This window comes from Zootoca vivipara, chromosome 12 (genome assembly GCF_965207765.1).
Source record: "Zootoca vivipara chromosome 12, rZooViv2.hap1.1, whole genome shotgun sequence".
In the NCBI taxonomy this organism is placed as follows: domain Eukaryota; kingdom Metazoa; phylum Chordata; class Lepidosauria; order Squamata; family Lacertidae; genus Zootoca; species Zootoca vivipara.
The window spans coordinates 20,790,877-20,932,768 of record NC_142595.1 but is presented as its reverse complement, the minus strand read 5'-3'; the positions used below and the strand labels follow the sequence as shown (position 1 = coordinate 20,932,768).

Sequence of the window (141,892 nt, the reverse complement as noted above, 5' to 3'; positions counted from 1 at the left end):
CTCTATCACTTTGCTTACAACCCTTCCTCCAATGTTGTTCTGTGGAGTTGGAGAGAGTGGGTTAAAAGGCATCTAAACAAATCCTTTGCCCAAAGGACATAACCATGTGTGGAAACAGTGTGTAGAAACACAGTGCTTCCACCCGAGGAGGCTGAGGCCAAGCCAATAAGCCAGTGTGGTGTAGTGGTTAAGAGCGGTAGACTCGTAATCTGGGGAACTGGGTTCGTGTCTCCACTCCTCCACATGCAGCTGCTGGGTGACCTTGGGCTAGTCACACTTCTCTGAAGTCTCTCAGCCCCCCTCACCTCACAGGGTGTTTGTTGTGGGGGAGGAGGGGAAAGGAGATTGTTAGCCGCTTTGAGACTCCTTCGGGTAGTGATAAAGCGGGATATCAAATCCAAACTCTTCTTCTTCTTCTTCTTCTTCTTCTTCTTCTTCTTCTTCTTCTTCTTCTTCTTCTTCTTCTTCTTCTCCTTCTCCTTCTCCTTCTCCTTCTCCTTCTCCTTCTCCTTCTCCTTCTCCTTCTCCTTCTCCTTCTTCTCCTCTCTCATTCATTGGCTTATTTATATACAGCGGTACCTCGGTTTTCGAACGTCTCAGAAGTCGAACGTTTCGGTTTTCAAATGCCCCCAAACCCAGAAGTAAATGCTTCCATTTTCAAACGCGCCTCGGAAGTTGAATGGCTTTTGCCGAGTGTCCCCCCCTCCGCCAATTTCCTCTATTGAATTTGCAGGCCGCCCTTTGTGCCTCGGTTTCCGTCTTCTGGAACGGATTACATTCGAAAACCGAGGAACCACTGTACTGCTTTGGGGACCAAAGGCCCCCTACTTCACACCAGAAGTGGATAACATCAGGCCCTGGGAGCCAAATGTGGCCCTTCAAGCCTCTCTTGTCTGCTTCTCTGTTCTCTCCCAAGCCATACTCCTCGCCCACCCAACTCCCTATTTTCATCGGGGAAATGTTGGAGGATATGTATGCGCCACCACCTTAAGCACTTTGGACAGGCTGGAATGTGTCCCAGAGATGTGACAATGCCTCTTGCTTACATGAATGGATGATGGAGAGAGGTGTGGGTGTGAAGAAGCCTCTGACGTTTTTGCACCTGACCGTACAGGTGCATCATTCCTTGGCCCTGTCCACTCTGGCCTCTGGCTCTGCCCACTAATGGTATACATCCCTTGGAAAGTTGCCCACAAGGGAAGGTGGTCCGCAGGCTTTAAAAAGTTTCCCCACCTGTACTTCACACCTTGCTTGCCCTCCTATAGGCAAGCAACCCATGAAGGTATAGAACAGGTTGTACCTGAGGGGGAAAGGTGAAGCTCAGGTAGCCTTCCCATCAGCATCCTTTCTGCATTGCATACTGAAGAACTGTTGCCTTCAACAGCCCCCACCCCACCCATGCCGTCTCTACAGTGGCCTTTTGGCAAGTAGGAGGCCCACCCTGTTCCCAATTGAGATCTTTATTCCCCACTTTGTTCCTGAGGTAGATCTTCACTCACCCCTTCTTCCCTGGCAAGGGACGTGAGCCATTTTGTGGTTTGCTTCAGGCGCCAAAATGTATTGGGCCAATCCTGCCTAAAACTCAAATGTGGGTGCATAATGGAGCTTAGAGGGTTGCCAGACTCAATAGAGGGCGGGGACTTCTGTGCCTTTAATTGCCCTGCTCTCTTTTGAGTCTGGAAACCTTAAAGAGAAACCAGCAGACCCTTTGCTTGGAAATTAAACAAAGGGTCTGCTGGTTTCTCTTTAAGGTTTCCAGACTCAAAAGAGAGCAGGGCAATTAAAGGCACAGAAGTCCTGTCCTCTATTGAGTCTGGCAACCCTAGGAGCTTATGACAGTTAATACGTCACTCCCATGTGCCTGGCTGGTTACTTGCAGGTTCTGAGGCTGAGCTCTTGCAGTGAAGCTGGGCTCAAATACTTGCTTAGAAAACTTCTAGGCATGCTCAAATCGTTGCACTTCCCAGTTTGAGAAATAAAAGTGTGTTGCCCATGGAAGAAGTCACAGGAGCTATGTGTGCAACCTCTTCTCCTACCCATCTATGGTCTACTGTCAGAGGACCAACCATTGCCCCCTGCTGGTAATTTTCAACCTTGAGTTACTTTTTCTAATCAAGGTAAACAGGAGGTACAAATTCTTAATTATAAATTTGCCACTGGCTTTTCATTATGGGGCATTATGGGGCTTCTCTAGTCCTTTGCAAAAACCAAGCCAGACTTAAGGCATGCCTGGAGGAAGACACAGCAATATCCTTTGAAAGGACTCACGCCTAGCTTGATCTTATGGGTCAACTCCCCATCGTGCAAGGTCAGAATTAGGGGGTAGTTGCTACTTTTCTTCTGACAGGGCCTCTGCATCTTTAGAAACTGCACGAAATGCTAGTTTAGAGTGCTGCATCCAAAATAATGGCTAGTGCTGGGTACAGGGTGTGAGACACACACACACACACACACACACACACACCCCAACAACAATGCACTTCTAACCATGCATACTCAGACAAAAGCCCAACTGAATTCAGTGGGACTCACTCTCAGGGGTTAGGACTGCAGCCAACAGCTTCACTGGCTACCAGTCCATTTTCAGGCTGGTTATGTTTTCACAGTTCATAGTGTTGCTCATGTCCTGCAACACCCTACAGGTGGGAATTGATTTTAGCTAGCTACTTTTATTGTTTTATCCAGGCATCCCCAAACTGCGGCCCTCCAGATGTTTTGGCCTACAGCTCCCATGATCCCTAGCTAACAGGACCAGTGGTCGGGGAAGATGGGAATTGTAGTCCAAAACATCTGGAGGGCCGAAGTTTGGGGATGCCTGGTTTTATCTGTGTTGATTTTTATTTGTTTTGGGATCCAGGTGGCTTGGTGGGTTAAACCACAGAGTCTAGGGCTTGCTGATCAGAAGGTCGGCAGTTCGAATCCCTGCAACGGGGTGAGCTCCCGTTGCTCGGTCCCAGCTCCTGCCCACCTAGCAGTTTGAAAGCACATCAAAAGTGCAAGTAGATAAATAGGGACCGCTCTGGCGGGAAGGTAAACGGTGTTTCCGTGTGCTGCTCTGATTCGCCAGAAGCAGCTTTGTCATGCTGGCCACATGACCCGGAAGCTGTCTGCGGACAAACGCCGGCTCCCTCGGCCTATAGAGCGAGATGAGCGCCGCAACCCCAGAGTCGGACACGACTGGACCTGATGGTCAGGGGCCCCTTTACCTTTTATTACTGCTTTATAGCATTTGATTAAATTGATTTGTATTATTGTTATCATCTGCCTTGAACACCATGTGGTTGAAAAGTAGGATACAAGATCCCCAAATCAATAAAAAAAACAAATACTGTAAAACCGGAAGATGTGTGAGCTTTGGCACACACATACAGGAGAGAGGGACAGGGAAAGGGTGTCCCATTTAGAATTCATTGCCTGAAGCATAAAACAGAATAAAGTCTGTTTTCACCTGGGTCCACTGGGATTCTATGTGTTCTAGAAATGGTTGCAGCTGTGATGGAGCCATTCGTGGCAAAACCTGGCCTACATCATTGAATCCTAGAAGCCTGGGCTGTGTACACACTATACCTTCAAACGGCATTCAAAGCACATTCTTTCCCTCAAAGAACTCTGGGCTCTGTGGTTTATTCCCAACAACCCTTAAGAAACTACAGTGCCCAGAATTCTTTGAGGGAAACAATGTGTTTTGAATGTGGTTTAAAGGTATGTCTCTGTTTGATCAGCCTTAGCACTCCAGGGCCCCATCCACAGGTAGGTTCTAATATTATAGGCCTACCTAACAGGACTGTTGTAAGGTTCACTGAGATAACAGGTGTGAAATGCTTTGAAAATGCCAGTCCTGCAGCCACCTTGGCTCCGTCCAATCTCCTCCTTGTCTTCTGGCCTCTGTTTGCGTTGTCTCTTTCCAATGGTTACTGGGCTCGGGTATCACAGTGTGCCTATGCAAGTAGAGATGACTCAATCACTTGGTTTTACATGGCAAAGGGAAGTGGAGGCAAGGCAGCGGAATACTAAAGGGAACTTGGGGTGTCTTAAAATTTAAGACAAACACCAACAGACAACACTTACTGCTTATGCGTATGATTTATTGTTTCAATAAACACCAAGAGAGAACACTTGTTGCTTGTGCATATGATTAGTTGCTTTAATAAAAGTATAATCTTACTTGCGCTGTAAGATAAACACAGCTGCTAAGAACTAAGGCTCCGATCTACATGGAACCTAGTCAGGAGAAGTCTGAGAATGCCTTCCTGCTTTTCATTCTCTCTTCCTCTCTTTTCCTGAACAAGTTTCTAGCCCTTAGGGTGGGAGAGGAAACCCCAAAACCATACGAGCAATTTGAACAGAAAGCTGAGAAACCACAAGCGTCCCCTGCCGGCAGTTGCTTGGTCTGGAAGGTTTAATCCACTGCCAAATCATCATTTCCCTGGAATATTAAGCGAATTATTCCAAAATTGCTCCTTACCCAATCCTTTTCTTTTAGTGGTTAGCAAGGGAGCTAGCTCTAGGCCTTAAGATCCTGGTGAAGTTCCACATTCTGCCGCCCATTTCCAAATGCAGCTGTGCTGTCTTTAGTTGTTTTTCCCAGAAGAACAACCACCCTAGTTTCAAGGGTTAAACACAACAAATGCAATCTCTTGAATATGAAAATAGCAACCGGGATCTGCTGTACGAGGGGTGGGGTGGGATTTAAGCTAGGGGTGGGAAGACTTCAAACGTGCAAGAAATAATTCCCCCACGCCTTAGAACTCCAATTCCAACTAGCTTTTTTTTTTATAATATATTTTTATTAAGCATTTTATAACATACAAAACACAAAATTTCAAAAAACACAAAAATACAAAACTACATCAAAACAAACAAAACAAAACAAAGACATATCATCTTCAATCCGTTTTTCTAGCTCATCGTCTTTTTGACTTCCCCAATTCCCCACTATCTGATTTTCCATTTTATATACATCTGTAGCAGTTTCTATCTCATCTTTTTTACTTTCATCTTATATTCACTTTAATACTTCTTATACTCATCTTACTAAATAAATACCATTTTTTCTACATTTTAAACTCCTCTTTTCTCCCTAATGCCTTAACTTCTTTATTTCCCTAGATATTCAAACTTCTACTTTCAAAAATAATTCCCTACATATATTTTAAACTTCCTCCATTCTTTTTCAACTTTGTCACTTGTCTGATCCCGGAGTCTTCCTGTCAGTTCTGCCAATTCCATATGCAATTCCAACTAGCTGGAGCCAATGTGAAATTAGCTTTGAAGGGCAGATATTGAAGGAGCCAGGGCACTTCTGAGAATATAGCAGCCTAGGAATTTGTGTTAGTGCCAGACCTGAGTTCACAGTCCTATCATACAAGAATCCACTCCTGATTTTCCTTCTAGCTTTCTTTCAGTAGCCAAAATTTGTTCCTGCTGTTGTTCAACAACTGAGTCCTGCATGCAGTATTTTCCCTGGGATGGCCAGATGCAAGAAAGGACAGAGCTACTGCATCTTTTAACATTTGAGAAGATGAAGGATCCTTCCAGTTGTCCTTTTTATTGTGCATTCATGATGTGTTGTGCTTATGAAAGTATCAGTACGGCTACATGGTTTGTGCTTGCGAATTTTTCGAGGTGGTTGCACTGCTTAATTTCTAACCAGTGCATACCTTGCAACCTCCTGCTGAAATCCCGTAACTTTTTACACTGCAAATGTGCAGAGGAGGCCAACCAAGATGATCAAGGGTCTGGAAACTAAGCCTTATGAGGAACGGTTGAAGGAGTTGGGTATATTTAGCCTGGAAAAGAGGAGATTGAGAGGAGATACGATAACCATCTTCAAATATCTCAAGGGCTGTCACGTGGAGGTTGGAGCAAGCTTGTTTTCGATTGCTCTGGAGGGTAGGACTCAAGCCAATGGCTTCAGTTACAAGAAATGAGATTTCGACTAAACATCAGGAAGAACTTTCTGACAGTAAGAGCTGTTCAACAGTGGAACCTCTTGGGAGGTTGTGGACTCTCCTTCTTTTTTAAAAAAAAGCAATTTATTGAGTTTTCAGAATAAACACATTAAAAACGATAAACACAACAAACATTCCAAAAAACAAATACCACACACACAATTATCTTTTTAGCAATTCTTCCCAATTCTCTCATTCCCAATGCTCTGTCAAGCTTGACTTCCCTCCCTCCCCTCATTTGGTTTTCTTTTCAACTCTTATATCACAGTTCCTTTATTCCATCCATTTAAAGTCAATTCGTAGGATTTATTTCAGTCCTGCAAGTGTCTTTAAACTTATACAGTTCTTTTCCATACAGTTCACAAATTTACTCCAGTCTTTTTGGAACCTTGTTTCCCCCTGGTTCCAGATCCTGCTAGTCAGTCTTGCTAATTCCGCATAGTCTATCATTTTTGTCTGCCAGTCTTCAATCGTTGGTAATTCCTGAGTTTTCCATTTCTGGGCTAACAAAGTCCTAGCCACGGTTGTCGCATACAAGAATATTATATAGTCCTCCTTTGCAATCTCTTGTCCAATAAATCCTAATAAGAATGCCTCAGGTTTCCCTCAGAATCTTTTTCAGTTCATTATATATCATTTCCCAAAATCTTTTAACTTTTTCGCATTTCCACCACATATGGTAAAACTCTCCCTCCTTCTCATTACATTTCCAGCACATTTTATTACTCATCCTATACATTTTAGCTAGTTTTGCTGGTGTTAAGTACCATCTATACATCATCTTCCACTGTGGACTCTCCTTCTTTGGAGGTTTTTAAGCAGAGGTTGGATGGCCATCTGCCACGGATGTTTTAGTTGAGATTCCTGCATTGCAGCGGCTTGAACTAGATGACCCTCGTGATCCCTTCCAACTCTATGATTCTGTCTTCTGGATTGTTTTTGTTCTGCGATTTGTTGTGCCACAGCTCCTCCGGACAGCAAGAATGAGGTAGCATTGGGGAGCACCACAGAGCAAACTAAAGCAGAACAAGTCTGCCACTAATGCACTGTTATGGTGTCAAGAAGATGTTGCAGAATAAACACAACAGTACAACGCCAGTCTGAAGGTGCCCAGAATTCCAGTTGGTTCAGCAAGTTACACCTGCTGAAATTCTCTTTTCTACACAACAATAAAAGGTTCAGGAGCCCCGCCCTCTCTTGCATCTGACCACCTTAATTACATCCATTTATTCAAATTAATCAGCTCCCATCTTCCTGTGCTATGATGGATGAGTGCGAAGGCACTGCAATAACTGACAAGCACTTGGGAAAGAACGACAAGTACATTTTGATTCATTAAAATAACTTGGGATAAGTCAACAACCCAGCCCTATGCATAGCTACCGGTACCTGGAAGTAAGTTCCCTTGTGTTATCGGAAGCCTTCTATCATGTAATAGGATGGGAGCCTTAGGCTATGATGCGTGGTGCCCATTGAGACTGGAATCCTGGAAGCCTACTACCTTTTTGTATGACCACCGCTTTTGATAAAATGTACCCACTTTATCTTTACACTTCCAGCACACGTTACATAAATTCTTACACATTTTTGCTAGCTTTACTGGAGATAAATACCATCGGTTTCTGGGAAATGATTCATAGTGAATTGAAGAAAATGTTTAAAAATGTTATAAAACCAGAGGCCTTTCTTTTTATTAGGAATAACAGGTGAAGACTATGTATGTATGCAACTATGGTACAGCAGCAAGGATGCTACTTGTCCAGAAATGGAAAGAAGAGAAAGTTCCAACGAAGGAGAAATGGGTAACTAAGATGATAAACTATGCCGAAATGACAAAGATGACTGGGAAGATCCAGGATCAAGAGGGAAAAAAGTTTATACAAGAGTGGACATATTTTATAGAGTACCTTAAGGTTCACTGTAAAGATTTAAAAACATTAGCAGGATTGATATAACATTTATGAAGTAATGTGAATGAAGGTTATAAATGGACTTGAATTTGAATGGAAAAGTTAAGATGTGTAAGGAAACAAAGGGGAGAAATTGGAATCGGGGGGGGGGATTCCACAAGGGATAAATAACTAATTAGCTCTTAATTTGTAAAATAAAAAAATTCCTTCAGTAGCACCTTAAAGACCAACTAAGTTTTTATTTTGGTATGAGCTTTCGTGTGCATGCACACTTCTGAAGAAGTGTGCATATCTGAAGAAGTGTGCATGCACACGAAAGCTCATACCAAAATAAAAACTTAGTTGGTCTTTAAGGTGCTACTGAAGGAATTTTTTTATTTTACTTCGATCCAGACCAACACGGCTACCTACCTGTAACTCTTAATTTGTGTTATGTTGAAAACTTTTAATAAAAAATATTTCAAAAAAAGAAAGAGAGAGAGACTGGAATCCTGGAGTAGCTACAGCCAAAACCAATGACAGCTGGAGCTAACTAATTCCCGTTTTTGTCCCATCCTCCTCCCTGGTGAGTTCTCTAAAAGCAAAACTGAGGCGAAGGATCCAGAGGTTGACAGCCAGGAGGACCTGTAGGAAGGCAGGTGGGGTCTGGCTGAGGGCAGACTGAGGTTGACGGAACAGTGTTCCATTTGCTGTAACAGACCAGCCTCTGCTAGTTAGCTGCACTTACAGTTTTCATGTTTTGCATTGGCGATACGATTCTCTCCCTGCAGTGAACACTGGGCTTCTCCCTCACAACATTTCTGCCCGGGGTACACCTTGGATAGAGCAAAAAGGTCACCATTTCAGGTGTGTATGCAGCCACACAGTAAGCTGCGTGTCCCACTCCCTGACGATTATTTCAGAGATGCAATGACTCTCGTCTGGCCTGAGAGCCAGCTGAGTCTCCCATGTAATTTGATAATTTACCGCAATTAAAGACTCGGAAAATATTTATAGCCAGCCCGAGATTTGCAGGGCCGGCCCTGTTCAGCCAAGCACACACCGCACTGCCCGGCAAGGAGAGAGCTTATTAATAAGAGACGCCATGTACAAAACGCAAACGGGCAGGGTGCATGAGGCCGGGTTCCCTGGCTTTTTATGGGTGAGCCTATGGGAAGCAGGGTGGAGAGAGATGACAGAACAGCAGCAGTTTGGTTCCAAAGATACTCAACTGATGGTATGGGACTGGGTTCATTATGGACTCAATGGGACAGCTTGAGTATAGTGAATCTCTCAAGCTTAGTTTCAATAAGCCAAAGTAAGCCTGCATGCACATCATACGTTCAAAGCACACCCACCCAAATCCCGGGAACTGCGGTTTGCACCTCACTGAACTACAATTCTCTCCACCCTTAATAAATTATTTGGGGGTGGGGAATGTGCTTTAAATGCGTGGTGTGTGAAAAGCCTTAGTTTCAATGAAGCAAAGTAAGGCTTTAAAATTGTTCCCCTTGAGGCTGGAAAACTAATCTCTCAAGAGTTTTCAGTGCAAAGAAAAGTGGGGGTGGGAATCCCAGGCTGGCCCTATTCGCTCTAAAGGGGTGAGATTTCAGTTTCCTGTGATGGCCCAGTTGTTAATCTGTGCTTAGTCACGGGAAGAATGAGCTGGCAAGAGGGTTTGATCATGTCACATTGAAATTACTCTTAAACCATACTGTATGTACAACTGGTGACCATCTAAGAGACCACCAGTACTGTACCCAGAAGGGCTAACAGCGGCCTCTGCTGGCGGTTATTTGTTCTCTTCTGCAGGCAAAATTAAAGTACTGTACAGTAAAGGTAAAGGGACCCCTGACCATTAGGTCCGGTCGTGACCGACTCTGGGGTTGCAGCACTCATCTCGCATTATTGGCCGAGGGAGCCGGCGTACAGCTTCCAGGTCATGTGGCCAGCATGACAAAGCCGCTTCTGGCGAACCAGAGCAGCACACGGAAACACCGTTTACCTTCCCGCTATAGCGGTCCCTATTTATCTACTTGCACTTTGACGTGCTTTCGAACTGCTAGGTTGGCAGGAGCTGGGACCGAGCAACAGGAGCTCACCCCGTTGCAGGGATTCGAACCGCCGACCTTCTGATCAGCAAGCCCTAGGCTCTGTGGTTTAACCACAGCGCCACCTGCGTGGGCAAAATTAAGAGCCCCCAAGATTTCATGATGCATGTGCAAAAAACTTAGAAGGGTCATGGAAATGCGCCGCCCTGGTGAGAGAAGAGGGGCGCTATCCATGCAATGGACAAGTTGTGGGAATGGAGGGTGCAAAAAATGAGAGACACAGGAGATGTGCTAAAGAATTTGTACAACAGAAAGGGGAGGGCGGGAGAGCAACATGGGTTGGAGAGGATAAGAGTTGGTGTGGGATGAAAGATATAATGGTTATTAATTGATGGATGGATTAAAAGGGTCTGAAACTGGATTGTATTAAGGGACTGGTCGGGATGCCTAGGGAAATGTTTTCCGGGGAAGGGAGGGGGGACCTAGATAGGATTTTATTTCTTTTTATTTCGGAGAGGAATGTTAGAGGTTGGATATAATGGGGTACTTTGGGAGGGAAACTAGACGCAAAAAGGGATTATTTAGACACAGTTATGTGTATGTACGATTTTAGTAGGCCACGATATGGTTACAGAACTATGATACAGATTTGAAATATTGGATGGTTGGTTTTTTTATTTGCATATTATGAAAGCTGTCTGAATGGGGTTTAAAGTAGACTCGGAAAGGGTGGGACGGGGAAGTCGGGATATGAAAGTTCTATAATAGGTATAAGATTATTATTATTCTTTTTTTTCCCGTGTGTCTTAGTATTTTTAGTCTTTTCTTCTTCTTTTTCTTCCTTTTTTTCTTTTTAAATTCTTTTTTGAATTTTTATTGTATTATGATATGCAGTGATGATGATAATGATTTGTAGTTCTAAGTTGAAAATTCTTAATAAATATATTTTTTTAAAAAAAATTAAGAGCCCCCAAATGGCCATAGATCTGTTCTCTCCAAGACTTTGTAGGCAATCCTAGTTCTTCTTTAAACTTTCTCGTTCTGTTTGTTTGAAGGAATACCCAGCTTTTAACAACAGCACTGTACTGAACGCTGTGTTTTGCGTGTTGATTTCCCTCTCCTCTGCCTGCTTCAGAATTACGTGTATCTGAAATGATGGCCATCTCTGGCTATTTGCTTTGGCAACTTGCGCCTTCGAGAGGAGAGGGGCACCTGGGAAGGACCATATTCAATATTGGCTATGAATCCCTGTTCAGCAACCCAGGACAAATTTAACTTGCATAATTCTTTATGTTTAGATTTGAAAATGACCACCAACACTCCAGTCTGAAACCCTGGATAGCTCCTGCACACATTACTGAGCTAATTATGTGTATGTTGGGAACTGTAGTTTGCTCCTCACAGAGCTAAAATTTCAATCACCCATACCAAACTACAGTTCCCAGGATTCTTGGGTGGGGGTGGGGAATATGCTTTAAATGTAGATTGACCCAATGATTTTGATGGTATAAGCAGGCTTCACTAATTACTTAAGGTGTCTAGAGACGAATTTGCACACAATTTGCAAATGCTGTTTCATATGTATAGAGGCTCTTGGCTAATTAAAATGATGTGAAGTTGGGTTTCGCTAGCACTGCGTTTTGCAGTTCACCCATCTGTCCTGTAAGCGAACTAATTATAAAAAATTAATGATTTATTAATTTTTTTAGGAGAGGGAAAGGGGCAGGAGAGCCAGGGCCCATTCCCAAAGATCTGAGGCTTGGGTCCCCTGGGCAAGCCTCTAATAGTGCCCGCAGATATAAGACAGTTTCACATGTATATAAAACATGTACAGTACTGTATATAAAACAAGTTCTGGAGCTAAGCTCTGGTGAGCCTCGGCTCAGATCAAGGCAATGTGCGCATCATATATTTAGAGTACATTTAAAGTGCATGGCTTCTCCCCCCCCAAAGAACCCTGGGAACCTTAGTTTATCCATCACATAGTTACGATTTCCAGCAAACCACAGTTCCCACGATTCTTTGGGTGGAAGTCTTCTGTTTTAATTTGTTTTGTTGTTTCTGTTTTAACTATTTTTTGTGCTTTTTTTATATTGTGTTTTTAATCTGGTGATGAAGGGTGGTATATAAATTTTAATAATCAATCAATCAATTTAAGGTGCAAACCCAGAACTTAGGTCTACACACTTTCTATGCCGCTCATCTCAGGGCATATAATTTATACACCACCAACTTATTGGGAATTGTATATTGTCAAAGTTCTGAACCTCATGTCGGATTATCTGTTGGGCCCCCCTTGAAGGATACACAGTCCCCGAGTTCCCCAGAAAGAAGGGGAGACAGTTAAACTGGCTTCAGCCTGTAGCCTATTCTCTGCTCTGCAATTCCAACGAACCTCTGCCTTGCCTTCCAGAAGTGCTTCAGGGCATTGGAGAAGATTTATTGCCCATGCGACTTCCTCCCCCTCAGGAAGGAGAAAGGGAGAGGCAAAGGGTTGGCAGCTCTGCGGGTGGGGTCAAATTTATAGCCCCTTGTGCAACAAGCAGAGGGTGAGGAATGTATTCCTCCTGGACTTCTCCGAAAGTATTTGGGGCCAAAAGGGTCTTTAGGAGATATTTCACTTTTGGAGCACGTCCAATCCCACCCTACAACAAACCGTCAGCAGTGGTGTTTTCTAGGCCCATATATAATACGGTAGCCCTCCCATGTTGTTCTTAAATGCAGAAGAGGAAGGATGTGGGCAGGTGGTGGTGGGAGATGGAACTATTTCAAAGGCCCCTTTTGCTTAACCCTCCTCCAGGTGATGTGCTCAGGAGCCTTTGAATCCAGGTATTTCCCCAGCTTGGGGAGGGGGAGAAAGAAACCTTAATCTGCCTCTTTTCCGCCCACAATACTGCGCCACATTTGAACTGTTTCCCTATTCAGGCACCTGTGTTGTTGTTTTTTAAAAAGCGCAGGTTCACCAGCGTGGCATGAATGTTGGTATAGCCACTGTGACACGTTTTCCTGGCTCCTGTACACCTTGCAAAACAGACAACGCTCTTTCCAAGCGATGTTCCTCTACTCAGGTGGCATCCACAGTATACAATTTAAAGCACTTTTACACCTCTTTAGCAGTCATTGCTGCTCCCAAGGAACCCTGGGGGCCAATGCTGTTTATGAAGGGTGCTGAGTGTTGTGAGGGGAGGCACCTCACAGAGCTACAAGGCAAAGCACCCTTGACAAGCTACAGCTCCATGAGGCAAGGTGAGGGGGGGCGCCTCTGGTTTCCTCCTCCCCTCCCCCCCAGATGTTGATTTTTATCACCCCCTTGTTCCTGATGCAGAGTTTCACTTACCCCTTCTTCCCTGGCAGGAGGCGGCATTTTGTGGTTTGCCTCAGGTGGCAAAATGTCTTGGGCCAGCCCTGGCTCCCAGGATTTTGTGGGGGGAGCCATGATAATTGAAGTGGGAGAAGAGTGCATTAAAGGTAGAGGATAGATGCGACCTTATTTCTATGAAGAACATCCCCATGTAGTGTGAAGTGGTCTTGATGCTCTTGCACCCAGTAATTTCATGGGGACTTTGCAGAACTTTGCTGAGCAGAGTGGGGAATTTTCGTCAATGCAAGGGCCACATTTCCTTATGCAGGGGGCACATGCCAGTAGTGGGTGGGGCCGGGGCAGCAATGTAAAGTGTAAATTTTGCCTTTGTACAGTAGGCTAGTTTCTACACGTACTCACACACCCCTCTTCCATCCAAGCAAGCTAGAGCCATTGTCAGAGTTCAAGAATACATTCCAGATGTGCTTTTTTCCTCCAGGAAAAATAGGTGCTGGAACTCACCATGACGTTGTTAGAGTAAGTCACCCTCTTCAAATATCTCAAGGGCTGTCACATGGAAGAGGGAACAAGCTTGTTTTCTCCTGCTCTGGAGGGTAGGACTCGAACCAGTGGCTTCAAGTGACAAGAAAGGAGATTCCGACTAAACACCAGGAAAAGCTTTCTGAAAGTAATCACTGTTTAACAGTGGAACTGACTCCCACGGGGAGTTTGTGGACTCTCCTTCCTTGGAGGTTTTAAAGCAGAGGTTGGATGGCCATCTGTCATGGATGCTTTGGCTGAGATTCCTGCATTGCAGGGGGGTTAGACTAGATTGCCCTCGGGGTCCCTTCCAACTCTACAGTTCTGATTCTATGTCTTGGGACAGCCTTTCACAGCAGCCATGTTCACCGCCCACGGAGGTACTAAACACTACAGCAAGCTGTCTGCCTAGCTGGCTTGGGGGGTCACCCCTGGTTCTCGTGCAGGTCAAATCAATGCCCCCCCCATCCTCTGACATTCAGGCAGGTGGCATGGGCAGCCTGGAAGGGCCCTTGTGCGAACGTGCATGTGTGCAACGGTAGAGGCCTGGCTGGAAAGCTTAAATCCTGCCACCACTACATGGGAGATGGATTGAAGAAAAGGAAATATGAATTGGCTCCACCGCTTAGCTTAACCATTCATGGCTAGGAGCAAAGTAGAGTCATAGATCTCAAAAAAAAAAAGTGTAGACACACACACGCTGGCCAGCTTCCATTTTGACTTGAAATGTTCGTTTTAGGCTTCTCGGAAGTACGTCAAGGCAAGAAGCGGGTGGGGGGAGTGTCAGTCTGCAATAGCGCCCATGTGAGAGGTGCCGGAACTGCGCTCCAGTTGAAAACAAAACACTGCGAGGGACAGATACAGAAACCGGGAGGGCACTCAAACTCAGCTCCCATTATCTATTGCAAGGGTGTAAATTGCCACATAGACCCTCATGGAAGAGCTGAAATTCAGCGGCAGGTCACATGGTTTGCACACAAAAGGTCTCGGCTTCCATCCCAGGAAAAGACGCCTGTCTGGAAATGTTTGGGGAGTTGCTGACAGTTGACATAGAGGCAAAATAGATCCACGGTCTGACCTGATAAAAGGCAGTGTCCTATATTTCTCTCCACCTTTGCATCTCCCATGGCGACACGTGGTAGAAGGAACATGTGGCAACAGGACATCATCATTCCCCCACCTCCTACAAACTGCAGCTAATAAAGTGAAGCTGGGCTGGTGAAACAGGGAAGGCGATGATGCTACCACATCTCCTCTTTCTTTCGCCAAATATTTCCAGGGAGAGAAATGCGGGAGTCTATGTATTCTGCCAGCCCCACACTGTGGAACTAGGCCTGAAGCCTCTGCTTTATTTTGCCTTGCCTCTTTGCAGTAGGCTGTGTACCTGTAAAGCACATTCGAATCATACACACATACACTCCCCACCAGCAAATTCTAGGCACTGTGGTTTGTCAAGGGTTGATTGGAAACAGTGAAGTGTAAACTACAGTGCTCAGAATACTTTGAGGGAAAGAATGTGCTTTGAATATGCTTTAAAGGAGGAATGTATATGCAGCCTTATTAGTATATTTTCTAAATCTAGCAATTTCAGATAAGTGCATGGAGAGTACAGTTTTCTTTTGAAAACTCTGAGCTTTCCAAAGAATATGTGTCTGCCCTGACACAAAATATGTAAACAACTTCAGGGATGGGAAGAAATTCAGTCCTAAATTGCACATCACGTAACAAGATATGAACTGAAATCCAGCTATCCTTTGAAATGCGCACTACTTAGAATTTTGCATGCAATGCAGGTTTTTTAAAAAAAGTGTACAGAAGTGCATTAATTAAGGGAAATTGCTTGCGGAAATGTGTACATTAGGTTACAAAACTGCATATAAGGAGAAATATTACGATGGATTTTAACGATGACTTTTTTTATTAAAAAAAACTTTTTTTAAAAAAGCCACCATGAAATGATGGTATATAAAGGCAACATGTAAATAAATGTGGTGAACTGAACTTAAGATTGGAGAAATGAGGGACTGAGAGAAATGGAAACTGACAAACCTTCCCACCTGTACTTTAAACCCTTGTATCTGGCTGGCCCCACAACAGGGTCTTTGTCATCTCCGCAATGCAACCTATCTCTCAACCTCATAGCTTCAGAGCAAGCCAGAACTCGCTTAGTGTTCTCTAATACAGATTGTGAAGCGGGGAGGAGAGGGAGAGCGGTAGGTCTGTAAAAAAATATGAAAAGGCACCCAACCATAGGCTCCTCTTTTTGTTTAAAGGCAGATCAAAGATTCTTAGTAAACTCTCAGCAACGCTCTGTGGTCTACATGAAAGAGCAACTGAAGCATCTCAGAGACTATAAAAGGGACAAAGATTCTCAGTGAAGCCACGCTTGTCAGTGCCCTTTCCTGGTTTGATTATGTCCTGGTTTCACATACACACCCCTAACATAAAGGGGAAGCAAACGAGAGGAGGGAAATTCTCACCAATATTTTGTATTTGCACATAGACTTCAAAATCTCAAAGGTTCAAAGCTTATATTTGGGTTTTGATGTTCAAATGAATTTACAGTCTAATTCCCTTCAAATGTATAATCTGCCTGTTGTGAGAACACACAATTGCTTTTCTGAATCACAACTGGGACCTGCAACAAAATGTTACAGTGAATCCTCACCTCACCTGCCACACATTATTTATTTATTTATTTATTTATTTATTTATTTATTTATTTATTTATACCCCGCCCATCTGGCTGGGTTTTCCCCGCCACTCTGGGCGACTTCCAACAGAAGATTAAAAATACATTAAAATACACTTCTAGATTCCGGACTCCCTCCCCCCCCCAAAAAAAAATCAATTATTTTTCAACGGACACTCAACATTTTTTGGCTTCCGAGCATGCTCAGCTTATATCTCCCTCTAATTTCCCATTCATTCCATTTGGTACCTGTGTTATTGGCACTCATCATCTGAGACTGGTATTAGAGGGAGTGATATCAAGACCCATGTAATCTAGCCCTCTGTTTCTAATAGTCGCCAGGCTCTGGAAGCTGGGCATAGAGATGATGGTGTGCTCCTGCAGTCTGTCCCCAGATAGTCAGAGGTACACCTATAACTGCTGATAACTTTTAACCATTACAGTGGTACCTTGGTTCCCAAATGGCTTAGTTGTCAAACAAATTGGCTCCCGAACACCGCAAACCCAGAAGTAAGTGTTCCGGTTTGCGAACGTTTTTTGGAAACTGAACATCCAATGTGGCTTCCGCTTGAGTGCAGGAAACTCCTGCAGCCAATCGGAAGCAGCGCCTAGATTTTCGAACGCTTTCAGGAGTCGAACGGACTCCCAGAACAGATTAAGTTCGAGAACCAAGGTACCACTGTATTTTATAAAGCCATTTAAGGCCCTTCTACTCATACAACAGACTAAATAGGGGTTTGTGGAAGAATGAAATGTACCAACAGAAAACCAATTTGCCCAATCTTCTTTGCGACAGGCAGCCCATCATATATTTGAAAATGACTATTGTATCGCTTCAAGAGTCTCTTTTAAAGACCAAATGAATGCATAGGCTTAATACTCAGAGACCATAACTGCTGCTGCCCATGATGCATTGCAGTAGCCTCGATTTTCAAACCCTCTTGAGAACTAGCTGCGTACATACCATGCATTTAAAACACATGGCTTCCTGCAAATAAGCCTGGGAACTGAAGGCTGCTGGGAATCGTAGCTCTGTGAGGGATAAAGAATAGTTCTTGGGCTTCTTTGAGTGAAGTCATGTGCTTTAAATGAGGCGTGAACACTCACGAGGCACAGGGCTGGCTGTTGTCTACAAATGCTAAGTCATTTGTAGAATATTTTCCACAGGTTGAACTCCCTCTGGTTTACTCTAGCAGTGTTCCCCAAATTTGGATCTCCAGCTGTTTTTGGACTACAAATTCCATCATCCCTAGCTAGCAAGACTAGTGGTCACGGATGATGAGAATTGTAGTCTGGGGGAAAAAACCAGTTGAAGACTCAGCACTACAGCCTTCTTTGACTTTCCAGATTCTGTTTTTGTGTTGATAAGCATTCCCTCCGTTTCTGATGCCAGGTGTTTATTGCCGTCGCTTATGTTGCCAAAACAGCACCACCCACACATACGAGGGAAATGTCAGCAGGCTGAGTGCCAGCATGGAGCAATGGCTAGAGTGTTAAGACTACAACCTGGAAGACCAGGGTTTGAATCCTCACTCAGCCATGAAGCTCACTGGGTGCTCTTGGTCCAGTCACTCAGGTTAACCTACCTCACATTTTGAGGATAAAATGGAGAGGGGAGAACCATCTTGAGCTCCTTGGAGGAAAAGGTAGTACAGTATATAAATGTAATCAATAAATAAACCCCAAGGTTTTCAGAAGTACGAACGTCATTTGGAGCAGGGGACCCAACCCACAACAGACCAGCAAATGCTGGCCACAGTGCTAAGTGGCTACTGAGGAGGGAGCAGAAAGCTGGAGGATGGGTGGAACGGAGCAGCTGGAAGCCTGAACCATGCTAAGATAGGTCTTGGTTGCAATCACACTACTACCAAATGCTAAATCTAGAATATGTTGCAGGACATCTGAGCAGATGCTGGCCTGCATTGTTCTCAAAAGCATTTGGTGCCCCCTAGAGTTGTAAAGTATATTGAAGCCTAGAGGTCTCTGAATGCCTGGAAGTGGCAAGTTGGTGCGAAATAAATGCTTGCATATGCTGTTCCAGGTTGTGTTTTTGATGTGGGGCTATCAGGTGAGGCACACTCACTGTTGGATAAAACCATTCTGTAGATCTATTTCAAGTGGGCTTCAGGCCTGGCTTTAGAAACGAAACAGCCTTGCTGGTCCTGTATGATGATCCTTTGGTTCTCCTTGATCTCTCAGTAGCTTTCAGGTGGAGAGTGGGTAAGGGTGGGGCTTCAAAGGAACAAATGAGTTTAAAGTGGGCTTCGGAGGAAGGTCGGGATATAAACTAAATGAACGAATGAATGAATGTGGCCACCTAAAAATACTGAGCAGAGTGGCCTAGTAGATTGAAATGCCCTCGTGCAGGCTGTGCAGGGTGATCCATTAGGGCAGTGGTGGCCAAACTCAGCCCTCCAGATGTTTGGGGACTACAATTCCCATCATCCCTGACCACTATTTCTGTTAGCTAGGGATGATGGGAGTTGTAGTCCCAAAACATCTGGAGGGCTGAGTTTGGCCACCACTGCATTAGGACAAGTGATGGCACTGCCCCACCAACTTCAGGCTGCCTCTACCTGCCTGCCTTACATCCAGTCCAGGGTTGGTGGGGGGGGGAGACCCTGCCTGTTCCTCCTCCTCAACTCTGTGTTGTCCTTGGAAAACTTAGCAGAATCAGAAGAATCTGTATTTGCATCAGCCACTAGCCATAGCAACAAAATAAAATGTACTGAAGAGGTAAAAACTTAACTATAGGAAATATATATATTTTGGGGGGGGTTACATCAATAACCAAATAATAGATCTTATCCTAATTGCCCCCGCTAAATACCTTGCTGTTTTTGCTGTCACCTGGTTTTCGTGATCTGCTAAAACAAAGGAAATCGTAGTAGCAATGGTTGAGCGACCAGCATGGACAATAGTAGAGGGGTGATAACCTCACCGCTCAAATCTTTTTTTATAGAGTGCAAGCCAGAAGCACATGAGCCACTGACTCAATACTGCCATCTCCACATAACTGTTTTTCAAGTGGATTTTTTTGAAACCGACCCTCACTTAGCAGGCAGGAGGGATGGGGACAAAACAGGACTTATGCTATTTCTGTCTGCCTTTGGTTCTGGCTCCACCTGCTGTCGGGCTCCCTGCCTGCCTAGTCCATGAATGCTGCTGCCATGTACATGATTTGGAAGACGAGCCGCTGCTGTTGTGGCAAAGGCCCAGGACTCCACCGGCCTCCCATTTTAATGAATCAAAACATAAATCAAAATGTCTCCAGCTTCCAAGATGGCAAAGATGAGCTTGGAAACCGTTTGGTTTGCAGCTGCTTTAAGTAACAGAAAAAACTGGGTCTCGGTCTTCAGTCGCCGCCTCTCTTCTATGGCCGCCGCAGCTTCTGCAAGTGCCCCAAATGCAGCTGCCTCTGGTGAGGAGCCAGCTCAGGTATAAAACCCAAACGCTCGTAAAAAGATGTAGCGGAGGAATCACCCCAGTTTTCCTATTGGCCTCCTGTGAAGCCACTCTTCCGTCCCTTGACCAATCAGACTTCCCAAAAAATAAAGCCCACCCCTCCTTGATTAAGGCCTCTGTGTGGATGTGTTTCTCTTCTCTCTTCTTTCTCGCGGGTCCTTTGCCTGTCAATCAATCAAGGATAGGCGCAACACTGCCCTCAGCCCCAATTGGCGATTGGGCTAGTCAATTCGTGATTTCACGCCAGCGATTGGGCTGTGAAATGACGTCCGTCATTGTCAAAGCCGCTCTTTCCCATTGGCTGAGCCCGACGCACCAGGGGAAGGGCGGCGATTGGCCAGATGCTGTGCCGATCGGGACTGAGGCAGCTACGCAAGCGGACGACCCGCGCTCTGATTGATCAAACTGCGTAGGGGCCGCGCAGGGATTGGTCGCTCGACAGCGGAGTGGGCGGGCCTCATAGGGCGGTGCCCGGGTTGCTGAGGAGGAGGAAGATGGCGCCGTGAGGGGGGTCCCAGCCGCTGCCGCCTCCTCTTTCTATCCGGTGAGTGAGCCCAGCGGGGCGGGCCCGGGGTCGTGAAGAAGTGGGAGGAGAAAGCAAGGGATCGGAACGCGGGGGCGTGTGGAGGAAGAGGAGGGGTCTGTGCAGTGGGAGGGGGGCCTTCGAGGGAGGGGGCCGAGCGCGCGAGCGGGACTAAAGCAACTGGGACCGGAAGGGGGCGGGGCTAAGACGAGAGCCCGCCTCCCCGGGGGACCCATAAGAGAAGGGGGGGAAAGCAAGCCGTGGGAGAGGGAGAAGGGGTTTGTGGTCGTCGACTGGTTCCTGGGGTCAGAGGGCATGTGGGGAGAGGGAGCAGAGGCGTTTTGTTTGTTTTCCCCTTGGGCTCGGACTTTTAATAGCAACCTGATACCAAGCAGGTGAAGCTTTCTGCAGGTCCTCTGCTTTCATATTAGCAAAAATGGTGCCTGTCTCTTGTTAAGCTTCTGTATGTTAGACTGCTCTTGAAGGTACATGAGTGGTAGTGGTAGCTGATGTGGTGGTGGGTTTACTAGCCTTAACAATGGACAGAAAAGGGGGCATAGCCAAGGGTATTTAGAAGGTGGGCAGGGACTGAGCAGGGGGCAGGAGAAGATAAGCACTGGATGCAAAGATAGCTAGCAAGGGACAGAGGAGCAGGGCAGGGATAAGTGGCTCAAGGGCAGGCACTGAACAGAGACAATCTCCTGATTGTGGGCGTGGATAAAGGGGGGACGACAAGGTGTACAGGGAGACATGTGGTTATTGGGTGTAAGTGACAGGGGTGGGTCCTCATACCAAGGGGAAAATAGGTGGGTGAATTGAGTTGGGAGGCACTGGATAGTCATGTAGTAGAAAACAGAATTTGAATGTGACTAAGGAAGTGCAGCGACTAGTGGAAAGGTGCAAAGATAATTTGGTGGCATGGAGAAGGATGGGTTGCATATGTTTGGAAGGGCCTAGGTTGTGCATTCGAAAGAAGGCGGTTGGTGGCTGTTAAGTCAAGTAGCACAAGTAAAAGGTAGGTATGAGAGGGTGCTTGAGGGTTGATGTGTTGGTGGCTGACTACTGGGTGCACGTATGGGCATGTGGTTATAGAATACAGGAGTATAGTGTACAGGAGAAAGTGTGGGTGGCCCAAGAGCACGAGAAAACATGTGGTCATGGATCCAGGAAGGTATGGAGAGAGGTGGGAATGACATACACGTGGGGCAGTCAGTGGTTATAGGAGGGTGGGCACATACTTAAATAATACTGTAGTGAGGAAGCAACAGGCATAAACTAGCGTGGATTAAAAAGTCCATTGATGTTTTTGAATAAAAGATTGTATTTTTAATTTGTTGTGAGAATTATAATGTGTCTTTTTCAAAACAACAGTGCAGCTTAAAATGAAACGAATTCTAACATAAGGACCATTTTAAAGTCTACACTAACTTCTAAAGCCGTACATCGCTTAGGACCCAGGTATTTGCTGGACCATCTTCTGCCATAGCAACCCACAAATCCATTATGATGGTCACTGGAGGCCTTTATTCTGGTGCTCCTCTCTATCTAAAGTGTGGTGGGTGATGACTATAGAGCCTTTTCTGTGGTGTTTCCTGACTTGGAGCATTCTTCCAAAGGAGGGCTCCTCCTGCCCTGGAGACTTGATTAGGCACCAGGCAAAAGTGTTTGTTTCCCCAGACTTTTAAGAACTGCTGTTTTAAGCATTTTTAATTAGAACCGTTTGATTTTGCTGTTTATTTGAATCAGCTGTTGCTGCTATATGATTTATTTATTTATTATTAGATGTGTTGTTTCTTACTGTTGGTCACCAGTCATCACCATAAATGCAAGATGTACATTATATAGATAAAGTAATACATTATAAAATAGAATCCATGGATTGTATCCAATGCTAGTCAGACTACAGCCACTGAAATGAATGGATATGACTAATTATTATTTTCAATGGGTTTACTCGAAGTAGAATTTAGTTGGATACAATCCCATGATACACGCAGACATACTAAATTATAGAGGCCCCTAGGTATAGTGAAGGTATGCCTTCTCCCTTTCCTCCCAGTCCCATATATACGGTAGTATCTATCCTCACTATTCACTTTTGATTTAGTCAGTTGAGACACATAAAAAGTACACTGTAATAAATTGATTAGTCTCTATGATGCTATAGGACTTGTGTTTGATACAGAATTACCCATTTGGAATTTTTCCCTATTGAATTCACTGGGACTTGCTTCTGTGCCACCACAGTTAGGATCCCCCTCCCCAACCACTTTAGACTAAGCATTCCCAGGTCCTCAATCCTTTCCTTGTGCCTTTTAGAGTCTGTTTCCCACTCTTGTGTCTGCTGGCACAACATGCTCTAAAATTGTACTCCTTGCTGTGTGATGTGGGATGGTGCAAGCAGAATCTTGAGAATCCTATCAATTGAAATAAGTGGTTTTGTGGGTCTCTGGCAACTGGGCTTTTTTAAAGAGTCTGAGCACTAGTTAAAGGTAAAGGTAAAGGGACCCCTGACCATTAGGTCCAGTCGTGACCGACTCTGGGGTTGCGCGCTCATCTCGCATTATTGGCCGAGGGAGCCGGCGGATAGCTTCCAGGTCATGTGGCCAGCATGACAAAGCCGCTTCTGGCAAACCAGAGCAGCACATGGAAACACCGTTTACCTTCCCGCTGTAGCGGTTCCTATTTATCTACTTGCATTTTTGACGTGCTTTCGAACTGCTAGGTTGGCAGGAGCTGGGACCAAGCAATGGGAGCTCACCCCGTCACAGGGATTCAAACCGCCGACCTTCTGATCAGCAAGCCCTAGGCTCAGTGGTTTAACCCACAGCGCCACCTGGGTCCCTACTGAGCACTAGTTACTATGTACAAATACTGATTTCACACACTTGTTAGTTATTCCAATGGAATGAGGGGAACCAGCTCAAAGAACTGCCATTTCCCACCCACCCCCAATATACAGTAAATGCTTTATGCAGTATACACACTAGACTTTCTGGAAGATGCTAGTCTTTCCTCTGGGGGAGCTCAAAACTAGCTATTGAAAATTTGGGAGTATCTCCCATAAGCATGGACCCCTTCTGCACTTAGGAAGAGGATTCAGTGGTGACTCGGCTCAGAGCCTGCTAGTTCAATTTTTTTACCGCTTTTTCTGTCTGAAAGTGGGAGGGGGGCATCCAGATTTTTGTCGTGCTCAAAGAGAAGCTTTTTTTTACATCTGCTGACCTGTGCTATTTCCGTAGCTTAGTCAGAACAAAGAGTAAAAGAGGACTGTTGCCATGATCTTGCATTGAAATATAATGTAGTGTGCCCTATTTCAGTCCAGCAAACACTTTTTGTGTTTGTTCTCCACTAACATCAGTGATTTCTTAGGCTCTGACTTGGGGTTGGCAGCTTTTGCTCATAGGTAAGTACATGTTAATCCTGGCTATGTATTATTTAAATCAGAATTCAGGTTGAAATCCTAACCTCACTTGCCTGGAAGTAAGCCCCATTGAATTCAGTAGGACTTCTGAATAGGCATGGTTAAGATTACACTTTCATCACCACTGTCATGCTTTCCTATATCAAAATCTGTTCACTTTCACTCAGTATGATGCAAACAAAATCCCACCTCCCCACCAGCAAGATTCACGATATACAGTACTTTCCTAAGCAGCTGCTAGCTACTCCTAGCCCCACATGGTGCAAACTAAACAGCAGAAGTTTAAAGCATGCAAGACAGGAACCACCTCCTGCAGAAAAAAGAAGGGGATGTGGTTATTTTAACCATGCACTGGAAGTCTAGTCCATGTCAGCTTGCTCTGGTCTTGTTTGTGTTTGAGACTAGGGTGGATGCTACTTTATCCATGGCTACCATGCCAGTTGGCAGAGGTACCAACTTGAATAAAATATTGTGGGGGCTCAGGTAAGCCCCACCCCACATAATCACATGACACAGTGAACACACACCCCATTTGAATGGAAATGCCCATCAACTTTGTGGATGCCTCGCCCCCTCAAATATATTATTGTGGGGACCGAAGCCCCCACGACCCTAGGAATTGGCTCCTATGCCAGTTGGAAACCATGTTAAGACTTCCACCAAGACTTGATTCAGTGTACCCTGTAAGAGATTTCTGGACTCTTGGGCATTGGTCACTTTTTGAAATGCTAAACATGCATTTAGAGGAAGTCTTTACACCAAGGGTAGGGAACCGAAGCCCCTACTGATATTGCTGGACTACAACTCCCATCATCCTTCACTTTCAAATCATGCTGCTTGAGGCAGGCAGCACTTAGAATCCCAACAATATATGGAGGACCACCAATTCCCCAGCTGTGCTTTACATGGACTCTTTGACTGATGTGAGATCCAGTCCTAGAGACAGCTGCAAAGATACAAGTTAAAGATAATGTAAAGGGACCTTAGTTAGTACTCTCCACTGAGCAAGCATTGGCAAATATGGCTGAACTTTTTCTTTACTGGGAGAGACTTGCTTAGCTATGATGCTTTCTGGGGCGATCCCTAGGAATGTTTATGCGAACAGATTTTTGCTATCTGGGAAGTGAATTGCTGCCCATTTGTTCTCCCAGCATGCATTTGGATGTGAGAAAACCATTAGCTTTCCACAGGTCTTGGGCAAATTGGTGTTTCTCAGCCTAACCTACATGACAAGATTGTTGTGAGTGTACATGACGTAAGAAATATGAAGCACCTGGTTCAGACTGCCTCTAGTTGTCTGTGGTGATTAGTAAGTTCCACTAGATGAGGATAAGAGTGGCAAACTTCATTTGCACTGCCAAGCCTCATTTTCCTGGTTCCCAGCAGCAGGCAGCCCTGGGATGGATATGCCTTGAGAGTAGAAATGCTGGATGGGAAGGATAGAAAATTGTTAAATAAATCAAGAACACGGTTCTCCAGATTTAGGCTATGGATAACATTTTTTTCTTAAGACTTCTTTCCCATATTTCATTCCATCGTGGAACCCAACGCTGCATATGGGTTGGTTCCCAGGAGGTCTCCCACCCAGACACAGACCAGAGCCAGACCATGCTTAGCTTCTGCAAGGTAGCACATTTGTGTGCCTTCAGACCAAACCTTAGACCTGTGATCAAGAGATTTAAATATGCTTTAAAAAATAAAAATAATCCTAGGCTCTCTGATTTTTGTGGATATTGCCATTGTGAATGCAAGCCTCAATAAACAGTCACCTTTCCTTCTTGCAGATACAGAGGACAGTATGGCTGCCACTGCTGCTGTCAGTCCCAGCGAATACTTGCAGCCTGCTACTTCGACAGCTCAGGTAGGTCTTTAAAATGTTTGTGGCTTAGTGGTGTCTCTGCATGAGGAGACAATGAATCCTAGTTCCAAGCAATTCTTGTGTGGTAGGGTCCTGGGCTGTAAGTAAAGAAAGGCATTGACTGACTGGCTTTTGTAGAACTGAAGCTCAAAGGCAGATGTTTAACTCTGCAAAGAAAGCCTAGCTGACAATCAAGTCCTCCCATGTTTCCTTGATCTTTGGTATCTAACTTGCATGTTCAAAAAAGCATGTGGGATATTACTGCTTCAGAATTCAGGTGGCAAATGCTATGTTTTCATGCTCTCCCATGTGAAAGTGGTTTCTGTGTAGAAAACATGTCAGGGAAAAGGCTATGTCAGAATGCTCTCCTCATTGTATAAGCAGGAATTCCCCCACCTCCTGTCATTCTGAAGTGGTACAGTCCCAATTTGGCTGTTCCATGTTTTCCTTCCTAAATGTGTAATTGGTCCCAATACATGTTTAATGCATACCCACCCTTCAGATTGGGTTTAATGCATACCCACCCTATATAAATATTCCTTGGGTCAAGTAAGCACCATTCCCGAACATTTGGTTGATGAGCTATTAACTAACAGAGGTGCTTTTCCCAAAGCCTTTGCTCCTGGCAACCCTTTCTTTCCCAGATGATAGCCTCTGCTTTAGCAAAAAATGAGGCAGAGAAAGGTATTTGCATTCTGTACGGCCCCTGGCCCTGATCAAAGAAAAGAGAGGGCATGTACACCACAGGGATTCGGAATCCTATGTGAAAGAGATAATTATTTCATTGGTTTCCTGAACTCCCAGAGCACTGGGAGCCCAGAGCCAGCCACTCAAAACTCACAAAGGAGGTGGCCTGAAAAAATCTTGTGCTGCTGTGATTTGCTGGAGAAGTTAGAAAGGCCTTTTAAACTTGGAACTTTTTAAAGTGTTTTTTTGTTTTTTTGGTTGTTGTTTTTTACAAATCCAAGTTTAAGAAGTCTTTCTAGCAGCTGTGGCAATGACAGAGGCATTCACCTGACCACCTCACCCAGATTGCCCGGCTCTGAGAGAGACTGCAAGCTTCTGGCAGCTGCCGTGGTTAGCTCTTTGTAGGGTGCTACCAATCATACAGATCCATCATTGCCATGTGGCTTTTCTCTACTGTTAGCAGTGGCATGGAGGAGACCTCATGCCACTTTCTAACCCATGTGGCAAGCAGGGGTACCGCCCCAAATAATTAATCACAACACACCCCAAATAATTAATCACAACACACACACACTGTTTACATGGCAATGCCCATCAACTTGGGGGGGCAGCCCCATCAAATATTTTATGGGGGGGGCACCGAAGGGACCTTGACCCTTAGGAGTTGGCTCCTATGGTGGCAAGCTACTGTATAAGTACAGCTGTGGGGGGACGGGGACATCTGCCATGTAATTTCAATTCCGGGTGACTTCTCTCTTCCTTGATGTTTGTGTAAAGTTGGCCTGAGAGAAGCATTTTAGGTGCAGAATGAACAGGAACATAGATACCCTCTTTGAAGCACAGTTAATGTTCTGATTCCAGCCCTCTTCCTTTGTGTGAATGTTTCAGGAATCTCTTTTGTTTCCTCTCCATCATCAAAGAGCACCTCTATTTGCACTATAGGATGCAGAGGTCTCTGAAAACTCCAGAATATCCCCTGACCTGTTTTCATGTGCTCTCTTGGCGATGGAGAGAAATCAGCATTTATATGCTCTTGTTCTTCAAACGTGTGTGAGAGCAGTATTGAAGCCAATGCTCCTCAATAGCCCCACAAAAGCTTCTGGTGTTATTCATGAGTCTACTAACAAGTTGGTGGGGCTTGCCAATGGGACTGAGGTTAAGAGTTCCTCTGTGATACAGCAAGAAATTAAAACTTTGCTCTCTTTTTTTGGAAACGTTATAATGAGGAGTAAGGCATGGCTATTAGATCTTAGCTTCCATTTGGGCCTCAGAGAGCCTTAATGGAAAGCAGAGGTCAGGAAAATGCCTGTAGTCAATTTATCCGCAATCAAGAGACAGGGGAAGTCTGCCTACAATGTGGAAATAACACTGACTTAACTTTATAGGACCGTTGGATTTTGAGACTATGTAGGTGGAGCACCTTAGGCACTCAGAGTGCAATATATTGTTATTCTTAGAAACTACACTAGATTGAATTTGAGAGAGATCTGCTTATTTGAGAATGTGATACTGTGCACCCTTAGAACAAAGCCCCATAACTTAGTTGTGTTAATTAAGATACTGCCCACACATTGGGCTTACTTCCTTTCCAACTACACTATGCTGAATCTGAAACAACCTGTTTGTTGCCAGCCTACCCGTAACACAACTCTTCTGTTCCTGTAGGATTCTCAGCCATCTCCACTAGCCCTGCTTGCAGCCACATGCAGCAAAATCGGTCCTCCAGCTGTAGAAGCAGCAGTTGCCTCTCCTGCCCCTCCTCAGCCCGCTCCTCGGAAACTGGTGCCCATCAAGCCTGCTCCCCTCCCACTGAGCTCCAGCAAGAACAGCATTGGGATTTTGTCATCCAAAGGGAACCTCTTCCAAATCCAGGGGTCTCAGCTCGGGACATCCTATCCCGGCGGGCAATTGGTGTTCACTATCCAGAACCCAACTGTGATCAACAAAGGGGCCCGCTCACCTGCCAACATCCAGTACCAGGCAGTTCCGCAGATCCAGACGGCATCAGGGCAGACCATTCAAGTACAGCAGAACTTGGGCAACCAGATACAGATTATTCCCAGTACCATCACCCCTTCTTCCTCTTCCTCGTCAGCATCCTCCTCCTCCTCCTCAACTCATAAGCCTGTGCCAATCAAGCCAGCGCCCGCTCATAAGACCCCACCAACAGCTGTCCATAACGCGAGCAACGTGGTCAAGTTAACTGGCACCGGCGGCAACGTCACTCTTACCCTGCCAGTGAGCAACCTGGTGAGTGCCGGGGACACCAGTGCTCAAACTCAGATCGTCCCAGACAGCCCCTCCAAACCGAGCAAAAAGGCCCGGAAGAAGGTGGTATCCTCACCCCAGGCAGCTGCGATGGCTGTGACAGAGCAAGTGGAGACGGTCTTGATAGAAACGACGGCCGACAACATCATCCAAGCAGGGAACAACCTGTTGATTGTGCAGAGCCCGGGATCTGGGCAGCCAGCGATGGTCCAGCAGGTGCAAGTGGTCCAACCCAAACAGGAGCAGCAGGTGGTTCAGATTCCACAGCAGGCTCTGCGTGTGGTCCAGGCAGCCTCGGCCACACTCCCAACCGTTCCTCAGAAGTCTCCGCAGAACTTCCAGATCCAGACAACTGAGCCAATTCCCACTCAGGTATTTGGGGGGTTTCAGTTGCAGGTCAAGTATGCCTGGAATTATGGGGTGAAATTGGGGCTGGGGTGGGAGGAATTCCAATCTTCTAAGCATAGTAAAGTACATACCCAATGGATTATTTGCTCATTTGAGTGTGTCTGTATGCATGTGCACACACACACATAATGCATGCATATGAAATTTAGGGAGTCCATTTTCTCAACCAAGATATAAAAAATGCTACGGTTATGTGCAAATTATTTAGCTAGCGGTTGTTCCAGTGATTTTCAGTCGACGTGAAAAAATGTATTTCTGTAGTGGGACCTGCAGTGCTTGGAGGTAATTGCTGTCTCCCGCCCCCCCCCCCAACATCCCCAGACATTGGTACTAAGCTCTGGTTCCCCCACCTCACCCTAATAGCTTTATTTGGATCTAGAGCTGTTGGTTATTTTTTTACTTTTTGCCCCATCTCTAAAGTTCCTGACAACATGAAAATAAGATGTCTACTTTCACCAAACCTCCTAAATCACATTTAATTTGTTTTGATTTATTTTATTTTACTTATTTATAGAATTTCTTCTTCTTGCACCTAGTGTGGCTTACAAATAATTTAAAAAAAAAATTATATAAAGCATCCCAAACATTTTTTACTGCAACCAGAAGGCCAAGAAAATTAGCGAGGGTTGCATTTCTGTCGTGCCATATAGCATGTTAAACCTTTTAGTAGTAGTACTGGTAGTTTTGGAGCCATACCTGTTGTTCAGGATTAAAAAACAATTAGGTTATCTGGCGATATTAATGTCTATACATATTGCAATAAAGTGAAATAACTACATTTTTTTTTGAAATTGCCAAAAGTGGAATGGTGACAAGACAAGTGTATAAGAGAGTACGCTTGGCATAAGGAATTATGACAGTGATAGGGATAAGGTATAATATAGGGAGGTGGGGAGCCCATGTTCATTATGACGAAGGTATCTATATTAATGAAGGGATAGAAAATGTGTCTGTATTAAGAAAGTGTTATATAATCTTTAAGAAAGCTATAAAAGGGTAATGGGAGACCACCAAAATGGGAAGCTGCAGACTGCACGCTTTTTCCTTTTTTGTGTCATTCGTTTAGGTCTATTTCAAGACGCCTTCCGGTGAGCTGCAGACAGTGCTTCTGCAGGAAGCCCCAGGTGTAACTGTGGCACCTTCTTCCACTGCCTCCTCTGCCACTTCCTGCAGCAGCCCTGCACCCCGCAGCTCCCAGGCAGGAGGAAGTACCAAAAAGACAGGGGCTCGCAAAGAGCGCGCCCTGCCAAAGATCGCCCCTGCCGGAGGCATCATCAGTCTCAATGCTGCTCAGCTTGCTGCTGCTGCTCAGGCAATGCAGACCATCAGCATCAATGGGGTGCAAGTTCAAGGCGTTCCCGTCACCATCACCAACACAGGAGGTAGTGTATGAGATATGTAATGATCCTGCGATGAGCAGCATATCCAGATGGATATACAGTGGCGCCTCGACTTATGAATTTAATCCGTTCCGAAGGCACCTTCGTAGGTCGAAAAATCCATAAGTCGAAAAGCGCCATTGGAAATGCGATTTCCCATAGGAATGCATTGGAAACGGAAAAATTCGTAAGTCGAAGCAACCCCATCTAAAAATTCATAAGTCGAAAAAACCCTATCTAAAACCGCCGCGGTTTCCGTTCGGATGTCGAGAAATTCGTAATCGTGCGGCCATTTGCCCCACTCGTAAGTCGAAAAATTAGGTTGTCGAGTCGTTCGTAAGTCGAGGTACCACTGTAGCCTTCCTGGAGGGATATGTGTTGTGTGTGTGTTTTTCAAAGGTTTGGGACAACACCAGGGAAACATGGAGAGAAACGGCATAGAGACAAGGGAGACTAGGACAGCCATAGAACAAAACCAAATTTAAGTGGAATTAATTTCTGTGTACACTTGCTTTAGGATTGGGCTGCCTAAAGGATGTCTCTCTTGTGCCCTGCAAATCTCATTGCACATAGTTTACGGCACATATAAAAGTTGATATGAAACCCTTACTGCTCGAGGTCCCTGTTTCAAGCTGCTTTTTTCATAATTATCTTCCTGGGTAGGAGGTGCAAGCTTGGGAATGTATTGACCTACTTACCCGGAATGAGGACAAGTTGCCAAATGGATGCAGGAGAATGGCTACTTCTGATGGCCAAAGGAGCCCCAAAATATAGTGGCAGTGCTGTTATAGCAGATGCTTTTGGTCTTCAGCCCCTCCCCCCCCCAATACACACTTCAGGAGAGTTATGCTCAAGAGTGCCAGAGGACCTTCTGGCTTTTGTAAGGCATCCTTATGCTATCTCAACTGCATGTGTGGTGTGTACTTGCACATACAGCTATAATAGCACCACAGCACCCTTTCTGCTTTTGTACACTTGCTCACTGGGGAAATAAAGAGTCAGGCAACACTTATTACTTCTGCTTCTCTGAGACTGAAAAGGTTATGAGAGGCTTGGTGTTCATAATACAGCAAGATGTCAGAGGAAGCACTGGGGAGCAGGTAGGGCTGTGAAGCAGAACTCCAGCGAGAACTAAAACCAGGGGTGATAGAGCTGATAAGGCTGGGGAGAACCTTGATGCCTGGTCCCAGGCAGGAACGAAATCCTGGCATTTAGAACCCTGGAGAGTTTTTCAAGCCCAATGCAGTACTAACATGTAAAAAGGCAAAGGAGAAAAGTTTAAATGAGGGGCCTGTGATATATTGGCCTAGCTTTCTATGGAGCTTTAGTGGTGTACTGTACCTTCCCCGCTGAATTTGGGCATATCTTAGTATTGGACTAAGCTTCATCCATCTCTCTTCCTGCAGGCCAGCAACAGCTGACGGTGCAAAATGTCTCTGGCAACAACCTGACCATCAGTGGACTGAGCCCCACCCAGATTCAGCTGCAGATGGAGCAAGCACTCCTGGGGGACCTACAACCCGGGGAAAAGAGGCGGCGGATGGCTTGCACTTGCCCCAATTGCAAGGATGGGGAAAAGAGGTAAGGGAAGAAGCCCCATGGTCTCTCAACGAATTGCTGCTCTGGCAACAAATGCTTCTGTTCCTGCGTTAGGATTTGGGTGGCAGCGACAGGGTGGAGATTATTTCCAAAGGAGCAGCTGGTTACTACTTGGTACCAGTTAGCAGTGTTGCTGCTACTTAAGTCATCCTTGGAGAGCTAGTAATCTGATCTCTGAGGTTTCACCAGGGCACTCTGCTTTGAAGTCAAGTTTGCCCAGGTCTTCACACACAAGTTAAGATGACACACGGTTCTCACCCCTTTTATTTCCCTCCAGGCTGGGGGATCAGGGGAAGAAGAGGCACATCTGCCACGTGCCTGAATGTGGCAAGACCTTCCGCAAGACCTCCCTGCTCCGGGCCCACGTGCGCCTGCACACAGGCGAGCGCCCTTTCGTCTGCAACTGGGTCTTTTGCGGGAAGCGATTCACGCGTAGTGACGAGCTACAGCGGCATGCCCGGACGCATACAGGTTGGTCATCTCTCTGCTTCTCTCTCCCACCTGCACCCCTGCTCTTTGAGCTGTATAACACTAATGGGTAGGAAAAGCACTTTATAAATCCTAATTACTCTGCCATCTTCTCCGAGTCATCTGTATGACAACCATGTAAGGCAGGCATGGCCAAACTTGGCCCTCCAGATGTTTTTGGACAACAGTTCCCACCACCCCTGACCACCGGTCCTGTTAGCTAGGGATGATGGGAGTTGTAGTCCCAAAACATCTGGTGGGCCAAGTTTGGCCATGCCTGATGTAAGGCAAGCCTATGAGGCTGCTGTCGTTACAAGATTGGAAAGCTAAGGCTTGAGAGGCAGTGGCCTGGCTCCTGCTTTGACGGTGAGCCTGTTTTTGGGCTGTACTATTGCGGGGTGGGGAGTTGCTCACATGATTAAATGCTTCCTCATACAGAAATTAATTCCTCCGTATAGAAAATTAGATCTAAGGGAGAAATGTTCTAGTCTAGCTTTCCCCAAACCCACTTGTCTTCTGCGTGCTGGAACTTTAGATGGAAAAGTGTTGAGTTATATGTGTCCCCACCTGCAGGCTGGAGTGGTGTAGCTCAAGAGATGAGAGTTGGAAAGGACCAAGCTAGATTCTTGCTTGAGGCCACCCAATGAGAGACTCCTGGGTTCATGGGTCATGGTTATAACTACCCTGCACCAATTCTTCTCTAAAGCAACTGCCTCTGTGCTCACCCAAGCCTTAAACATGTTGCTGTTCAAGCATAGCTGTTTGCATCATAACTATTGCACAGCTACAATGGCCGTACGGTGGCTGTTACAAGTGTGGTGGTGATTTGGGGCTCAATATGTTGTTGGATTAAAACTCCCATCATCCCTGTTAGCCATGCTGGTTGGAGCTGAGGGGAGATGGAGTCCAGCAAGGAAAACCAAAGGCTCCCCACAACCCTAATGTAAATATCTGGGTAAAGGGACCCCTGGGTAAAGGGACCCCTGACCATTAGGTCCAGTCGTGACCGACTCTGGGGTTGCGCGCTCATCTCGCATTATTGACCGAGGGAGCCGGCGTATAGCTTCCAGGTCATGTGGCCAGCATGACAAAGCCGCTTCTGGCAAACCAGAGCAGCACACGGAAACGCCGTTTACCTTCCCGCTGTAGCGGTTCCTATTTATCTACTTGCACTTTGACGTGCTTTCGAACTGCTAGGTTGGCAGGAGCTGGGACCAAGCAACGGGAGCTCACCCCGTCACAGGGATTCGAACCGCCGACCTTCTGATCAGCAAGCCCTAGGCTCAGTGGTTTAACCACAGCGCCACCTGGGTCCCTGGCAAAATATCTGTTATAAGCTTTGCTTAACTTAAAGAAGGTACCCCAAACAGCAGGCTGAGACTCCTGGATGCTCCCTGTAGCATGCAGGATATACTGAAGGTGATAAGCCATTCTTGTTATGAATGTCTGTTTACGTGGTTTTCATTTACTTACAAACGCTAATGGCTTCATTCATTTTTCTGAAACCTTAAAAAAAACCAGTCCATCCAAGCCAAGTGCCTATCACCACATCTCCTGTCAGTAAATCCCACCAGTTCATTGACACGTTTGTGTGAGCTTGTATCGCGCATGCCAACGTCGCTCTTGTTTCCTTCCTTTCGGCAGGCGACAAGCGTTTTGAGTGTGCCCAGTGCCAAAAGCGCTTCATTCGAAGCGACCATCTGACAAAGCACTATAAAACTCACCTGGTCACCAAGAACTTGTAGGGCTGGGTGCAATCGGAAAAGGAAAGGGAGCAGTGTGGGTGCCGGCGACCCTTTGCCGTGAAGGATGGTCTCTTGAGGAAGGACAGCGAAATGCCCAAGCAACCCTCCTGACTGGGACAACGTCTGCACAAAGAAGGGAGTAACAGCCACTGTTCTTTCCATCGGATGACCTCCGCCTCCTTGCACACACTGTCAGAACCTCTTGGAAGGTGCATCAGACGCTGTGGTTTCAGTCTGGGATGAAGGAGAAACAACACCGCTTCCAAGTGAATTGGCTAAAAATCAGCACAAAGCCCAGTAGCGGGCAGGGGAAAGATGGGGGGCGGGGGTGGGAGAGGGGGAAGCAAGGCAAAGCGCACCCACCCAGTGGCCTGAGGAGCCCGCCAAGCGAATGCCCTGCTCCGCTGTACCAAAGGGCCTCCTTGTGTGTTTGATAGTAGCACCAGCGAAACTATACTCCACTTGTAATCTTGATTCCCTTTTCCCGCCCACCTCTATGTGCTTGTGAAGCTTTCAAGTGGTGGGCAGGGACGCCGCCCAAAATGGGACTCTCTCTGCACCCCCAGCACATTCCTACTTTATATTTAAAATTATAAATATCTATAAATATATATCTATATATATATTAAAAAGAAAACCTCCTTAGGAAGCCCCCTGTTTTTTCTAGGGAGAAGGTTGCCTTATATTTTCCTCCAAATTATGTATTGTGAGCAGTTTTTTTATTATTATTTAATGATTCCTCCTTTTTTAAAAGAAAAGTCTCGCTCCAACGAAAGATGCAGGCACAGTCCCAAGCCCCTGTGCTAAGGCAAGAGCTCTGCACCCAGGCCTATGAACTAGGAGAGTGGGATGCTCTTGTGTGTACACACAGAGCTTTCCTATGGTGTGCAAGCAGCAGCACTTTGCTCAGGAGGGTGGAGAAAGTCTTATGTGTGAATGGGTTCCCTTGTTTGTTTGTAGTAGAACTGATGGATCAGAGCCATGTGCCCTGATCCAGACAGCCGCGAGGGCAGCAGAAATCTGCTCTTAACACATGCGAGGCATTTGCCAAACCCTGTGGTGTATAGCATGCACTTCAGCACTGAACGAATGATGCAGCTCCATGTGTGGAAACAAGATTGTTTTTAATGCATTGGGGTGATGGGCTGCAACCCAGTGGGAGGTTGCAGACTGCCGAGCCCTATTGAAGTGAGCTAATTATTTGTGTGCTGAAATGCAAGCATTGTTTTTCCAGAACTGAAGGGTGTTCTCTCGCCTCTCTCCCTCCCACTCACCTATTGTTCCATCATATTTCTTTCCAGAAAACTAGTGTTTCCTCCTGCTTTTTTTTCTAAAACAGAAGTCCGATACAGCCCCTTTTGTGTATTATAGTGTATATTGTATCATAGACTATATATTGCGTTATGTGTTTCCTACATGTTTCAGAAGCATACGGCTTGTTATTTTTGAGCTTTTAAATTAAAAAAAAAATCCACTTTATTTTTTAGTTGTAACGGTTTGAAGTATGTTTTTCTTTAAGTGGCAATTCCTTGCTGTTGTTTTTAATCACTGCTATGAAATTCAGCTGGCCAGTGTAATGCCAGCCCAGAAGGGGAGGGGGGGGGAAATCACAGTTCTTGATAAATCCAATCGTCGGAAGCAGATCCAGCTACAGTTTGGGAACAAAGGATTGTTTTGCTTTGCTGCATTTTAAAGAATGAAAGAGCAAGCACGTTTAGGTGGCTTGTTGGGGTATAAAGAGGTTCTAGAGAGGTGTTTTGAGACTATATGCAGGTGATCACAAGGGCAGCTCCAGACTTTGTCGTCAGTTTAGTTTACAGTGCAAAAGCAAAGCTTAGTTGGCCAGGATGTACATCTTGATTTTAAGTTTTCTCTCTTTCCTACCATTCCTTTGTGTACAGCATTAACAACATTCAAAGGTACGCTTTATTAATTTCATGTATTGATATGGCCTGTGGCTGGTGTGTATACGTTCCACAGGAACACACAGTGCTGATGTATTCAAAATGTTGAGCATGTTGTTGTTGGACTTTGCACACAGTAGCGGCAGGGGTAAGTCATCATGGGAACTCCCATTTCAGGCTATCCCCTGCCTATAAAACAAGCCTTAGACTGCAGGGCAGGCAAGGCAAACTTGCTTATACTTTGTGGATTCTTTCAGAAGCTCAAAGCCAGCAGGAAGTTCTCCGGCATGCATCTCACTGAAACAAACAGAAGGTATCTTTCAGTGGGGCTTGTACAGAAGAACTTCCCAATGAATTGTATGCTCCAGTTAGCTGACAGGAAGCCAACTAATCTTCCAGTGTGTGGGCTCAGAATATACATTATTCTTCCCACCAACCTGAATCTCCATCCTGTTGCCCTCAAAGTCTTGCACATCAAGGCCTTTCCACAAATTTGGGAAAACCACCGTTTTGAGAGGTAGGCAGGAAAGAGAAATAAATGAACCCATGCTGTTACACTCCAGTTTGAAACTTGTCTTATTTACAAGAACTATAACATTTATTAGAAGCTAGTGTCTTGCCATGTTTTTGCTTCAGTAACAAGTGGCTTCCACGGCTGGCTGTCCAGACCAGTTTGCAGGAGATGAGGGTTGCAGAGGAAATGGGTGAGAGCTCTAATTCCACCAGCAGGTGACTTTTTAAATGGATATCTGACTTACCCTCCCACCTTCATAAAATAATGGTGATTGAGAGAACCGTAGTGGCACCAAATAGTTTGCAGCTGAAGGTAAAACTTTTAAAACACAAATAGGAGTGAGGTGGTCCCATTTTGGGAGATGCTAGTGGATAAGAAATTAAAATTATGGTTCTCGGGTAACAGAATAGGGAAATCTGTTTTCAGACTGCTTTACTTAGCTGAGAAAATACTTGGGAGTCAAGTTCTCATCCAGACTATTCAAGTCTATTCAAGGCTTCCTGAAATGAAGAGTTCTGGGGTCATCCCACTTGCTGAGATTTCCAAGAGAGACATTACGGATTCCATCCTCTCTTCCCTGTCCCCTGCACTGGCAAGTTAAGACTCAATTCATAGGAGCCTCCTCTCTTCATGATCTCCATCTGCCACTATTGCTGCACAAGGAGAAACCCATACCTGTGCCATCCTGGTCTCAAAATGGATTATTGTGCTACCCTTTGAAGGGTTCTTGAAAAATAGTGGTTGTAACGCCATTCAGTCCACTTTGACAGTCCGGGTCAATCATTTTCTTAATTGCCCTTCGGGAGGTCCCACATTTACTGTTGATCACCGCATTGAAATTGCAGCCTCTGCCGCACGTTTTGGTGACGTACTCTGTAGGTGGAGGTGCAAGCACAGTGAGAGAACAAGTAGAGGCTTAGTTCAGTGTTATTCCTGGTGACATACACTGGAAACATCAGTTCAGCTTGTATGTTTCCAAACCAGTCCAAATTCTTTTCAAAGAAGAACAAATGCAAGTGAAGCACATGGATCTTAATGTGTTTTCACGATCAAAATTTTCAAAGAATTCAAGAAAAAGTTGAGAGGTCATGGAAAGGAAGCATTGCACCAAATATTACAATACAAGCTTACAACCTTTTTGTCGCCCTAAAGGTAAAGGTAAAGGGGCCCCTGACCATCAGGTCCAGTCGTGTCCGACTCTGGGGTTGCGGCACTCATCTCGCTCTATAGGCCGAGGGAGCCAGCGTTTGTCCACAGCCAGCTTCCGGGTCATGTGGCCAGCATGACAAAGCTGCTTCTGGCGAACCAGAGCAGCGCACGGAAACGCCGTTTACCTTCCCGCCGGAGCGGTCCCTATTTATCTACTTGCACTTTGATGTGCTTTCGAACTGCTAGGTGGGCAGGAGCTGGGACCGAGCAACGGGAGCTCACCCCGTTGCAGGGATTCGAACTGCCAACCTTCTGATCAGCAAGCCCTAGACTCTGTGGTTTAACCCACAGCGCCACCTGGGTCCCCTTTGTCACCTTATAAAAGCCTATAAACTCCTGCTGATGATTCAATAACAATATAAGCCAAGTTCACAAATGTCCCAACGGTTTCCGTGGCTGCACATTATCTTGGACCGAAAGATGACAAAAATATTTTTTCTCAACAAACCTATTTTCTTGTCTTCCTTCATCCTAATAATAATTGCAGTTTCACAAACCCCTTGATCATACAGCGTAAGTTCAAAGCGCAGTGTGTGCAGACTCCAGCTTTGTAGGAAACGTTACTTTAAAATAGAAACTAAACTACAAGTTGTATTCCATGAGAGTCACAAAGTAAACCCGCCGAAATTAATGGACACAACTTTGAATTGGGCCTTTTCTGCAGCGGCTCCCTGTTTGTGGAATGCTCTCCCCAGGGAGGTTCGTTCATTATACATCTTTAGGTGCCAGGTGAAAACATCTCTCTCCAACCAAGCCTTGGTCTATGGCCTTCTAAATGTGTTTATGGGGGTGGGAGGTTATTGTTTTATTTTTGTTTTAACTATTTATTTTGTGCTTTGATTCCTGCATTTTTAACTTGTGGACCTCCCTGAGATCTTCAGATGAAGGGCGGCATATAAATTTAATAAATAATAATAAAATAACAGTTGTATACAACCAAAAGGCCTTATATTTGTTTTAAAAGCATACTGACTATGCTTAGGGGATACACAGTGGTTTCAGATAATCACTGAGGTTGAGAATGAGGAGGAAGTTTATGACAGAATTTCTAATCTGAGAGTAAAGCAAATTAGGCTTAACAGCCAAGATTAAAAAGGCACTGCCCCGCTTTTTACCGAATAGGAAATACCGTAAACCTGCTAACATTTTGCTTTTCCCTAACAGCACTATTTAAGATCTCACCACATCCCCTACCTTTGATAGCATTTACAACAGCAACCGGCAATGGGATGGGCCGCTCCATGGTCCTGTTGTTGTGGGCGATGCGTTGTCCAGTGGCCGAAGACCGGGCAAGAGTTTCACGAGAGAAGAAGTAATCCAACAAGCGTCTGGTCATCAGCTCAGGGTTGTCGGTGGAGACTTGGGATAGGTCCTCCAGCTGGTGGTGGGAAACGTAAACTTGCGAGTTGGGGACCAGTTCCAGCTTCGTCCTCCCATTCTCCTGTCCAATGGGAGGAGGTTATGTTATTCTATAAAGCTGCTCTATGATGCTGAAGCCCTGCTCCCCTTTCTCCCACTCTTGCATCTAAGGAGGCTGGATTGTGATGCAGCAGATCCCTTCAGAACCAAGCCGAGGAGTATTTAACCGGCTCAAACATTCACTGACATGCAACAGCAGCAAAGCTACGTTCTACAAAATGTTAGCTGTATTCAGTCGAGTTCACACAAGCAAAGCCGCACTTGGGTTTACCTTTTTGGTATTCTGTGTGGGTCTTTGATCGGGGGGTGAAACCTACCTGGCAGGAAATTATAATGCTTAGTAGTTGTATAATCAGGGCTGAGAATACTAGGCACTCAAATCTGCACCGAGTTAAATGAAATTCAATAACAGCTTATACTCATTTTTAGAAGAGGAACAGGGAGAGGAAAATGCAAAAATCTAGTACACCACCGGTATCTTGATAGCAGAGATGTGGGTTGATGTGCATGTTCAGGACAACATTCTCTAGTTTAAGGACAAATCCCAGCTCAACTCCTGCATCCATTTTAGAAAGACAACATGGGTCACACTTTTGAGACATTGAAGTGAAGCAGGTTGTGCACATATCTTGATATATTTCTCTCTTCGGAGAGCAAACAGGTTTGACACTACAGGTGTAGTTAGGGGACGAAGAGGAAAATTTCAGAATATTATTTGGTGTCTACCTTGGCGATTTGAGATATTTGAATGAAAGCTGGTGTACACTACTGTCAAGATAATTCTATATTCTGTACTTAAAACCTCGATCTGTACGCCTGTTTCCCAAAGGCCAGGAGGAAAGCTTCTCAAACATAGGTGCTTTATTGTTTGATTCTGCTTACCGGAGTCACGAGGAGGTGAAAGGAGATGCAACTTGGCAGTGGCATCAGCCACTGCCTGTGCACATCTCTCCTGATGCAGAAGGCAAACAACCGCCACTACCTAACTCAGCCTAGTAAAGTTCAAGTGTTTGAATAGAATCATTTATTCCTACCCCCTTGAAAACAGATGCCGAGTACGGTTTTGAACTTGACATGCAGAATGACCATAACTGCCAAGTCTCCCGTTTTTCGCGGGAAACCCCCGTATTTTGTTACCGTTTCCCGCTGTCATCCCGAATTGATTAATATCCTGTAAATTTAGCTCCTGCCATGTCCCGGCTCCCGGCTGTCTGCGCATGTCTGGACGTGCGTAGAAGCGACTTCCGGTGCCGTTCTGCCCATGTCTGGGCACCAGAAATCGGGCAGCGCCAGCACCGGAAGTCACTTCTACGCATGTCTGGACTCAATCCGGGAGGGCATGAGAATGACACCCTGAACATGTGCACCCATTTTCTTTCCTATATCTTCAGGGCAGATGCAACATTGTATTGCTTTGTGTTTCCTGCCCGCTTTTTGAAAACAGGAGCGTCAAGCTAGAGTTGATTCTACATTTCAGGGATGGTGTCAGGTGCCTAGTTAAATTGCGGAATTCAGTGCCACATGATGTAGTGACAGTCGCTAATTTAGATGGCTTTAGAAGGAGATTAAACGAATTTGTGGGCTACCAGGAATCATGATGCCTGTATGCTACCTTCAGGACCAGAAGGGAGCATGTCTCTTCTGCTTTCCTTATGAACAAGCACAGCGACTCTCATTCCACTTAATCTTCAAGGCTGATACCACGTTGCGTTGTATTTTGCATTCTCCTTCAGTTTGAAAATGGGTTGAAGGACCCAGCTGCTATTAAAACATGAAATATAAAATTGTGCCCTGCATGGCTATTTTATTCTGTTGTCTTAATGTCCCACGGAGTTGTCCCCAGACAGGTACTGAGAATGTGGCATACCGATCAGCCAAGTTAAACAAAAGGACTCAACAAATGGCCAGGCACAGGAAGCTAATTCACTGGCTCTCTGGGGGCCTTATCTGGAAATGCAAGTAACTGGTTGCACTCTGCCACAAAGCAACAGTTCAGTGGCACAGTTCTGCCTGAGTTGTGATGCAGACGTGTGACCGTTTCCTCCTGAATCAAACAGAGACAGATCTTGCTTCATGCCACTCAATGTTCTCTCTGAATGAACACCTTACAATATGTTTAACATCACTGCAGCGTCCGGTCAGAGGGAGACTTCTTCCCCCATCACCCACCTCCATTGGCAATGCCCATACGGGTGACTCCTCAGACAGTGTCTCTTGTACATGGTTGTCCCATGTGCTGGTGGCATCACTGAGCCCAACGGGAATTTCTGGCCCATCTGCATTTATCCAGGGTGACAAGCCACCTGGTTTTGTGTTTAGTGTCCTCCAACCTGGTGAGATATGTGGCACAGTGGCTGGCGTGTGCCTCTGGTCTTCCAGAGAAGGTGGTGATTGCAGACCACTGACCTGAAAGAGATACAGATACCTGGGAGTAAAGAAGAAGAGAAACAGTGTGGTATACAGTACAGTATTGACTTACATAGGAAGCAGCCTTGTAACAAATCGGATCATTTGTCTACCAAGCATGACATTATCTACTCTAACCGGCAAGGGCTCTCCAGGGTCCTTCACACTACTTGCTACCCGATCCTTTTAAAAGAAAAACTAGAGGCTTCCTGTTTCCAGCGGGGAGAAATGGCTGACTCCCACACGATTGGACCTCAGCCAATTCAGGGTTGATATGGGGGTAATTAGCCCTGGCAGACTTCCCAGGGTGGGACCCGCAGATTGTCCGAGATTGTCAGCTTGCATCAAGGTGCAAGCGGCAGGACGCTGGGTCCCAGAGCACGGCATGGCTGGCACTCTCCAAAGCCACTCTCATAGCAGGAAACATCTGTTTGATAAAATAATTAGATTTGGACAATAAACAGACATGGTCTGGACTGAAGAAGACTGAGAAAAAACCTGCAGAACTGCACAGTCCCTGGTGTTTAAGCTCGGACTTCAAAGAGATTCTCATCATGGTGTTTGGATTATGGAGGTGATTGGTATATTCTTTTTTTTTTCCTTCTCAATACCTACAATTGTTTTTCTATGCCAAGCCTCATTAAGAAACCTTTTTTTAAAAAAAAAAGTACAGATGGACTTATATTTATAATTAAGTATCAATTGTGCAGCTTTACTTAGACTTGAAAGACTTGATAAAGATAAAAGAAAAAACAAGATGGTGCTTGTTAATATGACGCAGCATGGAAAAATGAGAATTCCTCCCTTTTTTGAGGGAAGTGGGAAATGCTGACTTTATAATGACTTGAGAAACAATTTGGGATAACATACAGTGCATCTGTTTGCAGAATTTCTTCATTATGAGAGAGAGAGAAAAAGCTAAATGGATGTCTAGCAACCCCCCTTCTAAGGCCCAAGGGGGGGCAGTTGTGTGGTCTCCGGGAAAGCTGATCGATCGCCAAATGACTTATATCTGTGGAATACAGTTCATTTATATTGCAATATTGCAAACAGTATGCTCAAACGACAGGCTTGGACAATAGCCTGGATTGGAATAATTTAACAACTTGGGAGTTGCTGCGTCATTAAACTTTAAACGATAGACTTGGACAACAGTCCAGATTGGAATGAAGTCAGGAAAAGCTGCACTGGCAAATAGACAGTTGAAATATATATACACACAAACAAAGCTGTACTCGATGGATGAAAGGATATATGATTTCTGACATGATTGAGAATCACATAGCCAGCGATGGAGAACTTTAAAGCGTTAAGATCGGAATGTGGAAAATATGAGGAGAAGAAGAAGAAGGCAGGAACGAAGATATTGGAAATATACTTCAGAGGTCCAGACTTTGGGGAGCTCGGGAAAATTAATAATTAATCATTTGGATTGTAATTTGGTTGTTTTTTTATTTTAGTTTATTGTTTTTCATTGGATTATGATTTGCTGGATATGTTAATTGGCTGTTTTTATTGGAAAATCAATAAATATTATATATATATATATATATATATATATATATATATATATATATATGAGAAAAAAGAAAAACTAGAGAAATTGGAAATTGAACCTGTATTCACACAACCAATGTCAGCTGTTGACCTGGAAAGAGAACTTTCTATTCTCGGGTACATATATAGAGGCAGTAATTTTGTCAACTACCTACCACAAGCCTGAGACTCTTGGCTCAGAGAATTATACCAGAGAATTGTCATAAAGATGACAATTGTAGTGGAATACCTAACTATACCGGCTCTCATTCACAACCCCAATTTATTCTTCAAAGAACAAAACAACCAAGTGAGTGTTTTATATCCCCTTTACATGGCACTTTTACCTGTGAAGGTGTGACATTCTCCAGCACTGCCACCAGGCTTTTGAGGAACTGAATATTGTTTTCATTGACATCTGGGGGAAAGAAAAGAACATACAGACAACAAGACCTGTATATCAGACAGGATTTCTGGAAAATGTCTTAGAAAAGGAGTATGTGTAGTTATCTCCCCATGATGTGCTACCTGGATTTGAGAGCAGACAACTGTGGCTGCTGTTTTTAAAAGCATAGCAAACCCACAACTTACGTGGGACTTACAATTCAGGGATCGTGTCTAAAGCCAAAATTGTGTACAGTCAAAACACATTGGGTTCAATGATATGTGAGATTGCCAAAGCTTTTCTTCCCTGAATATCCAACCTCTTTCTTTTTCTTCTCCTCCTCCTCCTTCCCTGCCAAGCTTATAAAACAGAATGTGTGCAAATTAAATGTACATAAGTTGCAGGCTTACTGTACTTCCTATCTGGAAGGGATCACATGTATGCCCCCCCGGTTCCCTTTTTTTGGCAGCGCTGTCTGCTTCACCTTTAGCTTCAACATATATGAAGAGACAAGGAGCAGTGCTATAGGGACACCTCAATGGTAAAGTTCAGCAAAGAAGAAAAATGCAACATGCTCGATGCTTGCAGTCATTATCTAAGCACAGCTATGGCAGACCTCTCTTGTCTGCATGCACTTAACAGACACAACAAGCAAGTGATTGGAAGCGGCGGAATTTTCAGCCATGTGGATTACATTGTAAATAATCAGGAAGTCATGTGGAAAACAATAAACGACTTCATTTTGCCCAGTGGGGAAGACAACAGAGGTACGGTACTTGTATGTTTCTTGCTGCAAGGCACATGGCAACTCAGAGCAGGAGGTGGCTATATGAAGTGACAAAAAGGCCCAGGGGAAAGGGTTAAATTCCCCAGCGCTGCAGGGTTGACACCACCTCCTGGGTTGCATTTTAACTTTATATAACTTGTGGAGGCCCTGTTCCCATAGTCATATTGGACACTACCCCTAGTATGCAAAATCTTCCCTTCCTCTGTTCCTCTCACGTCACCACATTCCTTGTTGAGAAGTCCTCATGGACTGCCTCCTTTTGAAACTTCCAGTACAGACTGGGGAGAGCACTGGTGTAGAGCTCTAATCCCCCCACTACAAGCAGCATTTAGGTGTTATTATTTTTTACCAAAGAGAGAGTCCCCCATTCCCAGCACCACCCTGGCTGGTGTGCCTCCTCCTGCACCGTTCCTGATGGACAAGAAGTCGTTCTGCTCCTCCAAGTTCTGGATGAGAGCTTTCAGCTCACGGTTCTCCAGCTCCAGCTCCTGGATCCTCTTCTCCTGCCGCACAGCAGCCTCCTCCCGAGACGCCAGCGCTCTCCTCAACTCTGCCACCTGCTGCTCCAGTTCTCTGATCAGTTCAGCGTACAGACTCGTCACTCTGCTGTTGTCCCTGACAGGCATGCATTCATGAGCGTTTTGATGACAGCAACCCATCAGCTGGTGACTCAATGACGGGGGTTGTGACAAATCCACTCCTGGTCTGGCAGGGGCAGAGATTGGCACGTAAGGGGCTGCATGGGCAGCCTCAGCATTTTCTGGAGTCCTCCTGCACTGTGGCATACTGAAAGGACACTGGCTATGGAGATCCAAATTCTGGAAGACTTGTCTGTAAGACATCCCCTGCAGTTCCAGCATTGGAGGGAATGGAGGGGCAAGGCTTGGACTAGTGTGTCTTCTACCAGCAAGCTTGGCTCTTTTCGGGTTTTTGCCTTCTTCGAATGAGCATGTTAGGGGAGAGCAGGCTTTTCCAGCGCTGCTTAGTGGTTGGGTGCTGGAAGCAGACAAAAAGAAGGACGTTTCAAGAGAAAAGGATCTTGCAAAGCCTGGAAGCAACTACCACAGAATGACACTCTCTTATGAATCTGCTGTGCCGCTTTTAGGTTCCCCAGAATCTTCCCTGTCTGTTCGTGCTGTTTCATTAAAAACAGTAAAATGAAAGTGACTAGCACTCATTGCAAAGGAAATCTTAACACGGGAAAATAGCGTCCTTTCTAGAACAGAGACTTGAGTCGCTGAGTGTTCCTTAATTGCAGATGGCCCATTTGAACTCATTAGTAACCTGCATGGTCTCAATTTAGTTCTTAAAGATTAAGTAAATGCTGGCATTAAATAAATAATGCAACACTGGCTTAGTGAGGACACTATCCCTCCAAACTGTTCAAAGTCTTGTTATCTCGCCTAAATTGTACCCCACCTTCTATGCTGCATGGCTCCCCTACAACTTTTTTTCTCTCCCATCCTGTCATTTTTGCAATATGAATTCCTACTGCAATTCAACATTACTACTGGAATGTCGTTTTTCATTCTTCAGATGGCCCATTACAAGTACATTCCCCTAGAAAATACATGGTGACAGTATTGTGCCTGGACTTTCTCCATACCTGACACATTCTTCAGCCACTCGTTGCTGAGAGGTCAACTTGTGGGGCTGGTGAAAAGTGGAGCTCTCCAGAGTATTGCCTTTCATTCCTGCTTCCTCCTGAAGATTATCATCCATACGTTGTTGCACAGCCTAGGATTAGGAGCTTCTTGGGTCTGTGACACCTTCAGCTATTGGTCCCCATCTTTGAAGAGGCCAGCACCTGCATCAGAAAGTGTCCAAGACCAACCCTTAGTTTGAGACAGAGTTTGACAGAATTTGTTGTCAGCGAAGACATGGGAGCATGTAAATAAATCCAGAATGAAGTGTTTCAAAGCTTCTGTGAGGGTGCCTACCCTTGTCATCAACAGCCTTCTCCCACGAGTATGAGTTGAAGGCTACATATACCCCATTCATTTAAGACATGTTATTTCAACCAAAGAATCCTGGGAACTGTAGCTTCCCCCCCCCCACAGAGCTACATTTCCCAACACCCATAACACACCACAGTTTCCACAATTTTATATATATATATAGATAGATAGATAGATAGATAGATAGATAGATAGATAGATAGACACACACACACACACACACACACACACACACACATACATAATTTTAATAGTACACAACAATCCCCTCCTCATCTTGTAGAGGAGACAAGGAGAATCTAAAGTATCTGCCAATATAGTCCATCAGGTTTTATTGTTCGTTTATGCAAACAAAGATGAAATACAAAGGTGTCCCACAGTAACTAACAAAACCTTTGGGCTTCAGATACACTGGATATTACGAATATTCAGATACACTTCAGATACACTGGATATCTGGATATTCAGATATTATGAATTATTATTATTATTACTGTATTATTATTTATTTATTGACTTTATATACCACCCTATAATTATTATTTATTTATTTATTTATTTATTGACTTTATATACCGCCCTATACCCGGAGGTACTATTCCGTTTCTTTCAAAATCACAGCTCTGGGACCAGTTTCCAAACGCAGGGTTGACACCTGGGGCATATTGAGTAGTCCGTGCAAAAAAAAGAGTGCCACTGGGCATGTGCAGACTACACCTCTCATTTCTAGAAGCATTGCGTCGAGGCCCCACGAGCTTCCCTGAGCAGCCCCTTCTCACCCCAACTGCCGAGTTCTGCCTTCCCACCCCAAAGAGAGAAGGGACCCTGTACCTTTAACAGCACCTCCATAGGATCTGTTTACAAGCTTGGCGCACCGTCTCCCGGACCTCACGCTCAGCTTTCCCCGCCTTCTTCTGCCCTTCTCCTACTGGCCGCGGAGCTCTTTCCTTCTGCCTCTTCATTGGGCCGCCTTCCGCCGCCTTCCCATTGGCTGCCGAGGGGAGGCGCCTTCTCGCCTTCCCTATAGACTTTTCAGACGGTAGACTAGTGACGCACCGCCCAGCTTCCGGGCCGAATTGGAAAGTTCCTTACCTGCGGAGCGCGTAGGACCGTCAGTTCCTTCTTGCGTGGCGAGGCAGCGGAGCACGAGGCTTCTGCAGGCAGCTGACCGTGGGCTACGACGGAGGTGGACGAGACGAATCCTGTGGTTGTTTGAAGGAAAGGCAGCTTCCCCAGTCATATAATAAATGAATCATAAACTGGAAATTAAAATAGCATCAGAACCAGATTCTTTTCGGGGTGGGGTGTGTGGTTTGGGCAAGACACCCACAATAGGCGCCACTCTTCCCCTGGTATTATTGGCAAATATTGTAGTGATGTAGGAGAGCTGGACCATAAAGCAGGCTGATTGCCAAATAATTGATGCTTTTGAATTATGGTGCTGGAGGAGACTCTTGAGAGTCCCATGGACTGCTAGAAGATCAAACCTATCCATTCTGAAGGAAATCAGCCCTGAGTGCTCACTGGAAGGACAGATCCTGAAGCTGAGGCTCCAATACTTTGGCCACCTCATGAGAAGAGAAGGCTCCCTGGAAAAGACCCTGATGCTGGGAAAGATTGAGGGCACAAGGAGAAGGGGATGACAGAGGATGAGATGGTTGGACAGTGTTCTCGAAGCTACGAACATGAGTCTGACCAAACTGCGGGAGGCAGTGGAAGACAGGAGTGCCTGGCGTGCTCTGGTCCATGGGGTCACGAAAAGTCGGACACGACTAAACAACTAAACAACAAAATTGCTGCTTCATCCTAGCTCCTGCTTGCTAGCAAGACAGCCAGTGAGCAAGCAGCCAGTGGCAACTGCTGCTGCTCCTCCACTCCACCATCATCGTTTACTTGCTCATCCCTTCTGGACCAGACCAAGAGGCAGGTTCTGACTCTCAGGGAATCATAGAATTGTAGAGTTGGAAGGGATCCTGAGGGTCATCTAGTCCAATGCAGGAATCCTGCCCACAGCCATCGCTGGGTGGGCTCGAACCACCAAACATTTGGTCAACAGCCAGACACACTGACCCATTGCGGCCGTAGCTCAGGGGTAGAGCATGTGCCCTGCATGCAGAAGGTCGCAGGTTCAATCTCCAGTGCAGGCATAGGCAAACTCCGGCCCTCCAGATGTTTGGGACTACAATTCCCATCATCCCTAGCTAACAGGACCAGTGGTCAGGGATGATGGGAATTGTAGTCCCAAACATCTGGAGGGCCAGAGTTTGCCTATGCCTGCTCCAGTGGCTTCTCCAGGTAGGGCTGGGAGAGAACTCTCCTGCCTGAAATCCTGTACAGCTGCTGTCTGTCACTGTGCGGAGACAATATTGAGCTCGATGGGCCCATGGTCCGACTCTCTGTAAGGCAGCTTCCTATGTTCCTTGGTGAACAAGTAGGATGTCTGGCAAGGAAGAGAAGCACATCCAGGAAGATCAGGTTAGTCAGCCCCTGCTAGGGTGTGGGTCCTCCACAGATGCCCACCCATGGGGACAAGCCTTGAATTAAAACAAGGTTACTGTTATGTACTGAGCTGAATCCTAGAACAATAGGATCCAGAATGCAGCAGTCTGATTGGTCCGCAGGAGCCATCCAATCCAGCTCCAGGTGGAAATGAATCAGCAACCTGATTGGCCTGCAGGAGCAGCCAATCAGGCTGCTGGCAGAAGTGAATCCACAACCTGATTGGCCTACAGGTGCAGCCCTGAAGTAGCCAATCACACAAGGCCCATTGTGTAAATAATGTATACAGTATAAGCAGACGTTTTGAGGAAAGAGCCATTCTTCTCTTCTTCTGTTGCTACTACAAGCTGAAGAAAGAGCATGAAATTCACTCTCGACTCCAAGTATATTTCACTGGCAATGAAGGTGGGCCAATCAGGTTGCAGATTTTTACAGAAAGACTCATTCCACCTGGTATAAACTTAATACAGTATTTACAACCAGATGAAGGTTCCATTTTTGGAATAATAAATTTTCAGAGTATTTTTCACAGTTATATCAAAATTTACTGGTTTGGTTATACTATTAGAAATACATAGACAGATAATTATAAAATTATTGTGAGGTTTAATAAGCTGTTCATATTTGGACAGCTTTTCTGCTGTGCTTTATTGGAAGGAGAAAAATAATAATTTCCGTAATAACAATTTAAACCATTTATTTAACTAAAACAATGGCATTATAGCATATGTATCCATGTTTGTTAACTGATGTGATTAAACAATTTTTAAAAAACAACTTAGACTGCATTTTAGCACACATGAAAAACTTAAAACAAATCCTTATTTCCTGATGAATAGCCTTTGGACTATAATGTAACTTAAATAGAAAATATCTTTAGAAATATTTTTCCTCCAAAAGCATTTTATTTTAAAAATCCAATTTAAATTTTAAAAAATCCAATTAAAAAAAAATCTGATTTATTTTTTTTTTTTTTTTTTAAAACCATAGATTTTTATCCACCCTGCCAATGATAGTCCATAATGGTCAACTTATTATTATGATCAAGTCTCCATTTTGAAAAATAATTGTAAAGGTTGTTTAACACAAAGTGTTAAAACATAACCAGAAAACACAGATATGTTTTAACTAGCCATGTCTTGATCAGAAGATTAAACAACTTATTGATTCCCAAATAAATATTTTTTATTGGATGGAGGAAGGATGTCGATTTGCAAATCTACAAAACCAATAAAATCAGGAGGGGGGAAAAATATTAATCTTCCTGTTCATCGTCATATTCCAGACCCTCTAGGTGGCAGGTTCTGTGGTGGATCCACGCATTCCTCATTTTCAAAACGATCTGCTCCAAGCGGGAGAGGCGCTGCTCAAAGTCTCTCACTGCAATCAGACAGCATGGTTTTTGACTCGGGCAGAACAACTATTGCTTCAACACACGCTCTGTGACAACAGGTAACTCACATCTTATGTGAAGGTTAGGTTCCGGGGGTCCACGTGTCTACACAAATAGGTGTAAAAGCCACAAACTCCCTTGCAAGGTGGAGGGCTGCTAATCCAGCTTTGGGAAGGCAGCACCAGATCCCTTGCTTTGCCTTCCCTGCACAGGTGCTGGTGTATGTGTGTGTGTGGATACATAAATGGAGAGTGGGTTTCCTCCACTCTCCATCAATTTATTGCAAATCTGCAACCACGTAAGTAAAAGAAGTGTCAAATGCGAGTTACCTGTAGTGGCAAGAATGATACAGAAGGCTAAAAAAAACCAGGAAGTATAGCAGGACTCGAAGGAGCGAGGAAGCTTTTTTTCTGTTGAGGGTTGCATTTCCTTGGGGGTAACCTGTGAGTGGAGGTGCACACCAGCAGTGGGGAGGGGCAGAGACAGCAGTGTAGCCGAAGCCTCCCCCCCCCCGCGCAATCCCCCTTTGCAAAATAAACGGCCTAAACGGCCTCGGCCCAGTATACCTGGAGGAGCATCTCCGCCCCCATCGTTCTGCCCGGACACTGAGGTCCAGGGCCGAGGGCCTTCTGACGGTTCCCTCGTTGCAAGAAGCCAAGTGACAGGGAACCAGGCAGAGGGCCTTTTCGGTAGTGGCACCAACCCTCCCACTAGATGTCAAAGAGAAAAACAACTACCAGACTTTTAGAAGGCATCTGAAGGCAGCCCTGTTTAGGGAAGCTTTTAATGTTTAATAGATTATTGTATTTTAATATTCGGTTGAAAGAGGGGCTAGGGAAACCGAGCCAGATGGGTGGGGTGATGATAATAAATATAATAATAATAATAATAATAATAATAATAATAATAATAATAATAATGTTATTACTGTATTATTATTAGTAGTAGTATTATCAAGATGCTCTTGACCAGGCATCCCCAAACTTCGGCCCTCCAGATGTTTTGGACTACAATTCCCATCTTCCCCGACCACTGGTCCTGTTAGCTAGGGATCATGGGAGTTGTAGGTCAAAACATCTGGAGGGCCACAGTTTGGGCATGCCTGCTCTTGACAGTCACACCCTCTACTGCTTGATCAAATCCCATTATTAACCAATCAATAAAAATGAGAGGTCCTCCTGACTTACTTGTGTTAGTGATGGTGTAATCTATCTTTTGCATTCCAAGCAGGATCTCATCCAATGTGATCTTTTTTGGTGATTTAGGGAAATAGCGTGGATTGGTTTGTGTCTCCGCCTCTGTCCCATCATCTTTGGAGGTACAGGCCCTTTCAATATCGTCATCTGCCAGGGGTGGTGTGGGGGAAGCAAAAGGTGGTGTTAGTAACATGATAGTCTCCTTGCTTTGTTGAAATCTCTTGATATGTATCGACAGAGAGCTTGGAATCTATTCAATCATTGTGGGTAATATTTAAGTGGGGTACAAGACTAGCTGAGTAGCTAGTTGTTTATTGCAAGAGGATGTGTGTGCTGTAGCCCAAAGAAAAGCTCTAATGCGTAAAGGACACAGTGATTGGAACATATTCACTGACTCACCGTGGATAATATGTACACTGGTACCTCAGGTTAAGAACTTAATTCGTTCCGGAGGTCCATTCTTAACCTGAAACTGTTCTTAACCTGAGGTACCACTTTAGCTAATGGGGCCTCCCGCTGCTGCCTCGCCACCACCATGCGGTTTCTGTTCTCATCCTGAAGCAAAGTTCTTAGCCCGAGGTACTATTTCTGGGTTAGTGGAGTCTGTAACCTGAAGTGTCTGTAACCTGAGGTATCACTGTACTGGGAGAGAGACGAGACTAGCTGGGTTGCCCTTTTTGTTGCAAGCTGAGAGTGGCATACTACCGTATATATATATATACAGTGTGTGTGTGTGTGTGTGTGTGTGTGTGTGTGTGTGTGTGTGTATGTGTATATGTGTATGTATATATATATATATATATATATATATATATATATATATATATATATACAGTGTACCCTGTATAGTTCTAAGGGGATATTTAATGTACATATTGACACAAGACACTGTGCATTCTAGACTTGGAACAAGTATTGGGCCGGCAGAAGTTGGAAGGTTATACTTTTCTTAAACTGATACAGTGGTACCTCGGTTTATGAAACCAATTGGTTCCGGAAGTCTGTTCATAAACTGAAGCGTTCATAAACTGAAGCGAACCTTCCCATTGAAAGTAATGGAAAGTGAATTAATCCGTTCCAGATGGGTCCGCAGCGTTCGTAAACCGAAAATTCGTAAACCGAGGTGTTCATAAACCGGCGTTCCACTGTAAATATTTTCTTGGTTTTATGCACCAACCTTGACCTTTTGATGGCCGCCGTGTTTTGTCTTGTTCTTGTAATTTTTGTGGTTCTTGTACTTTTTTTGCTTCTTGTTCTTGTACTTTTTTTGCTTCTTGCTCTTGTACTTTTTTTGCTTCTTGCTCTTGTACTTTTTTTGCTTCTTGTTCTCTTTTTCCTTCTAGTTCTTGTACCCTTCGTTGTTCTTGTTCTTGTACTTTTCTTTGTTCTTGTTCTTGTTCTTGCTCTTTTTCTTTTTCTTGTTCTTTCTTTTGCTTTTGCTCTTCCTCTTCATCGTCGTCATCCTCCTCATGCTCCAGTATATAAGCAACTACCAAAACAGCAAGCATGCCTGAATAAGTTGCCCACCTGACCAGGTACGACTGTAAGAAGCTGCCCTCAGTTAAACCACCCCACGTGCATAGAGGGATTTGGAGGGAAAATGCTGCTCCATTATTCAACCCAAAGCATCACTACAAAGCCATGGGTGGCAGAGGGATGGCAGCTGTATTCTCAAATAAGTTTGTAATGTGCAAAAGTGCTATGCTGGCTAAGCAGCTATCTAAGGCAAGAGCTTTATTTTGCATCTTGTTCCACATGACACTTCTGATCCAGCCAACTGGGCTTCTCAGCCACTTCCCACAAGTAAATCATGTGGACACAGTAGGATGGCTACTCCCAGACAGAGTCTGGATGCAGACTATATATTTTAAGTACCCTTCAAGTGCATTCTCCCTCCTTCAAAGAATTATGGGCACTGTAGTTTGTAAATTATGGTGCCCATAATTATCTGATTGCTCTTTAAAGGTATAGCGTGTGCACAGCCAGAGAGAGGAACCCTGCTACTACTGTTCCACAATATCAAAAAATATCAGCCTTGATTCTTCCAAATTTAGAGCAAGCTTCAGTTGCCATCAGCCATTAGCCTGCCTGCTACAGTCAGGCCTCTTTGCACACTTACGAAAACAGATGAGGAGGAGATAAGGTTGTTCCACATACTGTCTCCACCATGTTCTATTACATTTTATTACATTTCTATATGTGCTGGAAGCCGCCCAGAGTGGCTGGGGAAACCCAGCCAGATAGGCAGGGTATAATAATAATAATAATCATCATCATCATCATCATCATGCCAGTTAGACTCTTGCACAGATTGCCTGGAGCAAACTGCTGTTCCAGGATAGGACCTGCAGGGGGGGGGGGAATAGGACCACGGTCAGCTCACAGAGGAGCTGGATTGAGTCAGGCTGAATGCAAGACACCCAGTGGTAGCAAGCTAACCGAGGCTGTGGACACATTTCCAGCTTGCAATGCAAATGGGTGGTTCTTTCTCTAAATTTGGAGAAAAGCTGGTTTGAGGGGAAACGCTTCAAAAAACCGTGTTTCATAAGAAACGATAGGAGAGATTGCAGCTAATGTGACGTGTGCACGCTGCTTCGCAAGCACACTGGATGCAGGGCAAATGGGCTGGATGCTTTAAAGACTTGGATGCTCCCAACTCCACGGGAAACTGTCGGTGCTTAAGGGAGCCATGCTTTGTTCCTCAGGTCCTGGCTCTGACAAAGCTGAGGAACATTCTGCTTTTCCCCAGGCCACAGGGAGGTGTCTTTCTGCACTGCTGAGGGTTCTGAGGACATATTCTGAGGCTTGGTCAGGGCCATCTCCTGGAGGTGAAGGCTTCATTAACTCCTGGGGAACCCCTCTGCTGAAAACCTCCAGTGGGGTGGTAGCTTCTGGAGGTCTTTCAGAGGATGGGCCCTGTGTCCAAGTCTTCCCCAGCCCCCAGGGTTCTGACTTCTGAGCCATGTCACCTGGACAGTCCTGTGTTGCATATGCTCCACAAGGAGCCACTGCAGCTTACTGGGAGGGAGAGAGGTGACTTACTGGGAGGGAGGGAGCACAACGTAAGCGCATTGGTGAAGCCAATCCAGTGCTCCCGCCAGTACGTTTGCAGCTCACTGACCTCACAAGCCTTTTCCCTCTTGGTAAGCTGCAGTGATATCAGTGATGGGGGGGTCCAGGTAAATGCTGTCACCCCACTAACTGCTACTGCCAGTCCCATGGGGCAAACAACTGACATGTGAATGGGGCTGGGCTATCAGAGCGTTCTGGGTTGAGTGTGCCAAAAACACAGGGGTTTCACTTCTACAGCAGTGAGGAAGGGGATAGTTGTTTGTACTTAGGACTTCTCGGTTCTTATTTCTGGGGGCTTCCAGCCGCATAGGTGTGGGGGTAGGTATGGGGTCCGGGACATCATCTTTGCAGCAGCTCCAGGCCATTTTTAGCTCTACCCCATCCTCCTTCGTAGAAACATCCTCCTTTTTCTCTTGGCAGAAAGGAAACCTCCCAGGCCCTCTGGTTCAGAGGCTATTGCCTGGTATCCCTCTTCTGCTGCGTCAATGTTGGCATTCCTCTTCTGAATGGGGATCCGCAGCTTTTACAGCCTAGAGAACAGAGTGGGAGAGGAAAGTGAGAAATGAGGGTTTGCAGTCTTCCTTCCCTATCTGCCCACTTGGAGCCTTTGTAGTATGTAGTGTTTCTAGATATTTACTTCTCTGTTTATTTAGGTTTGTCTCCAGCCCTGGTCCTAATCATCTTAGACCCACTGAAGTTAATGAAGGTGACTAACATTGGTTCGCGTCAGTGGGTCTAGTCTAGTCTAGTCTAGTCTAGTCTAGTCTGAGTACAGCTTAGTTGAATGCAACCCTTAAGAGTTTTTCTATGCTGCTTTGCATCAGGCCATGACATGAGCTCAAAGCAGTTTACATAAAGCAAACATAATAAGATTTACAGAAACCCTTTTGGAAAAAAAAGAGGGGGGAAAGAAAACCCACAGGAAAACAAGGATAATTGGTGAAAAATACTAAAAAAAGACTAGAGGATGAAAAATAAATCTCAACATGGCTTCCAAAAGCTTGTGAAAACAAGGGAGCCTTCAGCATGTGCTGGAAACCCATCAGTGTCTTTAACCATTTTTGCCTCCAAGAGAGGGAAGATCATAACTGCAGAGCCACTACAGAAAAGGCCCTGCCCTGAATGCCCATTTGACAGGCTACATCCTTTGGTGGGACCACAAACAGCCCCCCCTGTTGATTTCAGGGCTTGGGGTGGTTCATGTATTAGGGCAGCATCCTAACTCCTGCTGGGCAGCATCAGAGCTTGACAAAGCAACAGGATTCCAATCATTCCACTCCATTCTATTCGCCTTCTCCATAGTTTCCCCCCACCCACCCATTTCTAGTCAGCATTTCATGGACTCTGGGCATGATCAGTCTTCATTACCCCCGCCCCCCAAGTTTTCCGACCTACACAACAGGGTTTTTCCTAAATATTTTTTTTTTATGTTTTGGCAAACCTTGGAGTTGTCCCAAGCCTGCTGATACATTTCTCTTGCGCGCAGATGGTGCCATTTTGGTTACATGAGGAACTGCACTCACAGCCTGAACATTGGAAATAGAGGGAATTATATTTCTTTCTTTTCCTTTGGAATTATATTTCTAAGCACAGGTGGGAGCAATTTATGGAATTGTATAATATGCAATCAAAATCCCTTTTCCTCAATATCGCCTGCTGGAGTTTTGAAGGTCCCCACAAAGGAAAAGGCAAGCCATTTTAGTTGAAGCATTTAAAATGGTTCTAGTGATAATCTTTTGAAATTAATCCTTTCAGCACTGAGGAGGGTCCCCCCTAGAATAGCTTTGAACAAGTCATAAAGAGCAATAGAACCAGAAATCACTAACAAATCCTAGCTGCACCTCAAGTGTGTGTGTGTGTGTTTGTGTCTCTGTCTCCCCTTCCCTCCCTCGCTTTCTCCAGGAAGAGTTTACAGAATGCTTCAAGTTCATTGTCACAAGAACAACGTCTAGAAAAGAGAAGTATTTTAAGATTTAACAAATTTATTGTCCAGCATCTTATCAAATTGGGAGCACATATGACCTAACATTGATATGCTAGGTCAGGCATCCCCAAACTTCGGCCCTTCAGATGTTTTGGACTACAATTCCCATCTTCCCCGACCATTGGTCCTGTTAGCTAGGGATCATGGGAGGTGTAGGCCAAAACATCTGGAGGGCCGCAGTTTGGGGATGCCTGTGCTGGGTATTCATGTACATCACTTCTTACTGAACTGTGCAACATGATTCTAAGCACATCCAAATAACCTATCGTTTCACATTGCCTGCAATTTCTAGAGGATTCTGTGTTTTCTATATTTCACCCTCCCTCTCCCAGCAGTTCCGCTCATGTCCGGCACTTAGTTAAGAACAGAAATAGGAGTTCCGCTCTTTGGAGAATTTAGTAACAGCAGCTGGTGACAAGTCCTTCTATGCAATTAGGGAGTCTCGTCTCATCTAGGTCTCATACACCAAAAGCAGGTTTCCAGTTCTATTAGTTTATAATCAGACTAAAAATATAACAATTATGGAAATGTTAACAAAATGAAAGAGAAAAGCATCAAACACTTACTCTCATAGAGGACCTCTGGTCATCTAATAGGTGGGCCAACAGAGGGAGGTGTCACAATGAAGGGCATGTCACTGTTACCTTAGCAACCTGGGTCAGCCAGGGGCATTGTTACTCTTAATATGAACACAGGTGCTATAGTTTCTAATTCATTCAGTTCGTTATGCATATTTTTGCTTTCCATTCAGGCAAGATTTGCCCATGTGCCTAGTACACATAGCAGAGTTTGTTTGTGTATATGGGGCTTATGCAGGATGTCACCACAACAGATCCCGCAAATGCCATTTTAAATGTCACTTCTGGCAATGCACATAGGGATTTAGAACAGCCCAAAAGCAGCTGCTGTGCTGTGTTGGCTGGCATCCGTCTGTCTCAGGAGAAAATGGAAGAGTCCGCCTCCAGGGCTGAAGTCAAAACGTTGAAGAGTTACAATGCCTGTTGGGGCTATAGAGACCAATACAGGAGAGATATGTTTTGTTGCAACTGGGGCAGGTGAAGGCGACTGGTTGTGCTGTTGCAGAAGCACCATGGCATTTCTTCTCTCTGCGCTCCTCCCAGCTGTCATTCCTCCTCTGGCCAATGTGGATACAGGACCTGTCTCCAGGCACTGGGATTGCCAGCAAGGGATTCCCACATGTCGGAGTTAATGTTGCCAGCATTCATATCACATATGCAGACTGAAGCCAGCTCCCCATCCAACACACCCTTGGAGATCCTGCAATCCTCCATTCTGTGGACATGACCAAGCATAGACCTTGCTGAGACACAAATGCCAACATACAGGGAATGTGGGCTTTTGGAGAGCACATCTTGGAGATTCTGCCCTGCAATGTGACGCCCAAAATCTTCCTGCCATGCCGCATGTGGAAGATATTGAGGCATTGCTCCTGGCAGGTGTTAGTTGCCCACAAATCTATATGTGTTACTGAAAAAATATAGAAAATGATCTTTCAGTTATGCATCTTGGGGTGAGCTCACCACACTCTTTGGGCAAAAACCCATGTATTTGTGGATTGTGGGTGCATGTATGAATCTACTACCCTTGATGTGACATTTCTGCTGCCATTTCTGCTGGCATCTAAAAAAAATTGATGATCAATCAAATCCTCACTTGGCCATGAAGCCCATTGTCTCTTAGCCTAGTCCAAGAGGTTAATTAATATGCTACACAGGTAGAGGCGAGGGATCTACAGCAGAGCTGCTTGAAGAAAAGTTAGGAAATAAATAAGATCTCAGGAAGAGCAAGAAGCCCTTGTCTTTGTTGCAACCATTTGTGAATAGTCAGGGGAGAACACACTGCTAGTAGGGGCTTGAAACTGCGTACTGTACACTACACACTATGCCTTTAAAGCACATTCGAAACAATACCCCCCTCAAATAATTATGGGCACTGTAGTTTAAGGGTTGCTGGGAACTGTGCATACTTTGAGAGACAAAAGGCATTTTTAATATGCTTTCAAGCTACAGTATAGGCCAGCCACTTATTTCACAGCCGAAACAACTTCATAAGCAGAACGTGGGGCCGAAGAACTGTGTACAGTACACTCGCGAGCTTACGGGCGCGTTTCCCCTGTACACAGAGCCTTCGCGATGTTAGAGGCAAGTCGCTTTCCATTGGTTTACGAGGGAACGCCTTCTACCTTCTGATTGGTGATAACTTCGTCGTTTCGCGCTCTTTAATTGCTGTGGTCGAAGAAGGGCCGAGGTGGAGGGAAATGGGGGCTCTCGCTTCGTTTCTGATTGGGCGCTTGAGACCTCGTTTCCTCCCGGCCTCTGAAGTTAGCGGAGAAGACGCGAGCTGCTTCCGCCCGCGTCGTTCTTTTCTGCGCGTGCGCACTGCAAGGGGGCAAAAGGGATATTTTGATGTTGAGCCGCGCAGGGCGTCTGGGGTCGCGTCCTTTGGGGTTTCGTGGTTCAAGCCAAGCGGGGAAATCGTCTCGTGCCATGGATCTGACGCACCTTCGGAAAGACTACAGGGGGGACGAAGAGGTGAGGGAGCAGCATTAAACCCCAGAACATGTTTCTGCACTAGTTCCGGGGCCGGGGAATGCTGAAAGGCAGAGTGCCTCTGAGCTTGTGCAGAGTGCGCTGCGTTTCTTGGGCCAGCGCTTAGCCTCGCAGTTTGACTTTCGCTCCGAAAAGAATCGTAGCGTAGTAATAAAAGTGTTGTTTCTGAGCATATACAGAATGGCTGAGCATATATAGAGACACTCACTCATCTTAACACAAACAGGTGCTGAAAGTATAAGAGAGTTGTGGAAAAATAAATGCCCACTGTCTATTACATAATGGTCTGAAGGCCTCGCTACCCAGTTTGTATTTGATCTAACCTATTTCATAGACCGGTAGATCTAACATATTTCATATAGGTGACAATTTCAGGTGGATGTCTATGTGGACATCTAAAGGGCTTATGTTAAAATTTGTATACTGATGGTTACTGTACCTACCTGCAGTGTAGTCTATCATTACTGGCATATTATTACCGGTACTTGCTGTTTTTATTTTTTCCTCTTCTCTCTTTTTATTTTTTCAATTTCCTTTCATCTTGCCTTTTCCTTCTTACTAGATTTGCAAGTAAACTAAAAATAGAACTCCTTTACGTTTGAAGCTGTGAACAAGGGGTTAGATCAAATTGAAATTGCATTTAGAATCCCTTTGAAATCACCGGGGCTTACATTAGTCATGGCTTCACATCTAATTTAGACTGGAACCCACCCAAGACATCCAAAACAAATATTAAGAGACGGGGCGGAGAGCTTTTGCTTCAAATTATTAAGCACTATGAGACTGGGTCCATAAGGTTGGGTGGGTGTGTCAACTGATATATGCAGGCAGGTTTGGAGGAAAGGGTCAGGTGATGATTATGGAACCATGAAGGTTGGGAGGAAGATGGAACATTTGGGGAATATCTAAAAGAGGGAATGAGGAATCGAAAGGCTTGGTGAATTTACAAGAACAGAATAAGTGAGGGAGAAGCAGTAGGATATGACACCCTGACCACATTTTGGAAATGAGAAGTGATAGGTGTGTGACTGAAAGGGGAGAACAACTGGCATCAAACAGTGCGGCCACCTGCTAAAAATGTGGGTGTTTTTTGTTGCCATCCCAGGCCTTTGAGGAGAAACATCTGACCTCCCTTAACCCTATTAAGCAGTTCTCTGTATGGTTTGAAGAAGCTATGAAGTGCCCATCTATTGGGGAAGTCAACGCCATGTGCTTGGCCACCTGTACTAGGTAGGAATCATTGCCTGATGGCATGTATTCTTGTTGCTTTATGGGTTTGGGGGACCCGGGGCCAAAGTAGAGAAGAGATATTTGCCCTTCTACGAGCTGTGTTTATCCCTTCCCAGAGATGGACGACCTTCTGCTCGGATGCTGCTTTTGAAAGGGTTTAGCCAGGAAGGCTTTCGCTTCTTCACTAACCATGAGAGCCGGAAAGGAAGAGAGCTGGTGAGTGCTACTTCTACAAAAAGATTATCGGAGAAAAGTTGAACCTTTGTAAACTGGCACCTCGGATTTACTTCTATGGGGCTGACACTTTGAATCCAGGCTTCTTCTTTTTTTTAAGTGAAACAGCAACATTTAGGATATCTACATTTTGTGACCAATATCAATTATGCAAAGTAAGGAAAGTTGCAAATATTTGCCTATTCTGCTTCCATTTTGCTGTGGGAACATACATAAGCACCTATGCAAGCTACTGAGGCGGAACTGGAAGTCTCATAGAAGCGATTTATGGCGTCTCAGTTTTTGCCAGCTCAGCAACAGGTGACCCTGAGCTAAACTGGGCCAGCCAAAGGGTTATGAGTAAAAAAACCCACCCTCTTCCTTCTGCAAATAGACAATTCAAGCAGCAAGGAGCAGAGAGAGAGAGAGAGAGGCTGACTGAAAAAAAAAGTACAACAAAAAACTCTTCAGTCTAAAAACCTCCTTCCAGATCATCCTTGCCTTCTAGCTTTGGGAATCCAGGTTTCTCTGTGTAGACACCATATGTTTAAAGCACTCCCCACCCCACCCCCAAGGAATGCAGGGAACACTACCTCTCACACAGTTACAATTCCCCACAAACTACAGTTCCCATGATTCTTTGTGGGAAGTCACATGCTTTGAATCTGATATGTACACAGCCTTAGTCAGAGGACACGGCAACTTTCTTTATACTGTTGCTTTTCTCACCATTTGCAGGATTCAAACCCATTTGCTTCGATGGTCTTCTACTGGGAGCCCCTCAATCGCCAGGTAAACTCTCTTCTCTGCCTCTACTGAAAAGAAGTTCTGTAGTCAAACTGGAAACCTCTGTAATACATGGGATGGGTGACACGGTGAGAGGAGCTTCAGGGAACTTTTGTCATGGCTGCTCGTTTTCATTTTCCCAGTTGCTGCTTATATGCTCTGAGTCTTACTGTATGTAACAGATGGACTTGAACAGATGATCTTGCTTTAGCTGGAGGCTCTTCCTCTCTGGCCTGTTCTGTGGAAGATGCTGAACTCTGATCTCAAGTATGGAAGGGATTGAAATATCGGTACTTGAGTTTGCTTCAGCTCTTCTTGTATCTAGTGAAAATGAAACAATCCCTTTGGAGCAGCTCGGAGGGAGTACTGTAGTTATCCTCTCTGGTTTGTAGCAAGTCTGAATTTTGGAACCCAAAACTGCTGTTCATTGCGGTGTGTCTTGTTCTTTCAGCCACCTCCTCCCTACTGTCTTTCAGCTCCCTTTCCCTGCTCAGAGAGCCCCCAACATGAGCAGGCCGCCTTAAAACGTGGCCATGGGAAAGACTCCCATAGAGACTAGAAGTCGTGCTTTCCCTCTCTGTGGCCATCTCTCTATGCCATAGAGAGGCCATAGAGTCTGTGGGGTGTGAGTTTGCTATTCCTCCTCCCTCAAGATCTAATGATAGACAGTTGTTCCCACCACTGCAAGGCAAGAAGCGACATGCTAGATGGAACAACGCCATGGGCCACAGGCATCCAGAGGTGTAGGGTGGGAGAAAAGAACCTTTAATTCATCATATTTGGTTTCATGGACAATAGACAAAACAATGACAGGGAATAGGAAAGTTTGGAATGAGCCTGTTTTTTACTTGGCAATTTGATGGGTTTAAGAAGTAAGAGGGAATGTTTGCCTATGCAAGATTAAGTAGGTTGGGGAAATCCCAGCTTGTGGAAAGAGAAGAGACTTTTTTTGAGCAGTGCTTCACACAGAAAACGAGCAAATCAGAAGAGTTGGAATTGTCCAATTAAGTTTTAAAAATTAAGTTTTCCATCTCCACCCCTCTTCTCTTTTCTCAGTTAATCCCACCATATTGGAGAGGAGCTTGGGGTAACTGTGATTTGAACTACACAGCAAAGCCCCCTTACTAGCACATCCTCACTCTGGTCTTGTGCTTCACATGCTTTGAACTGAATTGCTTTCAGGTACGGATTGAGGGCCCTGTAGAGAAGCTTTCTGAGCAGGAGTCGGAGAAGTACTTCTATACACGTCCAAAGAGCAGCCAGATCGGGGCTGTAGTGAGTCATCAGAGCACTGTGATTGCGGACAGAGAGGTGAGGAGCTGCCCTTTCTTGAACCTGCATTGGGGGTGGGGAAACAGTGTTGAAATATCCCTTTTCATGATAAGCTGGAGAGCCTGGGTGTACATTGCCAGATGCGGTAACAAAAATAATAACCTGTAAATGGGTATCAAAACTTAACATAGAAGGTTCTCAAGGTGGTCTGCTCGTCATCAGGGATATTGAAGAGCAATTTCAAACATGGTTCTGCTCAAAAGTTGAAAGCTCCTCCACAACATAGGCATCTTGTAGTACAGGGGTGGGGAATGTCTGGCCCCTGGGCTTCATCATTTGACTTGCCTGGCCATTTCAGCTGATATGATTTCATATGATGTTGGATAATGGTAGGGCTCGGCCAAAAGGCTCTCTGATGGCAGTGTCTCTATACCCACTGTGCAAAGCACTGTGCAAAGCACTGTGCAAGTCGTGCTTTTTAAGAGCAGCTTCCAAAGACCCCTGCAGTCAAGAAAGTACAGGCGATTGACAAAGGGGCAGCTCAGACTTGGTGTGGGAGATGCCAATGTGTCCCACCGGGCTAGGCAGGCTCCCCAACTCTGCTACAGTATATATCCAGTGTGTATTGACTTCTTGTAGTTGAGCTTGAGTTCTTAACAGCCATTTTAAACACAAATAACTTTGTCTATAATAGGTATAGGTATAGGTGTTTGGGTTCCTTTTTTTGTTTGGGAGTGTGTCTGAGCATCACCAGCCTTTCTTCCGTGAAATGGGGTTTTTTTGGTGGCCATGGCAGTTCCTAAGCTTTCCATCTGTGTCCCTGGGGCCCAAAATGTTGTGGCTTCCTGGTATATATCATTACAGTTTACCTTGCAGATCATTCGACTGGAAGGTGGGATATAAAACCTTTAAATAAATTAATAGGCTAGCCCTAACACCACCCATTATCCACTGAGCTTGTCCCTTGGCATCCGCTCCCTCCAGTTCTCATCAAACTACATGCTCGTTACCCATCCTTACAAAGTGCAGATTATCTGCAAGCCTCTCTACATCCCCAAATCAGCTAGCAGATTGGAGTTGTTACCAAGCTCCCAGGTGAAAAGCTTTTGGTGAAAAGCTTCACAGCCCTTTTCCTCTTTTTGTTAGTATTTAAGGAAGAAAAATGCAGAGCTGGAAGAGGTATACCGAGAGGCTAAGGTGCCTAAGCCAGCATATTGGTGAGTCAGGCCTCGGTGTGTATTGTGGCCGTTTGGTTTTCTGTATGTTGTCTCTCCCCCCCCCCCCCCGATTGTGATGAGCCATAGATCCATGAAGTTGGTTTCAGAAACTTGTGGTCTTTTTTACCGTGGTGGATTGGGCTGGTTGGGATAAACTCAAGCCAAAGGAAGTTAAGGAAGTAGGTTGTGCCAAACACCACAGCAGGGAGCAGGCATCCCCAAACTGCGGCCCTCCAGATGTTTTGGCGTACAACTCCCATGATCCCTAGCTAACAGAACCAGTGGTCGGGGAAGATGGGAATTGTAGTCCAAAACATCTGGAGGGCTGAAGTTTGGGGGTGCCTGGATTAGAGAGTGCTCACTGGAAGGACAGATCCTGAAGCTGAGGCTCCAATACTTTGGCCACCTCATGAGAAGAGAAGACTCCCTGGAAAAGATCCTGATGTTGGGAAAGATGGAGGGCACAATGAGAAGGGGACGACAGAGGATAAAATGGTTGGACAGTGTTCTTGAAGCCACCAACATGAGTCTGACCAAATTGCGGGAGGCAGTGGAAGACAGGAGTGCCTGGCATGCTCTGGTCCATGGGGTCATGAAGAGTCGAACACGACTGAACGACTAAACAACAACAACAACAAGCCTCTTGATCAGGCACCCACAAACTTTGGCCCTCCAGATGTTTTGGACTGCAATTCCCATCTTCCCCGACCACTGGTCCTGTTAGCTAGAGATTGGCCAAAACATCTGGAGGGCCGCAGTTTGGGGATGCCTGCTCTTGATTTATTTCCGCACCCCCTCAGGTTTGTTTACATAGCTCACACAGCCCTATTACCAATTGGTGAGTTAGTGCTTTGTTGTTTTAGGGCTCTTTCTTTCAGTCTCTTTATCTCTCTCTCTCTCTTTTATCCCCTCCAGGGGAGGCTACATCTTGAAGCCAAAAGTCATAGAGTTCTGGCAGGGCCAGACAAACCGTTTGCATGACCGCATTGTTTTCCGGTACCTCCAAGACAGCAGTGCACCCTTGAAACCTATGACCCACAGAGGAGAGGCCAACTGGATCTACGAGAGGCTGTCTCCTTGAGAAGCTTGTAGAGTTCACCCTCTCTCTTTTTTAAGTGCCAAATTACTTGTTCCCCCACTTGCCTCTCAGACAGAGCACCCAAAGAACCGCTGGACAAAGTCATAGACTGGGGAGACCTGGAATTGAAAACCTTGCAGTGCTGTTCAAGCAGCTGCTAACTCTCAGCCTAGCCTACCTTACAAGGTACTGGTGAGGATAAAGTGGTGGTAATCTCTGTGTAAACCATTGGAAGAAAGGCAGGTTGAAGCAGCCTAAACATTATTGCGGAGAAGGGCAGTGCAAACTTGTAGCATGGGCTTCTTCCTACACACAAAGCACAATCCCAACCATTCTGTTTTAATTTTGAAATTGTTCTTTTTTATTTTTGGGCCCACTAGCAGCACTGGCTCCTACAATCCCTGAGATTAGTGTCCTTGATTATTTTGTGTGTTTGTCCATTCCACCAGCAATCTTGCTCTTGCATATGCACTAAGCATTCTAGGACTGGTCATTCTTGAGAGCATGTCACATTAAGGAAGCACAAATCTCTGTCTCTCAAACTGCATGTTCTACTTGAACTGTGCAAGCATTCATTCAGGTCTAGAGAAGGACCTGAGCCAGCAAGTCACTGTTTCAGGATGTTGCTTATTTGACTAGCAATCTCATGAGATCTGGACAACAGATGCATAAGAAGCAGGGAAATAAGTTGGCATACATATATCCTCAAGCATGGTCTGCACTTTATTTAGCATCAGTAATTTTCCTTGTAATTGGGTTGCAACCTGGGCAAGGCCCTTATGGATCTCTGAGCCCTGTTAAAAGGTACCTGCCTAATAATAATAATAAATAATAATAATAATAATTTTATTATTTATATCCCGCCCATCTGGCTGGGTTGCTCCAGCCACTCAGGGCAACTTCCAGCACATATAAAAACATAATAAAACATCGAACAGTAAAAACTTCCCAATACAGGGCTGCCTTCAGATGTCTTCTAAAAATTAATCTCCTTTTCCCCATCTCATATATTTAGGCCCTGGAGGTAACAATATTTATGTTCAGGGTGTGACTGCGCTACAGATTTTTAAACTATTCACACATTTAGCTTACATTTCTCCCAAAGCATAAAACTTTAGGGATTTTCAATCCCCTAAAGCTATACTTTCCAGAGTTTTGGGGTGCTGGTGGGAGATCATTATTATTATTATTATTAATTACCTGCCCTTCAGACTAAGGTCGCAGGGCAAGTTACAACATTAGAACACGATATTAAAAGCAGTTTAAAACAACTTCTTGACTTTTTCAGACGGTCTTAATGCTGTGGCAAGCATATACAGTGGTGCCTCGACTTACAAATTTAATCCGTTCCGAAGGCACCTTTCGTATGTTGAAAAATTCATAAGTCGAAAAGCGCCATTGGAAACGCGATTTCCCATAGGAATGCATTGGAAATGGAAAAATTCGTAAGTCGAAGCAACCCCATCTAAAAATTCGTAAGTCAAAAAAACCCTATCTAAAACCACCACGGTTTCCGTTCGGATGTTGAGAAATTCATAAGCATGCGGCCATTTGCCCCATTTGTAAGTCAAAAAATTTGGTTGTCGAGTCGTTCATAAGTCGAGGTAGCACTGTATATATATGTGTGGTTCCGCATTAGAATGGAGCAGATAGGCTTAGTTCAGTTTCTATAAACTCACTATATCAGGCATGATTAGAAGAGGCTTGTGCTCTGTGTTGAAGAGGACCCAGATTCTGAAACCAACAAAAAAGAACATTGGGAGGTCTGTTAAATGGGCAACCAAGGTGGAGTTGGAAGAGACCTCCCAGGTCATTCAGTCCAGGTCATTCATTCAGTGCAGAAAATGCAGTTAAACAACATTGGCACACACATGTAGATTCTGGTGCAAGGACTGGGAGTGGTGGAAGGGGGATAGACCAGCACATATTAGGTGCTTGTAAAATTACAACCAAGGGTGTGCAAGGACTATAAGTTCAGGAGCTTAAAGGGGTGGGGCTGTGGTAGCACATATACTTTGCATGCAGATTCTAGATTCAGTCCGGCTGAAATTGCAGAGAGCTGCTGTCAGTCAATGTGGACAGTACTGAGCAAGATAGGCTAATGATCTAACTTTGTATAAGGCAGTTTCCTATGTCCCCACGAACTAGAAAGGCTTAATGGCGGGGGAAGACAGGTAGATGTTCTGTTTTCCCTTTTTGTTTCTGATTTCACCACCCATTTTCTGACCTTCAATCTATAAAAGCTAGGAACTCTTTAAAACAAAAAAGGCCTGAGATACTTGGGATGTGGAAATCTGGCCTGGATAACCGATTCCATGCTTACCTGGCACAGTCCCTGGGACAATCAAAGAGTTTGGATCCAAAGTTGATCTTCCGTTTATTTAAAGAGGGAGGTGATTCCCACCAAGCTTTTGCAACTGCAGCCCTTCCACGTCACTTGCCAGGCCTCCCTAATCCATAGCAGATGGGTGTATGGTGGGAAAGAGGCAGGGAATCCCTGTTTCAGTAACATTAATTTTGAGGAACTCCTGTTCCTGCCTTGAGATGTTATCTCCCAGTGTGACAACTTACATGCGCTTTGTGGTTCTTCCGTAGACAAAACTGGAAGTGCAACAGTAAATACATTAGTCACTGATCCTAATGGGTCAGAGATGTGCTTTGTGTGTGTGTGTGTGTGTGTGTGTCTTGTGTGTGTGGTGCTCTGTTAATGTTCTTTGTAAAGGTATTAAAAGTACTGGATAGTGTCCTGATAATTCCTGTTGTTGCTCTGTCTGGGCAGTCAGGCGTCTTAAGTGCTGCTGTGTAACAACTTTTGAGTCTGTGCCTATGTACATTTGGACAGTAAAAGTTCAGCCTAGTGAATGATAGTTGAAGGTGAATGTGGATTAATATTAACTTCTGTCCTGATTCCCCACCCCGCAAAAAAAGTGTGTCTTCTTTCCTGCCTCCAGAAGTGCTCTGGTGGGGGACATGTCATGCTCCTTCTGGGGTAGTTTGCCTATCTTTGGTCCCCACCCGGCCCTCATCTCTCACCTGTGGCTCCAATAATAATAATAATAATAATAATAATAATAATAATTTATTATTTGTACCCCACCGATCTGGCTGGGTTTCCCCAGCCACTCTGGGCGGCTTCCAGCAAAGATTATAATACATTAAAATGTCAGCGTGCAGCAGTGGCCACATCCTGGGAAATGGCGTTGGCTGGCTGGCCGGCTAAACAAGGTGAGGGTAGCCATTGGGTCTCAAGCCGTTGCTGAGTTAGTGAGGGGCAGAAGTGTCTCATCAACCTGTAAAGTTAGTCCATCTAAGAGAAGGAAAACTGATCCTAAACCGATACTCATTCATGAGAAAGACTTCAGGTGTAAACACAGAGGGAAAATCTGTACCCGTTGCCTCGCAGTACATCTTTAGGAGAAGAAAAAGCGCTAAGGAGTAAATGCTTCACATATCGGAAGTTGGTGAAAATCATATGCCAAAAAATAACCCTGGGCCAAAAGTAAGCAATTAATCTTGGCAACTTTAAAAACTTCTCCAAAGAAACTCTTAAGAGTTTGGATTTGGATTTGATATCCCGCTTTATCACTACCCGAAGGAGTCCCAAAGCGGCTAACATTCTCCTTTCCCTTCCTCCCCCACAACAAACACTCTGTGAGGTGAGTGAGGCTGAGAGACTTCAGAGAAGTGTGACTAGCCCAAGGTCACCCAGCAGCTGCATGTGGAGGAGCGGAGGCGCGAACCTGGTTCCCCAGATTAGGAGTCTACCGCTCTTAACCACTACACCACACTGGCTCTTTTACCAGAGCGCTGGTAAAAGAGGTTTGGATTCAGCTGACGAATGCCTGAAAGGAGGGAATTCCAAAGGGAAACCCCTGTGAGTGTTTGTGCCCTTATTACATAAGGCACAGCGGGTGAAAAGTGGAAATACTGGATTTCTCTTCTGGTTTTACCTTGTCATCCACCCCCCCCCCAAAAGCATGCTGTTCTTCTACATTCCACCAGAGGGAGTTAGCATGGGCTTTTCTCTGGTGTGTAGCCCAAGTCAAGTATCGGTTTGCTCTCTGTTCATTCTTGGGTTGCGTCCCAGTGAAACTGCATCCCTGATAACCTTTTGCCCTCTCTCAGCTCCGGCACATATTTGCCTTTTCAGTCATTGCTCCTTCGCTTGCTAATCGACCGCTAAGATCTCCCAGAACAGTTCACGTTTAATGATGGGATTCCCTAAAGCCTGGGAGAGGGCCCTCCCCCCACTTTGCCTCTGGAAACACCCCTTTCTGGAATGCTCCTGAACTTTCACTTTCCTTGTTTTAGCCTGAGGCTTCACGTTGTCACTGGAGATCAGAAGCATATCCTGAACCATGCAAAGCAATAAGCAAGAGCACAGTGCCCCTGATCATGTGTGAAACCCATGCACACAGACACACACAGATTGCTTGTGCATTTGTGAATTTGGGAAGAGGTTCCAAGTTGAAAAATGTGGGTTCCAGTAAAACTGAGCCTTAGTGCATCGAGTTTTAGAAACTTGGGATATTTTATTACTAAAAAGTGACGTGACGTCTTGAAGAGAACCGATGTAGAGTTGTGCTTAACATTGTTAACTATGGCCTGGAGAACCGGGATTCAAATCCCCATACAGCCTTGAATCTCAGCCAGTCACCATTTCTCGGGCCTTTACAAGGTTGCTGTAAAGATAACATTGGGAGAGAGGGGAGAACCATTGAGGTCTTTGCAGGAAAGGTGGGATAGGCCATTCTGCATATTTCTGGCAGAGGATTGTGTCGCATCTATTGGCTCATTTATTTAGGTGTGAATCATACTGAACTACATGAAGTTTGCTCTTGAGTAAACCTACAAGGGACACTGATGTGTATGTCTTGCTTTCTCCTTCCTGAAAAAATGTAGTGCCTGGATCCCTCACCCCGGTTAAATATGTTATAAATAGGTGCGCACTTTGTGAACAGAGCTGTAGCCAAAGTCAGTAGGTTCTGAAGTACATTGCTAATGAGATACTTGAGCCCTATAGAATCCAATTAAATCGCAAAGGGGTAGCGATGTGATGCTCGAATCTGTGCTGGGTTTGATTGTAGGAGACTCCACATCAGATTGCTGCTGAGCCAGACTACCTTGGGCCTAACCTCTACCTCCTAGGGTTGAGCTGAGGGCATAATGAGGTGAACACCATAAAAAATACCTGGTACACTGTAAAAATGTGCCACAAAGATGATTATCCTTTGCCCTTGGGCATTCGAGGAGGCCTCTTAATTTTGCTTCCTGCTCAGCTGGGACCCTGGAGCAGAACTGCAGGACTCTTGGCCTCTCCTTCAATCTACACAGTGAGATATTTGCAAAGAGGAAATGCTGGGCCTCTTAATATCAGAGGAGAGGGACGGGAAGCTGGTAGTTTAATTCTCCACCAGGATTTGCATCTCATGCCTGCATTCAAACAGGGCTGTTAAGCCTTGTGACTATATACCTTGGTTTTGGTTTGGGAGCATCTGCTAGTGGTTCAGAGCCAGGAAGAAAGGAGCTTTCTCTGCTGCTTCTGGAAGACAAGCAATAGCAAGGGTGTCTCTCCCCAGACACCGAATACAAACTGCATAAGAAACAGGTGGAGTAACAAACGTATTGGTTCTGTACTGCAAGGTCATCCTTTGAGTGAGCACCCAAGTAGGCCCATTTGCCAGGCAAGACAGCATCATGCTGTGAGGGCAAGAGGGACACACACATTTTCAGTGTTCCTTGTGTGCAATAGCATGATGCAGACCACAACGCACACAAATGCCTGGTTATTAAACCCTAGTCTGTACATGCACACAGTGGTGCAGAAGAGAGAGAATGGGCTGAAAACACTTTGGATTGCAGGTAGGTGACCGTCCCTCTGTTAAAACTTCCTTCAAACAGAAATCCACCAGAGCAGACAAAGGGCTGGATTTGTCTTCCTGCTCTGCTGACTTTCTGTTTGCAGGGTTGTATTTTCACTTGTTAGGATTTCTCCCTGAGATATGTACAGTTCTAGAAAGGATGGGTGCGTGTGTCTCAGCACAAGGTGAGTGCCTTTCACTTCCAGGTGGCCACTTAAAGAGATTTGGGGCTAGAAGAGTTTATCAGTCAGAGTTGTGCCTTGTACCCCTGATGCTGCCATTCCTGTTGTTGGGAGAGCATCAGGGATCATTCATTTAGTAACCGAATGGTTAATTCTGTTTACTATTAGCCAGCCAACCAAGAGGGTATTGGTTGGGGAGGTGTTGCCTAGCAACCAGTCCAGAATAGCATGATATTTGCTGAGGTAACTCCTACTCTGATTGGCTGTGGAGGTCTGAGGGAGTTTTCCTTATATGTTCGTTATGTTAGCTATAAACAAGGGCTGTAAATAAGACAAAAACCTCTCTGTTCGTTTCTCCTCATATTTTTTGTGCCCCTAACACAAAGAGGAAATAAAGGTAGATGGAGGGGATTGAAGATGCATCTGGACGCAACTGAATAAACCCTTTTGTAGCCTCTAAAGCAGGAATAGCTTCATAAAGAACCTGTTTGAAACACACACACACAGAGTTGGGTGGGGTCATCTTTGAAACTAAACAGAAATAAAATGGGGACATTTCAGTGTAAAGAAAGGCTATATTGTATGGACGTGTTCTGTATTGAATTCTCAGACGTACAACCCTGCCCAAATCTGCCCAAAGGGGATTGTATTTCCTGCACTTGCCACTGTCCTTAGAATCTATTACCAAAACAGAACACAGTAAGTTCTTTTGTCCCAGGATGAATTGACCTACTGCACTCTTGATAGCATTGGGAGATCAAGGTTTAAGGATGAGCTGACCATGGAAACAACTCCTCTCTCACCCCTGCCATTGGGTGTGCTGCTGTGATGTCACAGAATAATCACAAATTAATTAAAGAGAAAGCTATATCATAGAATGGTGGGAAACAGTCCGGCCACTTTAAATAATATGAAAGATCAGTGGGAGAAAGAAGACAAAGGGGAGCTAGGGGGCAGCGGGAATTCCTAAGGATAGATAGATCTGGGGGCTGATGATATGAAAGGTGGTCAGGGAGAGAAGGCAGCTAACATATTGGCTCAAAATAGGTAGTCAAACCCTAGCTGTAGGTTCTTAATCATGTAAAATCAGCCCTTCCCTTAAATCGCATAACATTGTTTCTTATGTTATGATCACAACACTGTCTTGGCCTGTGTTTGCATGCAACTACTTACTAGGGAGAGGGGACACAGGTGGTGCTGTGGGTTAAACCAGAGCCCAGAGCTTGCCGATCAGAAGGTCGGCGGTTCGAATCCCCGCGACGGGGTAAGCTCCCGTTGCTCGGTCCCAGCTCCTGCCAACCTAGCAGTTCGAAAGCACGCCAAAGTGCAAGTAGATAAAATAGGTACCGCTCCGGTGGGAAGATAAATGGCATTTCTGTGTGCTGCTCTGGTTCACCAGAAGCGGCTTTGTCATGCTAGCCACATGACCTGGAAGCTGTACACCGGCTCCCTCAGCCAATAACACAAGATGAGCGCCGCAACCCCAGAGTCGTTCACGACTGGACCTAATGGTCAGGGGTGCCTTTACCTTTACTTACTAGAGAGACACTCTGTGTATGCTCAGAGACAATCTCATCACTATAATTACCGTAACTACAATTCTCAGTGTGGTTTAACAGTCAATCCCTCTTAACAGGGAACTCTGGGAAGTGTAGATCTGGAAGGGGATTAAGGGTTTCCTAACAACTCTCAGAACCTTTAATGAATGATAGCCTGGGGCCAACCTAGCAGTTCGAAAGCACATCAAAATGCAAGTAGATAAATAGGAACCGCTACGGCGGGAAGGTAAACGGCGTTTCCATGTGCTGCTCTGGTTTGCCAGAAGCGGCTTTGTCATGCTGGCCACATGACCTGGAAGCTATACGCCGGCTCCCTCAGCCAATAATGCGAGATGAGCGCGCAACCCCAGAGTCGGTCACGACTGGACCTAATGGTCAGGGGCCCCTTTACCTTTACCTTTTTAACAACTCTCAGAACCTTTAATGAATGATAGCCTGGGACCCAGGTGGCGCTGTGGTTAAACCACTGAGCCTAGGGCTTGCTGATCAGAAGGTCGGCGGTTCGAATCCCTGTGACGGGGTGAGCTCCCGTTGCTTGGTCCCAGCTCCTGCCAACCTAGCAGTTCAAAAGCACGTCAAAATGCAAGTAGATAAATAGGAACCGCTACAGCGGGAAGGTAAACGGCGTTTCTGTGTGCTGCTCTGGTTCGCCAGAAGTGGCTTTGTCATGCTGGCCACATGACCTGGAAGCAATACGCCGGCTCCCTCAGCCAATAATGCGAGATGAGCGCGCAACCCCAGAGTCGGTCACGACTGGACCTAATGGTCAGGGGTCCCTTTACCTTTACCTTTAACAACTCTCAGAACCTTTAACGAATGATAGCCCCCCAGAATTCTTTGGGGGAAGCCTTGACTATTTAAAGTAGTATCAGAGTGCTTTAAATGTGTGTTTGCAAATGTGGCCTAATGCTAATGTAAGGGGGGGGGAGTTTCTCCTTTTGAAACCCTATATATATGGGGCAACGGTGGGGACAAGTTTTTTGCAGCAAGCAATTATTGCCGGTTAGGAGGACAAACTGTGATGAAGTTCAATGAAACTGGTGTGCAAAGTTCAGCAGAACAGTAGGTTTTTATGAGTATAAACTGAGGTTGATAGGTGAGTTATTAATACAGTTCTTCACAGCAAGTGTTCACCTGACTTATCAGACAGCCTTGGTAGGGACTGACTGGAGGCAACTGAACTGAATGTGGGAAAAGGACAACCTTGACAAACTTGGATATCAGGCGATGAAGTAAATATGAACCAAACAGTCTCTCCCTTTGTATCCCCCAAACAAGTCCTGCACAGAGAAGTGGCTGGTACCAGAGGCAGGAACTTTTTGTCATAGGGTTTGCGCTTCTGGGACTCTCTCCCTTACGACCCCATCTTTGGAAACTTTTAAGAAACAAACCCATTTTTATTCCAATCTACTTTTTATTAATCACTTCATTTTTTTATTGATTGCCGTTGACGTTTTCACCTCCTATTGTTCAATTTTAAGGAGTGTGTCGTTTTAATTGGACATATTTTTTAAAAAATAATAATCATTAATGCACTTTTTGAAATTTTGTACCCTGCCTTGAAGAAGCAGTTGCGCCCCAAAAAGTCGTATATGGTGGACAAATAAGAAAATAAGAAAAACAGTTTCTGACGACTCAAGCTAGTGAGACATTCCACACCATTAGAAGGAATGTCTATAGGGCAGGGGTAAGGAACTTACTTTACCCTGAAGGACGCGCATTCCCTCTAATCTTGTGGGTGGCCACACGTCAGTGATGCGTGGGGCCATAGGCAAAAGTGGGTGGGGCACTTTGTATGCTAGGTTACATACCAGCAACACAAAGATCAGAGGTTTCCATTCACATATACACAAACATTTCCTCTTCCTTCATCAAGGCAAGCAAGAGGTGTTATTATAGTTCGGAGATGCGTTCCAGCCAGGCAAAGGCACTCAGAGAGGGTGTGGAGCAGGGCTGGTGTGCTGGGTGTCACCAGGGCAGAGGGGTGTGACTTGGGGAGAGTTCAAAGTGTGAGATAAAGAGGCCCGGAGGGTGACATTTCACACCCAAGCCTGAGGGATCCCCACCCCTGCCATGAGGTTTACTGTTCAGTTTGAGCTGGAGAGAAATGACCTTTTGATCCCCACATAGATCAGTCATAAAACAGAATGCATGTTACTAAGGTTGCAGCTCCATGCTAAAGCACGCTTTTCTTTATAAACATCCCTAATGCTGCACAGTGGAGGGAGGAAAAACATAAAGTCACAGGTGATGGTTAGACAAATGCCCATTTTGCAGTCCGAGTAGATGGAAAAGGGAAAGGTTTCGTGTAGGGCTTATGTGACACATTGTAGCTGGATATTTCATCCCTTGGAGGAATGTTAAGGCTTCTGAGCAAGGGCATGTCCACAGTTTCACATTTATTATTATTATTATTATTATTATTATGGATTGCTGACTCCAGAATATCCATTGGATCAAACCTGCACAAATTGTGGCCCATCACTGAAAACACAGCCCTCCAACCTTATCTGGTGGTCCTCGATAAACCTGTTTTTGCAGCATTCCCGACTGCAAAATAGGCGTAAGCAGGTAAAGGTAAAGGGACCCCTGACCATTAGGTCCAGTCATGACCGACTCTGGGGTTGCAGCGCTCATCTCGCGTTATTGGTCAAGGGAGCCGGCGTACAGCTTCCAGGTCATGTGGCCAGCATGACAAAGCCGCTTCTGGCGAACCAGAGCAGCGCACAGAAACGCCGTTTACCTTCCCGCTGTGGCGGTACCTATTTATCTACTTGCACTTTGATGTGCTTTTGAACTGCTAGGTGGGCAGGAGCTGGGACCGAGCAACAGGAGCTTACCCCGCTGTGGGGATTCGAACCGCCAACTTTCTGATCGGCAAGCCCTAGGCTCTGTGGTTTAGCCCACAGTGCCACCCGCTGTAGTGGCGTAGTGGCATGTTAATCATATGTCCACAATGTTAATCATATGTCCCACAAAATAGGCGTAGTGGGATGTTAATCATATGTCCGACATGCCAGAATGCTTGCCTGTGGGTCTGTTGAGCTTGGTGGGTCACAATTGTGGAGGCTGGCACCATACAAGGACAGATTAGAATCTCCAGCTTTAGCCGGGCACATCACACTCAAAGGTGACAAGGCTGGTTTCATTGCTGAGCAACCCCTGAGCAAGGTACCTCCCCACCCCCACCCTGGCCATGATATAACACTGTACCAGTAGCTTAACCTGGGAACTCACCTACCATTTAAATTTCCCACAATGCCTGGGGGTTCTAGTGTGGCCACCAGTACCTTCTATGGTGCCCTTGAGAAGTCTTAGTAATTTTTGATTCCACCCCCCAATATCCACAATGCAAAAGAGATTGCTCTTGCAACTCAGTTCCTGTTTGCACTTGCTTGTTCTCTCCTGCATTAATTGCACATTCCCTTTCCCTCTTTGATTTGGGAGGGGGAGTTGATGTGGTGGCACACCTACACTATTTTGTGTTCCTGTCTCTTTTGTTTAGATGTGGTAGCCCCCACAGCAGCCATTTTGTGTTATGCCAGGCCGGACCCTCCAAGTGTCCCTATTTTCCAGGGACGTCCCTGATTTAGAGAAGCCATCTCGATTTCTGATTTGATTCTGGAATGTCCCACTTTTCCTTAGAATGTCCTATTTTCATTGGAGAAATGTTGGAAGTTAGCTACTGCTTTTTTTTCTTTCTAAAAAAATGTTTAGGAATACTCTCATTTTCCTACTCATTATCAAATACTGCCCCTAAATGAGGTGAAACTTAGATTTACAAAATGTTTAGGGGTATGCATACCCCTGCGTACCCCCAGGGGAAAAAAGCAGTGGAGTTACCCGACCCCTGAGCCGTGTAAAGGGAAGTTTATTTAATGTTTTATTATGTTTTTTATATACAGTGGTACCTCGCTTTAAGAACAGTCCTGTTTACGAACTACAGTGGTACCTTGACTTACGAAGACGATCCGTTCCGCGGCTGTCTTCATAAGTCGAAGTCTTCGGTTGTCGAAGCGCCCGTTGCACGCGGGGCGAAAAGACTTCCGGGGTTGTCGACTTCGGAAGTCGAAACCTTCGGAAGTCGAGTCGTTCGGATGTCGAGGTACCATTGTATTCAGTTTACGAACTCTGCAAAACCGAAAGTAGCGTTCCAGTTTGCGAACTTATCTTGGTCTACAAACGGAACCGAACGGTGAAAGGGCACTGCTGGCGGAAGGCCTCATTAGGGATAGCACACCTCGGTTTAAGAACGGATTTGGTTTAAGAACGGACTTCAGGAACGGATTAAGTTCGTCATCTGAGGTACCACTGTGTGTTGGAAGCTGCCCATAGTGGCTGGGGCAACCCAGTAAGATGTGTGGGGTATAAATAGCAAAATTATCAATATGGAACGGGAAGTCCGTATTTTCATCGGAGAAATGTTGGAGGGCATGCCATGCTCTCATAGCTCATAGCACCAGTTTTGTGACTTGTGTCCATGACACTTCCTCAAAATTCCAAATGCGTCTACTGGCCAAAAAAGATTGGTGACACCCCACCCCACCCCAAGTTCTGCTACACTGAGTGTTCTGGGGCATTGTGGGAAATTTTCAGTGGTGGGCAGCTTCTCAGACTGAGCCACTGCAACCAGATAAACCTACCACCAAGGGAACAGTGGCTGAGGCGGCCATCAGCCACTGATTGGCACAGCTGGAGTGCTGGAGTCCCAGATGTTGCCTGAGGATGCCATGTGCTGATGCTAATCTTGGGTGGCAAACATGCTGGCTTGACTTGCGGCCCAATTATGAGGGTCACATTATGGTAATTTTCGAAACTAGACTTTATGATTTAATGGTGCTTCTCCTCTATAGGTAGTAAATATGTATTCTCTTAACTTCAAAATATGATAAGCTAGCCCTATTGAATTTGGTGTGTGTGTGTGTGTGTGTGTGTGTGTGTGTGTGTGTGTGTGTGTGTGTAATTTTGCTGACTGGAGCCCTGAACCTTAGCCCTAAAGTCCTGCTCTGATAGCACCACTGGGATCATAGGGTTCCTAATGGTATCCAGGGGTAACTGGTTAAGCAATTCTGAATATGATCCTTGCACCACACATTCTCTGCTGTGCCTCTGGCTTCTTCTGTCATTCATTTTAAATACTATTAGCTTTATTCCTTAAATTAAAAAAAAAGACTAGTAACATTAATAAAGTTCATCTTCTTCTGAAACTTATCTATTCAAGTGAAAATCAGGACCCAGTCTCGAAAGCCCAAGTGGTCCCTCGTTAAACTTCATTTGCAAATGGGTTGAAATGCATGTGTCGTAGGCTTCTCTCAGACCAGAGAAACATCCTCAAATGAAGGCATGTGGAGAGAGCATCTCTCTTTCATCCACCTCCTTATTTCTCGTCCCGTTCGCTGTCAGCAAAAAAATTGGGGTTTTCTGACAACGTGGCCCTTACTTTCTTCTTTTCCTTGAAGCGCCCTGAATTAGAGACTTTGACGTGTTTTCCTTTGGTGCTCTTGTCCACAATCTTCTCTAGCCGGGCGTTGAATTCGCGCTCGCTGCTCCCGCTGTTTCCCCCGTCGGCAAGCATACCCTCCTGTTGGTTCTCATTGTAGATATCTGGGCTTTCATACAATACTTTGGGGGTGGATTTCTTTTTCCGCAGAAAAGTCAGCTTCCACCAGCTATAATTGTTTTCCGCCATGGTGGCCAGGAATCGACACCCTTGAATGGGGGGGAGAAAGCAGATCTATTATTACCAGGAGGTGCCTCCAGACTGCCAGTCATTTTGCCTGCGAGATTCAAGCGCGTACTGAAAAAAATGTAGGTTTGCGCAACTGAAGTGGATTAAAGTACTATGTCGCACTAGTGCAACAAACCCACATTAAAAAAAAAGAAACACACTTCTAGGAAAGTGACAGAGAAATGCAAGGAAAAACTTGAAATGAATAAGCAATTGACAGGAATATGTATAAACACCTCGCAGGCAAATAGGATGAATGTGAATTGTTCTTTGTTTTATAACCACCACATAAACAAATCAGAACAAATGCTCAGTAAAGGCTGGACATAGCCTAACCTCCAGGCAAGCTTTATGCAGACAAATCAGGATGAATGTTCAATAAACAGGTCATCTGCAGGAGCCCCAGGTATTTGTGGCTTGGGCTGGTTCTTTCCCCTGAGGCTCGTCAGGGATTAATTCCTTAGAATTCCAAATCTTGTTTTGTTCCCCCCACCCCAGAAAAAAATCCCAATTTCTAGTAATAGATTATACAAGGCAAATAGTTATCCTGAAACCTCAAGGCCTTCGGCACTAACAGCAAGAGCCTTGGCCTTTGAGCGCAGCAGAATGGGCACTTACACATCGCTAAAAAGGAGGAAGCCCATTACTTTTTTTTTAAGGCACACAGCTGTATGCAATTTGCATTGTGCTAATTTATATCCATAGGTGCAAATTTAGAAAGAATAACTGTAGTTTGACTGGAAATACAATACATCTTGCCATGGTGAAGACTAAGGGACACGTGTGTGCTCGCTCAGTCTCGTACCTTCCAAGTGTCCTGATTTTCCAGGGACAGTACAAGAATAATGAAGGCCATCCTGGCTTCTGAATTGATCCCAGAATGTCCTTATTTCCTCCGCCAGTTCTGCCGTTGCCGAACTAGGGGAGGGGAGTTGCCTATCCATGGCCTATCCATGGCTGCCGCAGCTCATATGGGCTGCTGGAGAGCGAGCAAAGAGGAGGATAGGCTGTGGCCACTGAGGCCCAGCCCCATGTGACACACAGGCTCTGAGGGACAGGGCGTCCTCAGGCGGGAACAAAGGGGGAGCGGAGCCAGGGGTGGGGGACATGTAGCTCTCCAGTTGTTGTTGGCCGGGTCTGATGAGTTGAGGTTCAACAACATCTGGAAGTCTGCAAGTCCCACACTCTTGTGCTAGGACCGCAACTACTATGTGACTTAAGCTGCGCAACCACACAAAGCTTCATTGCTGTAGTTTGATAGGAAGCTACCTTTTACCAGGTTAAGCTGTTTGTCAATCTATCCCAATATTAGCCACAGTCACAAGCTTGCCAGGGCCTGGTCACCTGTTAACCTGTTCCTTAAAAAAAAGAGATGTTGTCTTCTGCCTATCCAAATCAAGGTTTGACCTTAACTTTAATATCTTAATCCTTGTGACCCACTTCCCCATCTTCTCTCGTTCTGTTTTTCTCTTGCCATCTATTTCCTTATAAAGAAAGAAAAGGGAAGAGAGAAAGAGAGAGAGAGAGAGAAGAAAGAAAGAAAGAAAGAAAGAAAGAAAGAAAGAAAGAAAGAAAGAAAGAAAGAAAGAAAGAGAAAGAAAGAAAGAAAGGTTTGACAGTGGTAACCCACTCTAGACTCTGTTATGGTCCAGTTGTGAGTTATGAACCACAAACACTATGCTACACAGCTGCCTGGGTTGCCCCAAGAAGATACAGTACATGGTCATATCCACACAATATATATAAAACATTTAAAGTATATGGCTTCCCACAAAGTATCCTGGGAACTGTAATTTACCCCTCACAGAGTTGCAGTTCTTAGCACGCTTAACACATTACAGCTCCCAGGATCCTTTCAGGGAAGCCATGTGCTTTAAATATATGGTGTGGATGTGACCTCTGTTGTCTGACGCAGAGTTACAAAAGGTGCCTCTGCTTCTCTCCCCATCTACATAAACGTCTTGGTAAATAAATAAAAAGGAGGTGCTGTTTCTCATATGCTGATAAAAGTGCTGTGGGTGCCAGCACAAAATGGCTGCAAAAAAAGGAGAGAGGCGATGGTACTCCATGCTGGTGACTAGATCAGGCAGAAAATTTCACAGGTGCCTCTCCCCCTTACTGGCAGTATAATAATAAATGAAATAGCTAACATTTTCCTGCCTTTTCAATACATCCAAAATCAGCCGCCTGAGGCAGCCACCTCACTTTGCCTAATAATAGGCCCAGCCTTGAGTCAGCCCCCCAAACATAACCTTGTTGCTATGAGAACAAAATGAGCTCAAGGGTAGAGTGTAACCTGTTCTGAGCACTTCAGAGAGGGTTGGGTAATATATGAGGGCTTACATACACTCACACTCACATAAAATGTCTCTGTGTGTAGGGATGGGGGAGAAAATCTATTTGGCTCACATTTAAAGGCAGTTTTACCTAATTTGTGCCTTCCAAACCAATACATAAATCAAAACACAGCCATCTTTCGAAAATCCTACCTCTCAGAATTTTGCAATGCACTTCTCTAGACAAGTTACATATAAAAAAACGTACACACTAGGGTAAAGTGTGCATATAAATGCACATATTCATGAAAATAATACACAAAATGCTTTTCACAAATGGGTATACTGTAATAGACAAAAATGCAAATAAAAATGTGTGCACGGTGTATTGGGAGAAATTTGCATTGAAGTACGGGTGGCGTTGTGGTCTAAACCACAGAGCCTAGGGCTTGCGAATCAGAAGGTCGGTGGTTCGAATCCCTGCGACGGGGTGAGCTCCCGTTGCTCGGTCCCAGCTCCTGCCAAACTAGCAGTTCGAAAGCACATCAAAGTACAAGTAGATAAATAGGGACTGCTCCGGCAGGAAGGTAAACGGCGTTTCCGTGTGCTGCTCTGGTTTGCCAGAAGTGGCTTAGTCATGCTGGCCACATGACCTGGTAGCTGTACGCCGGCTCCCTCGGCCAGTAAAGCAAGATGAGCGCCGCAACCCCAGAGTCATCCTCAACTGAACCTAACGGCTAGGGGTCCCTTTACTGATGAATTATTATTATTACAGTGGTACCTCAGGTTACAGACACTTCAGGTTACAGACGCTTCAGGTTACAGACTCCGCTAACCCAGAAATAGTACCTCAGGTTAAGAACTTTGCTTCAGGATAAGAACAGAAATCGAGTGCCGGCGGCAGCGGGAGGCCCCATTAGCTAAAGTGGTACCTCAGGTTAAGAACAGTTTCAGGTTAGGAACACACCTCCAGAACGAATTAAGTTCTTAACCAGAGGTGCCGCTGTATTAAGTTTGCAAACTGATGTAGAAATTGGAGTGCTGAACTGATCAGTACCTGATATACAACTTTCCCTCCGTTGTTATATTTCCCCGGCAAAGCATAGATAACTGGGAGTATGGAGTTATTCTAACACAGTGGTTCACAAATCTCCCCAATGCTCCAGGCCTTGAGAAAATGGTTGAGGGTGTTGGTGAACCATTTAATGATGTTTAGTAATTATAAGGTGCTGTGCTAGATGCTTTGGAATTAGGGTGGACTGTGAGCTACACTGTGTGAACCCCCTATTCTAAGGTGCACTCTCAATTCATGTGAAACTATGGTGGGACCCAGTAACCCTGACAAGCACTTTGCCTGAACTGAGGGCAGTTCCAGATGATCTGTTTACTGAACATTCATCCTGATTTGTTTGCAGAGAGATTCAACAGCAGCGGCTACTTAATGAACGTTCATTCTGATTTGTTTGTGATGAGTTTAGATGACATTGCACCAACGCAAGGAGGTTTGTTGTGCAAAACCTCCAAATCAACTATAACTGCACAACCTGAGTTTACCATTGAATCCCATTCAAAAAAAACAGTGACAATCTGGAAACATCCTTAGACACAGAACACCTCCCAGAATTCTCTGTGGCACATAATGTTTCCATGCAGCTCTTTCTCAGCAGACATACTCATACGGAAGTGGTTCTAGAACATTTCTGAATCTAGAAAGTTGAAAGATAGTGATGCACACTCCTCAACTGTCCCGAGACATCTCGGAAATTACAGAAATTACAGAAGCCCCTGATTGGCTCCTAGGATATCCCATTTTGGCTTCTGCAAGAACGCAGCCCTGAAAGACATGTGCTTTTGGACGCCATGCTCTCATGCAAGTCACGGGACTCGCCCAGGAGCACAGCCCCAAAAGACTTGCATCCTGGTTTTCCCCCAGGCATGTCGGAGGGTGTGAGTCCAAACACCCAGTATTTAAAGCGTCTGCAGGAGTGACCGACCAACCATCGTTTGCTTGAAATCATTAATGTTATTATTTATTTGTTTGTTGGTCACTTGATCTTGCCCAAGGCAACCCAAGGAGGTACTTAAGTTTTCTTTAGGTTTTGAGATCAAGCACAGGCCTCCTGAACAGTGGTGGAGCTTCATGCTCTGGCACTGGGGGGCAGAGAGCAGGCGAGGGCAGGGCTGGGGCATGTCCCAGGGATGTGGCACGCCGCCTGCAGGGGCATGGTGCCCAGGGTGGGTGGGTGGGCAGCCACGGTGGCACCCCACTGGGATTGCGCTGCCGGGGGTCGTGCGCTCCCCCCGCACTCCTCTTCCTCCACCAGTGCTCCTGAACAACCCTATAGGAGTACCCAATGCTTTCTAATATGGCTGCTACTACCTCACTCTACCTTGAAAGGAGTTCTAATGGATGTGCCATTTTTGTGGCATCTCTGACCTCTGTTACCACCACAGACACTCTCTTCAGCCCATGCTGCTCTTCACACATGTAAATGCACACTGATCCGCTATGCTGGGAAAGTTACGCTCTTCCTACTTTCTCAAAGTAAGTCCCAACGATGTCCACATCGTTCCACTAAGTCACGTTGGCATAAGGTCTCCTGCAACTATATCTGAGGTAATCTGGGAAATGCTTCCTGTTGAAACACCAACCATAGACTTTCCCATGCAGGTGTGCCTGAAGAGCTTATGGCTTGTCCACATTGGAATATGGCCTCCTCCCTTCGAAGAGCTGTCCCTAACCTTTCCGCCTGTAAATGCGGGGTTTCTCAATCCTGGCCTTTTCGGACTTTCCAAGGGTTGAAAAAAAAAACCACATTTAAAGGGAGCAAGGTGCAGGGCAATGCAGGAATGGGGAGGACATAATGGGGATACCTCTAAATTAATGGGGAGACAGGTTGGTGCAAATCCACATTTTGCTCTGATGTGGACGATCTCTGGTGAGCAACTCTGTTTACTGGCAGGCCCCTCTGAAGAGGAGAAAGGGCCTAGCCCAGGTTTTTTCAACCAGGTACCCTCCAGAAGTTGCTGGACTAAAGCTCCCATCATCCTTGGCCACGCTGAATGGGGATTTGGAGTCAAACAACATCTAGAAGGCGACTTCCGGTGCCGCTCTGGAGAAGACTGGGCTGGGGGGTCAAGCATCCCCTCCACCACCACCCCAGCTCTCCCAGAAATGGCTTGCTGAGTAGGAGTGGGTGGGAGGGGTCCTTCTTTTGCACACACCACCTGCCTTCAGGCAGATTTACATTACAAATTTCAAAGTGGCTCGAAACTTGTTTGAAATGGGTTTAGCATCATAGCTGCCTTCACCTTCCCTGTAGTATGCAAATTGTAGTTTTATGCATGCCATATGGCATGGATTTGCTGTTTATAAGCCCTAGTACTTCTTGCAAAAATACAGCTCCTACGATTCCTTGGTAAGGAGAGGTATGACAGTTAGACATCCTTGGAGCTGCCCTTTGGGTATTTCCACGTGTCGGTTTATTATGGGCTTGGGCTGCTCAGGCATGTACGTCTTTCACAGTGTCACCTGCATCAAAATGCCAACCTCATCAACAAGAGCCAACATGGTGCAGTGGTTAGAGTGCTTGGACTAGGACCTGGAGAGACCAGGCTTCAAATCCCCATTCAGCCATGAAGCTTACTGGATGATCTTAGGCCTGTCACAGTATCTCTGCCTAACCTACTTTGCAAGTTCCTTCAGTAGCACCTTAAAGACCAACTAAGTTTATATTTTGGTATGAGCTTTCGTGTGCATGCACACTTCTTCAGATACAGTGTGCATGCACACGAAAGCTCATACCAAAATATAAACTTAGTTGGTCTTTAAGGTGCTACTGAAGGAATTTTTTTTTTTTGCTTCGACTCAGACCAATACGGCTACCTACCTGTAACTACTTTGCAAGGTTGTTGTGAAGATAAAATGACAGGAGGGGAGAGAGAACCTTATAATTTCTGTGGAAAACCCAGTACAGTGGTACCTCGGTTTATGAACACAATTGGTTCCGGAAGTCTGTTCATAAACTGAAGCGTTCATAAACTGAAGCGAACTTTCCCATTGAAAGTAATGGATAGTGGATTAATCTGTTCCAGACGGGTCCACGGAGTACTTAAACTGAAGTGTTCATAAACTGAAGCATGGGTGTAATTGGTTCCGGAAGTCTGTTCATAAACTGAAGCGAACTTTCCCATTGAAAGTAATGGAAAATGAATCCGTTCCAGATGGGTCCGCGGTGTTCATAAACTGAAAATTCATAAACCGAGGTGTTCATAAACCGAGGTTCCACTGTACATAAAAAAACCTCATGGATACAGTAACTCTGGATTAAAACGAGGGAGGGGTGTTTTGATGTGGACAAAATTGTAATAAAATAAAATAAAAACTTGCAGGCATAAGAAACGCCAGCTTTCATTTTGCTTGTATACTACTGTGCCAAGGGCTTATAGGAGAAGGGAGTATTCAGCTTTAAAAGCATTGCATACATTAAAAAACACACACAACCCCACATGAAACAGTGGACTCAGCTACATCGGCAAAGAAAAAGTGCTTTATATGCGTTGTTTATGCATTCTAACACTGTGACACCAGATGGTGCTGTGGAGTCCTGTTTTTGCTAACCCGATTTCTCATACAAAGTTTGCAACCTGCTTAACTGAAACGCTTCTTTGGTGTGTCTAAATCCAACCAGTGTTTTTTCTTTAAAAAAAACACACAAAAATTAGTATAGGCATTTGGGACAGGGGAGAAGCAGCTGAAGTGCTCATTGCCATTTGCGTCACAGGTAACAACATCCTATTGGATCCTGCAGGACTCACACAATTGTTGCAGTAGCAAGGGATGCACAAACTGTAGGGGGAATTGCGTTTCCCCCAGTAAAGGGTGCACTTTGAATGGTGAAGTGCTCATTTTAAAGGTGTATACCTAAGATAAATATACATACTGGAAAGCATAGAGTGAGTACAAGTGGGGAGGGGAATTGTGTATGCCAACACGTCTGATATACATATTAAGGAGTCAGAAATGGCTGTACAGTACCTCCCTATCAAGTGTACCTTCAGGGGTTAATCCGGGTTTGCTGATGTGGAATATATTCAAAAGGCCATTACGTAGTTGATTTTTGTTTTCCCATTTTATCTCAAAAGCACCCTCACAACAACCTTGCATGGTAGATGCAATTTAATAGTCAGTTCCTCTTCTGAAAGCTATTGTGAGTGATTTTTTTAAAAAAAGAGCTTAAAGGAACAGGGATAAACATCGTGTTATTGTGAAATTAGTATATAAAAGCAGCATAGGGAAAGGAGTAAATGGCCACTGTGCAAATGAACTTTTAGAAAGATGGAAATGCTAAGAGGTGTTTCTAGATGTGAAATTAATTAAATCATAGGTGATTCGCTTTTATGTTTAAATTATGTACATGGTGATGAGTAGTGTTTAATTTTGCATGTTTGCGTGTGTACATTTTTTGTCATATATTTTGTTTCCTCATCTTATCTCAAAGGCAAGATACAGGTGTTAAGGACAACATAAGTGGTAGACAACATAGTAGATTAGGCTGGGAAAAACTGCATCATCCAATACCCCCCAGCAAAGTTGAGGAGCTAGCAATGATGAGAAACCAGTGCCTCCCAGTTCAAGACTCGGCACTCTGTCCACTGCAGTACACTGGTTTTCCATCTGTTGTAGCAATCAATAAAACATTTGCGGAGGCACAACGTCCCAGCGAGCCGTTCAAGTTTCCCTCACCTCCCCCCAGTGCCATTACAAACATACCTGTTCTCTTGGACTTCTGAACTTCGTCCCTCACTTGGTAGCAAGTTCAGCCGTTATGGGGAAAGACCAACATGAAGAAGGGATGAGACGAGGTCCTGACAGTGAGGCAGGTCTCTGTGGCAAAGCAAGCAGCCTTGGCTCCGGCAGCCAGTAGCAAAGCAGCTCTCACATCTCAGGTGTGCTGAGGTGCAACATACCTGTTTGTGCTGCGCCCCTTTCTCTCTCTCCTCTCTCTCTCTCTCTCTCTCTGTCAAGGTTAACTGGAGACTCAGCCACTCCTGTCTAAAGTAAACAGGAACTAACAGAGGCCGAGCTGAGAGAGTTCTGAATATTCATGATGAGAGAAATCTAAGCTAAGACATTTTGCTGCCGCTTTGTTGATGTCACCTGAGGAGAGCACCAGGGCCTTTCGATTCCAGAATGGCAATTATGATAGCCTGTTGCAGAGAAGAGGAGAGGGGGGGGGGAGAGAGAGAGAGAGAGAGAGAGAGAGAGAGAGAGAGAGAGAGAGAGAGAGAGAGAGAGAGAGAAGGACGAGGCCTGTGGCACTTTACAGATTAGTTTATTGGGGCAAGACTTTCATAGGTAAACACCTTACTTCCTCAGGTGCATGCTGTTGACTGAAAAGGCCAGAGGCAATATAGATAATATACATACACATACAGGGGCTGAGATGCAGTGGAATGTAAGGCACTGGGTTTGCAAAGATCACACCCTGATAACCGGGGTGTAAAATGGAGATGTTGTTGGCTGGAACATCAAGGTGTGCCTAAAAATTATATTTTGTAGCAAGGGAACCACCTGTGAGTATCTTCATTCACAGGGATGAGGAACCAATGTTCTTCCAAGTGTTGTCAGACTTACAGCTCCCATGATCCCTGGCTTTGGCCACACTGGCTGGAGTTCAGCAACATATTGAGAGTTACAGGTTCTCTCCATCCCTACTTATTCATGACACAGTGCCCATGTTATTAGGGTTGTGTCACCTCTGCATATACACCTGAGGGATAGTTCAGTCAGTAGAGCATGAGACTCTTAATTTCAGGGTCGTGGGTGAGAGAGTCCTGCACTGCAGGGGGTTGAAATAGATGCCGTCCCCGTGGTCCCGCCTAACTCTACAAACCTGTGATTCTGTTAATTTTATATCTTAACACTTGATTGCTGGCAGCCAAATGTGTGAACCAACATATCTGAAGAAGTGTGCATGCACACGAAAACTCATACCAATGACAAACTTAGTTGGTCTCTAAGGTGCTACTGGAATGAATTTTTTAAAATTTTGTTTCAACATATCACTGAAAAACACTGCGTCCAAGAGACACTGATTGCTGTGAACATTACGAATGTGGGAGTCTAACCAGTGCTACTTCATTCATGCATGCATATCCATCACCTAATGTTTCAGAGATCAGGTGACAAATGTGTACATGTTAACGAGCACTTAGTCGATTCTAGTGGTGCAGCTTCTCATTCCAGCTGCCTGCTATGTGTTATTGATCTCTTACCTCTTCGTTGCTACTTCCAATGAGGTTTAAACTGGCACGCATGTGAGCATCTGATTTTTATCCTGATAACAACCCTGTGAGGTCGGTTAGACGAGGGGATGGTAATTTGCCAAGCAGCCAAATACTGTGTATATTTACTAAGAGGCATGTCCTACTGAGCTCATTGAGCCTTCGTACACCCATGTAAATGTGCTGCAATCCTAAACTTGCTTCTGGATGCAATCCTAAACTTGCTTCTGAAGTTACCTCTTTAGGATTATGATACACAGCTATCACAGGTCACTGAGCAGGGATTTGAACCCGGGCTTCCCACATCAATCCCAGCACTCTACTATGCCACACTATCCTATGGACTTGTGGGCTGAATTACTGGATGCATGTTTCTGGGGATTATTTTTCAGCCAGAACTCACTGGAACTCCGTCCCGGCACCTCAGGTGGGCGCCATTGCCATTATAAGAGAACCAGGAAGGCGTTCAAGGTGAGATTTGGCACCTCTTTTTCTAGAAAAATAGTATGCATACCTTCCAACTCCCGATTAGAAAAATCCGGGATCAGCAGCGCCGGCAATGGAAGTCACTTCCAGACATGCGTAGAAGCAACTTCCGGTGCCGGCGCTGCCCAATTTCTGGTGCCCAGACATGGGCGGAGCACCCGAAATCGGTTCTGCGCATGTCCATACATGTGCAGAAGGAGCCTCCCTGGCAGCTACTGAAATCCGGGGGATTTGCGGGATTTTTTCCAATCCGGGCTGCCAGCGGGAAACGGTTTAAAATATGGGGGTTTTCCGCAAAAAATGGGAAACTTGGCAGCTATGAGTATGTGACTTTCAATGAGTCACAGCTGAGTGTCTGAATGGCCTCCGTTATAAACAGCAGTGGTTTACGATGGCAAGTGAGATTAGATTTTGTTGCCCATGGAGTGTGACCTTGGACAATGGATTTAAACAGGTTAACTCGCTGTTTTGTGTTGTAGAAATGGTGAACCTATTTGTGTGGAATTTGGCCAGAGTAAATGTAGAATGTCTAGGAAGATTGGAATCCTCTGCCACAGGTATTTCTGCCCTTCCCATTTTTCAATGCCAGGTTTGTTTGTGTCTATCCCTTTTCTTCAATAGAAACCAACCTGATTTGCCTATGTAAAAGGCTGCAGGGCATTGCAGCAAGTGACAGCATTTATAAGACTGGAGAGGTAATATCATGGTGTTACTACATTGCTTTCAAAACCACATCTCTTGGCCTCCAGACGACGTCCCCAACCAGAGGCACCCCAGAATGGCAAAGGACCACATTCCCCAATTCATCCGTTTGCCTCTATGACATGACAATGCAAGCGGAAGGGTTTTTTTGTTTTGTTTTGTTTTTAGGGCAACAAACCTGCTTACCCATACCAGCAATGATGACATGTTTCCAAAACTTGAATGCTCCTTAACTATTATTTATATAATGTCTTCAATGTAGATAATATATATTTATATTAGTTAAAATAGATATCAGGTACTGTTAGGGCAGGACTTCATTATTTTTAAATTTATTATATGTATCTAACAAAATGCAGAGACCATGTAATCATAATAATAATAACTTTTATCAGTTTACATAAAATAGCACAATATAATTTTTGTAATAAAAAAAAAATCAACAAACTTCAAAAACAAGTAGGCCCAAGGAAGGCACTTCCAGACGCACTCTTTTCAGCTGCAATTCAAGAGCGCACTGGGAAAATCCAGGTTGTGCAATTAGACATGATTGGGAGCTCCTGTGCAACAAATCCATTCCCCTCCCTGCTCCCCCACCCCAAAAGATAAGGCTTTTTGCATAGCTGCCAAGTTATCCCTTTTTTACAGGGATTTTCCCTTATGCTGAATAGGCTTCCTCGCGAGAAAAGGGAAAACTTGGCAGCTATGTTTTTGTGATAAGGAAAGTGACTGGAAAATGCACTGGAAAGTGTGAGATAACTCTTTATTTGTCACAATGTCATCTAACCTCCCTGCAATTAAATCAGAATGAATGCTCTCATTAAACAGCCGGCATCGTCTAATCTCCCTGGCAAACAGACCGGGATGAATGCTCAATAAACACGTCATCTGGAAGCACCCTAAGAAAATAAAAAATATAGGATAAAAAAATCAACAGAATTTAAATGCAAACATGCATCAGAAAATTACAGATCTGTGTAGCCTTGCCCCAACAAAACATATCTTCCAGGGCCCCACTCATTATGATGATGATGATGATGATAAGGAGGACCCACAAATGAAGCAGGGCTGGCTTAATACATTTCGAAGTAAGCAAAACAATACACTTGAGTTTCAAAAAGAATGTGTGTGGGAGAGAGAGAGAGATCACTTAGTCCAGAGCCTAAAATTACCCAACTGCACCAAATGCGTATCATAAGGGGATTAAAAGAATCAGATCCATTAAGCCTCTAAAACCATACCATCAACTTTTGATTGTAGGGAAGGCAACGGCCCTCCCCAGTGGTCTTCCTAACACAGAGAGAACATCTGCCTGGCCCAGGGCTCATCATGATGTACGTTTCCAAAAATATTCATGGGATTGCTAGTGGGTGGGTGGGTGCACCCCCCCATGCTCTCAGCAACCTCTCCCCATGACTTCAAGCACCAGAATAAATTATGTTCACACACATACACAGTCGCATAATACACCCTGTCTAATTCAGCATTTCTGGTTGCAAATTGGGTTACCTTGGCATAGAATTCCAGCATCTTCTTGGCAGCACAGAATATTGACAGCTGTGGATGACTCTCACCTCATTCATTTCTCACGAGAAATACGGTATGTTCCTTACGGTCACAAGGGCTTCAGGCAAAGTTAATGTTCTTTCCACCATCACACAGACCAGGCATCCCCAAACTTCGGCCCTCCAGATGTTTTGGACTACAATTCCCATCATCCCTCACCACTGGTCCTCTTAGCTAGGGATCATGGGAGTTGTAGGCCAAAACATCTGGAGGGCCGCAGTTTGGGGATGCTTGACACAGACACACATGGCCAGTGCTTTTTTCCTTTAAAAATTGTTTAGGGGGTACTCTCATTTTCTGACTCATATTGAAATACTGCTCCTCAATGAGGGCAAACTTAATATTCACAAAATGTTTAGGGGTATGCATACCCCTGCGTCCCCGTCCCCCCCCCCCCAAGAAAAAAAGCACTGCACATGGCCTTGGAATAATTTGAGCCAGGGCTCTCCAGAATGCCAAGGACTGATTTTGGCAAGCAGATTGTGTTTGGGACATTTGTGGTCGATTTTGTATTATTTTGTCTCCATCCCATAGCTGCCAAGTTTTCCCTTTTCTCGCGAGGAAGCCTATTCAGCATAATGGAATTTCCCTTTAAAAAAAGGGATAACTTGGCAGCTATGCTCCATCCTGTAAACCTGAGACTGTGACTTTATGCTGTACCATGGAGGACCAGCCAGCCCAGATGGGAGAGAGATCAGATGTAGACTGGAGGGTATTATTTCCAAACAGGCTCGACTCCTTTCCTAGCACCAGTTAGAAATAAAACAAAGGTAGTGGAGGGTAGAGAGAGTCATGGAGGTGTAGTGGTTAGGAGTGTCAGACTAGGACAAGCAGAGCAGGGTTCAAATCAGCCAAGGTGACTGTGGGCTAGTCAGAATCTCGACTTAGCCTGATCTACTATACCTTACAGCAGGGGTCAGCAAACTTTTTCAGCAGGGGGTCGGGCCACTGTCCCTCAGACCTTGTAAGGGACCGGGCTATTTTTTTTGGGGGGGGGAGAATGAATTCCTATGCCCCACAAATAACCCAGAGATGCATTTTAAATTAAAGGCACACATTCTACTCATGTAAAAACACCTGGCAGGCCCCACAAATAACGCAGAGATGCATTTGAATTAAAAGGACACATTCTACTCATGTAAAAACACACTGATTCCAGGACCATTCACGGGCCAAATTTAGAAGGCGATTGGGCTGGATCCGGCCACTGGGCCTTAGTTTGCCTACTCATGCCTTACAGGGTTGCTGTAGATGTAAAATAGGGATGGGAGCAATGCATGTATACCACCTTGGGCCCCTTGAAAGAAAGGCAGGCTATAAATGCAATAGGTAAATAAAATTAGCTTTTTTAAAAAAACTTTTCATGGGTTTGGTCCTCCTGACTGGTAGATATTCTTGGGCTAAATTGCTGCTAGTGGAATGGACATTTCTCTTTACATCCACTTTTCTGCTCTTCTTTGCCTGTAAAGAGTTAAGGCTTCCAGCTCTAGCTTGCCTGCTTGGACTATTGTCCTTTTGAATCTATTATTTCCTTCTGAAGGATTAGTGAAACTAGGCTTTGGCTCAGCCACTTGCCAGACCGGTTCCTCGCCTTTCTTTCTTTCTTTCTTTCTTTCTTTCTTTCTTTCTTTCTTTCTTTCTTTCTTTCTTTCTTTCTTTCTTTCTTTTGTATTTCTGTGACTTAGCCTTTGTTTTGAGGATACTAATTTCCTCTCCTGCTTAGCACGAATCTTCATTTCAATATTGGAATAAATAATTATTCTCTCTCCAGGACTGTCACTATTTTCAGGGTGGGATTTAGTGACAAGACGGGCAAATTCAGGCTGCACAGTTGATGGGGAGGACATGCACAACAAATCTGCTTCCCCTAAAGCAGGGGTGTCAAACTCAAATTCATCGGGGGCCGCATCAGCAGTTTGGCCACCCTCAAAGGGCCGGTTGTGTCTGTAAGACTATGTGTCCACTCTTTATTATCATAAATTATTGTCACTGCATTCAATTATTACTGTTTTTTGTAATAATGTAAGGTCATTCCCGCCCCCACGCGGATCACATTCCTGCGTCGTGGCGTGTGTGTGGGAGAGGATGTAAACGAGGGAAATTTGAACAAAAGGTGGGGATCGATGGCTTCCGGGGGGGGGGGCGCTCAACTAAACCTTCGGCAGGAAGGAGAAAGCCACTGCTGGGATTAAAAACCTGCAGATGGAAAGAGGGCTTCCCTCTCCCGCCCTGCGCACACCCAAACCCCGCTAGGCAGGATGCCACACGCTGCAACCCACCCCATGCTTTGGAGAGGGGCAGGAACATGCGGTGCAGCGCCAACTCCCTGCTTTGCTTTTACATCCTCCCTCCTCATCGCCAGAGTCCCTTCCCCTCGCGCTGAGGGAGGGCAGCGGGTTTCCCGAGGAGGAAGGCGGCGGCAGCCCCAGCGGACGTGCATCTTCGCCTCAGAGCTGCTCTTCCCCCCACCCGCGCTGTTGTCGTCTTCGCCGCCGCCTCTCCCTACCGGGACTGCAGGCAGAGGAGGCTTGAAAACCTCCCCCCCCCAAAAAAATTTCCCCTCCCACCTACTCAAACCGCGAGGTGACTCCATCTGGAGCCCTACATCACGAGGGGCTGAGAGGAGGTGGCGGCAGAGCGGGAAGAGCAGGAACCCGTGCCATCGTCGCCTCCTCCCTCCCGGCCGCAGCTCCACCGGAACTGAGAAGCCAAAGGGCGGCTCGGGGTGGGGGGCAGAGCAAAAGCCAGGCACCCTCCTGAGTGTCTATGAGGAGAAAACGGGGGAAGAGGGAAGAGAAACCCGGCTCCATCAAGAGAGCGGCTGTTGCGCTTCGCCCTCAGGCTCACTCCGCGTCCCTTTCGCCCGCTCGCTCGCCCACCTCCCGGATGCAGCTGAGGAGAGGAAGGGAAGCGGCGGGCGGCGGCTCCCCAGTGCCGCCTCACTCGCTCTCGGAGACAACAGCAAAGCCCGCCCAAAAAAAAAAATGCAACGCTGCTCCGTCCTGGCACCAACTTTGCCGGCGGCGCCTGTAGGGCTTTCCTACCTCCTCGGCGGGCTTCCTCCTCCTCCTCCTGCATCTCACTTCCCCGTCTTTGAAGTCATCTTATTTTACTTGTTATTTTGTAGTATATTTACTGTTTTTAATTAGCTTTTTGTAATTTTGGATTATGCGGAATGCTTTATCTGAGTGGATGTAGCAACCGAGTAATTTCGTTGTTCCCGCAAGGGGACAATGACAATAAAGATATCTTATCTTATCTTATCTGGCCGCTGTGCCACCGCCTCCCTCAGCCTCATTCAAAATTGAAATTCCCTGGCCAAGGCCGTCAGTGCGGCTCCAGCGCCCCAGCCTCCGCCTGCAGGCCCGCCCCCGGTTTTGACCCTCGGCCAATCGCAGGCTCCAGAACTACTGTCAGCGGTTACTGTCGGCAGCGGCTACGCGGGCCACATGACGAGGTCTGGCGGGCCGGATTAGGCCCCCGGGCCTTGTGTTTGACACCCGTGCCCTAAAGGATCGGGCTTTTTGAGACAAGGAAAGTGACTGGAAGATGCACTAGAACAGGCATCCCCAAACTTCGGCCCTCCAGATGTTTTGGACTACAATTCCCATCTTCCCCGACCACTGGTCCTGTTAGCTAGGGATCATGGGAGTTGTAGGCCAAAACATCTTGGGGATGCCTGGACTAGAACCTGCGAGACAACACTTGCTTTGACCTCTTGACTTCTCTGCAAACAATCAGAATGAATGCTCATTAAATAGCCACTGTAGTTAAATCTTCCTGCAAACAAATCAAGGTGAATTCCCAATAAACAGGTCATCTGGAAACACCCTCACTGAATTGTGCTAGGGCAGCAGGTCTTTCCAACAAATGGAAGTCACCCTATGTAGAGCAGAAAAAATGGGATATATATGTGTATGTGTGTGTGTGTGTGTGTGTGTGTGTGTGTGTGCTAGCAATAGTAGATGCCCATGCAAATTCTTCTAAATTGAATCTGCTTGCAGATTGTGGAGGGAGGAAATGTGGGGTGCCTAACGAAATCTACAAGTTCCCTCGATCTCCTTCCCAATTTTATCGAAATCATGCCCTCTGTAGCTTTCAAAAATAGTAGCTAAGAGGGCTGTCAAAATAGGTAAGGTGCTTATGGTTAGGAATAGGTCGGGATTCCTAACTAGCGATGCAGCCTGAATCTTACAAAAGCCTCCTTTATTCCAAAGAAATGTAGTTGCAATTAAGCGCCATTGATATAAGTAGGGCTTAATCAAAAGCATGACTAACATTCTCTGGGTTTAAGCCAATAAGCATATGTAATGGATTTGGCAAGTTCTAATAGGCATACTGTAATATCCTCTTTTGAAAAAGTCTGCTACCTTATTTTTAGACTACAGATTCCTTCCGATTCTGATCAGGTTGTGAGTGATGCTGTGTGCGTAGTCCAGGCATAGGCAAACTCAGCCCTCCAGATGTTTTGGGACTACAACTCCCATGATCCCTAGCTAACAGGACCACCCTCCAAAAGAGGGAGATATCAGCAGGCTTGGGGGAAGCTAGGGTAAATCAGCCCAAAGAGAATTGAATATGCCTGCTGGTCAAGGAATGCTGACTGACTGTTGAGGGCAGGGAGGGGGGACAGAATGGACTGAGTGGGATTTTGAACAGGGTGCACTACAAACTGCAACATTTTGTTGCAGGACTCACTTATGTTGTTGTTGTTTAGTCGTTTAGTCGTGTCCGACTCTTTGTGACCCCATGGACCAGAGCACGCCAGGCACTCTTGTCTTCCACTGCCTCCCGCAGTTTGGTCAGACTTGTGTTGGTAGCTTCGAGAACACTGTCCAACCATCTCGTCTTCTGTCGTCCCCTTCTCCTGTTGTTGTTGTTTAGTCGTTTAGTCGTGTCCGACTCTTCGTGACCCCATGGACCATAGCACGCCAGGCACTCCTGTCTTGCACTGCCTCCCGCAGTTTGGTCAAACTCATGTTCGTAGCTTCGAGAACACTGTCCAACCATCTTGTCCTCTGACGTCCCCTTCTCCTAGTGCCCTCAATCTTTCCCAACATCAGGGTCTTTTCCAAGGATTCTTCTCTTCTCATGAGGTGGCCAAAGTATTGGAGCCTCAGCTTCACGATCTGTCCTTCCAGGGAGCACTCAGGGCTGATTTCCTTAAGAATGGATAGGTTTGATCTTCTTGCAGTCCATGGGACTCTCAAGAGTCTCCTCCAGCACCATAATTCAAAAGCATCAATTCTTCGGCGATCAGCCTTCTTTATGGTCCAGCTCTCACTTCCATACATCACTACTGGGAAAACCATAGCTTTAACTATACGGACCTTTGTCGGCAAGGTGATGTCTCTGCTTTTTAAGATGCTGTCTAGGTTTGTCATTGCTTTTCTCCCAAGAAGCAGGAGTCTTTTAATTTCGTGACTGCTGTCACCATCTGCAGTGATCAAGGAGCCCAAGAAGGTAAAATCTCTCACTGCCTCCATTTCTTCCCCTTCTATTTGCCAGGAGGTGATGGGACCAGTGGCCATGATCTTGGTTTTTTTGATGTTGAGCTTCAGACCATATTTTGCGCTCTCCTCTTTCACCCTCATTAAAAGGTTCTTTAATTCCTCCTCGCTTTCTGCCATCAAGGTTGTGTCATCTGCATATCTGAGGTTGTTGATATTTCTTCCGGCAATCTTAATTCCGGCTTGGGATTCATCTAGTCCAGCCTTTCGCATGATGAATTCTGCATATAAGTTAAATAAGCAGGGAGACAATATACAACCTTGTCGTACTCCTTTCCCAATTTTGAACCACTCAGTTGTTCCATATCCAGTTCTAACTGTAGCTTCTTGTCCCACATAAAGTTTTCTCAGGAGACAGATGAGGTGATCAGGCACTCCCATTTCTTTAAGAACTTGCCATAGTTTGCTGTGGTCGACACAGTCAAAGGCTTTTGCATAGTCAATGAAGCAGAAGTAGACGTTTTTCTGGAACTCTCTAGCTTTCTCCATAATCCAGCGCATGTTTGCTATTTGGTCTCTGGTTCCTCTGCCCTTTCGAAATCCAGCTTGCACTTCTGGGAGTTCTCGATCCACATACTACCTAAGCCTGCCTTGTAGAATTTTAAGCATAACCTTGCTAGCGTGTGAAATGAGCGCAATTGTGCGGTAGTTGGAGCATTCTTTGGCACTGCCCTTCTTTGGAATTGGGATGTAGACTGATCTTCTCCAATCCTCTGGCCATTGCTGAGTTTTCCAAACTTGCTGGCATATTGGGTGTAGCACCTTAACAGCATCATCTTTTAAAATTTTAAATAGTTCAGCTGGAATATCATCACTTCCACTGGCCTTGTTATTAGCAGTGCTTTCTAAGGCCCATTTGACTTCCCTCTCCAAGATGTCTGGCTCAAGGTCAGCAACCACACTACCTGGGGTGTACGAAACCTCCATATCTTTCTGGTATAATTCCTCTGTGTATTCTTGCCACCTCTTCTTGATGTCTTCTGCTTCTGTTAGGTCCTTACCACTTTTGTCCTTGATTATGGTAATCTTTGTACGAAATGTTCCTTTCATATCTCCAATTTTCTTGAACAGCCCCTTCTCCTAGTGCCCTCAATCTTTCCCAACATCAGGGTCTTTTCCAGGGAGTCTTTTCTTTTCATGAGGTGGCCAAAGTATTGGAGCCTCAGCTTCAGGATCTGTCCTTCCAGTGAGCACTCAGGGCACATTTCCTTAAGAATGGATGGGTTTGATCTTCTTGCAGTCCATGGGACTCTCAAGAGTCTCCTCCAGCACCATAATTCAAAAGCATCAATTCTTCGGCGATCAGCCTTCTTTATGGTCCAGCTCTCACTTCCATACATCACTACTGCGAAAACCATAGCTTTAACTATACGGACCTTTGTCAGCAAAGTGATGTCTCCGCTTTTTTAAGATGCTGTCTAGGTTTGTCATTGCTTTTCTCCCATGAAGCTGGCGTCTTTTAATTTCATGACTGCTGTCACCATCTGCAGTGATCATGGAACCCAAGAAAGTAAAATCTCTCACTGCCTCCATTTCTTCCCCTTCTATTTGCCAGGAAGTGATGGGACCAGTGGCCATTATCTTAGTTGTGCTTTTTTTTATGTTGAGCTTCAGACCATATTTTGCACTCACCTCTTTCACCCTCTTTAAAAGGTTCTTTAATTCCTCCTCACTTTCTGCCATCAAGGTTGTGTCATCAGGATATCTGAGGTTGTTGATATTTCTTCCAGCAATCTAAATTCCAGTTTGGGATTCATCCAGTCCAGCCTTTTGCATGATGAATTCTGCATATGTTAAATAAGCAGGGAGACAATATACAGCCTTGTTGTACACCTTTCCCAATTTTGAACCAATCAGTTATTCCATATCCAGTTCTAACTATAGCTTCTTGTCCCACACAGAGATTTCTCAGGAGACAGATGAAGTGATCAGGCACTCCCATTTCTTTAAGAGCTTGCCATAGTTTGCTGTGGTCGACACAGTCAAATGCTTTTGTGTAGTCAATGAAGCAGAAGTAGATGTTTTTCTGGAACTCTCTAGCTTTCTCCATAATCCAGCGCATGTTTGCAATTTGGTCTCTGGTTCCTCTGCCCCTTCAAATATTCAGACAACTGCCATGTTTTTCCATGGTGATCACCTGATTTGGAAACAATGGTGAGAAAGTGAGATGATTTGGATTGATACTTGGTACTTTTTGATTATTTTAACTCTCCTGTGTGCTATCACGGTTTGTAATGAATACTTTTATACGGCACACAGTACATGTGATCCAGGGAGCCCTTTGTGTTTTGCACAAGGTTTTGCACACATGGTTTAACTTTAAACAAATAAATGAACCAATGGAAAGTTATTGTTTAACATTAATGCCATCACAAAAGCTGTACATTTTTAATATTCCTGCGGGGGGGGGGGGAGTGTCCATCAGTCAAATTTGAAAACCTTGAAGGTCTTCAAAATTCAAAGGAATTTGAAGGAAATAATGTGTTTTGAGTGTCTTTTAAAGTGTATTGATTTGTATGCAGGGCGATTATGGAAGAGACAGGTAAGGTAAGTAGTGAATAATAATATAAAAAAATCTGGGAGTGAACTCTATCTAGAAATTATGCCTAATTCTGTCTGTCTAGAACAGGCACCCCCAAACTTCGGCCCTCCAGATGTTTTGGACTACAATTCCCATCATCCCTCACCACTGGTCCTGTTAGCTAGGGATCATGGGAGTTGTAGGCCAAAACATCTGGAGGGCCGCAGTTTGGGGATGCCTGATCTAGAAGCTTGCTTCCTAGTCCCAGGTTTGTGGGAGTTCACTGCAGGTATTCAATAGTGAGGCTCACATGCTCAGAGCACAGTATTTTTTCCATAGTTTGTACTAACATGTTCACAGCTATCAGTGTTAATCGGTAGCAGACAGCCGTTCTGGTTTGATGTCACAACGGAACTGGGCAGCCTTGGTGGGCTTTAGCAGATAAGAAAAAGCAAAAATGCAACAATCTTTCCATATCGTTGCATTTTTATGCAAAAGGGCGGGGAGAGTGAGAAGCTCTGGCTTCTGAATTTCTGCCTGCTAAGCCTCAAGGGCCGCTGCTAGAATAAAATATTATTAACTGGATTAATTGTGGATTGGCTTAAATCTTCACCCCATATCCAACCCTTTCAAGACTGATCTTGCTCTCCGCTGAAGGGATCTGGTTGATCTTAATTCACCTCTATATGCCACGCGGATGAACACGTCAGTCCTAACCTAGCACGCATGCAGAAACTAGTGCATGATGCTCAGCCTGCGGCGTTCGAACGCCACCTGCTGGCAAGCAGCTGCCACTGACCCTTTCCCCTCCCGGACTTCCCCTTCTTCCTTATTAGTAAATTTCCGCCAGCCAATCAGAAAGACGAGTGCGTGGCCTTGTTACAGCTCCCTCATTTGGTTTCGCAAAACGGGCGGTCGTTGATTGGCTGCGGCGGAGCAGCCCTAATCCTACGTCCGTGCCGATTGGCTGCTGGTGGCGCGGAAGGCCGGCGTTACGAAGAGGGGGGCCGGTAGCGCTTTCACGCCGGACGCATTAGAGACCATGCAGGTGGGAAAGACCATTTAATAAATGAAGCGGGGGGGAGGGTAGGGGGAGTCGTTGCTAAGCGACCAACGGCTTCGCGTGGTTGCCAGGATCCTCCCGTGGTTCCTTCCCGGGCGAGAGTATCCCCGACTCCTTGATCCTTAGAAAATTCCCTTTCCCAGACCCAGCCACCACACCTCAGTGCTTGTATCCAATATGAAAGGCACAATCTCTCTTCCTCTGGCAGGCCTTTCTCCTCATCCCAGGCGTGCAAGGAGGAGTCGGGGTGCAATTTCTTAGCATTTGGGGAAAATAAAAGTGCCTCTGGGTGCGAGCAGACTGCCGGACTCTGCACATGTTTAAAGGCATCCCCTTCTTTTAAAAAAACAACTACTCCAGAGTTGAGCCCTTGAACCTCAAATTATGCCATTGCTTCTGACTCAAAAAGACCTCACTAATTAGGGAAACGCTCCCACCGCCACCCCAACAAGTTCTCAAAAGCTTTCTTAGTTTTGTTGTAGCCCTGTTTATCTTGTATATTATTCCAATCTGCACCTCAGTTTAATTACCCCACCCCACCCCAATATGATAACGTTCCCTGTGCGTATAGGAGAAAGTGATGCTAATGACCCCATAGCAAGATGAAGGTCCATGCTGCTTTGTGGAAGTGAGTTGTGGGTAACTTACACCTGCCAGGAGCTATGGCCTCAACGGCTTCCACATACCAGGAAGATTTTGGACATCACATGGCAGGACAGAGTCTCAAGATGTGTTCTCCCAGTGGACACACATGTCCCATGTGTGTTTAAGGCAGTGTTTTTCTAAATGTTAAGAGTTCTCCATGTAAACACACTATGAATGCATTGACTGTATAAAGTCTGAAGCATCTCTGCTTGTCTGAGAGTTAGGAGACGATCCGATTCAAGCTGCTGGTTTTGACCAGTCATGCCCTAAATGATTTGTACATGACATACCTGGAGTTCCACATCCATTCCTGTGTTCCATTGTCGTCTCTTAGTCTACTAAAAGTAGTTAGTCTTCTTATACATAATGTAGACCATTGCAACCATTATCCTTTTAAAGTTCTTTCTTAACGAGCCAGGGTTAAGCAGGTATATCATTATTTTAGATCAATATGTTTTAGTAAGTTAATATATAATTGCATACTGGTGCTTTTGGACTCTGGTTTTTTATATTGTTACTCTCAACCGGGTCTCTAGATGGTGTGTATGTTTATGTAGAAATTCAGCAAGTCAATAAATTGGTGACTTCAGTAGGTGGTCTTTAGTTTTCCTTGGAGCTTCTCACTCTCTCTTTGTATTTCAACAGGACTATCAGAACTTGCCAATTGACATACAGACTAGCAAGCTGCTTGGTATGTCTCTTCTCAGTCTTTCATATCAAAACGAAAAGAGGAGGGGAAATGGAGGGCAGCTCTGTCTCAAAGTTGCTGGGCCGTCACTTTTTGAAAGGGCGGGTATTTATTTTAAAACCCTGCCAGTTACAGTGAAGTAGATTCCTTGGGATGGGAAGTGGCCCTCTCATGTGTTTAATGTGGCTGCTTCCCTTCTGCAGATTGGCTAGTGGACAGAAGGCACTGTAGCCTGAAATGGCAAGGCCAGGTCCGCACTGTCCGCGAGAAGATTGTCTTGGCCATGCAAGACATGCCTGAGAATGAAGAGATCAAGCAGCTTCTCTCTGGTTCCTGTGAGTATTTGTGATAGCTAGCCATGGGGGGAAACACACATGGGGGGACGGGGACGACATATGCTCAGTGAGAGTTTCAGACAGGGAACATTCTGAGCCCTATCTGGATATGTGGTTTGTCTTCATTCAGATTTCTCAGTGCTGAGCATATGCCTGGGATTTTCCTAGCCTTTTTGGGGGAAAGAAGATGAGACTCGCAAAAAGAGACATAATTTATCAGAATCTCATAGTCCTCTTCTCTCTCTCTCTCTCTCTACAGATATTCACTATTTTCACTGCCAGCAGATTGTGGAAATCCTTAAGCGGACAGAAGCCTCCACGAAAAACATCTTCGGTCGTTACTCTTCTCAGCGTATGAAGGTGAGTGAGCACGGAGGGAAAGAGATACACCTCTGATTAGCCACTCTTCCAAGGACTGGTCCTATGGGGTCTATGCAATCTCTGCAGTGTGGATATCTGTGGAGAAGGGGGGGGATAGAAAGCCTAGACCCAGGGGTAGTGCTACCCTCCAGATGTTGGTGGACTACAGTTCCTGCCATCTCTGCCATGCTGGCTGGGGCTGATGAGAGTTGGCGGGTAAAGTGTGCATATAAATGCATGTATTAATGGAAGCAACACACAAAATGCATTGAATTAGGAGAAGCTGCATTGTAAAAATGGGTATATTAGATAAGGACTGCTTACAAAAATGTGCATATTAGGAGAAATTGACACTAAAATGCTGATGAATTTTCATTGGAGGGGAATCACAAACTGATGTGTAAATGTAGAAAACTGAATTTAAGATTTTAAAAAAGATAGAAAGGGGAATTAACATATTCCCTTGTTCCTACTCAACCCCCCCCCCCCTCTTATCCTGTCTCACTTTCCCAGGACTGGCAAGAAATAGTATCGCTGTATGAAAAGGATAACACCTACTTGGGTAAGACAACCTCTAAGTGTGGCACAGAGACACACACACCCCATCTGGACATACTGTGTGTTCATAGCATGAGAAATAGCGACAACTCATTTCTGTGAGCAGTTTTCTGTGACCAGAGTTCTTGTCAGTTCTGTACTTGAACTCTTCATACCACTAAATACCCTCAAAGTAGAATCATAAAATTGTAGAGCTGAATGGGACCTTGTCATCTAATCCAACTCCCTGCAATGCAGGAATCTCAGCATGCTGTTCCCCGTCCAACTTGGAACCATATTGGACCCTGCTTAGCTTTGCAAATATGCTAGCAGTTTTATTGCTGCACCACTAAGAGGTGCTACTATTTTAGTCTTCCTGCCGGGAAAGTAGCAAGGACCAGTAGCCACTTCCCTGCGCCTTCCAGGTATTATTGGACTCCAGCTCCCATCAGCCTCAGCCAACATGGCCAATGGTTAGCAATGATGGGAGTTGTAGTCCAACAACTTCTGAAGGCCTGCATGCACCCCCCTTCTTTGCCTTTGTAAGAACTGCCTTCCTGGATCAGACCAAGGATCCGTTTAGCCTAGCACTCTGTCTTCCACAGTGTCGCAGCCAGATGGCCATAGGAAGCCCACAAGCCAAGTACAACACAGAGAGTCATTCCTTCTTTGTCACAGCACAGAAATAAAAAAGATTTGGAAGACTTGGGAAAACAGCAAACTCAGGCTATAGTTCTTATAATGACCAGCTGGAATGGAAAGGCATTCAAGGAGAGGAGGAGACCTTGCTGATCTCTTAGCTCAGTGGCCCTGCTTCCCTTCTCTTCCTCCTCCTGCTACAGCCTGGTGTAACGATTGCAGTGAGGTGGCATTTGATGGCAGGAGAAGCCTGACGGAGCTAATGTCTCAGCAGAAACGAAGGTGGCTCTGCTTCCTCTGCTGAAGCCTGATGTACTGGATAAAGCTTGTCCGTTGCAAATGGGGTGCAGGATTTTATAGGGTGCGAGTTAAGCCGCGGTGAGCTACCCTAAATCCGCTAAAATGTACACATAGCACTCAACCTGCAGTGTCTTTTCTTCTTCTGCAGTAGAACTGGCCAGCCTCCTGGTGCGGAATGTCAGCTACGAGATCCCATCCCTCAAGAAGCAGATCAGCAAATGCCAACAACTGCAGCAGGAATACAGCCGCAAGGAGGAGGAGTGCCAGCTGGCAGCCGCCGAGACGAGGGAGCGCTTCTACAGCTCCTGCAAGCAGTATGGCATTACGGTACAGAGCGCGCCTCTCCCCTCAATCACACCACTCTTAATCGCTTTTGCGATTAATGGCAGAAAGCCAGTTCTGGTCAGAGCCACAAAAGTGCCCCTCAAACCTTTTTTGCTGCTTGAACGATAGTCATCAGGGCCAGCCTCAGGAGTCAGCATGGATGAGTACCTTGCAAAGGTGCACAGCTCAACAGAGGACCTGCTGGCTGGACATTTCCTGGCTGGCAATCTGAGTTGTTTGTGGTTAAACCCAGCCCTGTTTTGCAGCCAGCGCTGTCCATGTGTTCTGTCAAAATATCCCGTTCTGTGCCTTGAAGCTTCAAATACTGCATTGAAAATGAAGACTGCTAAACCAAATCAGTGCAGGTGTGATTGTTCTGTGATACTTTCCTAAATTTGCCTCATTCATTCATTCAGACTCAGGAGTGCCCAAACTATTTTAACTGGAGATGTTAGAAGAGAAATGATGGCAAGAGGGAGGCTGGGCTTAATTTGAACCAGGCCTTAGGCCTGAAACCCATTCTCAACCCTAGAATGAATACAGAATAGAAGGATGTAAAGAAGGCTATGTTTCTGAGTGCCTTTTTCTCACAACTTGGTGGCCATTGCAAGACCCTGCAGATCTAGGTTTAAGGAGAACAACTTTACGTGGCATTACTGTACTTCCAGGAATCTTTGAGTACAGTATCTCTACTATCGAGAAGGAATAGAGGGGATTCATAGGTAATATATAGGAATATAAATTCTAGCCCTCAAATGCTGAAGCATCATGTAGACATTGCCTGTTTTCAGATATATTTTGCCAACGGCTAGGAAATTGCTTTTCAACAATCCAGACCAAGCAGAATTATGCTGTGCACAGAATCTCAAATGATTAACAGCGCTGTCTTTCAATTTCTCCCAGCACTGCCATGCTCAGCTATCTAGCATATCTTTTCCTTTCTGCATTGTACTGCCTTATTGGTCTGTTGATTGTTCACCTTATTTTGCTTCATATTATTGATATTCTGGATTTCCAGTTCTTTTTTTAAAGCAAGTTTCTATACTTTTTGGATAAAAATCTGGAAATGTGCGGGCAGATTCAGAAGAAAGCTCTGAAACCTTCCGGGGGCTTGGACAGATTTTCTCTTGAGCAACAAAGTCTTGTAGCATCATAGAGACTAAGAAAAGTATTATGGTGTAAGCTCTTGTGAACCAGAGCAAGACATCTGATACAAGCCTCTTGGGCTTGCCGATCAGAAGGTTGGCAGTTCGAATCCCTGCAATGGAGTGAGCTCCCTTTGCTCTGTCCCAGCTCCTGCCAACCTAGCAGTTCGAAAGCACACCAGTGTAAGTAGATAAATAGGTACCGCTGCAGCAGGAAGTTAAAGGCGTTTCCATGCGCTCTGGCTTCCGTCACGGTGTCCTGTTGCACCATAAGTGGTTTAGTCATGCTGGCCACATGACCCGGAAAGCTGTCTGTGGACAAACGCCGGCTCCCTCGGCCTGAAGCAAGATGGGCGCCACACCCCATAGTCGCCTTTGACTGGACTTAACCGTCCAGAAGTCCTTTACCTTTTTTAAATTTACATCTGATGCATGGAGTGTGATCCTTAGTTGTCAGTTATAGATACACATTGGTTAAAAGTGGGGCAGGGAAAAGGGTGACTATAAAGGTTGGCGTTTAAGTGGCAGTGGGATGCAGAAATATAGTCTGTGTCAATTCAATTAGAGCTTAAATGTATGCAAAACGATCCTTCACAGCAGCAGTAATTTGTGAGAACACCATCATATTGAACAGTGTCTGATTGGTCTTATATCTCTGGTTTTTTTTTTTCAGGGGGACGACGTACGCCAGGAGCTTCTGGCTTTGGTGAAAGACCTGCCATCACAGCTTGATGAGACTGGGGCTGGTGCCAAGGGGCTTTTGGAAGCCATCAACCTATACCAGGCCTGTGTGCAGTTTGTGTGTGACAGGTAGGGGCTAGTAAGTTGAGAAGGTTTTAGAATCTCCCCCCCCCCCTTTGGGGGGCTTTGCTTTGCATGTCAAAGGTCCTGTGGGTGTGATGAGTGTGCAGTTCCCAGGATCTCTGGTTTAAAAGGATCTGAAAATGTACCGTAGGATTGTGAAGGAGTGCTGCCTGAACCCTTGAATCGCAGCTGCTGGTTGGAGTAGACAGCACTGGGCTCGGTGGACCAATTGAGGTGAATCACTAGGGCAACATCAAAGCATCCAGGACATGTAACAGGCAGCAGGGGTGGGGGAGAACTTCTCTTCCTGCTGCATTCAGGGGTCATGGGCCACATAGCTGTGGTGGGTGGGGTCAGATCCCAGAGCCAAAGGTGGGTTGGATCTGCAACCTTGCAGGATTCCATAGCAATTGATCTCTGCTACCATCTTCTATGGGACGCGGGTGGCGCTTTGGGTTAAACCACAGAGCCTAGGGCTTGCCAATCAGAAGGTCGGCGGTTCAAATCCCCACGACGGGGTGAGCTCCCGTTGCTTGGTCCCTGCTCCGGCCAACCTAGCAGTTCGAAAGCACAAAGTGCAAGTAGATAAATAGGTACCGCTCCGGCGGGAAGGTAAACAGTGTTTCCATGTGCTGCTCTGGTTCACCAGAAGCAGCTTAGTCGTGACCTGGAAGCTGTACGCCAGCTTCCTTGGCCAATAAAGCGAGATGAGTGCTGCAACCCCAGAGTCGTCCACGACTGGACCTAATGGTCAGGGGTCCCTTTACCTTTAACTTTACCATCTTCTATGCAGGGCTGCTTTCAGTTTGCAAGCATAGGCAGCCACCCATTTAGGTGTAACCAAATGACTCACAATCGTGCACATGGCACCGAACCTGGAAGTAGCCCTCAAATGCCACAAAGACATCACAAAAAGGTTGTGTGTATTTGAAACTATGGGCAGCATTAAGATAAATTCAACAGTGTAAATAAGTTTTGATGGGTGTAATAATGTAATATTGAATGGTTTATACAAAATATGCAGGGATTTATGTTTTGCAAAATGAACCGTGGAAAGAGAAGAAGGGAAGTCATTGATATTTTAAGGTTGTTTGAATGAATATTCTAAGATGTATAACAGAATATTTAATAAAAATCATGGGGATAATAATAATAAAGACGTCACAAACAAGAGGTGGAGCGGGCTTATGAGTGCTCCGCTGACAGACGCAGGGGTCTGGAACATAACCCCCATGCAAAACGAGGATTACCTGTATTCCCAAGTGTCTAGAGATATTCTCTAGTTTGCTAACTGCAGCAAGTTGCAGTCACTATAAGGCAGTCTTGAGCCCAGGGATAGATGTCTGGACCGCCTGCATATGCTTGCTGTTCTTGCCTTCCAGTTCTGCAGAACAGGTTGTCCCCTTACTGAGGCATGTGCAGGCTCTGGGCAACACCACCGTGTATGAGTGGAGGCGAGGGGTGAAGCCAACCGCAGTGGAGCGGCCAAAGGCTGTGGAAGTGAATGAAGCCGTCGAGGAGGATGCGGTATGCCCATTTGGGGAAGGGGGTCAAAGTGGGCACAGTGAGATGTAAACAATTTGTATCCCTCTGCCAGCGGGTAAAGGTAATTAATGGAGGGCTCGTCCAACCCATTGCTTGCTTAGGACGGCAAGAATACAGTGCTTGCATGCATAGGTAGGGAGCATTCTAACTATGAAATAGTCTCAGCCTATCCCCATGCATTTGGGACTGAGCATACAAACGCAAGAATTGCTTTGTTGGATCAGGCAAAATGCCGCCTAGTCAGGATTGTGTTTTCCGTCAGCAGATTGACTGGGGCGACTTTGGAGACGGAGCAGAGTCAGCGTCTGCCCCTGAAGTGGTTGATCATGGGATCTCTGTTGGAGAAGGAAGTGAGGAGATAGACTGGGGTATTTCTCTGGAGTCAGATGCCCAGGTGAGTGTCTACCATATCTGCCTGCCTCTATATGCAGACAGCGCTTGTATGGAGTGTGATTGTACATGTACAGGGCACTGTGGAGATGAGCAGCTTCAGCGCTATGATATTTTTACGTGCCACCCCAGTCTCGTGAGCGGTGAGAGGCTTCAGGGGTGCCTATGCTTTACCCAGGGCTCAGTTTCTTTGGAATGAAGGTCAATGGAGACTGTGGTGTCTTTAGGATATATGGTTTAATTGACACATTTCTACAACCTGAGCAAAGGACAGAGGGGCTCACAGCATTAACGCTCCCATAGAACTTACGGTAGGTTTCAAAGGCCTACCACAGAACAGCACAAGGTCCAGCACAGAGCAGGGCATATATCTGTCTCTGCAACTTTCTAGCATCCAGCTTCGACTCACGCACAAAACAACTATTGTTCTTCTACGTAAGTGGCAACTAGGTGAAGGATGTTGGGGAAGTCTCACCCATTTGTCCTATGGCACAGAACAACTTCTTTGGATATGCTAAATTGTGGTACTTAATTAGCCAGTCGAAGCCGTTTCCTTGAACTAGAACTGGTTTGCCAATCTTCCTCATATGCATTCTACCCTCACAGATACAGGGTCCCCTGAAGGGACTCGGGGTATCATCCAGACTGACCCCTCACAAAAATTGTTTATAACCATTTTAAGTCAATAACATATTTTTAAGATGTTCCTTTGCAAATGTATGGACCAGAAACTTGGCTGGCACACACACACACACACACACACACACACACACAGAGAGAGAGAGAGAGAGAGAGAGAGAGAGAGAGAGAGAGAGATGAAGACTGTGGCCTGCCTGTTTGACATACTGTCATATATTGTGATCACAGCTGTCCTAACTTCAGGCATCAATGCAGATACTAGTCACTGAAATATTCCCCTTCTACAGGAGAGCAGCGCTGCAGCCATAGACTGGGGAGATGGGAGTGATGACGCAGCTCAGATCGTGGTGTTGGAGGCTGGCAGTGAGGGTAAGCACCTCTTAACTCCTCCTTTCTGGAAGGAGGTGAATATGCACACACGCTAAAAAGGGCTGGGGTGAAATTTGTCAGGAAACAAGGCTAAAAGTCCAATAAGGAGCTGTGTGAAGCAATTGGAAAAGCGGACTCCATCTCGGGACTCCTGCAGAACGTGGCGAGTACCACTTGTTGATTTGTAAAAAGAGAGTTTCTGGGGACCAAGTCTGTCTGGAAGCCACACCTCTTGGCACAGAATCCCTGCTCTAGGACCCACTGATTCTCCTCTAGAAATACCCTCTAGTCCAGGCTTCCTCAAACTCGGCTCTCCAGATGATCCCTAGCTAGCAGGACCAGTGGTCAGGGATGATGAGAATTGTAGTCTCAAAACATCTGGAGGGCCAAGTTATATCAAGTGTTTCTACCGCCACCTCCAAACCGCTCTCTAAAGTGGAAGCAAGTGTGAGCAGGGAGGGAAACAGCAAACAATGAGGGCAGCTGTGGGAGGGGTTAAGTTTCTCACCCTTCAGCAGTTTCCCCCTTACTAATGTTCCTTCTGCCCTCGGCAAATAAATATAACAGGTTGTTTTGCCCTGGGTAGGATGGAGTAGGGGGGAAAGGGGAGCAGAGCATACACAAGAGGGCGCTGTTGGATATGTGTTTTCTGCTCCTGCAATGGGATTCTTGCACACAAGCCAGCCTGTGTTCACCCCAGTATACTCTTTCCTCGTTGTATTTGTTTGATTTCTTTTTTCCAGTTGTCCTTTGTTGTCTCTGTGCATTAGCGGCCTGACATGTACCAGTTGGTACTAGTTACACTCTCAGGCAGGCCGTCGTCCTAGCTCCAAATAGTGGACTGCAGCAGCACCACTGTTTGCAAGTAGGTTTTCTTTAGCAAGCATATGGAAGTTGACCATCTAAAGAGAATGGCAGCTGAAATTATTTGAATCTGTGGAATTGGTGAAGATAACAGTGAAAATCAGGAATCAGTCAAACCAAAAGTTTAACAAGGAATGGGATGTTTTCAGAATGTATTTGGAAGAACATTGTTCCCACATGAAATCTTTAACATGCTTCGGTTAACTATCGAAATATAATATCTTATGTTAGGTAAAGGTAAAGGGACCCCTGACCATTAGGTCCAGTCGTGACCGACTCTGGGGTTGCGCGCTCATCTCGCATTATTGGCCGAGGGAGCCGGCGTACAGCTTCCAGGTCATGTGGCCAGCATGACAAAGCCGCTTCTGGCAAACCAGAGCAGCACATGGAAACGCCGTTTACCTTCCCGCTGTAGCAGTTCCTATTTATCTACTTGCATTTTTGACGTGCTTTCGAACTGCTAGGTTGGCAGGAGCTGGGACCAAGCAACGGGAGCTCACCTCGTCACAGGGATTCGAACCGCCGACCTTCTGATCAGCAAGCCCTAGGCTCAGTGGATTAACCACAGCGCCACCAATTAAAAAGTAGTTCATGCTAAGTCAAACATTTTATAATAGGCAGTTACTAAGGAATCAGAGGACCCATGTTGAGGTTGATGGAAGTCACAACCTATGTAACAGTAAATGTTTATGTAACATTTTTTTGTATTGGATGTTATGTTTCTTTTTTGTTTTTGTTTGCTTTGTATAGTGTTGTTTGGATGTTCTAAATAAAACTAATAAAGAGTAATTGGAAAAAAGAAGAAGTTGACATTTTAAAACGAGAAAACTGAAAGGATCGGAGGCTGCTGGATTCAGTATTCTGATTTCCGTTTTATATGAGGCAATTCCTCATAGCAAGGGAGGAAGAATCAGTGCAGAGGCCCACTTGCAAGTGCATCTATTGTATAGTTTGGCTCTTGAAATGGCAGCCTGGGTTGGCTTGGGATTTGGCACTCCTGCCTGCCATTGTAGGTGGGGAAACCAAAGGTGAGGTTGGCGGGTCAGTTCACCTTCCGCGTTGGTGCAGCAATCACGAAGGACTTTGCCAGGAAGTTAATACTTTTCAAATAAGGCGCTGACTTTCTCGGGACAAAGTTGGGAAGTTGAGTCTGAGTTAAGGGCACTATCCAGGACCAGGTAAAGACCGCACCAGCTCTTTCTAGCAGGTCCTGGGACATATGCAGGGGCGGGGAACAAGGGAGATAGCTGACAAAAGTCTCCACATCCTATGCTTCCAGGCCCAGAATTTTCAGATGTAACCCTGACTTGTGGAACATGGGTGTGAGGATGGTTCATGGCAGTTGTTGCGAGTAAGGACCAAAAGTGCCTCGCTGGTGTGCTGCCTCGCCCTGATACATGGATAAATCCTTGCTGCTGTATAAAATGCTGCCCCGCTGTTACTTAAGAATCGGACCCTTAGGAGAGCATCTTCCCTATGACAACCCGGGAATTCCTATTATAAAAGAACTAACAAAATCAAAGTACAATGGTACCTCTACTTACGAATTTAATGCGTTCCGAACGTACATTTGTAAGTCGAAAAAAAATTGTAAGTCGAATCCCATAGGAATGCATTGAGAGAAAAAAATCGCAAGTAGGAGCAACCCTATCTAAAAATCCGTAAGTAGAAAAAATCCTATCTGAACCGCATCCAAGATGGCAGATGGAGCTCCATTCGTAAGTAGAAACATTCGTAAGTAGAGGTACCACTGTACTGCATTTTAAACCTAGTTCTTGTGCCAAGGAAAGCTAGATTCTGCAACCAGGACAAATGGTGCAGAATTAAGCATATTTGCATGCATTATTTACTTAATCTTGCATCATTTCTTCTTGGTTTTTTTCTCTAGCTGTTGAGAGTGGAAAGAACTCTGTAGTCTACTGAAGCCTAGCTCATATCACTGGTCTTGTGGTTTCTGAGATGTACCAGGCGTTTCGCAAAATTTCCAATTGGGTTTTGTAGCTATAAGGGCTGGCTGGCTGGTTGTGTTTTTGTTTTGAGATGAAGGCTGCAATTCTCAGGATGGAGGATTCTGCGTCCAGCACCAAATCCCCTCCCTGTGCAGGATTTCCCATTTGCAAATCCTGCTGGCGGTGTGGGACAGTATTAAATTGTAACATCATCTGATTTTTAGCCTTGTTTCCCAACAAGTTTGGCTCCAACTTTCAGAATGGGGTCTTTCCATTCTATTTCTATAGGGTGGGCGTAGAAAAGTAAAGGAGAAGCTGAATTGTTACTTTAGAACTTGATATTCATTTGTAAATGAAGTCTATGAAATTTATTTATAAATGAAATCTACTTTTCTTCCCCCTCCGTTCTCTGCATCCAGCCCCAGAGGGAATTGCACGAGGACCTGATGCTCTCACCGTCCTGGAGACCCCAGAGACCAGGAATCAATTCATTGATGAGCTCATGGAGGTAACAAGAGCTTATGCAGTGCTAAGTTTAAAACCAGGGAGTCTCTGTCGCTTAAGATGCTGTGTGACTCCAACTTCCAGAGGTCCTGAACCCCAGTGCTGAGCCAAACGCCTGTCAGCTGGGAGATGTCCCCTAAGCTGGGATGCCAAGAGACAGATTCCTCTGAAGAAGTGGCCCTCTTTACACCAGGGACCTTGCCCTCTCCGGCACAGGCAGTGCACAAGGCAGGACTGGCTGAGAGAGGATGCAGAGCCATGGGACTCCCCCTTCAAGGCTCTCCATTCTGCAGGAAAGATGAAAAGCTTAGGAAGGATAGTTTGGCCAAGTAATTCGCCTGTGTGGAGTTATCCATGGTCCTGAAATTTAAGCCTGTCTCTATCTGCCAAGTGACCCTCGGGCATCAGTTGCACCCCATGTTCAGGGCAGGACAGCTGCATCCGATCTCATGCTATTTTGAATGCAGTCATACCTTGGAAGCTGAACAAAACGTTTTGGCTCCTGAGCGCCACAAACCCGAAAGTGAGTGTTTCGGTTTGTGAATGTTCTTTGGAAGCCAACCACGGCTTCCGATTGTGTGCAGGAAGCTCCTGCAGGCAATCAGAAGCCATGCCTTAGTTACTGAATGTTTTGGAAGTCGGACGGACTTCTGGGAAGGATTCTGTTCGGCTTCCAAGGTACGACTGTACGTGCCATCTCTCCTGCATCTCAGTCCTCCGGCACATCACTTCTAAGACTTGTGTGGCACGGTGGGAGCAGGGTAGAGATAACAAGACCCAAGAAACACAAGTGTTTAATTTCTAAAATGAGATGTCCTGGAGCTCAAGCTTGGGTGGTGCCATCTGAGCTGGAAACTGGAAAATGAATGGGAGCTAGCTGGCCTTCAAAGAGGAAGGTAGTTTTCTGCACATAGGACCGTAGAATTTTAGATTTGGAAGAGACCCCGAGGGTCATCTAGTCCAAACTAGATCGTAGAATTTTAGATTTGGAAGAGACCCCAAGGGTCATCTAGTCCAAACCCCTGCAATACAGGAACCTCAATTAAAACATCCATGACAGGAACGCATCCAATCTCTGCTAAAAAATCTCCAATGAGGAGGAGTCCACCACCTTCTGAGGGAGTCTGTTCCACTGTCCAACAGCTCTTATTTCCTGATGTTTCTTCCTGATGTTTAGTTGGAATCTCCTTTCTTGTAACTTGAATCCATTGGTCATGTAGATGTACAAAAGTGCTCTTCTTCATTGCTGTACATGTTCCAGAATCGAGCCTTGGCATTGTAAAGTGAGGCTCGATACCTAGTAGGATTGGTTCAGATGAATTCCTGAGAACTGTCAGCCGCTGTGACCCCCACTACCTTCGTCTTTGTTTTGAAATTAAAGGCTTTTTGACAGGCAAGTGCCCTGCTTTCTCACTGCCCTATGTCTCCTCCTGTCCCTCCCTCACCCACCAAAAGCTGGAGATATTCCTTTCCCAGCGCATTGCTGAGACAAGCGAAGAGGCAGACATCCTAGCTGTGAGCCAGTTCCAACTAGCGCCAGCCATTCTGCAAGACCAGACCAAAGAGAAATTGGAGGCCATGGTTGCAGTCATCCAGAATCTTCTTGGCCGGTTGACCAGCTTGAGAATGCAACATCTTTTCATGATCCTTGCCTCCCCGAGGTTGGTGAATTTCTCCTTCCTACATAACTCTTCCCCTTGGGTAAGACCCTCCCTTTCATAGCACACACGAGGAACCCTTTCTTACCCTTGATGGGCTATAAAGCAGACAGATTTCTTTTTGTCTCCGGTCCTGATCGTAACAGTGCCAGTTATTTGTATAATGTCATTCTTGTTTATATAACCCAATAAATTTAAAAAGGAAAAATCAGTGCAGGGCCCAAGATTAATCCCCCTTGGGTTGAAACGGAGGGCAGACAAGGAAAAGATTGGTTGGAAGACATGGATCAGGGATTTCAGTGGTATGGGGCTTGCCTTAGGGAAAGCACAATTTTGTAGTACGGTTGAAAGTTGGAATTGGACATTGTTGGAAAAAACATTCAGGGCTCTTAAGAAGAGTCCAGCACCAAGGGCCTTCTGGCTGTTCCCTCGTTGCAAGAATCCAAGTTGCAGGGAACCAGGCAGAGGGCCTTCTCGGTAGTGGTGCCTGCCCTGTGGAACGCCCTCCCATCAGATGTCAGAGAGAAAAAGAGCTACCAGATTTTTTAGAAGACATTAGGGAAACATTATTAATGTTTAATATTATTGTATTTTATTTTTCTGTTGGGAGCCACCCAGAGTATGTATGTATGTATGTATGTATTTATTATTATTATTATTATTATTATTATTATTATTATTTACTGGAGTTTCTGTGACCTGCATGGTCTCATGGGTCTTTTAAAAAGTCCTTCATGGGGAAGGTTTCATTGTAAGTTTTTGGTGGGAGAGGGGAGGTTTCATTGTTTTAATTTGGTGCATCTAAAATGCGTAACAGCCTGTCTTGATCCACTCCTATCTGTGTGTGTTTGCTGTGTGCTGCACCTTAGACAAGAGAAGATGCTTTATTTGTGTGAGAATCTTTGCACTGCGGCATACCCTCTTCCCTTTGAATCAGCTTCATACACTTCTGCTCATCTGCTAAAGCACAGTCTGGAGGCAGTACTTTGCCGAGACTCCTTTTCAAAGAGGAAAACATGCTAGAACGGAAATAAGTTCCATTCGCTCAAGTGGGGCTCAGTTTTTGTGTAAACGTGCTTGCTTAGTGTTGGAGGTTGGGCCAGATGTTCTTCTTCTCAGTCTGATGCTAATCCTGTGATGCCAGGATCTCTGAGTAGGACCAACACGTGCAGTGCTTGAGGGCTGCAATGGACGAGAGTTTGCTTGAAGGCGTTTCATGAGATTCTCTTGGGCTTCAGATATGTGGACCGTGTGACCGAGCTCCTTCGCCAGAAGTTGAAGCAGGCCGACCTGCTCCTCCTGAAGAAGGAGCTGATGGTTCAGAAGCGGCAGGAGGCACTGGAAGAGCAGGCCAACCTGGAGCCAAAACTTGACATTCTTGTGGAGAAAACCAGAGAGCTGCAGAAACTGGTGAGTACAATGGAGGGCACAAAGAGCAGGGGGTGCCACCTCCAAGTCCAGCTGCGCTAAGTCCTGTAGGCCACTTCCATTTCAGATGCACCAAAACACAGTGTACCTGGTGACCAAGTACGATCCAATGCTGTTGTAACTTGCCTTGGATCAAACCCAAAGTGGATTGCATGGTGGCGGGGGCAGGTGGGGGGTAAATATGAGCAAATATCACCCGGAGTTTGCAGGGAAGAACTGCAGGTAGGATTTTGCGTGGTCTGGGAGTTAAGGACTTAAGGCCCTTCTCTATCCATGCATGTAAGCTGCAGGTTCGTTTCTTTTTCTTAGGAAAATGTGGTTTCAATTTGAATCAAAATACTGGGGGTGGAGGAAGCAAGGCTTCTGCTGGAATTAAAATATATTATTATTATTATTATTATTATTATTATTATTATTATTATTTTATTGAAGTTCACAATAAATCTGCAATAACCAATAAGTTGACAATGCTGTAAGAAAATATCCAACTTAAACAAAGTACAATAAACGGAGAACAACATACAACTATACATTACCATTGTATTTACTATACCAGTAGATCAGAGAAAAAATACAAATTTCTCCATAAATTTATTTGGAAGATTTGCTCATATTCTCCTATAATAGGTTGGTATTATTATTACTACTACTACTACCGTATAGTCCAGTGAATAAGACGACTTTTGAACCCAGGAAAATATTTTCAAAAGTTGGGGATTGTCTTATATGCCGGGTATAAGATCTGTGGTTGCCACATATGGTGGGGGGAGCTCAAAAACAGCTGGGGTAGAGATAACAAGACCCAAGAAACACAAGTGGTCAATTTCTAAAATGTCAAAAACAGCCGTGGCCACATCCCCGCCGCATGCGGCGACCGTGCAGGAAGAGGGGACACGCGGAGCTTTCCTCCCTCCTCCCTGCATGGAAAGAAAGGGGCAGCCTTTTTTATTTGGTGTGCGTTGGAAGTTTGGGATATACTCGTTACAGCGAGTTTATCCCAAACAGTAAATTTTGACTGGAAAAGTAGGGGGTCGTCTTATACGCCCAGTCGCCTTATACGCCGGCATATACAGTATATTTAAATTTGTATACTGCCCTGTACCCGCAGGTCTCAGGGCGGTTCATTTACACCACAGTCCAAATCTTTTCATGCTCCCCCCCCCCAGTTCTTAGCTACTATTATTTTTGCTGCAGAAATCAAAGTGGTTACCGCCTCTTGATCACTGTCTGTGATAACATCTTTTAAGCTCTCATGCTGTTTTTTAAAACTGAAAATGTATTTATTTATGTTTTTGCATAAATTATCCCTTCGGGACACAGCTATAGTACAATAGTACAACCAAAGCTGGGAGCCACATTCAGTTGAAGGACAACCCACTTAGTGGCTCACTTTTTAAAGACTTGTGGTTCTTGAACATTCACCTGGCAACAAGCATGTGGTCTGCCTTTGTGGGAAATGGACCAGTACAGATATAAATCAGTAACTCCCAGCCTGGTTACCCGTGTGCCCTCCATAGATCAAAGCAGGAAGACTTGGTGGGTTTGAAGATCTGTGCAAACTACAACTTCTCAGGTGTGCAGGTGCCCAAAGAATAGCTTCCACGTTCCCTCTATGGCTGTGTGCAACTGCAGTACCAGCACGGAATTACAGCATTCAGTGCACAGTTCTCAAAAATCTCTCTCTCTCTCTCTCTCTTTCTTTTTTGATAAAAAATAAAACATGTTTCTAGAACTTGCAGCTGTGCTATAAACTTGAAACTAATAAGGGTGATATCTGGCGATATCCCAGAAACTGATTCCCCACCACCACCACCACCAGCAATTTATTAATATTTCCCAATATCTACATTAGGGACAGTCACACAAAAGCTGTGTTTCCTTTTGGTATAATTTGCTGCAGTTTGGCTTCGGGGGCCCACTGACAATGGGTATTCTGTCTTTCAGATTGAAGCAGACATCTCTAAACGGTACAACGAGCGACCTGTGAACCTGATGGGTGCCTTTGTCTGACTCCTTCTCCCCACATGCAAAATACACCTTGGACATCCCTTGTGTGGTTGCAGCAGGTGGCATCAACCACATACCCACAACCAAAGGGAAGGGAGGCCAATTGGTCTTCAGATTCCAGGAGCGAGGGTTGGCTGGTTGGGACGGCTTCCTGGACTTGTCCCACATAGAGCTTTTAGCGCTTGTTAGCAGGTCCCCGATGGATAAATAAAGCTGCTGTCTCCATTCCAATTGCGGTGTCAACCTTGCATTGCCCTTTGGCCAAGGAAGGTACAAGATTCCCCAGAGACACACCCCATCTTAAACCTTTTCCGTACACCCCAAGGAAACCAACTGCACCCACTAATCTGGTAACAGTGACCCCTGGCGTGGCACTGCAGTCGTGGATCTTTGCTTGGCCTTGGGATAGACGCTGCCGCTGTGGGAGAAACCTCACCGCTGGCGAGTTGCACACACTGTCCCTCAAACAGCACTGCTGGGATGCAAACCCCTTTCACAGGATCCATTGAACTGTAGAGTTGGAAGGGACCGCGAGGGTCATCTATTCCAACTTCCTACAACACTTTCGCTCGAACCCACGACCCTGAGATTAAGAATCTCATTCTATACTGACAAAAGCTGAGGAACCTTTTTTTCAGTTTGAGGGCCTCATTCCCTTCTGGGCAACTTTCCAGGGGCCACATGACAGTGGTGAGCCAGCAAAGTAAAAGGCATGATCAAAGTTCGAGGACAGGTTCTAGCCAGGCAAAAACACTCTAGGAGGATGCAGAGCAGGTCCAGCAGGGGGTGTGGCCTGGGGTGAGTCCTAAGGGCCAGCCAGAGAGGTTTGGAGGGCCGCGTCCCCCCCCAGGGCCTGCTTTATTAGGATACTACTTCTCACAACTTTCTTTGGAGAAGAAACCTCCTGCTGTGATACAGACCTATTTGCCTCCAGACACACACTGATTTCACTTCGTATTGTAGTTTCTGATACTGTAGCTCCAACCTTTACTACGAGAAAGTTGTTCCGCCTTGTCTGCCACTCAGCTGGCCCTGCCCCTTAGATCACCCTGTGGGGCTGCTGAGTTTGTTGCATTAGCACACATTTACAAAGTTTGCACGCCTAAACATGTAATGTGTGAATGGCTGCTGTATGTTTTTGGAAGTCAGATCCTGCCCGCAACCTTGGGGCAAGAGGTTCGTGCTGAGATGCCTCCTGTCCTTGCATGCTTCCCTGAGATATCCTCCAGACAGGGAGTTGGACAAATACTTGTCATGTAAGCATCCCGTTTTCATTTGGTCCCACCAGCAACACAGCTTTGAACAACAAGAGCACAGTAGCATATAGTATATATATGTAATATAAACCAGTCCCTCCCACTTACCCACCTACCCCACAGCTGGCATCCAGGAAGTGGCTGGATCAAGTCATCCCTAAGGTAAGGATGAAAGACGAGGTGGGCAGTTGTGCCAATGAATAGTTTCTCGTCTGGCCTTGGGTCTGCCCCCATTGTCTTTTAGCCTGGCAGAGATACCACCCCTTCTATCCCTCTTATTTGGGGGAGGGGGGGAGGCAAAGAGTGGGTGATCGGTTTGGGATTGGGGGGGCAGGTGATTCGATTTTAATTTCATAGGAGAGCAGTTGATTCATTGCTCTTTGTCGGTGGTGTTGACTCTCGTAATGACTTTCCATCAAAATGAAAAGTGGAATGACAGCGTTCATTATTCCTGCTGCTTGTTATCTCAGCGGCGGGGGGAGGGCCGCCCCCTCCCCCCCACGCCGCCTTTCAGCCATCCTGGACAGTGAGTGATGGGACCTATTAATCACCGACCCCGCGGACTCTGGCGGACACACGCTACCCGGCAGAGAAGGGGAGAGAGATAAGGCACCAACAGGCGCTCCAATCAATTAACGTCAAGCGGGACTCTCCTGCCCCTCCTTCCTTCCCTGCTTTCACCCTCTTGTGGCTACAGAGGTGGACATCTCTGGGGGGTGTGTGTGTGTTTGTGTGTGTGTGGAGAGAAAGAGCAATTGGGGGCTCTTCTCCCATGGACCATTAGTTGGAATCTTCACAATGCCTGGCTTCTTCCATCCAAGCCCAAGTGCCTTCTGGGCTGGGAGAGATTTTGAGCCAAACCTTACGACGGGATTGCTGCTGCCACCATCCGCCAAGAGGAAGCATTTCTCTCCTCTACCCCACACTCTCTTTTGACACCCTCTCTCTCTAAATCCATAGACCACTTGCTGACATATTTCATCCCTTAATGATTCACCTCCTGGTTAGTTTATTTATTGCCTTAGTTGTTTTTGTATTCCCACTCATGCCTCATAATCTCTTTGGGGAGTCTGCCCACCCTTCACATAATCCTGTGGATTTTATTTGGTGACTATGACCTCTTAAGAGATTCCCTAGCTCCACCATCAGAGAACAAGAGTTCCTGGGGTTCTCTGAGGAAGGGGGCATGGCTCTGAAAGCAAATTATGGTACAGAGCCTAGGCAAGTTTCACAGTTTGGGAAAAGGAAAAAAACCAGGAGCAAGCAGGATTTTCTGCCCCATGTGTGCGGGGCTAAGTGCAAATCCAGTTTCCCGAACAACAAGAAGGTGCCTAGCTGCTCTCTATACCAGGCATCCCCAAACCAGCCCTCCAGATGTTTTGGACTACAATTCCCATCATCCCTGACCACTGGTCCTCTTAGCTAGGGATCATGGGAGTTGTAGGCCAAAACATCTGGAGGGCCGCAGTTTGGGGGTGCCAGCTCTATACCATAGCTGTCAAGTTTTCCCTTTTCTCGCGAGGAAGCCTATTCAGCATAAGGGAATTTCCTTTTTTTTAAAAAGGGAGAACTTGACAGCTATGCTCTATACTCTTTGAGTGTAACTGAATGCCTCTATAACTCCATTTATTTATTATGACAGTCAAATGAGAAATGATATATAACAGAGGAAAAGTGAAGGGAAAGTATTAAGTAACAATGTGATAAATGAGTGCAGGAGAAGCAGGTGCATATAAGGATTGTTATTTCGTAGGGTCTGCAACAAAATGTTGCAGGGTGGAGTCCTCCTGTTCAGGAAACTCCATATCCTCTCCCTTGCAGTTTTCTGTTTTGCTCCCAATAATCAGCATTCTGCACCCACTGAGCATGCTGCATCCTTATTTAAGTATTCCGCTTCCCTGCCCCTTAGGTCCCCCCACCCACCCACAAAGCTTGTTAGTACTTTTGCAAAACTTGGGATTTCTTCAGGCCTGCTGCTGCCTCCCTCTGGAGCGCGGATGGTGCTGTTTTGGCTGCATATGGACTGGTGCATAGTTGAGTTCACTGGTTAGTAGTAAGTAAGTAAAACCTTTATTGGCATCAAACAAACTCGCAGACAAAATAATAACAGATTAAAACTGTCACTGTGGCAAACGCTGTGTTAAGAGAGAGAAGGGAATAATCCGCTATCCGCTTTCACGACAATGTGGCTTCTAATAATTCAGACGACTGCAGAGTATAACGACGAGAAAATAGTAAATTAAGATATTGAGCCACCATCTTGGTGAAGACAGGGTCCTTCCCCAGCAAAAGGAATTGTAAGATTTCCCGCTCTGGTCTCCTTCTGGGAATGCAGAGCCGGTCCAGGAATTGTTGACGAAGGTCGACGTAAAGATTACAATGAAAAACTGGTTAGTATATATGGCAATAATAAATGCTTAACACTTACATGGTGTTTTTGGAGTGTTCATAGTGCTTCACATACATTGTCTTGGAATTCTTACAATAGGCAAGTAACCATGATCATCTCTTACAGCGGCATCTTTCTGCAGAGGGGGTGAGGCAATTAAGGTGGCAAGACCCACAGAAACTGGTGGATTCCTAAGGGTCCAGTTTCTTGCCCGTATAGCAGGAGTTCCTGTTGAAGCCCCTAATTTTCCTTTATGGCATTCAGAAACTGCTTTCCAGGTTGTAAACAGAATTGCTCTTAAGCGCCCTCTCCAACTGAACAGAGCCCGTGGGGGGTCACTGCTATACCCAGAAAGTGGAGGTGATTCAGTGGCTAAAATTTTAGTAGAGGAAGTCTTGAACCAGATATGTATAGTCACCGTAAAGTACCTAACAGTTTTCTGAGTTGCACAAAGATTAAGGAAGCAACACAGCCTCTGCCTGCAGGTTTATATACAGTACACAGAGACATACCTTCAAAAGTGGCTTACAAATGCATACAATTTTGTGGGAAGAAGAAATGTATGATGCGCTGAGACTTTTGAGTAAAAAGAAATATGGTTTAACAGAAAGTGGAGGAGATAGATACTGACGTGGACTGAGGGCCTTAAATAGTCATTTTCTAATGTATCCTACAGACGGAGAATCAGAAGTTTTTTATTCGTCTTTATATCTTTGTTCTCTCCCCCTTCTGCCTTTTTCGTTCTTTCTTTCCTTGTTATCTCTTTCTTGCCTTTTCAATTCTATTTGTTCTAGGGATTACTTTATTGTATTATGAAAACTTTGAAGAAAAATCAATTTGGAAAACAAGCAAGCAAAGATCTGATAGGTATACTTGAGGCATGTATGGCAGACTCTTCTGAATCGTGGAGTACAGAAGGACTGGTGGTGATGACAGTTAAAATGTCAGTCTCTGGGAGCAGTTCATTCAATTATCTACAGAACCTTCTTGTCCCGAGCTATTTTGGGTGGTCATTCGATAAACTTCCTCAGGTGGCTCTCAACTGTGATACTACAAAACTCTAAAGCCTACTGCAACCTAACCTATTTGTGGCATCACATTTCAGATGCTATTTATTTGATTGACCTCATACAGAGTTACCAATGAACATGATGTTTGACAGTGTTTCATAAGGGGGGGGGAGGCAGGCTGCTGTTCCCTAGGAGCTGACACAGTCTCAGTGTAATGAGTGGGAGCTGCTACAGAGAAATGGAATCAAACATCCCCTTCTTCTGTGTCACAAATTATCACAATTTCCCTACTTCCCCCTCTGATTGGTTGGGTTTCACACGCATTGTGGATGACACCATAACAGAACTTCTGATCCTCTGGCTCAAATTGCACCTGCATAACGCCAGACACCCAAAACTAGCATACATTTTTCCTGACTCCACTGTTTTTACATTGTGACGTGTTTGTGTTTCTTCTCCCTGATTTATTTTGCCATTCTCTTGTTTGTAGCTGGAGATTGGCTTTTGGGACTGCTGGGAGTTAGCCTGGAAGTTGTCAGACTACAGAGCGACTTGTGACTACTGTAAGTAAACAAATAAAGGCAAGACCGTCCTTTTTGAAAGATTCTTCAGTTTAGGATTTGGAGAACCTCCCTTTGAAAGGCAGCTTCACAAAGAAGCCACTGGGCATGCCTGTGTGTATACTGCTGTCAATTGCACTGGGTCTAACCACTGCATTGCTGAGAGGAAAAAATTAGGGAATGAGTGGAAGTTGTGGTGCCTTCTGAGTATCCAAGCAACCCCACACTGCATTCTCACATCTATATGTTCAGCAAAGGGGGGGTATTTATTTATTTGGTGTATTTAAGGTAAAGGGGGCCCTAACCATGAGGTCCAGTCGTGTCCGACTCTGGGGTTGCGGCGCTCATCTCGCTCTATAAACCAAGGGAGCCAGAGATTGTCCGCAGACAGCTTCCGGGTCATGTGGCCAGCATGACAAAGCTGCTTCTGGCGAACCAGAGCAGCGCACGGAAACGCTGTTTACCTTCCCACCGGAGCGGTCCCTATTTATCTACTTGCACTTTGACGTGCTTTTGAACTGCTAGGTGGGCAGGAGCTGGGACCGAGCAACGGGAGCTCACCCCATTGCAGGGATTCGAACTGCCGACCTTCTGATCAGCAAGCCCTAGACTCTGTGGTTTAACCCACAGCGCTACCTGGGTCCCTCCAATTTGGTGTATTTATAAACTGTTTATTGTTTCACATCAAAGGTTGTTGTTGCTGTTGTTGTTTAGTCGTTTAGTCATGTCTGACTCTTTGTGACCCCATGGACCAGAGCATGCCAGGCACTCCTGTCTTCCACTGCCTCCCGCAATTTGATCAAACTCATGTTCGTAGCTTCGAGAACACTGTCCAACCATCTCATCCTCTGTCGTCCCCTTCTCTTAGTGCCCTCCATCTTCCCAACATCAGGGTCTTTTCCAGGGAGTCTTCTCTTCTCATGAGGTGGCCAAAGTATTGGAGCCTCAGCTTCAGGATCTGATCTGTTCCACCTCCTCATTGCCTGTTCACCTGTCCTCTCTGAGCATGCAAGCAGTGACAAGCACAAGGAGGCACATCTCCTCCTCTACTCGCTCCATTCTCCCTCTTACTGTTTGGGTGGTTTAGTCCCAAAGGGAGAGAGCAAACAAATGGGAGTGAAGATGCAGTGCTGAGAAGGAGCTGAGCACATTCAAGGACAGCTGTCCATTCAGGGACCCTCAGAACCCAGAGCCAATACGGATTGCATTGCTGCCATAGGGCAACGGCGAGAGAGTCAGCAACAAACCAGGAAGTCCCTGGTTCAAATCTCACCTCTGCCACCAGCAATCTTAGGCAAGCCACACACCCTCAGCCTCGATCTTCTCCACCTGCAATATGGGGAGCAATAATGCTGATGTGCCTTGCAGGATTGTCGTAGGGCTTGCAGCTGGATAATGTATGTAAAGCACTTTGAATATGTAAAAGTCCTAATGCAAAGTATTATTGTCATCACTCCTGCTGTCTCATAGTTGCTGCGCCAAACTCTGCTTGTGCGTATGTGTCATTTATGCATTAATGTTGTTAAACAAGGGAGTGGTTGGCGGGCTCTGTTTCCTATGCTATTTATATTGTAATGGGAGATGATCCATTAATTTGTTTGAATACAGAATAACTTAGCCGTGTCATGGGTGGGGGGAGAGCTTCTGCAATTTACCAACCTCGGCCATCCATTAAAATGTCTCCGAAACGTCCCATTTCTCCCAAGTACACTGTCCACACCTCTGCATCCTCCCCCCACTTCCCGGAGAAGGAAAAAAAACACACACACTCCAGCGCTGCAAAGCCATTTGTCAAACATTCCCGCGAGCTCTGCTTGGCTGTGTCTGAAAGGACACAGTGCCACTGCAGGGGAAGGTGAACATGAATAAAGGCGCTATGTAAATTGGTGTTTAATCTGCGGAGAAACACCCAGGCTCCAGAGAGCTACTCATCACTCCTCTTAACTGTGATTAACGGATGAATTAAGCACCACCTTTAACGCTTTCTTCTCAGGCTGCAAGTGCCACACCACACAGAACACCTTGCAGCCATTGGTGAGAGCCTGGGTTCACACAACCATCTAGTGCAGGCATCCCCAAACTTTGGCCCTCCAGATGTCTTGGACTACAATTCCCATCATGCCTGACCACTGGTCCTGTTAGCTAGGGATCATGGGAGTTGTAGGCCAAAACATCTGGAGGGCCGCAGTTTGGGGATGCCTGATCTAGTGTGAGGGGATCACGGGCAGAGCCTGCCTCTTCTGGCTCCCAAATGTGGAAAGCCAGTTGTATGGATCTGCGGTCTGGTGGAGAATTTGGTCTTTCACCAAGGGTCAATGCGGTGAAGGAGCTATGGGCTCATTGGTGCATGCATGTTCCTCTCCTGAGGGCTTTGTCCTCAAGTGGCGACTTGAATGTGTGGAAGGGCTTCACAAGCTTTCACACAGCTTCAAGGGCAATGTTCTCTCGTGACCTAACATGAGAACTGACTCCCCTGAAAACACGGTCCTTAAGGAGATGTGAAAGGCCCCTCTGATGCTCATTTAAGTCACCGCTTGATACACTGGTACCTCTAGTTAAGAACTTAATTCGTTCCAGGGGTCCGTTCTTAACCTGAAACTGTTCTTAACCTGAGGTACCACTTTAGCTAGTGGGGCCTCCCGCTGCCGCCGTACGATTTCTGTTCTCATCCTGAAGTAAAGTTCTTAACCTGAGGTACTACTTCCGGGTTAGCGGAGTCTGTAACCTGAAGTGTCTGTAACCCGAAGCGTTTGTAACCTGAGGTACCACTGTACTGAAGTCCTCAAGACTTCATGTTTGGAACCTCAAGATTTGTAGAAGTGCAAAAGGAATCTGACAACAATGACAGCACCAAGGGAACAAAACAGCCCCAAGAGGATTGAGCATGCTCAATAAGCACAGATTGTTGACTGTCAGTTGGGAAAAGGAAATGTGGGTGATGGAGAGAAGATTGGGATGTCCTGCTTGAGCACTCTGTCCTGTAAGAGGACATAACTGAATGACAGGAACCCTGAACAGTAACACTCCTGCCAGAAGGATATACAGATCAGTCTACAGGCCCATCCAGACATCCTTATTTATTGCACATTCAAGATTATTTGTGCTCCTGATGGTATTGTGGAGTTTGTATGCAATCCCACTTTCAATAATGTAAACACCTGCAAAAGTTTCGGTGTGGTCATGAAGATTTGTTTCCGATCAGTGTATGTCCCGTTGCTTCCTGTTGATATTTTGTCACATCTTATACCATAAATAGGGTTGTTGTTTTTTGTCTCACTGTTGTCACCCTACACTGCAAGGGTGCCACTCCAGACGACAATAATGCAATAACATTTGGGGAACTGTCAGAAAACAATTAATAAGACGAATGATGTGTGGACTGTCCAGTATAAAACCACTACTGATGCAGTGCTTTTGCACCAATTACATGCTGATGAAAACACCCACCCTTTTGGAGGGGCTCTATCTGATCTTTGTCAGTTTCACATGCATTCATTTATAAATCCTTTCCATACTCTTTCCACATTATTATTATTATTATTATTATTATTATTATTATTATTATTATTATTATTAAAATCTGCAGGAATATTTGTAATTAAATACTATGTGTGCATCTGTATGTGCTGTCATTCAAAATTTGAATTTCTAAACATATTTTATCCTAAAATACAAATTTTATACACATTTGGCATGTTCCTTTTAAGTTTAAAACAAACACAAAATCTAGAGAGCTTCAACATTTGAAAGATAACTTGAGTTCTGGGATGTGTGGAGCTGGTTGATCTGCTTCATAATTCCCAAATTCCTAAACTATCTGTAGATCCCACTTGTTGCTTAGTGCCTGTCTGGAAGCAGAACAGGCTGCTTAAAAATAATATTGTCCTTTTACTATATTGGTGGTGGTGGGGTGTCACTAACTATTCAGAAGTATGTATATTTATTTAAAAACACACCCCCATCCTGACAATGACCTGTTAACTTCCAGCATGCAGAGTTGTCAGTGGAAGGCAAATCCAGTGGCGCAGCGTGGGTTGCCAGTGCCCAATGCTGCATAGAGGGTAATTCTGATGACATTTTAGGGGAAAGCAAGTTTATTTCAACTCTAGCAAACTTGAGAGCTGAGATTAGGTGAGCCTTGGCTTACATTAAGCTCTCAGCCAAAAACTTTGAACATGGGTTCACACAAACCACACAAATTCTCCCAGGAGTGTGGATAGTCAATTGCAATTCCACTTGTAGCTTACAACAGCAGAGCAAAGACTGGCTAGTTCGTACTAGGAGCCACCTGTCCAAAAACAGCCTGGGTTTCAGAACTCAGAACTTCAGAATCAGCAATATGAAGAGAATGGTAGTGACCTACCTTACAGGGTTAAAGCTAAGACTTACTGTACCCAAAGTGTGTTGAACCACTGATAAGTAAAGGTAAAGGTCCAGTTGCGGACGACTCTGGGGTTGCGGCGCTCATCTTGCTCTATAGGCCGAGGGAGCTGGGATTTGTCCACAGACAGCTTCCGGGTCATGTGGCCAGCATGACTAAGCCACTTCTGGTGAACCAGAGCAGTGCACAGAAACACCGTTTCCCTTCCCGCCGGAGCAGTACCTATTTATCTACTTGCACTTGATGTGCTTTTGAACTGCTAGGTGGTAAGGAGCTGGGACCAAGCAACGAGAGAGCTCACCCCGTTGCAGGGATTCAAACTGCCGACCTTTCGAACAGCAAGCCCTAGGCTCTGTGGTTTAGACCACAGCGCCACCCGCGTCCTGATAAGTAAACTGTTGTTATTAACATGGGGGAAAATAGCTTTGTTAATTTTCTTTATTTGTTGATTTTTGCTTTGTTTAAATTTTGAGTAGGGAGTACCCATTTGCTGTACGAAGTGGTACAGCCTTGTCACAGGTCTTAGCAGTTTTATTATCATAATTAAGCCTTGGGAACTCTGGCTACATTCACACCATGGAAATTGAAAGTACCATGAAGAAGTCATGACTTCTCCTAAAGAATCCTGGGAGCTGTAGTTTGTGAAAGGGTGCTGTGGGTTGTTAGGAGTCCCCCTGGTCCCATCTCAGAACTACAATGCCCAGAGCTCTGGGAATCGTAGCTCTGGGAGGGGAGCAGAACAACTCTCAAACCAATAATAAACCACAGCTCCCAGAATTCATTGGGGGAAGCCACAACTGTTTAAAGTGGCATCATATATGTTTCAATGTACTGTATGCTGTGAGCCACCCAGAGTGGCTGGGGAAACCCAGCCAAATGGGCGGGGTATAAATAATAAAACAATAACAATAATAACAATGATGATGGTGGTGATGATGTAGATGTGGCCTTTGAGGGCAAACCAAACGTTTTCTTGCACAAATGCCTCAAACCTGTGTTTGTTTGTTTTTAAGTGCTCCCATCAGTTTCAATGGGGCTTACGCAGAAGGTCTTTCAAGCGGATTTTGCCCTTCTTCCATAAGTGCCGTCAGACTATCGACACGAGTTAGATGTCCAGAGTTATGCCGTGCAATGGTGCATAGCACGGTTATGTCACTCCCTAATGGCTGGCAGCTCTTTCAAAACCTGCCAACATTTCTGACACCAAGGGGAGTGAAAAGCGAGTGGGGAATCTTATGACAGCTTTGGCACGAGGCAGAAAACGAACTGTTCCACTGAGGGCATTTTTGACACTGCATTATGTAAAACACATGAAAGGTACAGATATAAATATTAATCCCCAATGTCCCATTCGTCAACTGTACACGCCGGCCCTCCGTAATAGGATTTTCAGCTGTGGTTAGGGAAAAAAAAACCATGTGCAGGAAACACATTGGGGATCCCTCATTGGCCCAGAGGAGGTAGGTAACGCGGGGCGGCAGTGAGAGATGATGAACAGTGCATCAAACTGAAGAGGAAAAGAAAGGATCGTGTCCCATCTTTTATATTGTGTCATATTGTCGATTGGGGGAACTGTAAGAGAAAGCCGGCTGTGACAGTTCAGCTTCACCCTCTTCTCCATCTCCCCAATCTATTAAAACAACCAAGCCTGTCAGGGATATTAAAAGGCCTTGTCACTCCTCCTTAAAACACTCATAAATACCTATTGGATACCAAGCAATTTCGGCAGGTGAGTGAGGCTGCAGGTGCCGCTGCCAGTCTTGGCCTGCTGCCAGGGATATACCCTGTCGCCAAATGGGCAAGTGCCAAATCTGGATGATGGCTCAGTGCCTCCTCCAGCTTCTCTTGCTGGGGCGAAAGTTTCCTTGCACTAATGGTGCTGCTAGTGATGCTTTTTGGTCCTTGAAAATAACGAATGTGCAGTGCACAATCTCGTGTCGTTTTAACTTTCGAATTTAGGTAAGGTGGAAGCAAATGAGACCACAGGATCTGTTTTCAGGGTCAGGTTCACTTGCTGGAACATGGAAAGTTGTGTGTATGCGTGTTAGTGGTCTCTGCCTATGTAAAGGAGCGTGTGTTAAGGGCGTGGCGTGGCGTGATTGCGTTTGTGTATTAAGCGTGTGTTAAGAGGGACCCAGGTGGCACTGTGGGTTAAACCACAGAGTCTAGGGCTTGCTGATCAGAACATCGGCGGTTCGAATCCCTGCAACAGGGTGAGCTTCCGTTGCTCGGTCCCAGCTCCTGCCCACCTAGCAGTTCGAAAGCACATCCAAAAAGTGCAAGTAGATAAATAGGGACCGCTCCGGTGGGAAGGTAAACGGCGTTTCCGTGCGCTGCTCTGGTTCGCCAGAAGCAGCTTTGTCATGCTGGCCACATGACCTGGAAGCTGTCTGCGGACAAACGCTGGCTCCCTCGGCCTATAGAGCGAGATGAGCGCTGCAACACCAGAGTCGGACACGACTGGACCTGATGGTCAGGGGCCCCTTTACCTTTACCTAAGGGTCTGTAAGAGTCTGGTCCCACCATAGCTGCCAAGTTTTCCCTTTTCTTGCGAGGAAGCCTTTTCAGCATAAGGGAATTTCCCTTTAAAAAAGGGAAAACTTGGCAGCTATGGGCCCCACCCATTTTTGGGTTTGCTCGCACCCATTGTTGAAATGCAGCCTCAGACAGCTTTCCACCAACACGATCTATTTCAAAGACTTTATACACCTCTTGGTTTTTTGTTTTTTGTTTACAAATAAAAACTCATTATAATGAGGACCTCAGCCTGAAAAAGACTTCCCAATAGTGTGCGTTTTCCTTGGCACTATGTGGGTACAAAACAATTGGGGTTAGAGAACATGGAAAACTAAGATGTCAGGGAGAAGCGTTCTAGCCTAGCAGTTTCCACACTACTTTATATGCACTGATATTATTACATTGTTGTTGGTGCTGTTGTTGTTTGAATTTGATTATGCAAGCCTTCAGATGTCCAGACACAAGTTCACTTCCTCAATAGGAATGAGCCTGCAGGGATAATATTTTATCCTATATAATAATGTGCAAGTGTCTCTGCGTCCAGATTCCCTGTGTTCCTGTGTCCGCGCTACTGCACATGTGCCCCACGGACACAGGGACTGGACGCAGAGACTTGACGCACACACACACACACACACACGCTCTCCCCCCCTCTACCTACCATTTCCCTCGCAGTCCTCAGAAGAATCGCGGCCTTCTCCTGGGCGCCCGCTGGCCAGCTGGGCTCAGCGGAGCGCCCCGACAAAGCGGCGGCCGTGGGAGGGGCCAATCGGCCCCCCACGCGCCACCGCCGCCAAAAGAGGCCAAATCGCGACCTTCTCCTGGGCGCCCGCTGGCCAGCTGGGCTCAGCGGAGCGCCCAGACGAAGCGGCGGCCGTGGGAGGGGCCAATCGGCCCCCCCACGCGCTGCCGCCGCCGAAAAAGGCTGAATACTCTAGCGCCTGTTTATTAAACGGGCTGGATGACACTAGTATTTTATAATATTCAGATATGCAACCCCTCACCTGCAGGCTGAAATGATACATTCCACACTCCATGCTCTGAAAGACAGCATGCATATGTTCAGCTACATATGTGAGGTCTGCAGAGCTTTCTTCTGTGATCCTGCAAGAGCACAGACAAGCCACAGAATGTTGTATTGTATACAATATTCGGCGACCTAATAATTTTTTTAAATTTTATTTAACTGAGCAACTTTCTAGTCCTTATGGCTGTCATGATAAGCTTTGGATGTGGCTGGGCAATGCCTGTTGAAATTAAATCCCAGAAACCAGTGGAGTTGATGAATAATATTTCCAGTGCTACAGTGCATTGCGTAGCATCTAGGCTTCCTGTAATTCACAAAACTGAATAAATTGTGATGAATAGTAAGTCTGCAAAATAAACTAAACAAAATTTGCTTAATTTGCATAATCAACACAGTTAATAATATCCAGCTTTTCTTGTTTCAGAATCAGGGCTACCTTGGTGTAGAATGTTGAGATACACACACACGACACAAACGTATATTAGGATAGTTTAAGAAGACTGCTCTCCTGGTATGTAATGTATTTAATACCTAGTTTGCCTTACAGAAAGAGGATGCTTGTTGTGTTCCTGCCATTTTTACCTGAACCTGGAGTTTCCTATAAACTGATGCAGGGGCGGCTCGCCCATTGGCCCTAGTGGCGCGGGGTGCCGGGGTGCCAAGGGGCGCCCCAGCAAGTGGGGGAGCTGCGCAGTGGCCTCCCTTTCCCTCCTCCTGGACGCCCGCCAGCCGCGCTGCTCGGAGGAGAGAGGTAAACGAGCGGAGCAGGGGCACTAGGACCCTGTTCTGCTCTGCAGCGGAGCTTTCCTTTTTTAAAAAAAAGAGTGGGGGGGGGTGCCCGAGGTCTCTGCACCAGGGCGCCCGATGACCTTAAGATGCTACTGAACTGATGCTATTTTGGCTGGCTAAAGACGGTCTGAAATGTTAGTACTGGGTGTGTGAGATAAAAATGGATAGATGGCCAACGTCTGGGCACTGGCGGAGGAAGGGGTGTGAGGTGGGTGCGGTCACCCCAGGTGTCATCCCTGAGGAGGGGTGACATCGCCGCCCCACCCCCCTGGGACGCTTGCTGCTTGCCGCGGCTGGCGCCCCCTAGGACGCTCACCCCGCCCCTGTGGGGTGGCTAGCCCTGCCCCCTGGTGTACAGCATGTGCGCCACTCTGCCTCTGCATCTGGGGTGCATTCACAGCAACCTTTTCAAACTGAAGCATTCATGTCTCTTACAAAGTTTAGTGGCATAGCGGTCCATGTCTGAAATTTTCATATTTTCCTTTATCCCCCACAGTTCCTTTCTGCTTTACCACCACCACAACCTGTTGAAAAGTAAGGATATACTGGGCAAGAAAAGACACCACATTTGAAAGGGGCCCCCGCCCACCCCCAAAACTATTTGAGAACTACTATAACGCAGTGGGTAGCATGCAGGGCTAGAACTGGGGAGGCCTGGGTTCAAATTCCCACTTAGCCATGACGGACTCTGGGTGTCCTTGAGGAAGCCACTATATCTCAGCTAGGAATGGATGGATGAATGTGTCCATTTCTCATTTTTCCAGTTTTAAGTTCAGCTCTCCACATCACTTTCTACATCAGTTTGCAATAATTATATACTGTATATATATTTACTGAAAACTCGTGAGCATCTTTGTGTGACTTTCTCCTTCTATATACATTTTTATATGCATTTTTGCCTAACATACAGATTTCTGCAATGGAACATTCCCTAACGGAATGTATTATTGTATGTTATTTTCACTAACATATGCATTTATATGCACACTTTACCATAGTATGTGCATTTTTGCAACCCATCACTTGGCTGGAGAACTGCACTGAAAAAAATTAGGTACGTGCAGCTTTCAAATAATAGCTGTGTGATGGGTTACATATTGCTTTGGAAAATATTAATTCAATAAGTTCACCTTTAAATGTGACCGGAATCAGATTTGTTCCCCAACCCTAATCTCATCTTAATTTACCTCACAAAGACTTTAGTGAGGATCAGTTTGGATGAGGTAACCATACCCACTGCCTTGAGTTCTTCGGAAGAAGGGGGGAAATAGCGAGTTAAATGATAATAACTATTTCTGCCCTGATAGACAGAAGTGGTGATATAGCTGCTTTACTCGCCAAGCCACCCAAACGTTCTCTCTCAATCCCTCCCCCGGGGGGAAAAACTATAAACAATTAGAGATGTGACACCAAATGACTACCACCAATGCTTAATCCCAGGGTAAATCAGTGGTCAGTTGCAAATTCAGGGCATTATAGTATAGTTAGGGATCGATGATGGTACATGCTGCTGGACCTTGTGGAAATATCTCGCTTGGCCGCATGGCAAGTTTTGTCAAATATCAGAAGACAGGATACAAATCCCAGCTCGGGACTTTTGCTGCTTCTAACAGATAGTAAAGGCTGACCAATGCATCTAGCTTGGATTGTGTGTTGGAAGGTGCTGCAAAGGGCAATGAACAGAGCGGGCTTCATTGTTAGTTTCTCATCCCCCTTCCCGATCCCTTTCGCGGAGCCCGGAGAGAGCCTCCTGGTCTCCATGGCAACCCCAAGGGGGCATGAATCTAGAAGACTATTTCATCCCTATCTATAATAGGCCCTTTCTCCTCACATGCAGTGGAACTAATGTAGCTCCAGCTGCTGGGCTCGCGAAAGGGACAGGGAAGAGGAAATTTCACACAGCCCCTCGTGCCACCCCCAGTGACCCTGCACCGCCACTGCCAGCCCCCGAGGTGCTGCAGCTGCTCCACCTGGGCCTCTTCCTTGAGTCCTGAGGTCAGGCGGTGACCTCTGAGGAGAGGGGGGGGGCAAAGGGTCAGGGCTTTTCCCGACAAGGGTCAGCCAGCCCTGCGACTGACAGGGAGAAAAATGACAATCAGAAAAGGAACGGGGGTGGGGGTGGAGTTGGTGTGTTGTGTGGTAATAGGGAATTAAAAGCCTCTTTGTACATTGGTGTAGGTTGAGAAGATCGCTGGGTGACAGACAGCTCAGGGCTTCTGCCTGACGCCCTATCTTAGCTAACTTTCCATTCGTATCTCATTCTCTATCTGCCTATCTTTTCCTCTCCTCATATTTTGTGAAAAGGTTCCTTCCTTCTTTCCTCATTTCCTATCCTTTCTTGCCATTCATAGCCTGCCTCTTTTCCTTTTGTCGTGTGTACATCAAAATACGCGTGAAATCTGCTATCTGTTTCCCCCTCCCCTTATCTACCCACTTAATTACTTAGTATATACTTTTATCCTGCCCTTCATCTTACAGTCTCACGGTGGGCATCCCATCATCTTTGTCCATTCATTCTTCATTTCCCTTTATGTATAAAAGGAATCTGTGCGTGACTAATTCTGATTTGTGGTCCCTCCTTCTCCTTCTCTCTTCTTAATTCCTGTTCTTCCTACGCTTCTGTCTATTCCATCTCACAGCCACTTTATCTCTCCCCCTTATCTATCTGCCTATTTCTTCTTTTCCTTATGTTACTGCTATCTATCTGTTCCTCATCATTCTGCCTTCGTATCTCTCAATCCTTCATTTTCCTTATCTACATCTGTCCATTTGTCATGCTCGTCATCCATCCATCCTTATTTCTATTTCTGTTCTTTCTTTTCCTTCTTTCTAGCCATCCTTCCGCCCATTCTCATATATGTCTATTCCCACACTGTGTGTGAGTGTATCTGTGTGTTCGTCCATCTATCCATCTATAATGATGGCAGGTTTGTTCTCTCTCTCTCTCTCTCTCTCTCTCTCTCTCTCTCTCTCTCTCTCTCTCTCTCTCTCTCTCCCTTCCCCCACCTCACCTAATTAATGCTAATTATTATCTACTTGCATAATATACTCTACAGGCACAAACCTGACCATATATATCCTCTATTCATCAAAATTGTAACTGGGGACTTAGAGGTGGGGAGAGAAGTATTTTATTAGAATGATGTTTGGTTCTGTTATTAATATAACTGTCTGAGCTGCATCCATGAGATCTGATAGCTCATGAAATATCTAATGCCAATCGCTGTTAGCATCATTTCAGATGTTACAGGGTGATAATGACAGAACAATAATATAAGCACCTCCCCAGCTTGCTCTAATCCATTCTGGGCTCAGGTACAAGGGTCTGGGAAAGAGAAATGGCTGTTTGCATAGTAGAAGACTTGCCCATTCAGTAAACAACATGGCCATTGTAAACAAGTTGTGGCATTTTTGCCACCCTATAGCATTGTGGTCTAAACCACTGAATCTAGGGCTTGCCGATCAGAAGGTCGGCAGTTCGAATCCCTGCAACGGGGTGAGCTCCCGTTGTTCGGTCCAAGCTCCTGCCAACCTAGCAGTTCGAAAGCATGTTAAAGTGCAAGTAAATAAATTGGTACCACTCCGGTGGGAAGGTAAATGGTGTTTCCGTGCGCTGCTCTGGTTCGCCAGAAGCGGCTTAGTCATGCTGGCCACATGACCCAGAAGCTGTCTGTGGACAAACACTGGCTCCCTCGGTCTATAGAGCGAGATGAGCGCCGCAGCCCCAGAGTCGTCTGCGACTGGACCTAACGGTCAGGGGTACCTTTACATATATGGGAGAACCAGTGTGGTGTAATGGTTTGAGTGTTGGGCTAGGACCAGTTCAAATCCACACTTGGACACGAAGCTCACTTTGGGACAGTCACTGCCTCTCAACCTAACCTACCTCACAGGGTTGTTGTGCGGATTAGATGCGGAGGCCCACTGTACACCACCTTGAACTCCTTGGAGAAAATGATGGGGGTAGCAATGCAATAAATAATACATAATTTATAAGTTGCAATTGCATTGTAAAGAAAAGTTGCGTGTAAATAATCTACCTCCCTATCTGTTGCTCTGTCACCATTGCTACCCAAAAACCATGCTTTTAAACTGCTTTTCAGTGCAAGGATTCAGCCCAGAATTTGGCAATGCAAAAGGCTCTCGAGACAAATCTGAAAGGGTATGGTTCACAGGGGAGAGGGTTTCGTAGACTCTTTGGGGTTGAGCCCACTGGTTTTGCTTCCATACGCACTCAACCTTCTTTTTGCAGGCCTCAGACTGCCTGGGGAGGAAACTCGTCTTGCTCTTTCGCTTCTCCAGAGCTGGGTCTGATGCTCTCTTGGTGCTCCTCATTTGCATTCGGCTAAGCACCCAGCATTTCATCCTCATTTTTCAGCTTCTTTCCCCCCCCCTGCGTCCCCCCCCCCGGTTCTTTTCCCAAATGAACCACACAGCCGCATGCCGGCAATGCATTATCTTCGCAAGATTGAGGAGCTAATGGAGAAGATCGCTGCCCAGCAAAGCAAAAACTCCCCCTTGGATGAGCTGGGAGAGGTTGAGCTGTCTGCCTTCCCTCTTGGGAATGGGTATTCCCCCCCTTCTCCCCTTACAAGGAGTAGGTTTTTAGTCCCTTAGCTGCCTAGGCCAGGATGATGAACAGTCCAAACCCTCAATGTGTCTTGGGGTCTTCTTCAGTGGGAATAGCCTAGGAAGCGGAGACAACATTTCTCACCAGTTGGCACTGGCCCCCTCTGAAAGGGATCAAAAGATCCTCTTTTGCCACTCTGTTTACACGAGGCTCCATTGGAACAATATAGGAAGCTGCCATAGGTGAGTCAGATCATTGCACTGTCTGGAAGTGCAGAGGACATTCCCAAACATACCTTGAGATGCTGAGGATTAAACCTGAAACCTTCTGCATGCGAGGTAGACGCTGTGCCACTGAGCTACAGATACTGTGATATAGCTGGTGTCCTTTCTATCTAGGATGACCACGTTCCTTGCTTTACAGAGGCCCTGAATGACTCAGGCCCCAGATATCTGATAGACTTTCTTGCAAGGCAGTCCGGTGTTAGCACCCAAAAGGTGGCAGTGAGAGAGTGGCTTGCTGACACCCAGTGGCGTCATCTGTGACTGACATTAGAACCATGGATTCCTAGCTCTTAGCTTATGTCTACAAACATCACATCACATTACAGTTTATACACATATGTAGTAGTAATAATAATAATAATAATAATAATTTATTGTTTATACCCCGCCCATCTGGCCAGGTTCCCCCAGCCACTCTGGGCGGCTTCCAACAAAATATTAAAAGACAGAAATCCATCAAACATTAGAAGCTTCCCTAAACAGGGCTGCCTTGAGATGCCTTCTAAAGGTCTGGCAATTGTTATTCTCTTTGACCTCTGGTGGGAGAGCATTCCACAGGGTGGGTCCCACTACCAAGAAGGTCCTCTGCCTGGTTCCCTGTAACTTGGCTTCTCGTAGCAAGGGAACCGCCAGAAGGCCCTCGGCGCTGGAGCTCAGTGTCCGGGCAGAACGATGGGGGTGGAGACGCTCCTTCAGGTATACTGGACCGAGGCCGTTTAGGGCTTTAAAGGTCAGCACCAACACTTTGAATTGTGCTCGGAAATGTACTGGGAGCCAATGTAGGTCTTTCAGGACCGGTGTTATGTGGTCTTGGTGGCTGCTCCCAGTCACCAGTCTAGCTGCCACATTCTGGATTAGTTGTAGTTTCCGGGTCACCTTCAAAGGTAGCCCCACGTAGTCCAAGCGAGAGATAACTAGAGCATACACCACTCTATGTAGAATAATGTAGACATTTGCAATCCCTGCCTTAAAGAGGCTGCTTCTCTCTTCTCCTCTGGCCCATCACAAACTCTGTACTCTGCCAAAACCGTGATTATTATTCAGTTATTCCTATTATAAAGAGGTGCCCTCTCATGAGGCACCGTTAGGGGCAGCAGAGTGGGAGGCAGATCTCAGCCTAATGAAAGGCCTCATCCTGCACAAACACATCATTGTGCAATGAATGGGAGCTGCTTCTCTGGCTCTCTCCCTACCCTAAGACACCCTGCCGTCCCTCTCTGTAACCCTCCCTTTGCTTTTTTTTTGTCCTGGAGGAGCTGAATTGTGTAGTTGTGTGCTCAACAACAGCCTGTTATCAGCCAGCCACTGCTGTGGCTTCCTGATAAACCAAAATATCTGACCCTCGTGAACAGAGATCTCGTTAAAGGGCAGCAGGGACGGATGGCTGATCGATCTCGGGACATCCGACTCGCAGTGACAGATGATGGATTGGAAGAATGCCCTGCATTGGATTGGGGTGGAGGGGGATGAAAGAAGCTAGGCAGCTGATAGTGGTAGGTTAGTTTGTTCCTGCCCAGACAGTGTCTCACTTGCTGTCCGGCTGTGCCAACCTGTCTTTTAAAACTAGAATATGCCTAGGAATCAAGAGTGTCTGGAAATTGTGCCCTCTGCCCTGGAAGTCCTTCTTTACAATCCTAGAACAGTGATGGCGGTTATTAAATGGTGGGGGAAAGGTACTTTTCACATGTAAAGAAGCACTCTTTAAAAACTTTCAGGGTTTTTCAGGGTTGTATACTGTCATTGGAAGCAGCTTCCAAGGCTGAATCCTAGCAAGTCCCTCTGGCTCAGACCAAGCCCTCTCCAAAGCTGGTTGTTGAGTATAGCTCAGCAGGGAAGAGCAATTTCTCAGGATCCAAAGGTTTGTTCTTGGCAATATTGGTTGAAGGGGTGTAGATTTATTTAAAAGCAAGAAAGGAGTGTGGGTATGTGTCGGGGGGCATCCCTGGATACTCCTATTCCTATACCAAATCTTTGAGAGCTTGTTGTGATGATTTGGTGATGAACAAGCATGTTACCAGACTGCAAAAGTACAGGGAATTCAGCAGTAAATTATGAGGTCAGCCCCACCGCCTTACAAGTCACTCTCACTGGAGATACGGACAAAGCACAGTCCAGATATTATTGTCTCTCAGATCAGATCTTGTCTGTCTCTCTTGACCTTAATTTAACCACTATCTCTCAACCCCCTTCTGGTGATGAGAATAAGACTGGTCTACTTTACAATGTTTTTGTAACGTTTACAATGTTTGCACTGATAGTAGATCTGAAGCTTCTTGTAACTGTTTTCAAACAATCTTAGGGAACTGGAAAAATTGTGCGCACACATAACAGTTCAAAGTTGATTTGATGCATCCCAGGTTTTTCACACTGTCCATCCGAATCCAAGTGGCAGCCAACACTCCCCCCTCCATTTAATTTTGATTTTCCTGATCTGCAGATGACGCTATAAGCGGGAAACATCCAACATAGAATCACACGTTAACCAAGTGTGCAGACACTGAACCCCTTACTCCCACCTGCTCATTGCCAGAACACAATCTAGCCATCAGCTCAAAGGAAAGGATGTTGTCTGCCTGTCTCTACCACTTGCTTCTGAATGCACATCTGCAGTAACTGCTTTTGCACAAAAAAGCAGTATTATAAATCAAATTGGCCTGTGCAGGTACAGGATGAAAGCAAAAAGGAAAAGGAAAATGCTGTGTCCAAATAATTCCCCCCAAATCCTTAAATCAAATCTGTGCACCCCATGTGCAATGCATATTAACATCCTGATGTGTAAACAGTGTAAAAGGAAAATACAATTAAGCACTTTCTCTTCCTTTCGGTGCTAACAAGAATGGGCTCTGCTTTGATTTTTTAGAGGGGTTGCTGTACACAATGCCAGCCCCAGAGGAGAGGAGAACTTCACCTGCTAGGAAGCAATTAAATTACCAATTAAGGCCTTCCATTTGGTTGAGGCCTGCCAAGGAACATGCACTGCCCTCTAATTGCATTCCCGACAACAATTTCACACAATTAGCTGCCTAAACAGAGCAGAGCACAATGGGCTCAGGGTCCACCTTCAATCTAGCCATCTGGGTGTTCAATTCAGTAGTCCACAAGAGTAGTATCCACTTGTGTCCCTCCCATCTTTGTCTAAGGACTTGAGTTCTGCACAAGTATATTTTGTCTTGGATTATTTAGTTCATAATAATGGGTATTGCTTGGTTGTGACCTTTATAATTACCAGCTGGTTTTTTTTTAAGGCCACTGAATGTTTAGCATTGCATTTAACGCATGAGCAGATGAGCGATTAAATGGATCAGGGCCAAACCTTGTAGGTTGTTATGTTGCTGCCAAGTTGGAAACTTGCTTCTGCTTCCAAAAAAAAGTGATATAATTATTTATTTATTTATTTATTTATACCCCGCCCATCTGGCTGGGTTCCCCCAGCCACTCTGGGCGGCTTCCAACAAAATATTAAAATACAGAAATCCATCAAACATTAAAAGCTTCCTTAAACAGGGCTGCCTTGAGATGCCTTTTAAAGGTCTGGTAATTGTTGTTCTCTTTGACCTCTGGTGGGAACTTGGCTTCTCGTAGCGAGGGAACTGCCAGAAGGCCCTCGGCGCTGGACCTCAGTGTCCTGGCAGAACGATGGGGGTGGAGACACTCCTTCAGGTATATATCAGACCCTCCAAGTGTCCCTATTTTCCAGGGACGTCCCTGATTTAGAAAACCCGTCCCAGTTTCTGATTTGATTCCAGAATGTTTTGCTTTTCCTTAGGATGTCTCTATTTTCATTGGAGAAATGTTGGAGGGTATGGAGTTATCCAACCCCTGAGCCATTGGAAGGTAATCCTGTATAGGAATTTTAAAAATTAAAAAAAAATGTTTATTATGTTTTTATATATGTTGGAAGCTGCCCAGAGTGGCTGGGGCAACCCAATAAGATGTGTGGGGTATAAATAGTAAAGTTATCATTATGGAATGAGACGTCCCTATTTTCATCGGAGAGATGTTGGAGGGTATGATATATGGGACCTCAATGACTTTTCATATGATCTTTTAAAAATGTATTCAATGCTGGCTTGCTGCAATAAATCCCAATGCTTTCTTACAAGGTTTCACTGATATTGCATAAACTATGGGATGTTGTTGTGTCAGCGTCACGGGACCCTATTTGCACAGTATTAGTAACGTCATTAGCCATGATGGCACATTTCCACCCACCCCATGTTTACACCATTCTGTACGCTTATGTATTCAGAATGCTACTCTGCTGCATCATTCAGATGCAGCAGAACTTCCTCCCTTAAAAGAGATAAGCATCAGGCGACAACAATGCAATTGTGCATAACCGCCAGCCATGGTCTGAGCCACAGGACTGGCACAACACCAGAATGTTATGCACTACACATGCTTGAAATGCTTGGGGATATGGAAATCTGTTCAAGGTGGGCCACCAAACCTTCCTTATTTAGGGAAGTGCCCATAACTGTGTGGTAATACTACCTTGATGGCAGAAAGTGAGGAGGAATTAAAGAACCTTTTGATGAGGGTGAAAGAGGAGAGTGCAAAATATGGTCTGAAGCTCAACATCAAAAAAACCAAGATCACAGCCACTGGTCCCATCACCTCCTGGCAAATAGAAGGGGAAGAAATGGAGGCAGTGAGAGATTTTACTTTCTTGGGTTCCATGATCACTGCAGATGGTGACAGCAGTCACGAAATTAAAAGACGCCTGCTTCTTGGGAGAAAAGCAATGACAAACCTAGACAGCATCTTAAAAAGCAGAGACATCACCTTGCCGACAAAGGTCCATATAGTTAAAGCTATGGTTTTCCCAGTAGTGATGTATGGAAGTGAGAGCTGGACCATAAAGAAGGCTGATCGCCGAAGAATTGATGCTTTTGAATTATGGTGCTGGAGGAGACTCTTGAGAGTCCCATGGACTACAAGAAGATCAAACCTATCCATTCTGAAGGAAATCAGCCCTGAGTGCTCACTGGAAGGACAGATCGTGAAGCTGAGGCTCCAATACTTTGGCCACCTCATGAGAAGAGAAGAATCCTTGGAAAAGACCCTGATGTTGGGAAAGATTGAGGGCACAAGGAGAAGGGGACGACAGAGGACGAGATGGTTGGACAGTGTTCTTGAAGCTACGAACATGAGTTTGGCCAAACTGCGGGAGGCAGTGGAAGACAGGAGTGCCTGGCGTGCTCTGGTCCATGGGGTCGTGAAGAGTCGGACATGACTAAACGACTAAACAACAACAATACTATGCTCTACATCACACTGGTCTTCAGCTGGTGGGTTGGGACTGAATACTAGGTCTGATCTAAAATAGGTCGCAACAGCAGCACTACCACCATACAAATAGATGGTTAAAATCAATAAATGGGTCCACAAAATGCCTATTTGGGTTAAAGGTGGGTGGGGCTGAAATGGTTGAAGACTACTGTTCTACATGTTTAATCATGGGCACATGCGCGTAGCCACGGGGCAACTGTCCCCCCCATCAAGTAAATAAATAAAAATACTTGACTAAAAGTAGAAATTGTATAGATTTTTCTGAACAACAACTATATTGTTGAGACATTTCATTCCGAATCTGCTAGACAGAGCCAGACAGAGGATAGTGACAAGTGGGTGTCCTCCTTCCCACAACATAAACACTGGCTACGCCCATGCATTTTCATCTCCCGCTTAAAGATCTTACATATGGCAGTTTGGAAAGACCTCTGCCAGAGATATTGGTGAGCCATAAAGAGTACAGTATTCAAGTAGGTAAAACAAGCAACCTATTACATAGACACACACAGGCACACACAGCAAGAATGCAATAACAGTAATAATTTTGCAGAAATGTCCGCAACTAGGGGCGGGGGGGAGGTTGAGAAGGGCAATGCTTCCTTCTTAGTTTGCCTGCAGTTGGGGAAAATATGTTGATGGAAGACACAGGGACGAGACAAGAATATAGCAGTGTCCAACTAGAGTCCAGGGGTCAGCAAACTTTTTCAGTAGGGGGCCGGTCCACTGTCCCTCAGACCTTGTAGGGGGCCAGACTATATTTTTTGGGGGGGGGGATGAACGAATTATTATGCCCCACAAATAACCCAGAGATGCATTTTTAATAAAAGGACACATTCTACTCATATGAAAACATGCTGAATCCGCAGGCGATTGGGTTGGATCCGGACCCCGGGCCTTAGTTTACCTACCAATGAACTAGACCACCTACACTGGAGATTGGTCTATTAATGATTCCATGATTAGAGAATAAAATAGGAATCACAAGCATGCTTACTGTTAGGGGGTAGTGGAAATGGTTATAAACAATAAAGTTTTAAAAAATAATGTGGCCGTTATTTTAATATTTA

At 45.5% G+C, this 141,892-nt stretch overlaps 6 protein-coding genes across 11 annotated transcripts; 3 read left to right on the top strand and 3 right to left on the bottom strand.

The window, feature by feature from the left end:
* Positions 1-20,303: 20,303 nt before the first annotated feature.
* SP2 (Sp2 transcription factor) lies at positions 20,304-36,709 on the top strand. 3 transcript variants are annotated; one of them, XM_035134970.3, is made up of 7 exons: positions 20,304-20,433; positions 25,621-25,697; positions 28,047-29,021; positions 30,124-30,439; positions 31,843-32,017; positions 32,313-32,506; positions 34,148-36,709. In XM_035134970.3, the coding sequence occupies exons 2-7, from the start codon at positions 25,635-25,637 to the stop codon at positions 34,246-34,248; spliced, it is 1,824 nt and encodes a 607-aa protein (XP_034990861.1). In that variant the 5' UTR covers positions 20,304-20,433; positions 25,621-25,634; the 3' UTR covers positions 34,249-36,709. The 3 variants fall into 3 exon arrangements, with proteins under 3 accessions (XP_034990861.1, XP_034990862.1, XP_088510711.1); XM_035134971.3 differs by lacking the exon at positions 20,304-20,433 and adding an exon at positions 20,611-21,427; XM_088654585.1 differs by lacking the exon at positions 20,304-20,433 and adding an exon at positions 20,789-20,807.
* A 6-nt stretch (positions 36,710-36,715) lies between these two features.
* On the bottom strand, positions 36,716-47,318 carry LOC118094487 (uncharacterized). 2 transcript variants are annotated; one of them, XM_035134976.3, is made up of 7 exons: positions 47,198-47,318; positions 46,015-46,215; positions 44,758-45,404; positions 43,584-43,654; positions 41,464-41,700; positions 39,070-39,316; positions 36,716-37,539 (listed from the first exon to the last, which is right to left on the bottom strand). In XM_035134976.3, exons 2-7 carry the CDS (start codon positions 46,128-46,130, stop codon positions 37,376-37,378), a joined length of 1,482 nt encoding a protein of 493 aa, XP_034990867.1. In that variant the 5' UTR covers positions 46,131-46,215; positions 47,198-47,318; the 3' UTR covers positions 36,716-37,375. The 2 variants fall into 2 exon arrangements, with proteins under 2 accessions (XP_034990867.1, XP_088510712.1); XM_088654586.1 differs by having other exon boundaries at positions 46,015-46,227; positions 47,198-47,312.
* Positions 47,319-49,842: 2,524 nt separating this feature from the next.
* On the bottom strand, positions 49,843-54,992 carry LOC148683817 (uncharacterized). The gene is made up of 4 exons (XM_088655325.1): positions 54,792-54,992; positions 52,632-52,943; positions 51,446-51,601; positions 49,843-50,245 (listed from the first exon to the last, which is right to left on the bottom strand). Exons 1-4 carry the CDS (start codon positions 54,889-54,891, stop codon positions 50,121-50,123), a joined length of 693 nt encoding a protein of 230 aa, XP_088511451.1. The 5' UTR covers positions 54,892-54,992; the 3' UTR covers positions 49,843-50,120.
* A 3,892-nt stretch (positions 54,993-58,884) lies between these two features.
* On the top strand, positions 58,885-67,743 carry PNPO (pyridoxamine 5'-phosphate oxidase). Its single transcript, XM_035137046.3, has 7 exons — positions 58,885-59,062; positions 60,186-60,310; positions 60,427-60,526; positions 61,262-61,315; positions 62,492-62,620; positions 63,728-63,798; positions 64,714-67,743. Exons 1-7 carry the CDS (start codon positions 58,937-58,939, stop codon positions 64,877-64,879), a joined length of 771 nt encoding a protein of 256 aa, XP_034992937.3. The 5' UTR covers positions 58,885-58,936; the 3' UTR covers positions 64,880-67,743.
* Positions 67,744-77,603: 9,860 nt separating this feature from the next.
* On the bottom strand, positions 77,604-86,396 carry PRR15L (proline rich 15 like). Its single transcript, XM_035136573.3, has 2 exons — positions 86,256-86,396; positions 77,604-78,187 (listed from the first exon to the last, which is right to left on the bottom strand). Exon 2 carries the CDS (start codon positions 78,165-78,167, stop codon positions 77,856-77,858), a length of 312 nt encoding a protein of 103 aa, XP_034992464.1. The 5' UTR covers positions 78,168-78,187; positions 86,256-86,396; the 3' UTR covers positions 77,604-77,855.
* Positions 86,397-99,572: 13,176 nt separating this feature from the next.
* CDK5RAP3 (CDK5 regulatory subunit associated protein 3) lies at positions 99,573-116,978 on the top strand. 3 transcript variants are annotated; one of them, XM_088654916.1, is made up of 14 exons: positions 99,573-99,602; positions 100,908-100,953; positions 101,154-101,285; positions 101,545-101,645; positions 102,159-102,207; positions 103,273-103,448; positions 105,264-105,400; positions 106,777-106,921; positions 107,205-107,333; positions 108,256-108,337; positions 111,570-111,658; positions 113,110-113,315; positions 114,551-114,722; positions 116,685-116,978. In XM_088654916.1, exons 1-14 carry the CDS (start codon positions 99,597-99,599, stop codon positions 116,748-116,750), a joined length of 1,536 nt encoding a protein of 511 aa, XP_088511042.1. In that variant the 5' UTR covers positions 99,573-99,596; the 3' UTR covers positions 116,751-116,978. The 3 variants fall into 3 exon arrangements, with proteins under 3 accessions (XP_088511042.1, XP_088511043.1, XP_034992188.1); XM_088654917.1 differs by having other exon boundaries at positions 103,270-103,448; positions 111,576-111,658; XM_035136297.3 differs by having other exon boundaries at positions 103,270-103,448.
* Positions 116,979-141,892: the final 24,914 nt, after the last annotated feature.

Bases quoted from the DNA above. Each gene is read 5' to 3' on its own strand.
- SP2 (XM_035134970.3), top strand. From the start codon at position 25,635: ATGGCTGCCACTGCTGCTGTCAGTCCCAGCGAATACTTGCAGCCTGCT. The intron at 25,698-28,046 runs GTAGGTCTTTAA...CTGTTCCTGTAG, and splicing joins CTGCTACTTCGACAGCTCAG to GATTCTCAGCCATCTCCACT. The intron at 32,507-34,147 runs GTTGGTCATCTC...TCCTTTCGGCAG, and splicing joins GCATGCCCGGACGCATACAG to GCGACAAGCGTTTTGAGTGT.
- LOC118094487 (XM_035134976.3), bottom strand. From the start codon at position 46,130: ATGGATGATAATCTTCAGGAGGAAGCAGGAATGAAAGGCAATACTCTG. The intron at 45,405-46,014 runs GTATGGAGAAAG...GTCTGCTTCCAG, and splicing joins GTGGCTGAAGAATGTGTCAG to CACCCAACCACTAAGCAGCG. The intron at 39,317-41,463 runs GTGGGTGATGGG...CCCATTGGACAG, and splicing joins TATGGGCATTGCCAATGGAG to GAGAATGGGAGGACGAAGCT.
- LOC148683817 (XM_088655325.1), bottom strand. From the start codon at position 54,891: ATGGCCTGGAGCTGCTGCAAAGATGATGTCCCGGACCCCATACCTACC. The intron at 51,602-52,631 runs GTTGGTGCATAA...CACCCCTGGCAG, and splicing joins GCGGCCATCAAAAGGTCAAG to ATGACGATATTGAAAGGGCC. The intron at 50,246-51,445 runs GTAAGTCAGGAG...GTCTGATTGCAG, and splicing joins TTACACCATCACTAACACAA to TGAGAGACTTTGAGCAGCGC.
- PNPO (XM_035137046.3), top strand. From the start codon at position 58,937: ATGTTGAGCCGCGCAGGGCGTCTGGGGTCGCGTCCTTTGGGGTTTCGT. The intron at 60,311-60,426 runs GTAGGAATCATT...ATCCCTTCCCAG, and splicing joins TGCTTGGCCACCTGTACTAG to AGATGGACGACCTTCTGCTC. The intron at 60,527-61,261 runs GTGAGTGCTACT...CACCATTTGCAG, and splicing joins GCCGGAAAGGAAGAGAGCTG to GATTCAAACCCATTTGCTTC.
- PRR15L (XM_035136573.3), bottom strand. From the start codon at position 78,167: ATGGCGGAAAACAATTATAGCTGGTGGAAGCTGACTTTTCTGCGGAAA.
- CDK5RAP3 (XM_035136297.3), top strand. The intron at 105,401-106,776 runs GTAGGGGCTAGT...CTTGCCTTCCAG, and splicing joins GTGCAGTTTGTGTGTGACAG to TTCTGCAGAACAGGTTGTCC. The intron at 106,922-107,204 runs GTATGCCCATTT...TTCCGTCAGCAG, and splicing joins AAGCCGTCGAGGAGGATGCG to ATTGACTGGGGCGACTTTGG.